At 44.0% G+C, this 144,179-nt stretch overlaps 1 protein-coding gene across 2 annotated transcripts; it reads right to left on the reverse strand.

Annotated features, from left to right (window-relative positions):
• Positions 1 to 13,051: 13,051 nt before the first annotated feature.
• On the reverse strand, positions 13,052 to 101,078 carry C1QA (complement C1q A chain). Of its 2 annotated transcripts, none has more exons than XM_085609004.1 (3): positions 100,989 to 101,078; positions 18,218 to 18,387; positions 13,052 to 16,052 (listed from the first exon to the last, which is right to left on the reverse strand). In XM_085609004.1, exons 1-3 carry the CDS (start codon positions 101,003 to 101,005, stop codon positions 15,463 to 15,465), a joined length of 777 nt encoding a protein of 258 aa, XP_085465130.1. In that variant the 5' UTR covers positions 101,006 to 101,078; the 3' UTR covers positions 13,052 to 15,462. The 2 variants fall into 2 exon arrangements, with proteins under 2 accessions (XP_085465130.1, XP_085465131.1); XM_085609005.1 differs by lacking the exon at positions 100,989 to 101,078 and adding an exon at positions 32,502 to 32,659.
• Positions 101,079 to 144,179: the final 43,101 nt, after the last annotated feature.

Below are 144,179 nucleotides of genomic sequence, written 5' to 3' on the forward strand. Positions count from 1 at the left end.
GAGGGATGAAGTGAGGACAGAGCAGGGGCATTCCAGGTGGAGCGTTGTCCGTTCCTCCATGCCCTGCTCTGGCGGAAGTGAGGAGAATGCACACAGCCCCAGCCCCATTGCTCTGGGCCTGTTCTTTTGGGGCCTGGGGCCTTCTTGGTGCGTGCATTGTATATCCAACTGTTATGCTGCAGTAGTCAGGTAGGCTGGGCTGTGTTCCTGCCCTCTACCTCTGCCCCTGGAGTCTTTCACGGGGTGCACGTCCATACCCAGTGGAACTGGGCCTGGTGTCTCCAGGCCTGAAAATACCTGATCTGGATTTGGCGGAATCAGGATTTCCAGACCAGGAGAGACCAGGCCATAAGGAATTGCAAGCGCAGAATTCTACCCTGAGTAATTGCTCTGGATGGAATGCCACCTCTAGTAGGAGCAGAGAAGTGTGCTGATTTATGCAGCAGTGAGGCTTTGTACCACATGCTGGTCGGCGGCATAGATGCCAAGAGGAAGGAGGACTCCTCTGTAGCCCTGCATACAACTCACATACCTTTGTGCAGGATACATTTATACCCGGTGTACACCTCCCACATCAGTGACTCCCGGATCAAGGTATTTTTATTGGGTACTTATTCCTGACTAAGACACAGTAGGCTGGCTGTCAAGGTATTTTGATTTTCCCAAGTCCTGAAGAGGCCTAAAATAAAGTGGGTCCGAAACGCGCCAACAGAAAACACTTTTTCGAGGAGTCGTCTAAATGTCTAAGGTTAAACAATTATATGGATAAATATATATAAATATATTATCTACTGGCGGTCGCCAGTAGATAGTTATAGTTAGGACCGAGTTCCCATAGGAAATCTGAAAATTCTATTTTGAATAACTTTGGCGCCGGTTGACGAATCCTCGCGAATTTTTCAAAACTAAGGGGGCGCTCCGCTCAGCTCCTACCCTGAAAGTCTCGGGGTGATTCGTCAAGTGGGGGCTGAGAAAAAAGGGGGGTCCCAAAATGCGTTTTCCCCATGCATTTTCCCATAGGACCTTTAGTCGAAGGTACAGCCCGAACGGCTGAACAGAATTACTTGAAATTTGGCAAAGAGGTAGTCCTCAGGTCAGGCATGTGCCTTTTGCATATATGGTGTCAATCTGTTCAGTAGTTCCTGAGAAAATTGTAGTTAAAAGTACATAAATATGTATATGCGCGCACCCGTGCGCGCACGGTGCCGTGCGCGAGCGTAATTCTGATTGGTGGTTAGATGTCAGTCAACATTCGAATCGCTCGAAATTAGGAAGTGACGGACGCCATTTTGTGTGTGGCAGTGAAAAAAAAAGGTGGAGAACGTGAAAAGGGGGCAGGGTAGAGAGTTCCTGACCCCCTAGCCTTTGTCAGGGGGTCCCTGAAGGACCCCGAAGGGTGAAAAAAAACATTTTATTTTTTTTCAAAAAATCGCGGGGTGCACGCACCGTGCGCGCACCATGCGCGCACGGTGAAAAACCCTTAAAAAAATGTTTTAAACTGTTTATAAGTTTATAGAAGATATTAACTATGCTGTTCAACTTTATCCAAATTCAAAAAAAAAAAGCTGAGCCATTCCATATTACAGGATACAGTCAATCTATAACTATATACATAGGTAGTTTATTGTAAAATAAATATATAGAAAATATAATAATACATACATAAATTAGCATTTACAAAACCTTACAAATTCACTAAAAAAACCATAGGTTTCACACACGTTATAGTTAGAAATTAGCATTTAAAAAACCTTGCAAATTCACTGAAAAAACCATAGGTTTCACACATGTTATAGTTAGCTGGACATTTCACTCGTAAAAAACCATTGAAATTCCCCCGTTATAGTTAGTTCAGGTAACTATAACTCGCGCGACCGCAATCCACTGCTGATGACGTCACATATTACATCACTGATGACATCATCCAGTGAATATGTGTCTTTCTGTAAAATAAATATTTTTTATATATGTATATCTAAAGGTTAATGGAAGAATAAACGGGTAAATAAGTGTCTAAATGGATGGGTTTTTTTGTAAAATTAATTGTATAACTGACTTATTAACAGTATCTTAGTGAATACAGTGATGTAATATGTGACGTCATCAGCAGTGGATTGCGGTCGCGCGAGTTATAGTTACCTGAACTAACTATAACGGGGGAATTTCAATGAAATGTCCAGCTAACTATAACAAGTGTGAAACCTATGGTTTTTTCAGTAGATATATATAAAGATTCAGGGCAGGATTGCCCACTAATCTGATACCATTTAAGGACAGCCTCCTATGTGAATTGCACATGAAATGAGGAGTGCAACCATACCTTGTTAGTACATAAGAAAGACTGAAGACAAGCTAGTTTGAGTTCAAGTAGTGGTTTTGTGTTTTGATTCATGGTGATTTCGTTCCTTTTTTTTATTTTTTACTTTTAACAAACACTCCAGGTACTTTGTGGCGTGATGAATACTACACCACAATGTAGTGAATACAATGTTTGATATAAATCATACTGATGTCCCAGTGATAAATTCATGTTTCATTGTAGTACAAATAATTGTGTGATTTATCCCCAGTACATACCATGTTTATGTTTGAGAACTTGTGTTTTTGAGCAATATTTTTCTCTGCATTGCCGGCATCTCCTCCTAAGCCTCTTAGGCCCCTTTGTGGGAACATGACTTACTTTTGAAGAGATAGCCAAGGGTATGTTTTGTAAAATTAAAGACGATGCTGCACTTTCAAGGCAATGCTCCTCCTTGTGGACTTTGTGAACTGTTTATTTCCGCTGTGTATGCCCAGAGCCAATGAGTGAGGAGTCTATGCCCAAGTGACAAATAGTGTGGTGGGTGGTCTAGCGAATAAATGTAACCAGCAGGAGGGCAGGGTGACTGGTCAGTGGACAGTGGAGAGCTGTGGTGAAGCGGCCAGGGCAGCTCCCTTCAGAGCATAGGGTTCACGGTTCATATACCCGGCTCTGGTGGCAGCTCAGCGCCATGTGACTCTGGGCAATAGCTCACTTAAATTCCATGATGGCCCCCAGCGCCTTGAAACCCATAAGGGTGAGTAGTTCGTGCTTTACAAATACGGATTGATTGACTGGCGAGGAACAGGTGGCAGTGAAGTGGAGATTTGGGTTTTTTACTAACAGGAAAAATATATCTGTATGCTAAATGTGCTCTATATTGTAACATTTACAGAGTGCTAAGTTAACGTTTGGTTTGTGTTAACTATTTTTAAAAAAATGACCTCTCTACAGGGCACCTTACCTCCTTTTATTGGTTATAGGTGCGCCTAGCTTTCAGCTGCCACCAAATCTGTTCCCTTTCTCACCAACTACGCTCACTGGGAAGCGACTCACAGTGCACCATTGCCTGATGCGCTCAAACACCAACATGATCTGGCAGAGTGGCATTGTGCCAACAAGTATCTTATTTCTTCTCAACCCATGTCATGTTAGTGGTCAGGCTGCATTGAACTGAGACTGGAAGGTTTGCACTGGCTTGCACCCCCGTATTTGTTCCATCTTTCTCCTTTTTCGGACAGCAGGACTTCCATGCCACACAAAGGGGCAAATTTACTATTTTTCAAGCAGCACAATGCAGTAGCCAAATTTGCTGCACTGCATTGCGTGAAAAAGAGTGAACAAGACATCACAGCACCAAATCAACAAAGAAATGGTGCTGTTGCCAGCGCCACACAAACAAGTTTGTACCATAGTGGGATCGAGAGAGAAAAGACTTGGAGGACGACGAGTGGCCTGAGGCTCTACCATCCCCTAGGGAGGTGGCCATACGTTCACGATTTCAGCTAGTACAATTAAAAAGCCTCTACCGCAGTTATTACACATGTACAACACTGTTTAAAATGCGTAAGGCAGAAAACGCAATGTGTCGTAAGAAATGTGGATGGGAGGGTACCTTTTTCCACATGAAATGGAGTTGCCCAGCGCTCCAGCATTACTGGATGATGGTGCTGGCCTGTCTTAATAGTGTTTGTGAAAGTGACTTGGATTGTCAGTCAAATGGTGCCTCCTAAATGTATGGGCTGAAACCGACTTAACCCGTATGGACCGACTTTGGCTTACGTTGGGATTGATGCTGGCCAAGCGGAACATAGCACGTTTGTGGAGGTCCGAATTGAGCCCGACCTTGAGAGACTGGAAGAGGGACATGGATTGGTGTATGCATACCGAAAGGGTAGTTTATGAAGGAAGGGGTTGTCCAAATAAATGGACTAAAGTGTGGCAAAAGTGGAATGCATATGAGGGAGAGCTATGTACGCCTATTGTGGTTACTAATCAAGATGCTTTTGTAACAATGTATGTCTGGATTTTGCCACTGATCTGTGCACTGTTGTTCGAACAATTGAGGGTCAAAGTATTCCCAAACTGTTGGGAATTTATCATTGTATTCCTGTATCTTTACATTACAATCTAGACTGTTTCATTTCACCGCAATTCTCTTTGTATTATTTTTCAATAACAAGAAATGAAAAACATTTGTGCACCTTAGTGAAAGGTGTCTGCGTGAGTCTAGCATAGGTTTTGTACTAGAAGGCTGCATTTCCAGTACAACATACAATGCTTAAACTTACTTTTACACTTTCTCACTTTGTATGTGTGCTGTGCAGTACAGCAAACATGCAAAGTTAGAAAAAGTTTGAAGAAAAGGACCAAGAAATTATGGACATATATATTAAAACTGCCTGTTTGAAGCGTAACATTGTAGGCAGCCTCTGTGAATATATTTTCCAGAAAATATTTTAAAATTGAGCTTCTTAATTTCCTAAAAGGTGCTCATTAACTGCATATGCCTAGTATTTAGCCCGGCTTTGAAAAAACAAGTATTAAATATATTTTTCAATATATATTGTAATACCATGTAGCAACTCTGCTCTATATTGTATTTCTATTTTTTCAACGGAATGACCAATAAAGGTTGTTTTTTTTTTTTTTTTAATTGTAGTGTGAGTCCACACAACTGAGAGTTCATGCAATTGACGCACAGGATAGCTTTGCATTATTTCATTTATCAGAAATGCTACAGTCTTCATTTTTTAGGTGTTGCGATTTCCTACAGTACCAGTGGATGGAAGATCTCCTTAGTTACCAGAATGACTTCTTAATTATTCAGGGTTATTAGGTCTTTATTTCAGTTTGCATGATCACCTAGAGCATAATTAGTATCATCTATCTGTCAATTTTGGTTTCTATGGGTTGGCAGAAAAGTTGGTCAAGCTCCTTCTTTTTGTATGTTCCTGAAAGTTCCTATTGCGTCTTCCTTACCAGATTTGAAACCATCCAGAATATAAAATGTTACACTACCATCCCTCCAAATTTTCCTGGAACGTGTCATTGTTGCAATTCTGGAAAACATGGATGTAAACTTAGACGACATGAGAGCTCATGGCCTTAGTAGTATTTGATACAATTGTCAGACTGTTCTCTAACACAAAAAGACACCTTTATTTGAGGCAGAGCGCATACTATGAAACATGGACATCGCTGTCCTCGGTCTATCAAAAGCAAGAAAAGACTAGCAGACAGAAATAGGAGAAGCAACTGGGTGGAACAAGGCCTTTGAGAAGATAAAGTGGGAGAAGAAAAGGCCAACTTTAAGGGTAAGATGTCAAATTCCTTGATTCACATTTAAATGGAGGATATAGTTATGTGGATGTAACTATTTTAAAGTTCCTAAGACCTTGATCTGGGCAGGCAACTGTTTATCTGAGGTTTTCTCCCACATAATGCTGCAAGTGAAGACTAAGGACTCCTTTGCCACATTCTAAGCCACCAGATTGCCAAAATTGATCTGAACGTTTGATTTCCTGCACTTCTTCGTTCTTTCTTCTTTCTGTCTCCGCCCTCAGAAGCACTCCATGTTAAACCCAAGTCGTTGAGTTGCTTCATCCATTTAGAAACAACATCTGACATCAGAGATTTTTCATAAGGCTAGTAAAGACGATAAAACCCATGAATTAGCGCTTGCCCTAAAAGTTGACCTTATTGATCCTGTGCTCTCAGCTATATCATACAACCATCGAGGAGATACAGAGGCTTTGAATACAATTTTTCTCAACTACTGCTCCCACTTTCTCTCACAATTACTTGCTTGATATAAAACAGAATTACTGCATAACAAGCAACTAATTATAAAGTACATACAATGGAATGCAGTGCCTTTTTACTGTTCCTTGCCTATATACATGAGAATGTCCAGTCCTGCATTTCCTGGTGAAAACTGGCTATATGTCTATTGCCAGCACATTAAGCAAATCTGTTTTCAAAATATGACCTCTTTTATTGGACCCGATATGTCCTGACCTCCTTCTCTCTGTCCTCCTCTAAAACCTCCTTACATTACATTACTTTTTACCCCACATTGGCATGTCCACTTAAAGGCAATCTTCCAACACTATACTCTCTCCTAACCAACTCTTAAATATCAATGTCCTTACCTGTCTCTAATATCATACTCCCATCAAATCTTTTCTTCATACCTCCTTCATCTCAACAATTTCTCACGTCTGTCTTAAAATGTAACTGCCATTACAAAAGTCAAAGGAACATTGATAATGACTAACCTCCGGCTCCACTCATATAAATACTAGAAAGGATACCTGAATTCATAAACTCCAGTCCAACCTCAGCAAATCCCAACAGCTACCCTCTATCCCAGCAGCAACACCAATGATCAACAGACAAAACCAAGAAGATTTCTCACCCCTTCCTAGTTAAAAGAGCACTTATTCATCTACCAATCATTTATCTTGTATCCTGATCATTGCCTGATCAACAAGCAAAGACAGAAATCAAAAGGAAGTCCTACTACTGGATCACAACCCAGAGTTCCTTTTCCTTGCATACACCTGCCTTGGTGATAAAGTGGCACCATTGCTACATGAAGCATCTCCAAAGTATATCCAACCTTCTTCAGAAAACGAGCCAAAGGGGAAAACAGTGGAGGACTAATTTTGGTCTATAAAAATACACTATTTCTTCTCACATAACAGTCTTCACTAGCTCAGAATGCAAATAATGCTCATTCGCTTCGGCCCATTTACAACTTTTCACCCTCCTTCCTCCTCATATGTCATCCTCATGCACACAACCCCAGTTTAGCAGATGCTCTCATGTACCAATAGTGGGCATTTGAATGCACCACAAGAATCTCCGTATCCTTAGGGACTTAACATCTGGTTCAGTAACCCATCATGACAACAGACATCACTTCTACCTGCTAACCTTGAAGCATTTGTCCTTCAGCAATTGACAAACGGATTCACCAACCCAGCAGGCCATACCCTTCAGACCAACTCACCCCATAAATACCTGATGTTGGTTTTGCGAAATACAACTACTGAATGGAGCAACCATCATATCATCCAATTTTTGCAACCCCTTTTTTGTAATTAAAATTCCCCAAGAATCCAATAGAACTAGTGGATCAGATCCTGGCAAAACGTTGACATAACGAACAAGCATTGGCATAGCCAATAAGTCTCGCTTTTGGGACCTTATAAGTATTTAGTTATGTAGCAGAATATCCTTGGTGCAACAACACCAACTGTTGCATGGCTAAACACTTATAAGGTCCCAAATGCGAGACCTATTGGCTATGCAAATGCTTGTTTTAAGGGCAAGCAGTGGTCCATGGGACCACTGCCTGCTTAGCATGCATTCACAAAGATTATGCGAAGGTCGCAAAACATTCATACATACATACCCTTGTGCAGGCGTGCAACACCCATTGGACTCACAGGGCTTCAGCCCCCCCCCCCGTCGTGTGTGGCAGCCCGGGATGAGACAGCTTCCCGGCGCACACACAGCCGCACCTGAGCACTTCACAGGTCTTTAAAAGACCATTTGTATGTTAATGAGGCCTCGCTGTTGTTTCACCCCTTCTAAGAGCCCCTGCAGCTCCACTCTGCCTATGGCTTAAAAGATTCAGCCCCCCCCGAAATTTTTTCTTAGCCCCCCCCCCCGAAATTTGGCTCTAGTTGCGCCTCTGCCCTTGTGATTCGGTATTATGGAGTGACGCCCTGAACACACCAAGTTACCAAATCACAATTTGGGCTTTGTGCATCCCAAAATGCGTTTTGCCTGTCGCAAACGGCCCGATTCTGCGAATTGGGCCGTTTGCGATCGGAACATTGCTTCGTACATGTGGTCATTGATTGCATTGGTTGCCAGATCACTTCATGTCAATGAGGTACCATGTTTGTAGTAGTAGACTTTTATTTTACAAATCAGTGCATTCTGTAAGTTGTGTTCTCAATTTGCATTAAATTGAATCAATTGGACTAAAATACCTGGCAACAATGATTTATTATTTATGAAAAGGAGAGCATGTGGCCTAACAGCCAGAGCTGCTGACTTTAGATCTGGGGAACCAGGTTTGAATCTTGGCGGCTCAACATCCTGTGATTCTGGGCAAATCACTGAGTCTCCCGGTGCTTACCAAAAACGAATGTAACTGGTGCTCATGTAAAGCCTCTAATACCTTTGGGTCGAGTTCCTGCTATATATAAAACTTCAAAATAAATTGAACATCAGGACATGAAACATGGTGCCATGCTGGCATGGAACAATATGGCAACGTTAGGAAGTATGTTCATGATGGTATGGGCCACTCATATGTGCTTGCTTTGAACCCACCTCTGGTACAATATCTGGTATGCTTAGCTTTGGCACAATATTCTGAGAAGTATACACCCATGCCACTGTTTTGTGGGATACAAGCCAATTGGAGAGAAGTATGACAAGACACTTTTATTGATGGAGAGGACTTTTGAGGGGAGTTTTGGTTTGTGACAAAGAGGTTCTTGTGCATTGTTTCTGACAATCACACGTTGTCGGTGTTTTGCAAGGCCTGGTGACAAGCCTCACAGTAGTAGAAGCAGAGAGAGTAAGACACGTCCCTTTAACAGGCGAGTCTGGCACCACCTAGCGGTGCAACTGCCATAGCTTCCTCACGATACATTACCTGACCAGGCCTGATGTGCTTTCATTTATATAAATATATGCTGAGGTGACACAGTAGGTCCTGAGCAAAGAACCCACTGTTCCCCCCCCCCCTCCCCCCGCAATGGTCCTGGGTGCCAGAGATGACTTCAACTCCAATCTAGTTTTGTTTTTTCTTTTGTTTGTTTTTTGTTGGTTGTGGAGGGAGGAAGAAACCCGTAGTTTGCAGGGGATGGGGTGCTAAGTCTGGGACTGTTGACTGACGTTTAACACTGTGCTTATGTACTAAGAAGCCCAGCTTGCAAACCCCTGCTGACTAAAAAGGCCCGACTGGCTCACTCTCGACAGTTTGGCTACCTGTTGGCAATGGAGAACGTACCCAGCACGGATGTTAAGATGGCTGACTCAGGGGTGGGCACCACCTATGTCACGATGTTTATAGTGCTGAGTTTTCACGTCAGAAAACACTGCATTCTGGGAGCTGTAGTCTTAGTTTACTTACTTGAACCCTTTGGGCGCACACACGTGATAATGATGGGTAAAAGAAAGCCCAGGGCTGAAAGCAGCAAGCGGAGATGAGAAAAGGAATGGAAAGAAACACTGCAAGAGGTTGTTGGGCCCACTGTGATGACACCACACTGTGCGCGCGCCTGAGAGGTGCACTCTCAGCCTCCCGTCCAGGTTTGCCCTCAGTGGTGCACGTGTTTACATCCACAGGAGTCGTGCACGTAGTGTCTAAGTGTGTACAGATGAGCACGAAGGGTGGAGACACTGACAGTAGGTGGGAGGGGAGGCCGCTGGCCGTCGGTTCTCTTCCTTATTCGCTTGGCAGCCAGCAGCTGGGACTCCTCACATGGGGCCTGTGTGAAAATCCATCAGGGGTGTTTCCTAGCAGAGATGCTATGCGTGCCAGATACAGAGCAGGGGAGGAATTTAAAGAGGGGGGCTGTACCTAGCACCGATAGTAGGCACAGACACTCGCAGCTTCGCGGTCTTAATTTATCGTTCGTGTTCTCATTTAAAAAGCAAATTACACAAGAAAATAGCTTCAGTGTCAGGAAACCCCACCGGCAGTGTGTACATAAACTTTATGAAATGAGAAACACACAGAAAAGCAGCAAAGAAGGAATAAGAAGGAAGGAGTAATTGACAGAATGAGCGATGCACAGAAAACAGCCAGGAAAGGGCGAGAAGTGTTCAAGCGCGCGCCCGCGCACATGCACTCAAGCTCTAGGCCGGCCATGGCAGCATCTGGTAGCACTTTTTTTACCCCTTACTAAAAGTCGAGCAGCAGCGCATGCGCTGCTCTAGGCTTGACCTAAAAAGGAAAGTGTTCTGCTTCCTTCCTTTTGAAACCAGAAATGTCAGCAGAGCAATTCCACCAATAGTTAAGTCTGGCATTCCACTCAGTTACCCTCTCAAAACAATATGACTTCAACCTCTCAGAAGGGAGTGTGGGTATGTTACATTCCAAAGTAAGATGTTAAAGAACAGAAAGCAAACCCTTCAAAAGAATATTGAGAAAAAAAGAGAAGCTCAGCTCCAATGCTCCAAAGCTCAAATGGCAGTACCAAATCCATAGAACATCCATTAGGGACACTACATGCCCAACGTAGGAGCTCTTCAAGATATTGGATGGATCCCATAACCTTGTCTTCACCGCCATAAATGTAAAACAATTCCACAGAACTCTGTGATGTCATAGTGAAACAATTCATTGATAAAGCTGCTAACCTTGAATCGTATTTCCATTCAAAGGCAACAACAGTCTTGCATCTCTTTCCCTACTGAATGAGCTATCTTGAACACACAGCCTAAGCTACACACATTCAACCCAGTGACCAAAAAAGAAAATGCAGATCTAATCAAGTTCATATACACAGCAGGTTCCCCAGAAGGACTTTGCCCTCCAAATGTCTTCAAAGCTGTTCTCCAAGAGTCCTCTGCTCACATACCAGCCAAAAAGCTCTTCTACTCATCACTAGAAATGACTGAATTCTCAGGCGACTTGAGAACATCCTATATTAAACCAAAACCAAGGAAGCAGAGACCTGACAAGACTGGCCAAGCAAACTACAGACTTAATATAAAATTGTCCTTTTCCAGGTAAATATATCAAAAAGGCAGATTTCTCCTAGATCTCATCTTTCACTGAACTGCACAGACTGATATACAGCACGGTTCACAGCCCAGATGAAACAGGGAATAAGGACTAATCTCTATCTGGGATTGTTTAAAGAACTCCGTAGAGACTAACAGTGGTGCAGCTCTTGGACTGCTGGACCTGTAGTCAGCATTTCACACAATTGACCACAACTTCTAGTCTATACATATTTAGGACTCTCTGCTAAAATTGATAAAGTCCTAATTTACTGATGGATATCATTTGTTTCCTCTCAACCTCCTTTTAAACTCTGCATCCTACATCACCCAAGTAGGCATCCCACGGGGCTCAACAACAGCACTCCTACATTTCTGTGTCCACCTAGCCATTCTTCACAACTTCATTTAGTCTTTAAATCTCACATGTTACAACTATTCTGGAATCCTAAAACTGGAACATTTGAAGTCATAACTTCACATTCAGTAACTGTCTAATGGCCTTGGAATTTTGGATGCTAGAGAACCAACTCAAACTAGTGGATCCTGACAAAATCATAACCCTATATCTTTGTGGCTGATGGGCATAGAGCAGTCTCTGACGATTTCTGGTGAAATGTGAAATCTTGGCCTGCTTGCGCACTTGTACTCTCACTTCAATTCCAAATCAACAAAGAGACACAAGACTTGTTCTGTACAGTGGAAATACTTCTGCCTATCTTTCCATAACAGGAAACAGACATCACTGGCCCTTCATATTAGGCAAACCAGCTCTACATTGGAGTTTCTAGAAATTAATCTTCAAGCTACAACTATTCCAGAATGTGGCAACCTGCAAAGTACTCAACCTAAGCAGATGGGAACACATCCCTCTTGCTCACAGAACTCTTCACTTACCTTCTTTATTGACTTGCACAATGACCATGGGAATAACCTTGTTACAATACTAACCCAGATAGCTCTACCAAAGGAGAAACCTTAGATCAAGAATCGACTCATGATTGATAATCACCACTTTGGCCCCGATTATGATGACATCATTTGGGAAGTGAGACTGAACGACCTCTTGTTGTCGATCCCAGCCCAGCAATTAGGATGCGACCAAACACTGTTCGGTTGCATTCCTATTCTCTACAATGGGAGCATGCATTCCCACCGGAATGCATGCTCTCATTGTAAAGAGCTGAGGTGCAGTTCATCCCTCAATGTGCCTGCCACCGGGTGCAGGGATCAACAGAAGGGCACCATAGGTGTCCCCTAGGCCAACATACGTTTGGCCTTGCACCCATGGGGGCCCTGCTGGGGCCCCCAAAGTCAGATTCCCACAGCCTTTCTGTGTCGGAAAGGCCGGCACAGAAAGGCTGTGGGAATCTGCCATCGTAATCCCTTGGGTGGAAAGAGCCGCCCAAGGAATTATTGGAGGCTTTCGGATTCCCTTCTGACCGACCCCATCGAAAGGAATCCGAACAGCCAATTACGATGCCGTAGGAATGGCATTGTAATCGGGCCCTTATAAGAAAAAGCCACCTACCTGGAAGCTCCTTCTCGATGCAGAGATGCATGTTCTCAAACATACTCACAAAAAGAATAACGGCAGCACTAAATACAGGACCCAACTGACTCTCTGCTCTCAATGTCTAACTGATTGTGTGTGTGTTATTTGTGATCCTACTCCGACTTTCCTTTGCTCACAACATAAGCGTTTCAAGTGCATATATGCCGCAGCACCAAATATGGGTCCCACTCTCTTTACCTCACACACAAACCAAAATTTAGCACTAATAAGTGTCACTGCGTTCAGCATTCTCCTACCAGCCATCACTTGTGATGTAGCACTCAACTCACCTGACCATCCGGAAAGCACTTTAAGGCCTTGACAAGAGACAGAAAAGCTCAAGGAAAAGCTACGATACAACAAAGTCTTGTTTTTTCCCCGTTTTGAACCAATACATTACTATCAGAAAGAAAAGGTCAAAAAGAAATATCACCAAGTTTATGGACTGATCTGTTTAATTATTGTTGGAATAAATTGATACATACAAGGTGAGCAAATAAAACACCACACATCCATCTTGTCAGTACATAGTCCACAATAGTACACTTGCTTTGAATTCATCTGTGAGTAATGCATTGCAACAAGTATATTTAGGTGCATTTTCTTTGAATATCATGAACTGCACAGGCCTAATAAGTCTCGGTGCTTTGCAGCATGCAGCTGCTCTGCATAGGAGAGCAAGTTAAATGGAATGGTTGTATGAACTTACAGTGGAATGCAAGGGTCTCTGTGAGACAGGGAGTTCTTATGATACGTTTCAACACATGGGCACAAGTAAGATTTTTAATATATTTGGTTCAAATGATGCATCTGTTATAGTGACACATTCTGATTAATGTAAAGAAAGAAGACAACCTGCAAAGTAAGGAAGGGAGAGGGGAGCCTTCAGAACAAAGCAGAATAAAGGAATCAGAGGGGCAGATATACTGCTTTTTCATTCAGTGCAGCCTAGCAATAACATCTGTGCTGCGTTGCATGAAAAAAGGAGACCAGAACAGCACCAGATCTACTAAAGTAAAGTGCTATTTCTGTCACCCCCTGCGCTGGCACATTTTTTACTGCTCTACACCAACACACACAGTAGTCCAAGGGTGTGTGCGTGATGTCAAGCACAGGTCTTGTACTGGCATGGTACGCTTCCAGTACAAAATACTATGATGATAGTTTAACCTTTTGCTCATTTTGTATGTGTACTGGACAGTGAAGCACGCATGCAAAGTTGGAAAAAGTTTGATAAACGAAAACTATTCTCAAACCTGCCTCGAGAAGGAGTATTTTTTGGCACAAAAACCTATGAGTGTGTTTTAAGTAGCTAGGACTTTGCATAAAAATCCAAGGTTGGTGGCATGGGAATACCTCTGTACCACCCATGGAAACCCGCTTGATGTAAAGAAGCACTTTGCATTATTTTATGACTACTTTAGGACGACTTTCCAATAACCCTGGGCGTAAAACTATGCTACGCTCGTGGAGTGTGCGTAGCGAGCGCAACTAAGCGCTACACAAATCCCACGTAGCACAGTGCAAAAATGCATAGCGGGCATTTTTTGCTCGCTCGCGGTCCTCAATGTCAAGTTGGAGACCGCGAGCAAGCAATATCAACATCCCGGCAGACTTTTTTTTCGTTCGCGATCGGCAACATCAAGCTGCCGAGCGTGGAAAATAAACCTCCTGGCGAGATTCTCAACGCGGGGAGGTCAGGTTTCTCATTGCGAGTTGTCGCATATGCTCCCGACCGCTCGCGATGAGAAACTACCAGTCCGCGTTGAGAAAGCTGCCGCTCGAGTACAAATCTACTCGAGCGGCAGAAAACGATCGCTTGCACTGTGCATGATGCCGTTCGCACTGTGCAATCATTGCGAACAGCATTTCCCTACCGCACTACGTAGTTCGCGTAGCTACGCGTAGCGCGACGTAGTGCAAAGTGCACTTCGCGTGGCGTATCGCGACTACGCGAACTACGCCCAGGGTTACTTTCCAACTGAAACAAGGATTTGTGCTCGAAATGTAATCTCAAAACAACACTTTGCGCTACTTTGTGTTACTTTTGTGATACAAAAAAGGCACAAAGTGTTAGTAAACCTTCCCCTCAGTGTCAATGGTAAAAGCCTATGTTATATATTGTAAAAAGTAACATATTAATAATTATGTATAAATCTCAAACATATAACACTCTAATAAACAAATTCTAAATGTTTTATATTATTGACTAGAATAAGAATAAGAATGCAGCTGCTATTGCAGTCTAACAGAAACCATTGGCAAGTGATACATGTGCTGAGTAAGCATCATTCCATCTTCCTGTTTAATGCTGTGGATCAGAGCGGAAGGATGACTTTAGTTTGTCACATTGCAACATCGATATCTATAATAATTTAATCAATAGAGGATTGGGTTTTGTTGTGCTTGATTTTCAGTTGTACTTTTAGCACCTACATGCCCCACATTGGTCAAATTACCATCGTTTTAAATGCCATTTGTTTTACAACTTTAAGGCATTTGAAGAAGTTCATAAGACTTTTCCCTGCCTTTCACATTATGCAACTGAACCTTGGAGGAAGTTTTTATCATCATTTGGCTATTGCAAAGCATTACCTGACTGGAAGAGACTGACATCTCCCATGCTCCTAAAACAGTGATCTACAAACAACTTGAAATCTTGATATGAAATAATACAAAGTGGATCAATAAAAGAAAAAAAACCTAAATCAGTTGCCGGATTGTCATAGTGGTATCTCATGGCTGAAGCTTTATACGTGGAAAGAGAAGGTGAGCTTGCACCGACTCTCGACCGCTTGACCCCCCCCTTTCTCTACCTCCTTCCTTGCCCATTAGGGCAGCGGGTTAGTTACGGTGATGCTATTCGCGGGAAGAGTAGGAAGCCGCTGAAGACGCTGTTGGCCTCCGATCCCTCGTAGAGCTTGTTACCTTTGGCGGTTGTCGCGATCCACACCTCATCGTCCTTGTTCAGGTCTAGTACCGTACCCCCAGAGTTCACCTGCATCTGGGCCCGGGCATTGCTATCGCAGAACCCCACCTGTGCTTCTATTGTCTGAGCATCTCTCTTCATGATGTTCAAGCAGAGGTCCCCAATGGAGATGACTTGGAAGGTGAAGTAGTACAACCCAGGCTCTGCACACGTGAACTTGCCGGTGTCGCCATTGTAGCCTTGCTCCTGATTGGTGATGATTCTCTTGAAGAGTACCACACCGGCAGGACTCACCTTTTTGTCAGAGGCTATGGCAGCAGAGAAGGCAGGACGCTTTAGGGCTTTAATGTCCGCCCCTGCACCCTTCGCTCCCCGTTCGCCAGGCTCTCCAGGAGGACCTGCGGGGCCCCTTGGCCCTTTGTAGCCAACCCTGCCAGGTTCCCCAGTTGCTCCAGGGTCTCCTTGATCCCCTTTTATGCCCTTGACTCCCGTCTTCTTGCTGGGAAAGCCTATGGGAAGAAATAGTGATAGATTAAAAACTATAACACACACTAACTAAACAAAACTTACCCAGAAAACGAAAACTAGCATTCAAGAGCCAAGTTTGTTACATGTGAGTCTGGGGAGTTTTGTTAATTCAGAGTCAAAATATGCACGTAAATTGTTGCTACATTGGTGTGTGGCCAGGGTGAAGTTTCACTGGTGGTGTGTGGGGTAGGCTCAGTGGGCTTATAATTAGATATAAATCAGCCGCAGATGGATTTTTTGTTACACAGGCATCATCTTGTATAATTTCTTGCATTTAGTGTTATGATTATTGCATAAAATTACCAAAATTATGCTATTACACCATATTGCATAATTTCAGGTCTGTTCCGATTAAAACCCAATGCTGGAGCACAGGAACAGTGGGAACGAATAGAACGTGAGCAGCTTTTCCACAACAACGGTGTCTTTGCACAAATTTGTTAGTGCAAAATGTGTCCTCTCATCCAAAATGGATGCAAGCGTGCATTTTGTGCTAAAATACAGCACTAAGGGCCATATGTAGGTAAATTACATTTACCGATTCTTAAATACCGAATTTTACCGATTCGGTATTTATGAATCGGTAAATGTAATGTAGGTAAATAATTACCAACGGTATATGTCGGTATTTTAGAATCGGTATTTACCGATTCGGTAATGGCAACTGGCTTCCCATTCATTCCTATGGGCCTGGAGGCCCATAGGAATGAATGGGAAGCCAGTTGCCATTACCGAATCGGTAAATACCGAATCGGTAATGGGGCAGGCATCATCATGGGTGGCAGGGTGTCACATTGACACCCTGTTGCACCCCGGATTCGTCCATGTGTGCACATGTGGCGCACATACATGCCCTAAGGGCATGTATCTCTGCCACATTGCACACTTCAAATGGAAAAAAAATGCTTTTTTCCAGGTATTCGTCATTTACCATCAACTTTTAGTTGGTGGTAAATAACGAATCCCCACACCAACGACACACTCCCCCTACATATCATTTCAGGATTCGGTATTTACCGAATCGGTTAAATTACCGAATCGGTAATATTACCGATTCGGTAAATTACCGAATCCTGAAATGTGCCCCTACATAGCAAAAGCCTAAATACCGGTCGGTAACGGGATATTTACCGAAAATCGGCCGTTACCGACCGGTATTAGGCTTCCTACATATGGCCCTAAGGGCCAAATATAGAAAGCTTTTTTGAGGTCGTAAATGGTTTGATTCGCAGAATCGGACCATTTGCCAACACAAAACAAGCATTTTTAAATATACAAAGCCCTATTTGCGATTCGGTAACCTATTACCGAATCGCAAATAGGGTTTGTGATTCATTATTAGGAAGGGGCGTGTTTAGGGTGTCACTTCCTAATACCGAATTGCAGTGGCATGTGTGAATGTTTTGCGGCTGAAACGCGGTCACAGAACAGTTGCATTTTACCGCCTACATCAAGTAGGTGGTAACCCATTCGCAAATGAGAAGGGGCCCCAGGGGCCCTTTTCCCTTTGAGAATGTTTGTAAAGACATTTTTTAAGAGCGGGCTGTAGCCCCACGGACCTCTGCCTACTCTTAAAAAATGAAACAAAACTTTTCTTCATTCTTTTAGAAACACATCCCGTTTTTCGTTAAGGAAATCAGGCTGCATTTTAAAAAAAATGCTTTGTTGAAAAGCAATCACAGACATGGTGGTCTGCTGACCCCAGCAGTCCACCATCACTGTGATTTTCGTGAATCCCAATGGGTCGCAAACCAAGACCTACCTCATGAATATTAGTGAGGTAGGTCTATTTAAAGACACATTTGTGCATGGTTGTTTGCGATTACCAAATAGCGAATAACAATAATTCACTATTTGGTAATCACAAACACTTACCTACGTACATTTGACCCTAAATCCCTTATTTATATTTGCATACATTTGCAGATATCTCACATAATAAAAAAATAAAACAAATTTCGCACAACCCTATTGTTGTATGCTGCAGTGAGGATCACTCTGTCAGCAGTAGCAGGAGAGACACTAGCCAGCGTTCAACTGTTCTCTAGTGAGCAGCCTGCAGCAGAGAGAAGCCAGACTCACACGGGGTATAAATAATGGCTGTGAAGATGTCTGGAATAGTGTCAATTGGAATTCAAAACTTTACCTGGTTCTCCCCTGTCCCCTTTCGGTCCTGGTCTTCCAGGCCTGCCGGGAACTCCTGGTTGGCCATCTTTGCCATCTGGTGCTGGGCATATGTTCTCTTGAAGCATGACCGCACCTAGCACCATTGTCAAGATTAACGCCGTCTTCCACAAAGTGTGCTCCATGCTGTGTCTGTAAAGAAATCACAAGGTGAGATGTTCCTTTTGCTCCAAATCTTATCTCTAAATGAATGTTTGTTTACATATCAAACATTGAAGGAGAGCCTTTTAGTGGCTGTTCTTTGCATTTCTAAAATGCCCTGGGCATGGTGTGGGTCAGGAATATCCAATGCAGAATATCGAATGGTCACAATATCATGACCAGAATATCGAGGGGCAAAATATCGAATGGTCGGTTCATATACATTTTCTAAGCCTAACTCCACTTATTACGTACCATCGTAAGATCGGTAGTTTTATTTTGTAAAGTCTGTTTGCTATGCCGATGGAAGGTTCTGTCAGGTGACACTATGACACTATTGGGTTAAAAGCAGTGATTTGCATCGCATTCAACCATATGATCAAGGTCACGAGAATTGACCAAAACGCATAATGACTTGTTGGTGCGGGCAATAAAGAAGATTTTTGCACATAATTTATCGGAGTACGTACCCATCTGTCTGAAGGAAAGTGGATGTATAAGGAAAGTGGATGTATGTGGGAACTATTGTGGTATATATATATATATATATATATATATATATATATATATATATATATGCCACAATAGTTCCCACATACATACACTTTTCTTCAGACAGATGGACACGTACTCCGATAATATATGTGCAAAGATCTTCTTAGTGGATGTATGTGGGAACTATTGTGGCATATATATATGTATATATATGCCACAATAGTTCCCACATACATCCACTTTTCTTCGGACAGATGTGCACGTACTCCGATAATATATGTGCAAAAATCTTCTTTATTGCCCGCACCAACAAGTCATTATGCGTTTCGGTCAATTCTCGTTACCTTGATCACATGGTTGAATGCGCTGCAAATCACTGCTTTTAGCCCAAAAGTGTCATAGTGTTACCTGACAGAATCTTCCATCGGCATAGAAAACAGACTTTACAAAATAAAGCTACCGATCATACGATATTCAATTCATCATATTTTTTCCCAGGCTTGCTTGCACACAGGGAAAAGTAAATTAAATTTGATTGCAAACATAATGAGTAAATTTACATTCAGCTATCGTATTACCGCATAGTGCACATATATTGACATTTGATTCTTCAAGATAACCTTAATGTACCAACTCATATGTTCTTCATACAAATTTGCCTCTATTTCGTCCTATAAGTGCAAGACAAGGTCTAACTGTGGCATAGTACTATTCCATATCGTAATTGTCCTCGGGCTTATTAAATACACCTCATTGCTGCTTAAATGCGTTACTGTTCAGTCAGGCGGAAGCTCATGTACTGTTTATATTGTAAAGTGCTGTGCATCCATATATAAACAAACATTAAAGTGCATAGTGCTACCACAAGTGTTAAGTGCCTATACTTATAAAGTGCTAGTCATATAGTATGAATAAATATTTTTACAAACACAGGTTAAAAAAAAATCAAGGTTCAGCTTAAGTAAAATTAGAGGAGGAACCCCCTACTATTTTCTTAATTCATACAACTGATAGGGACATCTGGTATCCTACTATTGTAGTTAGTAGATTCTACAGTGGGGTGTGCGTGGTATCTTGGAACCCATCTATACCGTACATATACCTAGGTCCCTATGTACTATAAACAAAATACATGTATATAATATAAAATATAATATATATAGCAACCACGCTTGACTTGATATTGGCTCACATTAGTTCTTGTGTTTATAAATACATATATATAAATATATATATATATATATATATATATATATATATATATATATATTAAAATATGTATACATTTAAAAAGAGATAAAAAACACGTACAAAAATATATATATATTTAAGAACTATAAAAAGTTGTGCAAAACTTCGCCGCTATTCAGACCTGATGGGAACTTTAAGTCTAGTTCCAGTATCATCCTAGACTCCAATCTCCTGAGTAGTTTTTCCCTTTTCCCACCCCATCTAAGCGGTGGTATGGCTCCAATGACAAAGAAGATGAGACATTTGAGATCATTCTTATGTTCTGATTTTAAATGTCTGGCAACTGGGTATGTGGGGTCTGAATTAACAATCGCCCTTATGTACTGAAGTATTCTAACATGTACCTGGAGCTTTGTACTCCCCACATAATGTAACCCACAGGTACATTCCAGCACATAAACTGCATATTCTGTACTGCAGCTGTAATTTCAGAGGTATTGGTTCCAAGCTAAAAGGGGTAATGTGCTGGGTGGTATTGACCCCAAATTTACATGCCATACAGGAACTACACCTGAAAAAGCCTTTTCTAGGTGGTAGCTGTACTTATCTCCGGGCTACTTCTGATCAGTGTGGCTCTCCTAGATAAGGCACGCCAAAATGTTAGGGTTGTCTTTTTGGGGACTTTCTGAGTCATAATAGTATCGGTTAGAACTATAGGCCAAATTTTGTTGATGATTGCCCTAATTTTGTTTTCCTGTTGGCTATATGTTGTTATTTTCCCACAATTGGGGCCTTCATTACCTATATCCCTAGTACTCTGTTGTGTTACAATTGGCTTGATTATTTTATTGGCCAGCAGTGTACCTCTTGGAATAGCATTAGCTTTGGCAATCGCCTGTTTGAGCATGCTGTTATTGTAGCCTCTCTTCAGGAACCTTACTACCATTTCCTGTTGGCATTTTTCTAGTTCTATCTCTGAACTACATATTCTTCTTAGCCGCAGGAACTCGCCGTAGGGAATGCTGTTGATAATGTGCTTAGGGTGGAAGCTTTTAGCATGTAACGTGGAGTTGCCCGCTGTTTTTTTGCGGTGTAGTGTAGTTTGTAGCTTGTGTTCTGCTGTATACACTTTAACATCAAGAAAGTCAACTGTGTGTTCATCGATATGTGCGTTGAATTCTAAGTTATACTGGTTCTTATTAATGTCCTCTACAAATCTCACCGCACTTTCTTTGGTGCCATGCCATATAACGAAAATATTGTCTATGAATATCAACCACTTAATTACATGCTGATCATACATATCAGAGTGTTTCCTCCTAAGAACCTGCTCCTCCCACCAGCCCACGTGAAGACAAGCATAACTGGGGGAGAAGCAGGTTCCCATCGCTACTCCTCTCACCTGTCTAAAAACTTCCATATCAAACATAAAGAAGTTATTGTAAAAGCACCACCTGATTAAATTAAATAACAATATGTTAGGCTTCAACATTTCAATAGGACATTTGTTGAGATAGTATTGTACTGCATTCAATCCCACTAGATGATCAATACTCTTATGGAGTGATGGTATATCTAAAGTGATCAAGAAATATTCATCATTTCATTGTGTTTCCTGCAATTTCATTAAAAAGTCCCCAGTGTCTTTAATAAAGGACAGCAGGTGTTGCACATGTTCCTGCAGGAAAATTTCAACATATTTAGATATACTCTCAAATAGACCACTTTTGGCTGAGATAATCCGTCTTCCTGGTACCGGGTCTGTTCCTTTATGAATTTTGGGTATAAAATATATGATCAGCATATATATATATATGGTAACTGGCCCTGGCGAAGCCCGACTGAGGGTGAAATGCATTGCCAAAATAAACTATCTGAAATTCAGAAACTGTGGAGTGCGAGTTTTACTGGAGTGTCATGCTATATCACCCCAGTTCCTGCCTGAACGTACATACATACCTCTTCAAGGTACGTAGTTCTTGAGTTAAGAATAGTAAATATATACTAGCCTACCTCCCTCTGAGCAATTACCTCTTCGAAATGTTGTCCCTCGATATTCTGGTCAAGTAATACTGAGCCTTCAAAATTCTTACTTTGATTTTCCCTAAAGCAATCCGACAAATGTAAAAGCGGGACCTGTTTCCAATAATTCCCGAATTTAAAGATAGAGTTTATGACATTAGTTATATTTAGAGCTAGCAATTTCATTGTATCTTATTTTTTACATTTCAATCGACACTTATCCTCATGCATATATTTCCTCATTGTATTATTTATCCACTTTGATTTTCGGGTCACACATGGAGACGCGGGACACAAGATACTTCAGACAGCGCACTTGTTAAGGTACCCGCATTGGGGGTCCAACACAGGAGGACTTTTGATATTATTCGACTACACCACAATTTGACCATTTAAAAGAGAGATAAGGGATCATTTAAAGCAGTAGCACAGGGAATTTTGAAATACTTTACAATATAGGACCAGCCGGGATGAAGTAGAACAGGCGAAGAGGAGGTTAGCATAGAAACTGTAAACCTGACAGCCCTGAAGAAGTCGGAGGGTACATCCCTAACGACGAAACCCGTGTTGACTGGGCATTGCGGATTAAAGAACAAAAGAACAATAACTACACAGACTACTCTTGTTTTTTGTGCTATGTTTACTGATTGTTAAAAAAAAATCATAATTGATCGAAGAGTGTGCATAGGAATGTCATGAATTTTGTCTGACCCAAGGGTCTAACTTGGAAGGCTCAGGGTGTTTTCTTTCACCTTTTGCACCGCCACATTTCTCTTTGATTATAATTAACGCAAACTCTGTAGGCGCCAATTTCTCCCAGAGAAGAACACCCCCACATTGTATTTCTTTGTTACAATACATGTATACATGGAGGGTTGTTCTAATGAGTGTAGCATTGTTTATGGTGCACATATTCTGTTTTAATTTAGAAAGTAGAAAGAAAGTGGTAATAAAAATGTCATTCTTTGCTTCCACTGAGAAAAACAAAAAAAGGACGGGTGGAGGGCATGAAATAACCTCAGTCATGGTTTGGTACCTTGAGCGTCCTTGCTATCTTCATTTGCTAGTCCACTGTTTTTTTTGGGGGGGGGGAGTGGTCACTGTGCCAGGCAAATTAGCCTTGATTCTGCTCCAATAGAAACAGTCCAACCTGAAGTGCCAGATGAATCTGGAAAAAGGCCTGAGTAATTACCAGTGGCCGGGTTTTCCTACGTCATTACACTGATAATGTTTTACTATGTGAGCCAACCTAAGGGCAACGGGTATGCCCATACGTGGATTCCTTACTCGCGGTGCCATAGCACTCAAACTGCACCTCAATGTTGATGTCGAAAAAAGCCCATAACCAGTCTGGCGCTGCTTTTGCTCCAGGTTGGACGGGGAGTTTCTGGACTCTCAATACTGGAGCAGCTAAAGTCTGATTTTCACAAGGTTGGTCCCTGTCTGGAGTGGCAGAGTAAGCAAATGATGGCCTAGCATGCACCCAAACTAGTTAGCAGTGGATGAGATAAAGTCAAACATTCCATCCATCAATGTTTTGTTCATATTTGCCCTGTGGTTCTGTGCAAAATATGGCTTTCTTTGCTGAATTATTCAACTTTTCTTGTTGCTCAATTTAGTTATCCCTGCCACATAATTCGGACAACTCTTACCACACAAAAGAAATCACCTAATTTGTCTTTATACTTGAAAAATAGTGGCCTGGGAAGGTACATTTAAAGCATAGGCGGAGAGAATACATGCAGAAAGTAGGCTGTTTTATTTAAGTATTCGTGATCGTGTGGAAAGATCCATGTCAGGGTTAACTCTACGTCATTTGGTTCCTCAATGAACGCTGCCTCTAATTTCAGAATTTTGGAATGAATGACAAAAAAATCTAGAATGGTCTGGAATTTCAGAGGTATTTCAAAAATCTCAGAATCAATTTGTGAGCCAACTACTGGTAAATGTATTTTTACTTGAATTTTGTGTTTGTTATTAATGTTTGTTTATCCATTGGATTCAGTAGCAAGCAGGAACACCCGTGTAAGAATTGGGAAAAATCATGTCATGTTACAGATGGTTGCTGTGAATGAGGAGGAGTTTTAGTAAGAGAAGAAGGGCTAAGGGATCCCGAGGAGAAGGAGAAGAAAATAGAAGATGGAGAGGATGGATGCAGTTCACCTATCCCAGCGACGAAAAAGAAGTAGATCTTTTTACTAACATGAGTAGTGTCATCTGGATTCCATAGTTTTAGAAGTGAAGGTGATAAAGACTGTGTGGTGGCATGGAAGAATGCAACAGTGCCATCACGATGGGTATCTAGAAGTGCCCTGACAGTAGACCAAAGCTCTGAATGCCCCGCATTAGTGCCTGCAAATGGGCTAAGGCCATGCCTACTGGGCTAAAAACGAAATATGAACAGATAACTTAGGAGCATTCTACCCTGATTTATGCCTAACCTTAACCTCTTCCATGCTCATGACGTCTCCTGGCCGTCATGAGTCACGATGGGCGTGTGCGGACGACGGCCGGGAGACGTCATGACCACGCCCGCGATTGGAATGTCAGCACTGCGGTAGCGCTGCAGCGGAATTTGCGCCGCAGTGAAGAGGTTAAGAGTGTAATGACATTCCTCAAAGACTTCCATTGGAGAGAAGCTGATTCTCTGCAGGGACTACAAGGATACTGGTGAGTGACCGAGGTGGACTGAGGTGAAATCTAGCATGAAGTATCCTGCTCACTTACACTGAACTCTGATGAGGGGATGGAGTTATGTTTAACATACAGAGTGGCTTATTTACAAGGAGCTAACGCCACCAGAACGTCACTTTTTCTGACATTCTGGTGCACTTAACTCGTTCGCCTAATTTATAAGATGGCATTAAGCCACTTAAGGTGGCTTAACGCCGCCTTGTAAATAGTGCCCCTATTCACACAGCACTTAGCATGAAAGGAGCGTGCAATTGGTGTTGCACTGGGCGTTCTGCCGCAACATCCTTTGCTTTTTGAAGCTGCCCCATATTTACAAGGCATGCAGCAGCGCCAAAAATACCATCAGGGAATACCTGCTCTTAAGCAGGCAATACGAGGATCATTTTTTTATTTCTCCTCATATTTTGCTCCTTCCACGTCTGCTGCATTCTTTAGCACACACAGATAGAGCAAGGCACGTGTAAAGATTGTTTAGTTGCAGGAAGGAGTTCCTTCCTGCACATAATCAGTTGCCCCTACAGTGCAGGCACCCTAGCAAAATGGCGCTATGGAGCCTGCGCTGGCGCTAGGCAGCTTTTTAGCGCCAGCGCTTGAGGTAATGCAGGTGTGTGCCGCATTCTTGTGAATACGGCACATCCCTGCATTTTGAAACTGTTGGAGGGCAGCGTTGCCAATTTTGGCGTAACAGCTCGCTCCGCCACTTTCTTGTAAATATGTCCCAGAGTTCTGAGACATGTGGTATGACCAACTATGGAAATAGGTGACACCTTGAATTACATGTTGAATTACCTGAATCCTTGAATATCAGATGCACCCAGACTTAGAAGTTCATTAAATCTAGGACAAATATACGAAAAACAATTCCTATAAACACTGTAATAACCAGATGTATTATTTCCCCACCACTGAAAATGGCAGTGTAATCATAAATTCAACAGTTTACTTGTAACTGGATGCGCGCAAGTAGGGGCCTGCACAAGGTCCAATGCGTTCATCCGCTCCCTCAGGGAGCATGCAGCTTAAACACTATAGAGGTGTGAGGTGCCCAAATTTAGCTTAGTGAAGCCGAGCGTCTGTTGTGCTAACCCACCATGCATCCTTTGAGAGCGGTAAGTGCTCCCACTGTGACTCAAGCACTAAAGTGAGCTTCCTGCTTCTTCATTAAGGCTCAGGGAGCCAATGGCATGTCTTGAACTTGAAGGAGACAATGATGGAAAGATTTTGTTATGTGTCTATGAGCAACCAGGTTCACTGTTCGGCTATTCACTGCCATGACCTAGGAATGGTTAGAATCAAACGTGTGTCCTGCTGTTTCTACCTCATAAGTGGAAGTACCCCCCTCATCCTGGTCTTCAGAGACCCGAGCGAGGGAGTGGAATGGTGACTGGGGGTAGTGTTTGCCTTCTCTTGCCTATCGCCGATCTCCACGTACCTGAGGGAGGTCAGAGAATGTAAGTGAGGTGCTCCTGCACCTTCCCACACATTTCCAGTTTTGATTGACCCATTCTGACAGGGATTTTAGAGCTGCAGTGACAAGGCTCCGAGGGAGCCTGCCAACATAGCATCAGGTCTCTGCTCCATGGGGGGAAGAAAGCACAGCTTTGGCAGGGAGCGCGAGGGGAGACGCAGAGCGTCATGAGGTGAGTGGCAATTGGCCAGGTATGTCCTCTTGATCAGGGGCGGCCTTAGGCATGTGCAAGCTGTGCACCTGCACAGGGCCACCAAACCCCAGGGGCCACCACGAGGAATCGGATACAATACATATTCCTGGCGGCCCCTGGCAGGGATTTGGCGCATGAACGACTGAGGCGTGCTAAATCCAATGTGATGCACACTGAATGGTTGTTCTTGTACTCTTTTCCTTTCTAACCCAGTCTCGTCTTTGTGTGGGGTCGGCCTTGTTTCGGGCTCTTCTGGTAGGTCTTGTGCTTGTTTAGAACTTTTTTTCCAGGAGAATCGAGCTTGTTTTAATAGTCCAGATCTGGCACCTCCGGAGGCTCGCATGCGCGAGCATGCGCAGTGCCCGTGAGTCCTGTAGCGAAGGGGTTACAGAAGCACCACGCATCACTGGCGGCAGGAGGGGTGGCAGCACCCGTGCCCGGCGTGCAGCGAGCAGCACCGAGACCGGCCGAGGCCATGCACCGGCGCGCCTAGAGACCCTGGGCAAGAAAGGCCGCCTTGCAGAGGATAGCATGCCAGTGTGCAACCTTTGGTGCCAGCTGCGAGGTGAGCAGCCCGAGGGTCAGGGCATGGGGAGGGGGAGTGAGGAGGTCAGCGTGTGCCACTGCAGAGTGAACCAGAGAGAAGGTGAGCCATTGGACGAGGGTGTGGGGAGCCCTGGGGAGGAGGGCAGATCAGGCGTAGGAATGTATCCCAGCCCGTGGGGGTGAGGAGCCGGGGGCGTGGGGAAGGTTGGGTGAGGATGTTATTGTAGATGGTGTGTGCTTTGGGTCTGGGTGGAGGTAAGCCATGTGAGGTGGCGAGCTGGAGGTATTCTGGTGGTCATGGGAAGGGAGGGCATGATGAATCGTGAGAGAGAGCCTCTCTCTCACGATTCATCTCTGAGAGGGCGCGGGTCGGAGAGGTGGTCACCGTGCGCCAGGGGTAGGGAGTGGTACAGATCGGCGCTGTATGTTGAGGGAAGAGTGAGTCAGGAGTGCAGGGGCGGTGTTTACTTGTGGCTGAGGGGAGGCATGGTGACTTTTGGAGGTGTAACTTGGGAGGCACGGTCGTATTGGGGGGAAGAGGAGAGCAGGGTACGAGGTGTTAGACGTAAAGTTAAGGATTCATTAAAATGATTACAATTACTTATCAACAATGATGAAAACAGAGTATGAAGCTGATACTTGTGATCTAATGAGTGGATCTGCCTGCACAAATCTTTTAAAACATCGAGTGTTCGAATGTACTTGGCATTTGGTTATGTCTGTTTATATGGTGTTGAGGCACACATGAAATGCAAGCACCTATGGATGGACGCCTGGAATAGGATGGCAGTGCCTACCCATGTTAACTCAATCTAATGCCCTTTTGCAGAGACCTTGGTAGGAGACTGGCTTCTTGATCATTTCTTTAATTCCATTCCAGTGCTTGTCATGTGACTAGCAGAGAAAACTAGTTTAACTAGTCCTCAGTTTGCAATTGGTGAAGCAGCCTTCTCTGTCCATACGAGGGGCATAGTTACCATTGGTTCAGCAAGTACAGTGGTACTGAGACCCAAAACCCTCAGGGGCCCATTGAACCCTGATAATTGCTATATTTTACTTCCTGAGCAGCAGCCAAAGGGGCCATTTTCCTTGCTTATGCCACGGCCCATGGGGTCGTTGGTACGCTGTGCTAGTGATTCGTACGTCTGCTTGAAAGTTGTCTCCTGACTGGATGTTCCTAGCACATTAATTTTGCTTCAGTGAACCTCTAGTGCCTTTTCATAGCCTTAGGACTCACTGTAATTAATCCTTGTTTAATAGGTGCTCTGAAAGCGAGCAGAACTGGTTGCTGGAATATGGCACTATACAAGAAACCTTAATTAAATATATTGTATTTTGTCTTTTGACAATGTGGTAAAGTGGACGAGTCTTTGGTTACCTGTAGGCTGTCTTCAGGATCAGTTAGTGACGTACTGAGACAGGTCTCTGTGTGCCATGATTTCAAGGTAGCTTACTCTCTTCCTGCTAAGGTCACTTCCCAAATAGATCATGAACTATTCTCCAGGCTCTACTGTTCTCAGTGGACTGAGAAAACAGACCTTGTATGCCAAGTCACATGATCTACCTTATAGTTTTATAACACTCTTCAAATAAACCTTCCATATGTGGCTAGTCCTCATAATGTGTCATACATGTAGTGGGAAGGGTAATTACTATCAATCAGTCAGGGTTTGTAAAGCTCAGCTGCTTCACACATAAGGGTCTCGAGGCGGTGTGGGATTCATGCTGCTGGATCATGCTGCTTGTTGGTTGAACAGCGAGGTCTTGTGGTCCTTCCACAACTGCTGGAGCGATGGTGAGGCTCTGAGGTGCAGGGGAGGGTTTTCAGGTCTTCACTGCCAGGTGGGAGAAGTAGCGGCCTCCACTGTTTTATCAGCGGCTGTATTGGGTGGCTGCTAGGGAGATGGTTCTGGAACATATTTTCCTGGTAGGTTGGTGGAAATTCACTCGTTCAATAAGGTATGCTGGTCCTTCATTGTGTAGTCCAGGGAAGACATGGCTTGGCAGTTCGGGCTGGACTGTTCCCATGTGGCACAGGGTCAAGGCTGATTTGCATATGGCCATGTCTGAACTGGGGTGGTGTGGTGAGCAAAAAAACGATGGATTTAGGCTCAGATCTCTGTACTGGGGTGAATGTATGACATTGTTCTGCATTCTGTCCATCAACTGTTGTTTTTGCAAGAAAATAAAAATGACACATCAAAATCTTTCAGCAGCCGCCACTGCTGATTGTCTTCTTTTTTTCCCTACCCACTGCTAGCCTCGCCCGCTGCATTGCAAGGAAAATGATGAGAATTTGAGTACACAAATCTGGTTATTCAAAACGAAAGAGAAAGGTTGCTCAGCAGGCTTTCGTAGTGTCACAGGAAGGAGCAATCCTGAACTTTATCACCCAAGGGAAACCTAAAGATGGAGAATCCTGTGGCCAGAGTACTGCTGATGCACTAGGTAAAACAGGCGCTGACGACCATAAAGAAGAACAAAACAATGATGATATCCATGAGCAGAATGATACTCATGAGCAGACCAATGAAAATGAACAAGGTGACTCTGAAATTGATACAAACATGCAGCAATTACCAACTCAGGATGAGGATTATTACAAAAGACCCTCAGACAGAGAAACGGAAACATCATTCATCCGTCCATCAACATCTGGCATTCTGAAGGAGGTTCAGAGTTTACAGATGGATGATGCTGGTATTGAAAAGGAAGCCAAAGAGCAAGACCATGTTACAGACCCGAGTTCTGAATATGATTTATGTGATAGGAGGGATCCTACTTTGTGGCCGCACTCTCTTACGGACGCGCAACGTGTTTTTCTTGTTGAAAGGGGTCCCTCCAGAGACCCAGATTCTAAAACAAAGTATCCAAGTGATGAGCACTCAAAAAGTAAACGTCGTTTTTCTGTTACCATGTTACTGGTCATCTAACGCCTTTTCTGGACGTTTTATTAAAACACCTTCCTGAGCTCCGCCCCGCCCGGACCCCCTCTTCCGGGGCCCCCTACCTGCGCTCCCTGCACAGGGCCACCATGAGCCTAGAGCCGCCCCTGTCTTGATGTATTTGGGTGGGGAAAGGATTTCAAAGAGGCCGAGTGGGAGGGCGGTGGGGTGAGTGTAGGTGGGAGGACACCAAGTAAGGTGTGATATATTTCGGTGGGGTGGGTAATGCAAAGGGTAGTGTGGATGAGTAGCAGGTAGGACACTAGGGCATGTTGTACGGCCATTGCTTTCATTTTGTGTATGGCTGCCCCGTTAGTAGTCTCACAACATAGAATTGTAGCTCAAGTAACTGTGAATAAAGCAGTCAACTTGAGCCCCGCTCTTAAGGTTTGTCTATTTGATGTATCACAAAATCCCTCAGTGACGCACACTCGGTTATTCATGGCTGCCTATTTATAGTTGTATCCTGAGCATATCACTCCTTGAAAAGTCAATGTTTATGATGCTATTTCTCTTATTAATTATCACAGGTGAGGGGCGATTCAGGACACCTTTGTTTTATGCTCAAAAACCCAGGGAAAGTCTTGGCTCACAGACTCAGTGAATAGTCAAATCCAATCGGGTTTTCAGAATGACCAATGAAAAGACAAATTATATATTCAATAAAAATGAATTCTATATACATATTTTTCATACATTGTGTATTTCCAGAAGACCCGACGGTAACACAAAGCTCGTTGTTCCATTAAGTCCAGTCCTACGTGGGAGCTGCTAATGAACTTGCTGTTCTGCGACCAGCCTACTACATAGTGTCATGTTAATGCACGGAATAATATACATTTTTACTGTTATTACAATAAATAATTACTAGTAATAAAACCAATATAATTAGATACAACACAAATTGCCGAAGATCATAAAAGCCTCCATTTTTAGAACACACAAATACAAGATATCTGTAACACAAAAGACAACACTGTGTTGGGGTCCCAATGCCCCTATTGTAGATGACCGCTGAGTAAGTGTGGAGCACAGGGTGATAAGATGTTTATCTAAAATTCCCAAAAGTCCACCCAAATTGTTTGCTGTCCAGAGGTCCTATGTAATGGGAAAGAGAAATTCAATGGCTATACCACGAGCCGAGACAAAGCACAAAGCGCAATATTTTATTTCAGTTACAATGCTGTTCCTATTCAGAGACTATGAGTCTTATCCTGAAGAGCTGCACTGGGGCAGGGCATAGATAGACCTCAGACATTCTCAGACTTAATGCATGAACTTTAGACAGAGAACAACTGGAAAAAAGAGAGGGAGGGGCGGGGGAGAGAGAGAGAGGGGGGAGGAAGAGAGAGAGAGAGGGGGAAGGGAGAGGGGCAGAGGGGGAGAGAGAGAGAGAAAGAGAGAGGTTTAGTTAGAGAAATAGAATAGACAGAGATCAAATGGAAAGTTCCCCTATAGATATACACATAGGTAACGGTAGACAGAGAGCGAGAGAGAGAGAGGTTGAGATAGTGAAACGGAATAGACAGAGATCAAGAGAGAGACAGGTTTAGATAGAGACATTGAATAAACTGAGATCGAGTAGAAGAAAGTACACATAGGTAACAGTAGACAGAGAGAGGGAGATTTAGATAGAGAAATAGAATAGACAGAGATCCAAGAGATAGAAAGTTTACCTTCTCTGGGGGGCCCCTGGGAGACTGGGGCCCTAGGCAAATGCCCACTTCGGCAATACCTTAAAACGACCCTGAGCGGGGATGAAAAAACTGCAAGCATAGGAAGATAGGCAGAGAGTGTATGCTGGTGAATAAAAGAGGCATGATGGGGAATCAAGAGTAGACAGACTTGATATTTGCCATCCTGGCATTCAGCAGCGCCAGCTGCTGGATTCTAAGGAAAACTTTGACCCCGGCACCTATTCTTTTACAAATTAAGCACTGGTGGTGTCTACATTTCATGCATTAACTCAGAGAGATTCTGTGTAATATATATGAGTTATAAACACCGCAAGCACATAGAAAGAGGCACTCTGGTTTGCACTGAGCCAGTGCACCTCTTCATGATACTGACTATCCTAAAGTGTGCTTAATTTGAGCCGGTGGTTTCCGGTGCTCAGCACCGGCACTTAATCATCAACACTGACGCTCACAGCAGCAGTTAAGGACACACTTATTTAGTAGGCACAGGGAGATTAAGTGATTTGCCCAGAATCACAGGATGTTGAGCAACGCTGAGACTCGAACTTGGTCGAATCTTCAGCTCGGAAATCGGCAGCTCTGGTCATTATGCAAAATCTTTTCCCCAAAATAAGTGCTGGGGCTATCATCAGGAGGCAGCGTGCACCAGCCCATTTCTCCTCTTAGCGCTGCCTCGTGACGCGAACCCCGGCACTTATTTTTTTCAAATTAACCACCCATCTGCTTCTATCTATAAACCAGGTGAGACTGCAAGATAAATGTATACCATTACCTGGTTGAATACTCTCTAGGAGGTATTAATGGAGTATCTAACGAAAGGCTCACTATGACTTACAATTAAAGTGATCACTTACCTGTTGCAGTCACGGATAGAGAGTGCAGCTGTGCAGCCCAGACTTCCCCAAGGGATTTTGCTCGAAACAAAATAGCTATGAAGGAAATATCTTTAGAGATGTAAGTGTGACTGTTGTCTTAAAATGCTGCCAGTCACAGGGGAAAGTGTCCAAGTTTCTCTTCCTTATTTCATTTCTCCTTTCACGTTATTTTCACACGTCCACATAACAAACTTAGAAAACATTCAACTAAGCAAAATGGCAGGATGGGACAAACTGATGTTGTAAGCAGTTGCAAAGGGATGGGGTCGGAGAACTGAAACGAACATTTTTAAATAAACCCATTTACAATAAAAAACCTAACAAATTATTTTCTGACTTCCTCATGTGAAAGGCATCGCATAACTGTCCACATCCCGTGGTTCTAAGAAAGAACTGTGAGGACCTCACTTAGGGGCATATCAGCAACGAGGCGATAAAAAATTATCGCCGTTTTTGCGTCTGTTTCGGGCGAAAAGCGGCGATAATTTTATTGCCTAATCAGCAAGGTCACACTATCGCGTGAAACTTTGCATTAGCGCCTGAATTCTGAACGCCCAGCTTTGCATCTCTCATGAGATGCAAAGTGGGCGTTCCTGCCCTGACATGACTGGAGAAATGTCGCTGAGCGACATTTCTCCTATCATCAAGCCCCACACTATGAAGCATAGCGGCAAGAAAAGTAGCGATAACCCCTGTTATCGCTACTTTCCTTACGCCTGCTTCAGGACTGACTTAGCCATGATATCCTATGGAAGGTGAATATCATGGCTGAGTTTGCCTGGCCCTATCATCAAGCTAACGCCAAACTTCGTGAGATTATCGCTGGGTTTCCAGCGATAATCTCACGTTTGGCAGTTAGCGCTAGGATTTTTATCGATTTGAGATAAGCGTTGCTAATAGCACGCTATCTCAGCGATAAAAATCCACATTAGCCGGCGAAAATTATCCTAAAGCTAAGTGCGCTTAGCGATAATTATCGCCGGTCCTTGATGATATGCCCCTCTGTTACTGCATTTTAAAGACTTGTTATCATTCCATGAAAACAAAACTCTTTGGGAAGGATTCATGATTAAAAAAGATTAATAGGTCTGATATCTCATTCTTTTGAGTTGGTCCTGGGTGTGGAGCAGATCTGCAACTTCTAGGGCATTCAAAAGGATCCAAGAAGTAATACAGGAAATCTAGGGCAGTGGTAGATATGCTAGAGTACATCAGTGCATAAAATGTTCACTTGAGGAATTTCCTCCCGTTTGAAAATACAGGATGTGTATGTAATATTCAATTGTGTGCTTCATAGCCTTGCTAGGGTTATGAAGCGCTATAAACGCTACAATTCAATAAATGGCTTATTATCACACGATGGGAAACAATCTCTAACAGGTTTATGAATAATGTCAAAATTATGATTCTGTGAGCCCTGATGTACAGAATGAGGGTGCTTCAACAAGAAGTCCCTACAATCCCAATTCTACTTTGCACCTGGCACTTGCGTATGTGTACTTCCAATATCCAGGCAGGATTTCCGTATTATAAATCCACTCCAGAAATTACAAATGGGTAATGACACAAATCGTGAGTCTGTGAATCAGATATGCAATTTACATCCTGACCCCGGGGCTTCAGACTGAAACAATATATAGGTCATAGGTCTAAAGAGAGTTCCAGAAGCTAATGTTTTTGTAAGTGGAGGAATCCAACAGGACCATGTTACATAAGAGTAAATAGAACTGAATGAAGTAACAAAGCTAGGGGCACATGTATGACCATTTTTAGCAGTCGCAAAAAGGGAATCTGGACAATTGTGGCAGGTAAAACGGCTTCCAGCATGTACTAACCCTATTTTAGGGTAACCTGTTACTGACTCGTAAAATAGGGTTTGCGAGTTGTTTTGAGGAAGGGGCATGCCAAGGGCATCCCTTTTTAATACCGAGTCGCAAGTGCATGTATGACTGGAATGCGGTCACAAAGCATTCATATTTTACCACCTCCGTAAAGGAGGCAATAACCCATTCACAACCAGGAAGGGGTCCCCAAGGAACCCTTTTCCCTTTGTGAATGTGGACGCCAACATTTTTTAGGAGCAGGCAGTGGTCCCGCGGACCACCACCAGCTATTCTTAAAAAATGAAAAGGTAGCTTTTCATTTTTTTTTTTTTTTTAAACTTTTTATTATATTTGCATTTAAGGCACAAACAAATTAGGTACATCATCCAAATATTTCTAGACATTACATTTTGCATGTTGGATGTTGTGTCACTTGGCGCTCGAGCTTCACAAATGCCCCGACAAAAGACAACCCTCCCCCCATTACAATTCCAGTTCCTCCTCGTTTTCAGTATCTGAGTCCCCCTCCGCTCCATTTTTCTTTTTTAAATGCATCCTGTTTTCCTTTAAGGAAAACGGGCTGCATTAAAAAAAAATGTGCTTTAGTTAAAAAGCAATCACAGACATGGTGGTCTGCTGACCCCAGCTGGCCACCATCCCAGGAAGTGGTTCGGGAAACAGCGCTGCAAGGGTGATGTCACCCACTATATGTGTCTCCACGATTATCTATCTGACGGTGCTGTAAGGTGGAGAGAACCACTAGCCTTCCCAAACTTGTGCAGCCTATGCCACACTCCCAGTACAAAAAAACCAAAAACCCCAGCACACATCTAATTAGTATTTGGGCATGACAGCAGTAGCCACAGTATGTCAAATAGGTATCACAGAAATTGGAAGACCAGGTTTCTCACAGATTTGATTGCATGCCACAAGGTGGCGCCATATGTGGCAACTCACGTAATGACAATGAAATTGGAAACAAGGGGCAAATGGGGGGAAAGTAAGGGAGATCGCTCCCCATATTTATACTACCCCCTGCAGGCACATTAAAAGGGCAGTTAGAATACTTTGAAAGCACGCAAGGGAGGAAGGTGGACACGGGGGAGAGTGCCCTTTATACTTCTTTACCAACAAAAGCAAGTTGACATGAGGCATATGAGGTACAGAGGGACCTGCCACAAGAGGAGGTTACTTTAGCCGACAAATGTTTTTATCGACCCATCACAGGATCAATAAAATTATCAAAACGACAACATGAATGGTACTATTGAAAGGGGTCATTTGAGGCCTACAAGTAAGGTGCTCATAGGATGACACATGCATGAAGGCACAGAGGGTCTGCTCACATAGAGAGCACAAAGAGGATGAAAAGCATGAGGAGGGGGATATGTGGCATACAGGAGCTCCAAGAAATGATAAGAAGGTTGGATAGAGTATACAATTGATAAAAACAAAAACCCCAGCACACATCCAATTAGTATTTGGGCATGACAGCAGTAGCCACAGTATGTCAAATAGGTATCACAGAAATTGGAAATGTGTTTCTTGTGTTCTTTATTCTTCTCTTTGCTCCCTGGTTTTCAGTATTTTAATACAGGTTACAAGCCAACACGTGTTTCGTCGCCAGCATGGGGATTACCCTGCGACTTTTTCAAGGCTAAATGAAATACAGAGTATATAATCAACATACACGTTGGTTTAACGAAAATCAATACATCTGTAAATCCCAGAACATGAATCACCTGTCAGAAAACGTGCGTATTTTGAGCCAAATAATGCCAAAAGGATTGAGAGGTAAGACAATGCTTACAAGGAATAAACACGAAGGACAGCCAGTAGAGTGACACTATCAATGTTGTGGCAAACATGGGTGTGTGTGCAAGTGAGAACTATATGACACCACTAATTAAATGTCAAAGCACATCTTTCATTTAACAAAACTTCACACGTGGTACTGTCAAACCTGAAAGGCACCCGTGAGTGAATTACTTACGCAATCATCAAGTACATATGTAAAACAACCAACCTCCTGTGTCCCATATTCAGTTCCTTCTATTGAAAAAAAGGGAGCATGGTACGCTCAAATTAGTTTAAAAAAACCCTCATTTCGCTGATCTCGCAATGTTAGAATAGTATTAAAATAACCCACAAAGTATCTAAATACCTACTTCAAGTGTGGTGATAATTCCGACCCACACAGTTTGTAGGTAATTGTAGTCTCAAAGTGTGTCCAACAACCAGATCCTGTTTCTCGGTCTGTTGCCTGTAGGGTTAAAGATGGAATACACCTATATTTACCGCAGTCCTCTTTATGAATCATAAAAAACTACATAAAGCTACCAAGGCTACGTCCTCTTCTGGTAAAGGGCAACGAATTTCAAAAGGTACGTAGGAACTCTATCATTCCGAAGAAAATATCTTGTAATGTCTGGTTATAATCGTAAAGTAATAACAAGACCAGAAGCAATAATTGGGTAGATGTATACCCTAGTATCCAACCCGAAATTTAATTTAATTTATCCAAGGTACATAGGCGCATTACATAGTAGTGTGTTCAGATCTGAGGTAAAAAAAACGTCCACCCGTAATTACAAGATACCGTTGCTGTCTTAGGTTGAACCGGTAAAAATTATATTTAGTATTTCATAGTATAGTTGAACTGTCTAATTCAAGCAGCATTCCACCCTAGTAACCCTTGCTCCCAGGCTAGTAAACAGTCTCCGCAAATGGCTTCGCATATCATTATCCCGATGCTCCTTACCGTATGTGTAAACGGCGATCTCCTGTAAGTGTATCCTCACGCATCCTCGAGTACGAGAGAGAGCGCCTCGTTTCTTGAGGTTAAGTAGCCGTCAAAGTGAAAAGCCCAGGAAAAGTGCTGGGCATAACAAACTAGACCTAAAAGTCAGCATGACGCGAATTCGTGCGACACAAGCACCATCTTGAAGTGGTGAATAACTCACTTTGCGTGTGTTCCTAAAACCTTCTTGCTTCCGTCTTATTCTTATAGCCTCTCATAGTAATGGTCACAAGGAATGATTTAAAAAAAAAATCATATTCCTCATTGCGAGATCTTAACATGTATACTCCGGACTTGGAAATCCATTATAACTTGCGGAAATTATGACTAATCTGAAAAATGGACATCCAAACAGCTGAAGTGTGTTGCTCAGGGTGTCTTCTTTTTTATAAACATAAGAGACCCCTAATGCTAGTTATTAAAACGTGTATTTAAAAGTCACAACGCATACATCCTGGCAACCATCCATACAGTGATTTCTTTGCTATCGTACAACTAATAATTGGCCCTCTTCCAAATCGTGCATAGGCTGGCAATATTTAGGCTGATCACTGTGACACTTATTCTATGTGACATGCTCGTCAGACTACTGGTCAGTCTCATTTAGGAGCACGGATTAATTATGAAAACACAATAGCATTTCACAACACAAAGTCGATGGGAATACAAAAGGCATTTACATTGAGACACAATGTCTCAGTATCCCTCATAATAGTGTTACAATACATATCATGCCCCAATCTACGAGCACTAACTTTGTACATACAAAGTCAAATTTTGCAGGTACATTTACACCAGATTCCACGTCCTCAAATGTTGGAGGTATATTTATGAGTTCCTATGAATTACATTATAAGATGCCAGCATCCTCATACATTCATCCCCATATGTTTTTAGGGCATACCTTTAAAAGATCCTCAGCAAATACGCTTGGATCAGTTTTCTTAGTTTGTTATGATGTTACCTCCCCAAAAAGTAGTGCAGTTCCTGATCTACATTGAGACCTGTTTCTGTACTTCGTAACCTAAGTATCCAAAGTGTCTCACTTCTTTGTAACATCAATTCTCTATTTCCTCCCCTTGGGTGTCTCAGGGTTTGGTCAACCCCATAAAAGACAAAGTCCTTTGTTCTCTTCTGGGTTGTGTACTCAACGATGTGTGCGGCAATAGGATATCTCACATCCCCTTGTTTAACCGCCGATTTTCTCCCTTAGGGTTCTGATTGTGCTGCCCACATATTTTTTACCACATCTACACTCAATCACATACACTACAAATTTAGTGTTGCAGTTTATATTAGACAGGCTCTTATATGTTCTCTTGTCTGCACCAGTAAAGGAAGTTTTCTTGTTGCAAGCCCATTTACAAGTCACACAATGTCCACAGATGTAAAAACCAATGGTGTGTTGTGTTAGCCAAGTCGTAGGTCCCTTGGCTCTAGGGTAACTAGGGCTAAGCAGATTTCTTAGGCAGACACCTCTCCTATATGTGATATCAGGTCGTGCACTTATAGATCCCACAATGGATGTCTCCCCGTTCAAAATGTGCCAATGTCTATTCAGGCTGCGCGTAAGTACCTTGGATAAGGCATTATAATTTGTAACCATACGTATCTTGTCATTCTTGTTGTGCGTTTTCGTCCTGTCTTTCAAAGTATTCTGCCTATCGATAGTTTGTATCCTTTGTCTGGCTTTCTCGAGTGTATGTTTTTTATAACCTCTTCTGCTGAAACGGTCCATCATCCCACTAACACATTCCTCAAACTCTGGATTGTAGCTTCAGTTGCGTCTTGCCCTATTGAGTTCCCCAAAGGGGATAATCCTGATCTGATGGGCAGGATGTGCACTAGCTGCATGCAAAACTGCATTGCATGATGTAGTCTTGCAAAAAAGTTGGCTGTGGATCTGGTACTCCCTGATATAAATCTCAGTGTCTAAGAACATAATTTTCTCCTTACTGAAATGTGAAGTGAACCTAATGTTGTAATCATTACTAATCAGGTGTTCAAAAAAGCTCTTCAGTTTCTCTATGCTTCCCGTCCATATCATGAGGCAGTCATCAATGTATCTGCCCCAGAATAGGAGGTTGGTTATTTTACATATATACCTGATGATTGCGCGAGTTATTCAGTCACAGGTGCCTTTCACGTTTGACTGTACCACGTGTGAAGTTTTGTTAAAGGAAAGATGGGCTTTGACATTAAATTAGTGGTTTCATATAGTTCTCACTTGCACACACACCCATGTTTGCCACAATATTGATAGTGTCACTCTACTGGCAGTCCTTTGTGTTTATTCCTTGTAAGCATTGTCTTACCTCTCAATCCTTTTGGCATTATTTGGTCAAAATACACACGTTTTCTGACAGGTGATTCATGTTCTGGGATTTACAGATGTATTGATTTTCATTAAACCAATATATATGTTGATTATATACTCTGTATTTCATTTAGCCTTGAAAAAGTCGCGGGGTAATCCCCATGCTGGAGACGAAACACGTGTTGGCTTGTAACCTGTATTAAAATACTGAAAACCAGGGAGCAAAGAGAAGAATAAAGAACACAAGAAACACATTTCCAATTTCTGTGATACCTATTTGACATACTGTGGCTACTGCTGTCATGCCCAAATACTAATTGGATGTGTGCTGGGGTTTTTGTTTTTATCAATTGTATACTCTATCCAACCTTCTTATCATTTCTTGGAGCTCCTGTATGCCACATATCCCCCTCCTCATGCTTTTCATCCTCTTTGTGCTCTCTATGTGAGCAGACCCTCTGTGCCTTCATGCATGTGTCATCCTATGAGCACCTTACTTGTAGGCCTCAAATGACCCCTTTCAATAGTACCATTCATGTTGTTGTTTTGATAATTTTATTGATCCTGTGATGGGTCGATAAAAACATTTGTCGGCTAAAGTAACCTCCTCTTGTGGCAGGTCCCTCTGTACCTCATATGCCTCATGTCAACTTGCTTTTGTTGGTAAAGAAGTATAAAGGGCACTCTCCCCCGTGTCCACCTTCCTCCCTTGCGTGCTTTCAAAGTATTCTAACTGCCCTTTTAATGTGCCTGCAGGGGGTAGTATAAATATGGGGAGCGATCTCCCTTACTTTCCCCCCATTTGCCCCTTGTTTCCAATTTCATTGTCATTACGTGAGTTGCCACATATGGCGCCACCTTGTGGCATGCAATCAAATCTGTGAGAAACCTGGTCTTCCAATTTCTTCCTCTTGACCCTCCTTCCATGCCTCATAAGACCCACTTTAATACCACTACTTAAATTTAACTTTTGCGGTCAACTTTTGTGGAGGGGGGCTAGCCCGCCCAAAAAACTAATAGCCAACATGCCCCATCCTTCCTTGCTTTATTTCACCCCTTTCAATATTGCTACTGTTTAATTAGAATTTCCACTGGGGTACGGGGGTGAAATATGTTGGGACACACATTTGAGTCCCATATGATGCTTTTTTGCGTTCCTCCCTAGGTTTTCCGTACCCCCCCCCCCATTCCATGCACTCCCTCCCTCTCTGCGGCCTAAGGGCCGCTGCTTCATCACCACAAATTGCCCCGCAGAGTTCCCTCAGCTACAGCTCATCTATCTCCCATCATGGTCTAGAGGATCCTAGGCTCATGCTACGTCTATGCTCATCCCTGTAATTACCAGGTCCTGTGCACCCCTTCCCCATACTTTCCCAAACCTGTTCCCCTTGCCATACATTCCCAATCCTGCTACATGTAAGTTCTCTGTAGTACCTTCCTCCTACAAACAATTGCTCGGTCCCCTAAGCTGCTGTTAAATCTATGCCCTATCCTCCAATTCCCCCCTCTAATTCCCAGGTCCTGCCTTCTCTCTGCCCACACGCTTTGGTTTCTTAGGTGCCAGCTACACCTTACACCCACTCGTCCCCTGTAATTCCCTGGTCCTGTCTTCCCAATTGTGTCCTCAGCTGCCCTCACTTGATCAATCCCTCAAAAATTGCCCCTTTTCACTTACTTTCCAGACTACATAAAATGTCATTATGCACTCTGCCGTTGGCCAGCAAGGCCCAACTTTGGTCAAACTCTGATTCCTATTTCCTTGGTGCAAGAACAAGAACCTCTTCTTCTTAATTATCGGGATTTCGGCCCTGGTTGGCACTGGCAAGTCATTAACTGAATCACTGAAACACAGCCACTTTCCTTTCTGTAGCTTGTAAAAGCTACCTTACATGAGCATCCTTAGTCACCTCCTGACACCCCTTCTCATTTCGCTCATGTAGCTCAATCAGAGTGAAAGCATTATCTTCATTTTTTAATATTTATTCATTTAATTCTTTCAATTGGGGTGAATTCATGGGGTTTGCGAACTGCTGTCACTGCAGATGGCGTGTCTGCAGTGACAGCGGTTTGTGAGAGGAGCGACGCCCTTTGAATATCGCTCGATTGTAGCGAGCGTCACCTTCGGCAAATCCTTACGGATTGCTCTGGCAATATTACTCCATTTGGCCTGGAGTCTCAGCTAATATTACGGTTTTAGCTACCTGGACGTTTTTTAATATTTGTGATTCGCCTGGTTCAACAAACGTATTGTTCGACCAGACATAAGGGTCAATCATAAACTCTTTACTCATCGTCCTGAAGATGGTCTAATGGACTTTTATGCCACCAAGACTGAAACGTCGACCAGCTCATCTATTTCCACAGTGATACATTTTCTTTGGAATTGTTCTCTGTTGATTCAGACTCATTTTCCATTACGAAAATATTTTGGAATAGATGTTCACACAATTGATCCTGAGGTTTTAACTTTTGTACATCATTGACCTACCTCGGTCATTGTGTGTCGTTATCTTGTTTTGTACCCTTCTTGTTTGTTCACATTAAATAGATTTATTTGTTGAAAAATGCACACCCGTGTTTAAACTGTTCATTGTAGATTCATCACAATATGAATGAGCTAATTTAAGTATTGATTGTTCGTTAGTCAGCCACCTTCAGGGGCCCGACAACAGATTTATCCAGTTAATTGGTGCTTATTTAGTTTCTTGAACGAAATCCCTTGTAGGCACTTTTACTTATCAATAGTTACATGTCCCAAGCCTCTAAGGGTATATTGGGTTTCTCGCTCTCTTCTTATTGCCTTGTAAATAAGGCACCCTTTCACACTATATTTAGCCTGAAAGGGGTGGGCAATAGGTGTTGCGGTGGGCATTCTGCCGCACTCCCATTGATTTTGATGCTGCCCTCTATTTACAAGGCTGGCGTAAATATGAGGCAGCGCCAAAACGAGGAGAAATGCTTTATTTCTCCTCGATTTTGCTGTTTCTATGTGTGCTGCATTGTGCTGTTCAAAATGTCAGGCTTTACTCACTATCAATGAAGAAAGTTGTAAGTGGAGTGACTGTGACTCACCAAGGGGCATATCAGCAACAACCGGCGATAATTATCGCTAAGCGCACTTAGCGCTAGGATCATTATCGCCGGCTAACGTGGATTTTTATCGCTGAGATAGCGTGCTATTAGCAACGCTTATCTCAAAAGCGATAAAAATCCTAGCGCTAACTGCCAAACGTGAGATTATTGCTGGAAACCCAGCAATAATCTCACGAAGTTTGGCGTTAGCTTGATGATAGGGCCTCACATACTTAGCCATGATATCCACCTTCCATAGGATATCATGGCTAAGTCAGTCCTGAAGCAGGCGTAAGGAAAGTAGCGATAACAGGGGTTATCGCTACTTTTCTTGCCGCTATGCTTCATAGCGTGGGGCTTGATGATAGGAGAAATGTCGCTTACCGACATTTCTCCAGTCATGTCAGGTCAGGAACGCCCACTTTGCATCTCATTAGAGATGCAAAGCTGGGCGTTAAGAATCTGGGCGCTAATGCAAGGTTTCACGCGATAGCCTGACCTTGCTAATTAGGCGGTAAAACTATCGCCGCTTTTCGCCTAAAAACTGACGCAAAAGCGGCGATAATTTTATATCGCCTTGTTGCTGATATGCCCCCAAGTTCACTGTTTTTGAGAAGTACATCTATTTGACGACGGCGGCTTGACATTAAATTAATGCTGCAAAGTTTATTGGGCTATACATCAGGCAATGTTAATTGAGCTAACCTGGAGGGGCGGCATGATTTCTGGACAACTATCGGCACATAATAAAAATTAATATTAATTCAAATGCCTCTGCCCTATACCTACTCCCTAGTTAGAATATTATCAAATTGGTACATCAACTGTTGATAGTATTTATTTCAAATGTGACTATATTTTATGGTATTTCCCACAGATGGGAGAGAGTTAAAATGTATTAACATTGTGGTGTGTTACAACATGTTGCCTGCCATTTATAAGGGTTTCTCATAGCCTGGTGATTGTAATTTGATTACTGTTGCGAATTTGAACCTTGCCATATTGAAAAAGGTGGGCATTAATAGCAACTATATGAAATGTGTACATTTCTATGGGTACATGTATGGGTATTGATATCTGTTGAAATATATCCTGTTAACTGTTGAGAGACCAATTTGATAATGTTTTTCATTTTCCAAGATGGTTCCCCACACGTTTTTACTACATCCTCTACTATCCCATTGTTTGTTATATGTCACTCTACTCTACTCTATCTCTCTTCACTCTACCCCACTTCATTCTACGCAACTTCACTCTACACCACTGTACTTTACGCCACCATACCGTCCACCACTAAACGCAACACCACTATACACTACCCCTTTCAGTCTACTCTACTGGACAAAAGCTAGTGTTGTAGCTAGGGTGCCATGTACCTTCATGACCATAACTGGATGCATTGAGCACCTCACACCCACAGTCTCTGGTGCTACTGCACCTGCTGCACTAATACCGGCTCTATCCCTGATGCAGCACCTTCCTCCATTTACATTTTTCACGAAACGCCAATGTACTACCAAGGCCATCCTAAAACACAGAGTGCAAGTTCAGACTGAAGTTTATAAGGAGAAAGGCTGTCTCAGCCTGCTTCCAGCAAATAGATGAGTACAGAGGAACTCATCACCGGTTACTGCACTGCACCGCCCTTTTAGACAATCCTCGAGCAGGGCCACAGCGTCCAGACCTTAGTTTAAGCCTGGTCATCCACAGATCTTCCTAACTCTAAATGATGCTGAGAAAGAAAATGTAAAGCCTAAATGCACCTTGTGATGAGCTCTCCCTACAACTCTAACAATCACTTTCCTTCTGTATTTTGTTCTCTCTGCTTGATAGCTACTGCGTCCTCTCTGTTTGATGGGTTCACCTTTTTAATTTTCTAGCATATGTGTTACTTGCTACAGTGCCTTTTCTAGAATCTTAACCCCTCCCTTTTTTGCCGAACGTCCTTAATAATCTGTGGCACTAGGTGCTTACGCAGTACGTGCCTTGACTGCACAATGGCAAAAATAGACCCCTCACCATCAATACTAAGATGGCTGTGAAGCCCACATATCTCCTTTGATGTATTTTAGAATCTGTAAGAGTCAAATCTACCACTGCCTTGCAGAGCTTTCTCAGTGAAGTACCCATGACACATTTAATCACACTCCAGGTTCCTGCAGTGCACACAGTCAGGAGCACAGCGAGACTCTAGGGAGAAGATTTACAAGCACCTTGCAACACTTTTGTGCCACCGTTGCACCACTTTTTGTGTCGCAGCAGTGGTGTAAATAATGTGCCATGTTGCGGCCCATTTACAATGTGACGCATCTGGGGAGCGGTGTCACCTTGTAAAGCCCTGCGCCACATTATACCTGCATCAGGTATAATGTATGCAGTGTGGGCGTTCCCATGCGGGAAAGCCTTGTAGAAGTGATGCAGTGAAATCTACAAGATTTCACTGTGCGAGCAGGCGTAAGGAGTGACACAGTGTATTAGGAAGAGGCCTCCCCATGAATTACCGGAGTTGCGTCATGCTTGGACACTACTCCAGCAATGCGTGACTTTTGCGCCGACAGATGCATCAAAATTTCTGACGCATATGTCAATCCTTGCTCTATGGTGCCCCGTATTGTAAATACGGCGCACCCATGGTGGCGCAAGGGTTTCACACACAGGCTCAGGGAAACTAATGCATCTATACAGATACGTCAGTTTCTTGTAAATAAGACCCTATATTTTTTATGAGCTGTTTTGCTGGAACCACTTTGTGTACAACTGCAGGACCCACATTGGACAAGCTACTCAAATATGGACCTGGAAAACGTGCAAGCTCTGCGTTTGCTCCATGGCACAGCCAGACACAAACCCCCTGCACCCCCAGTGCATCACTTTTTGTGACGTACTGGTGGCGCATGTTACTGCTCCATACTTACAAGGACAGGAAAAGCCACCCTGCTTGGCTTTTCCTGTCCTTGTAAATATGGCCCCTTTACACGCAGCACTTTGCGTGAAAGGGGTGTTCCATGGGTTTGGCTGTGGGTGTTCCCACGCAACACCCATGGAACAAGACACATCTCCAGATTTCTAAGGAATCATAAATCTGGGAATGCGTCTGAATGCTACGCCACCCTAGGGGGGGGGCGTAGCGAGGCACGAGGAGAAATGTTTCATTTCTCCTCGTTTTTTCCTCTTTCAATGCATTCTACAGCACGCATTGCAAGAGGAAAATGCCTGTAATGATTGTTTTTGTGCAGGAAGGGGCACCTTCCTGCACAAAAACAATTTCCCCATGACACAGGCATCCTTACACCATGGTGCAAGGGTGCCTGCACCGGTGCATGGCAGCAGTTTGTGCGCCAGCGCAGAGGAGAGCACAGGAATGCGACATATTGTAAATATGTTGCATTCCTGTGCTTTGGAAGTGTTGCAGCGTGTCGCAGCCAAAGGGCTTGCGTTGCCACGCTGCGGCACTTCCTTGTAAATCTGCCCCCAAATCTCTAGAAAGGTAACAGTGTTGCAGACTCCAAGACACACACAGACTCTGCAGATTGCTTTCTACGGAACGGCTGGAGAATTAACACACAAAAGACAGTCTAACTATGTTCATGCAGCTCTGTTTTGATTAATGAAAGTTATGTTATTTAGGAAGATTTCCAGTTCACTCATGTTGAAGTGAGTGAACTGGAACAAGCTGTATCCAGTACTGTGCACTTGCACAGACATAGGGAGGGCTTCCTATTGTTTGCTCTCCTCCTTGGTGAAAAATGACAGACAGAAAGTTACAGTTAACAGACAGTATGCATTTAATTACCATTAATATCGGACAGGACACACAGTATTACCAAAGTACTGTCAACAAGTTAGAAGTGTTGTTTTTATATTGCCCCAAGGCTGTTTTGATGGTACACAAGGTGAAGGAGGACAGTTAGGAAACCTACCTAGGTACATTAAGTTTATTGGACATGTTTCTGCCCCTTTTTAGGTCTTTACATTACACACAAAAGTGTAATTCCTTAAATTGACCATATTACACAGGCAGCTACTTTTTTTGACCCGCTCTAAAGTGCACTCAAAGAGTCACACACAAGGCATTGAAATGTCACACATAAGCGCACTCCATCTATGGAGCTGTCACACACTTAATCAACTTGGAACTTGGCAGCTAAGCATGGAAGTAGCTGCTTTGTTGCCCTTGCGATAAAGTGCGACTCACAATGTCACACACGAGGCATTGAAATGTCACACATAAAACATGGAAATGTCACTCATAAGGACAATGAGACTTGGAAGGTCTGTGGAGGGAGGGGATACGTTTTTCTTTCAGCACAGCAAGTCTTGAAATCTTTCTGAGCTATTTTTTTATTAGTCTCCAGATTTTAGACTCTTCAGAGTAGTGTGTGTATCCTTTTAAGTGAATCTGAGTAATCTGTCTGAACTTCAATGAAAAGTCAAGTGATCATTCGACCAGCTTTGGGCATACAGAGGCAATCTTGGTCATTTTCAGCAATCTCCCCTCTGTATATAGGTCGAGGGAATGTGTCTGTTTCATTCACAGGGTTTGATTAATCTGTGTAATGCCCAGTGGCAAATACAGACACCCAAGGTTGACAGTGCCACACTGAAAGGTGAAAATCTCAGTATTAGGTACAGAAAGAATGTCCCTGCTGTCCCCGGTGCCAGGGCATATTGAATTCTGAGAAGGGCCCACTAACTTCACCTACTCACCCAAATACAGATATGAAGAGTGTAAACAGTGCAATCCCCACAGAACCTATTCCACTTTTAAAACTAATAAAATACTTTGTGGTGAAACATTTTAAACCATGGAGAAATGAAGCCCATCCTTTTAGCCCAACTGTGAAGGATAAACAGGATGACTGATTTTCCAGTTCGGCTGGACTCGCTGGTCATCGGTCTCTTTCAGAGCCGGTTGCAGGCTTTCTTGAACCTGGAGTGCCATTGTCTCCTCAGCTTGTTGTCCTCGTATCGGGAGTGGTAACTTGCCAGAAAAGGGGACTATAGCCCTGGAACTCTCTCTGTAAGTGTTTTACTTCTGGGAGCAAATAGAGAGAAAATTAATCCACCGTTTATGGGAGGTCAAGTTATGGAAAATCAGCATTTGGTGTTCAGCTTGGAAACTTCAGCATCTTCATCATCCTCATTGCTGTTGGGTGTTATGTTAATGCAAAAGCTCTACATGTGATATGTAAGGCTATATTATTAAACAATGATGCACTAAAATCTCAAACCAGGAACTTAATTTCAATAGCTCGAGAGCTAAAATAGAAGAATCTTGTTTATTCTCCCTTGTGCAGGCAATTGATCATACGTAAGGCTCCCTGTTTTCAGTTTTTACTGATTTTTACAGATAAATACAGGCAGAAAACCATTTGTTTTCATGTCTCTATTTACTTTTAGACTTGAATATAAATGGAAATGTTGTTACTTTGTTGGTAATTCTAAATACTATCATTCATGACTGCTAGGTCAATAGCTGTGCGAACTGACACTTAAGAAGGATAAAAATAGAAATGAATTTTAGTAAAAAGGCTAGATATGCACAAAGTTTCCACTAAAATTTGGAGGTTTTCATATAAGTGCATTGATTTATCATCTGTGGGTGTTCATATCAGTGTAACCTGTCAGGCATTCAGGCATGAGAGCACATTCATAGGTTAAATAAATGTGGAAATATACTATTCTCGGCCTCATTTGTCAGAAAACCCAAAATAAATATGGATAAATGCAGATGAAATTAGCAACAATTAAGTATGGATAAATACAGACCGACATTTAAAAAAAAATACCATCCAACTAGGAGCCCTAATCATACCCCAGTAGGTAGTTCTCAGAATTAAGCAGGTAAACCTGCGACCTGAGTAAATGAGAGTTCCTAAGCCTTTGTTACAAGACGGCACATGCTTATTAAAAAGGAGGGAAAATATGTCTTTTATCAAAAGTCATCTCTCACTAACGAGGAGATTCTATAAGCCAATAAAAAGAATAGAGAAAGCGCACAGGAAATAAACAGTGGTAGGGGAAAGAATTTCTAAATCCTGAGTAAAAGTAGATGCAATTAGAAATATAATTCAGAAAGTTAATACCCGAAGGTCTGTTTATATTAATCACCAAAGCGAGGGTGTTTACAAAGTTCAACCTGAAATAAAAAACCTTTTTCTATAAGGTTATTGTCTAAAGCAAAAAGCTGAGCAGAGCAGAAGTGAATTATCATTACCCCAGCAGAAACCCTCCGATAGGGCTGTCTAGGGATGGCTAAAAAGAATATGTCTGTGTTTTAAGTAAGAAAACCCAATATGAGTAACTGATGGTCATAGATAGATAAAGTAAGACATGGCAATAGACATATTAAGCAGAGGCTATTAAGCCACTCGTGCCTAATGCAGATTTTCTCCAACAGACCCTCTTTAAAAGTCTTCACATCCAATTATTTAAAACATGATACATTCGGGAGGGGAGTTATGAAGATCTTGGTCCTTTCCCAACTAGAAGAAAATTCTTTGCAGTTTTGAGCATAAGCTTTTACATTAAGGTGTTAAATTTATATCCAAGGATGAAGTTGTACCTTCAATCCTTACACACAAACATTTTCTACATAATCATGCTGGTCTAGGAGTGAATCAACATTTCTTTACCGTGCAAACAAAAGACATCTCACCTGTGACTGAGAAATGCTGTTAATGTTGTCAAGAGTATACTACAGATTACAACCACAATGGTTAATTATAGGGTGTCACAGAAATTTAATTTCCTTCATGTGGATGGCTTTGCCTGTTTGAGTTTAGATAGTGAATATAAAGGCAAAAATGTCATATTGAGGGAGGTGGATTAGGATCTAAAATCTAAGGATGACCATTCTTTTTTTCTTCTGTAATACTTATGGCTTAAGAAGGATGTCAGAGCCTGATACCTAAATTATTTTTTTTCAAACTATGTTATAATGTTTTTTACATGAGACCCCACTGTACAAAGATATACTTTGGATTCCTAGAATTAAATAAATCTTGCAAATAACCAGGAAAGAAGGCATCAATCTATATAACCAAAGAATGGATAAAAGCTGGTTTTGATGCAGATTGACGGCTATTAAAATGTCAGATTAGGAAACAAAAAAGGAACATCAAGGGTTCAAATGGGGGAGGTAATGGAACTTTTTGAATTTTTTGAAGTTGAAATATAAAGTGCTTTTAAAAAAGAAAAATTGGTCATATCATAGTACATGTTGACATCATCTAAAGACTCCAGGACATTTTAGCAATTAATACTGTAGAAACTGCGAAGGAAACCAGATTATGATTTTTTATTTTATGGTGCCAGAGGAAACCTTGGTAAGATATCTGGCGGAGATATATTCATAAGGTTACTCAGAAGCTTTTATACATGATGATGATATCGTATCCCATTTTTCAGTTCCCGAAATAAAAAATACAATTTATCTTTAAAGCTTACAAGGGCTGCAGGTCCAGATGCCTTTCCTACCGAAGTTATAAAATGGAATACAGATTTCTGGGCAAGGTTTTTTCCCTAATATACCAGTGGATATTATCAACAGGACAAATGACAGAAAGCTGGAAAGAGGTGATCACTGAAGAAAGTTTTTAAAAAGATGATCCCTCTGTGCCCACAAAATATAGATTGATACATTTGTTGGATGTGGGGCAAAACTGTTTGTCAAAATATTTCTCAAAATGTTGAAGGAATGGGCTGAGGCTCAACAATTAATTCCTACAGAACAAGGTGTAATTAAAGATGGCCATTGTACTCTAGATAATTGCTTTGGTTTATGGTCTCTACCACGGAAGTTAACAGAGCTAAGAAGCAACATCTTGTGCTGCTTTTCTGATTTCTGCAATGCCTTTGAATTGGTTAATTGGTATTTATATATGTTAAAAAAAATAGAAATTCCAAAGAGCCTATTTGAAATTTTGAGGAAGCTCCACAGAGAAAATTGGGCAAGAGTACAGATCGACATTGAGAGCTCTGTCTCACTGCAAATGTACATCAAAAGCTGCCTGGGGCAGGAATACTTTATAGCATCAATTTTGTGTGCCCTCTTTCTAGAGGATCTTCCGTCAGTGTTAGGAAATACAAAAATATTTGATTCCCACGATGATCTATCCCATGTTTTGTGTCTTCTTTATGCTCATTATTTAATAATCAAGGAGCTGTTAGCCATTAGGAAAGGGGTGAGCAACTGTAGACAGTCTTGTGGGACCATTACTGAGGGACCTTTCTGTTGTTTGAGCTGTGGCTTTAGTGCTACTTCCACGTTGACTTCACGTGCACACCTCCCACGGTCCAAGAAGGCCATTAAGATCCTTAATCTTAACAGTCGATCTTTAGCCAGACATCATGCTGACATTTATGACTTATTGGAGGATTCCTCCCCGGATGTCCTCTTTCTCACCGAGATGTGGCTCTCGGATGATATAACTGCGGAACCTGCCCTGGCGCTTCCTGTAGGGTATAGCATCCTTACTCTTAACAGGGTGACCAGAGGAGGGGGCATCGTGGTGATTTATAAATCGGTCTACCCCTGCACCTTCACTAGGCAAACTATACCTGGTAGTGAATGTGCCCTCTTCAAGGTTACAGTCAGCCCTAATTACACAATGTCAGGGCTCTTGATCTATAGGCCCCCTGGGCCAGCTACTGTTTTTAAGGCTGCACTCGTAGATGCGGTCAGCGCGCTAGCAATTAATACTGCCAACTACACAGTCACTGGGGATTTGAACATCCACTTAGAGAAATCTGATGACCCTGATGTGGCAAATTTTATAGCAGATATGGCAGCTTGCCAACTAATACAACTGGTGTCAGGCCCTACCCATATAGCTGGCCATTTGCTGGACCCAGTTTTCACCAATATACCTTCACTTACAGCCCTTGCCCCCATGCCCATGGGATGGTCCGACCATTATTTGGTCCCCATGTCCCTTCAGGAGATAACTCCCTTATGGAGCTCGGACCAGACATCCTCGCTCAAACGCCCCTGGCATAAGCTTAATTGGGATTCTTTCCAGGCACGACTGTCTACTACATGTTCTAGCCTCCCTAATGACCCTGATGAGGCATATGGGGACCTAACAAACTGGATCAGTCTGCCACTGGGTAGTCTCATCCTTGAGAAATTGTCCCTGAACCGTAAACTCGATCTAAGTCATGGTACAATAGCAAGCTGGCCGACCTGCGCAAATACGCAAAAGACTGGAACGTATATGGAGAAGGGATTTTAACATCAAGGCGAAAGACATCTATTGAGTGGCAGTCAAAAGCTATCATAAGGCCATTCAACTGGCGCGCGCAACGTTCTATGCCGAACTAATCCGCAACAGCGATAACCCAGCAAAGAGCGTATTCTCGATTCTCTCCTGCCTTAAATCACAGCAGACCAACGTGGGCAGAAAATACAGTCCAACGAGCAATGTGAGAACCTTGCCTCCTTTTTTATTAGGAAGGTAGATAACATCTATAGGTCCTTCCCTGCCATAGTTATCACCCTTTACTGGCAGGGTGTGATCAACCTGCCAATACATTGGAGTCTCTTGCACCCATTTCCACAGACCAACTGCAAGCACTCTGCAGGAAAATTAAATCTGGCTCACCGGCTGATCCCCTTAAACCAGAGCAATTTAGAAGGGTGCTGCCTACGATTATGCCCTCCTTGAAACAGGTAATTAATATGTCGCTCTCCACCGCTATTGTGCCTAAGGCATGGAAACATGCCAAAGTGCTACCTTTACTTAAAAAACCTTTGTTGGATCCGGCCAAGCCCGAACATTATCTCCCCATCTCACTACTCCCGTGGGTAGCCAAGATCACGGAGGCGCATGTTAACTCACTCCTCTCAGACTTCCTGACCGAGAAACGGCACGCTGGACTCCTCCTAGAATGGTTTTCGACCTGGTCACAGCACAGAGTCTGCTTTTTTGGCTGTGAGAGAACATTTCTGGTCTGCTCTAGACGCTGGGAAAACGTCGGCGCTGATCCTTCTGGATCTCAGCACCGCATTTGACACAGTGTCCCATGCCATTCTGTTACAGCACTTGGAGGAGGTGGGGATTATCGGTTCGGCCTTGAAGTGGTTCACCTCATTCCTTAGTGAGAGGTCATTTAGGGTTACTGTCCCCCCTTTTGTCTAAGGCATTCACCCCATTAAACAAGGTGTTCCACAGGGTTCCTCCCTCAGTCCCCTTTTATTCAATCTCTATGTCCAACCGCTGGCCGCGGTGGCTAAAAACAGGGGACTGACCATGGTCTCCTACGCCGATGACACTCAGCTGGCAGTGGCACTCTCAAGCGATACCAAGAGGGACGCCCTGAAATTTCGGGGCGACCTGGCGGTGGTAACTGAGTGGATGACCGCTAACTGCCTCCAGCTGAATGCCAGTAAATCAGAGGTGTTATTGGTGCGAAAAGACCATGGGCTTTGGAGCGAGCTTTGGTGGCCAGAAAATCTGGGGAGTGCCCCCCCCTCCTAAGCAAGTCGTTAAAAACCTGGTGGTATGGTTAGACTCATCGCTCAGCTATCAAGTCCAAACCAAAAAGGTAGCAGGGACGTGTTTTGGGCTCTTGCGGGGGCTTAGACCCCTACTTGGGTTTTTTGACCCCCCGACGCGCCAGACTATCATTTAGGCAGCTATAATGTCCAGATTGGATTATGCCTGTTTTCTGTATTTAGGGGCAAATAAGGCCAAGATTGCTCCGCTACAATGGATTCAGAATGCAGCCGCCAGATCACTGATTGGCTTGCGCAGGTTCTGCCCGGTGTCAGCCACAATCCACTGGCTTCACTGGTTGCCGGTGGCCAGGAGCATTGCATTTAAGGCCCTTTGTATTACTTTTAAAGCCCTGAAACTCAACACTCCTAGTATTCTGGCCAACCTTGTTATTCCCTATATTCCCACACGCCAGCTCCGTTCACATGGCCAGCACTTGGTGAGGGTCCCTAGGTTCCAGAGAGTGCGGGCAGGAGGCCGGTCCTTCCGCAGCAGGGCAGCCCTCCTTTGGAATTCACTGCCCATTCACATTCGAAGCCATACCAACTATTTGACTTTCAGGAAGGCCATAAAAACACACTTATTTCCCACCGTGTAGTCCCTGCCTCCCTCCGTGTTAGTTGCCTTGCTGACAGCGCCGGGATGTCCCTTTGCTGGGGCAGCTGTTGCGCTATATAAATGGCAGTAACATAACATAACATATGACTCAAATAGGCATACAGAGAAAATTAGCAGAACTCCACAATTACTCTGGTTACAAAAAGTTGATAATCAGAATAGATACTTCCTAAGTATTGGTGTGCAGATCAAAATGCTCACTTTTTTAGAGTTTATAGACAACACAAACGTGGAAGAAGTACTCTCCTATAAGTATGTAGGGGTCCCATCCCAAATATAAAGTGAAATGAACACATCAAAAAATCCACAGCATTGTCTTCTGGAGCAGAGCCTAGAAAGTTGGTAGGGACTATGAATGTCCCTCTCTTCGGCATGTCTTCCCCATCTACTCTGCCATGATTCAACATCAGCTAGTGCATGGGGCAGATTTTCTGTGCTTAGATGGTAGATATCAGTGGAATCTCCTAGAAGGAAAATGCCCAAAATATTTTTTGAGCCTTGTTGAGTACATTTATAGCTATAGTATTCCCAGAATAGGATGGAGGCAATGAGAGGTTAATATTTTCCATTACTAAATACAATTCTGAAAACAATAAAACTACTTCAATGAAGCCCCTTGTAAAGGAACAGACCTTTATGGAGACACATGACTTTGAAGACTTCGGAAACTGAACTATTAACATTTATACTAGACAAAGTTAGGGTGTGCAGCCAGGGGATTTGTCGCCGCACAGCCTAGAACAATCACTACAATAGACAAAGAGACAAGTATAACGACTGTTGACCATCCCAATGGTCAACTGCACATTGGCTATACATTAAACAATTTGAATATCACAACGAGAGGCAACAGAAACAATTGTAGATGAGCACATTTGGTAAAGACTGGAAGTCTTAAGTCTTGAATGATGATTCTAAATTTTTCTTCATTATATATTTTCATAATAATGCACCAGGTTAATAGCTACTGTTATTGTTTTACACCAGATATTTTGGCTATACATAGCTTTGCAGATGTTATGTCCTATTTACACAATCCAAAGGGGACATGAGGAATGAATAATAATCCCTCAATTCTCATCAGTGGAAGAGTCAGAAAGTTCAAGAACTCTGTCTATATTGTCCTAATAGCATTATTTATCTTAAAAGACATAAGCAACTCAAAACATATGCGAATGCAGGTTCACATGTGTGGAAACACCAGAAGGAATTAAACCATAGATACAGATGAGACTGAGATGTGTGAGAGAATAGTGCAATATAAGACCAAGTGCACACCCAAATCCAATTTAGTGGTTTTGAAGTTAAACTTCTATAGAGAAAATTTGTGAGTTAGACTTGATTAAGTCCCCGTACTACTATTCATGCAAAAGGTGCCAAGAAACAAAAGAAAATATCAAATATATAGTAGGTCTCTTACCCAGGTGTCTGAAAAACTGGGAGTGCGAAACTTCCATGTAAGAAAAAGGTCATGTCAGTATTCTAAAAAGCACCTAAAATCAAAGATGATTTTTATAATTCAATTATTTTTTCGGACTTCATTTCATGCTACGGTAGCATATAGGATTTTCCAGAACTTACATGTATCTGCTGACAGATATTTTAAGTCTTATGCAGCAATCGCCGCGGGTATCTGTTGATCAAAGCATGTGTAGCATACATGCAAGTCAACTAGTCAATCAATCAATCAAAATAAGCTTTATTCAATTAAACATATAAATAATAAAAGCACAGTTTTTCAAATATGACTTTAAAACAAAATCCAATCACATTGGCATCACATTAATAAAAAGAATATAAAATCGGCATTATAAAAGCCAGATTCATATCTCACATTTTTTCTAGATTTGATAATTTTTTACAGATACATAAAAATCATGTGTTAAAAGCCAGGCTCATATTCCATGATGTTTTTCTAAATTTGATCACACATTTCAAATAGATTAGTAAAGGGATAGTAAACATTTCATAATTTAACAGTTGCAACGTTATAAAACCTGGGCGACATTGTCTCAGGCCCAGAGTCTCTAAAATGGGAACGATCCATCTTTTTCTGGGGACTGAATAAAATTTACAAAATAAAAGAGTGTGCAATGTAGACTGTTGAGACAAGTCATTGCATGGGCATAGTCCAAGGACTTTTTTCCACTTGACAAAACACTGTTCAGTAGTACTCAAACACACAAATTTCTCCTTCAAGAACAAAAGAGACAAAGGATAAGCCAATTAGACTTGAATTGAAGATCAGAAAGGAGATAGAACAATATAGCCCAGAAATACTTTATGTCAATTTACTTTGAATTAATTAAATTCAAAACATAATTTAGTAAGTACATCTTAGTACAAATTGTAGTAAATGAATCATCATTCAAGACTTAGACTTCAGACTTCCAGTCTTTACCAATGTGTTCGTCTACAATTGTTCCTGTTGCCTCTCGTTGTGATATTAAAATGTACTAACATTTATACTTCAAGTCGAACACCTTCTCCACTAGGTCACAGCTGGCTCTCTAATGAGCTGAGGATTGATGGGTGAGTTTACATTTATATCTATACCATTTACAGAATTGAATGGAGGTAGGGAGAGGAGAAATGGCTGTGCAAGGCTGGATTGGCCGTGCCGGGCATCGGGCATTTCGCCGGAAGTCTAGAAGGGTAGGGGGCTGGTTTTGTTACTGATGGGGGGAGGTCGTTTGGATATTGGGGGTCGGTTTTGCAGCAGTGCTGCAATATTGAACCCCCAATAACAAAATCAGCAGGCAAGCATAATCCACTCAGCACTCGTTCGTTTCCAGCCTTCCTGTGTTTTGAAATATGTTATGGTTTTAAAAGCATCTGCTACAGAGTTCATTGTATAGCCAGCAGTTTTCAGCAAAAATAGAAGTGTCAAGATAGCTCTGATGATTAATAATCCTGCTGGAGAGAGAGCTGAGTTTTTTCTAGTGGCAGGTTTGACTCATCTAAGGTAGTAAAGAGGCTTAAATGGTTGCTGCAAAGAACTTGTACCACGCAGACCACAGAACTGCATTCTACGACCATAGCTCAGTCGGTTACTGTTTGTTTGCAGAAATCATTTTGTTACTGTGCAGTTCATAAGCTACAATTGTAATCGAGTACAGTGAGTTAAGAACTGCCGTCAAAAAGCTGCATGCATACTGCATGGTACAAGTTAGAGTTATGTTTTTAGCCAGTCTTTCATTATCCTAATGTTGCTAAAAAGTTTTTTTTGTAGAAATAAAATTATTTTCAGTAAAGCCAACCCTATCCACTTTGTTTATTTTGAATCCTGAGTTTGTGCTTCTCCAGACCAAGCACTCTTAAAAAATGATTGCACCTCGTATTCCCCTTTGCCTTATGTAGCATTTTCTATAAACTGATTTACACATATTATTCATTGTCTATGTGTGCGTGATGTAAAGTGCTCTGATACCCCACACTGTTATGGGAGTCGCGATAAAACAAATAAAATACATGTGAGAGAGGGACTAGGGAGAGATATAAGGCACTGCTGGAGGATGATAGTGGGAAATCTTTGAAGGTCCCCAACAAAGATTTTCATAGCCTGGTGCACTGTAAGGTCATCATTTACTATGCTTTAAATGCTAATACAATTGAATATATAATGAACAATGTGTTGTAGAATGCACCATTTTTGCCATTGTTTTGAAATTTTTCTTGGGAGGAGAACCCCCTTAAATCCTCTTTGGAGTGGTAAGGCTCGATCACTGCGTTCACTCGCTATGCAACGCACGGGGACTGGTCTCACAAGATTTGCTACTGCTGCTTTGGGTTCCCAGTCCGGCCCTGGGGCTGAGAGGTAACTGGAGAAAGAGAGAGAGAGAGACTCCTTTATGTTATTTGGTAATTGGTATAGTTAAAAACAGATCTCTCCAGACAGTGCAAAGAAATATTTTTATCTATTTATACTACCAATGTATTTCTCCATTGAACATTGAAACCTTTGACAAGGGTGGGCAACTGGAGAGAGCTAAGATATGCATCCACATTATCAAGCAGTACCATACTATATTTGTACATTGAAGTCATATAGTTAATGCTTTAAACATGTGATGTATGTTTAGACGAGAGGTATGTCTCTCATGAATCATTCTGCTTTTAACTTGTCATGTAATCCTACGGACATTGTATATCACTAATTTTAGAGATATTTCGATATAAAAAAAATATATTTTAGTTTTGCCTTAATGCATACACTTGGCCTTCATAATAATGAATTAGCAATTGCTAAATTCAATGCTAAGTAAACAATTAATTGCCTAGAGATTTGTACGTACAATCGGGCATGACTGTCAAGGCCAGTAAGTGCCAGATAGGACAGGGATCCATGCGGTTTCTGGGCCACATGGTGGGCGGGGACAAGGGGCAGCCCGTCCAGGCCAAGATTGAAATCTATGTACACACTTTCGAAGCTACCCTAAAGTTGTGGTTACTTACACCACGTTACAGTGTCCCTACAATCACTCTATAATAGGAGTGTTGGACACATCAAAAAATGTGTAGGGCTGTCCTCACCCACCACCAGGTGTCATGCTTCATCATAAGCAGCCCTTGCTCTCTAAAAACTCAGTTTGATAGAGAGCGGGCCTACACCTGAAGACAGGAAGGCACTCCTAATACTTAGCGTGGGGGCCCATGAGAGTAGTTAATTAAAAACCAATGTAGTACCTCAAATCACATTTAATCATAGGGCGTATTACTTGGTATTAAAATGCTGGAATGTGGGGATTAGGGGAGCCATTACCCCATCACCACTGTGCTCGTCGTCAACATATTTATGCCTATGGCTCTATTGAGTCCACAGCTTTCTTCAGGACGAAAGACGGGCTCCTGTTTCTCAATATGACTCTACACCCTCATGCACACAGCCTATGGTCTACACAAATGCAGCTGGCCGCAGGGTTGGGTCTATGATCAGGCTCTTCTCATAGTTTAAAAAAATCTTTTAGTGGTACCACAATATTGTGCGACCATGGTAGAGCATTACCACATTACCATTAATGGGGTAACACAATGGTTACCATTTCATTTGTGGCCAACATAAACTCGGCTACCTATGAAGTGTATGGTATAGGGTCAATGTTATACATAACACAAGCTTGCTTTATCTATGGAGATTTTGTGTATGATAGCAGTAATTATGCTTCGTAATATTCTGAGCTATTATGCACTTTTATAGCTCTAATGCTAGACTAGTTTATAAAGTAATGTGTACAGAAAATGCTTGGATGCCATCAGCGATGTCATAAATGATGTCATGGAACACATCTTAAGTGATGGTATATGTGAGGTTATAAGAAGTGCATGGCAGGAGCGCAGGTTATAGTTAGCTCAGTGAACTATAACTGGAGAATTTGCCTGTTTTTTTTTTTAGTTCAGAACGTTAATATTGTCACTGACATATTCACCTAACTATAATGTTTCTTTAACCTTTGTATTTTTTGCAGTGGCATTTACGTATGGTAATAAAATTTTACTTTACATTAAAAAGCCAACCCCTCTCCTTCAGCTGTGAGCTGTTGGCCACAGGGCCTTATGTTTTTTAAAGGGGGCCATGTGGCACCCCTCCACAAGCATTATTAGGCCCTGGGGACCCCAGCCTCCAGTGACTCTACTTAAAATTAAGTGAAGGGGGCCATGCGTTGCCCCTCTATAAGCCTTGTAGGGCCCAGGACCACTACTTAAAATAAAGAGCGGGCCACGTGGCACCCCTCCCTGGGCTGTGTTAGGCCTTGGGGAACCCATCTGCCAGGCCCACTGCTTAAAATAAAGAGAAGGGGCCACCTGTATGTATGTGTAAATATATAATTCAATGAAAAAACCAAAGGTTTCACTCATGTTATAGTTAGCTGGACATTTCACTCGTAAAAAACCAATGAAATTCCCCCGTTATAGTTAGTTCAGCTAACTATAACTCGCGCGCCCGCAATGCACTACTGATGACGTCACATATTACATCACTCATGACATGGTCAGTGACATCACTCATGACATCACTGATGACATCTCAAATGACATCACTGATGACATCATCCAGTGAATGTGTGTTTTTCTGAAAATTAAATATGTTTTATATATGTATATCTCAAGGTCGATGGAAGAATAAATGAGTATATAAGTGTCTAAATTGATGATTTGTTTCTGAAAAATTGATTGTATAACTGACTGATTAAGTGTATCTTTTTGAATACATGGCTTAGTGAGTAATGTTTAAATGTGTAAATACCTGTATCAGTCTCTCACTTTGTATATAAGTGGCTGCATGGGTTGGTGAGTAGCTACATGAGTGTCTATATAGGTTAATAGTTGGTTTTTTGAGTATCAGTATGAGTGTCTGAGTGTCTTCATGGTGCGGTGGGGGGTATTACGTAGTGCATAGATGCATGAATGAGTGACTCACTGTTTGTATGTGTTGAAGACAGCATGTGTGCAGGACTGTATGGGTGGATGAGTGTGTGCATGGGTGTGTTAGTGAGTGAATGACTGTCTCAATAGTGTCTTCATAAGTAACTACATATGTTTTAAACTAGTATATGTGACTATTGGTGTTTATAAGTGAGTATATGTGAGAGTGAGAGATTGGAAGAGTTCCTGTATGAATAAGTTTGTGTTTCTATAAGTGATTGTTAAAAAGACTAAGTATGTGTAAGTTTCTGTAAAAGTAAGTGTGCTGGTGTGTGTATAACTGTATATGCAAGTAAATGGATGTTTGATTCTTTATTAGCATGAGTGACTATGTGTGTGAGTAACTCTATGGATCAGTGGGATTGTGTTACAGGATGTTTAGGTATATGAGTACATATGATGTGTGAGTACATGTATGAGTGACTGTATAGGATTGTTGGTGGATGAGTGGATGTGTATGTGGATCTTAGAATTACTGAATAGGTTGTTGTAACTGTTATTGGTATGTCCATTGTTTTGAAAATTTTAGTCTCTATTTTTGAATGTTTGTATCAAAGGTTATATTAGGGTGAGAGGAGGTCTACCACTCTGTCACAAGGATAATGTCATCAGTGATGTCATTTGAGATGTCATCAGTGATGTCATGAGTGATGTCACTGACCATGTCATGAGTGATGTAATATGTGACGTCATCAGTAGTGCATTGCGGGCGCGCGAGTTATAGTTAGCTGAACTAACTATAACGGGGGAATTTCATTGGTTTTTTACGAGTGAAATGTCCAGCTAACTATAACATGTGTGAAACCTTTGGTTTTTTCATTGAATTTCTAAGGTTTTTTAAATGCTAATTCCTAACTATAACATGTGTGAAACCCATGGTTTTTTCAGTGAATTTCAAAGGTTTTTTAAATGCTAATTCCTAACTATAACGTGTGTGAAACCCATGGTTTTTTCAGTGAATTTGCAAGGTTTTTTAAATGCTAATTTTTTTTTTTTCTTCTTTTTTTTCTTTTTCTATCCTTTTTTAAAGACTATGGTTAAATTTTTAAAATTCTACAATATGTTTTTTTAACATATTTTATAAAATAAACAGGTAAAATTTATTAGCAATACATTTTTTCCTTTTTTAAAAAAATTTTTTTAGTACGCGTACCGTAAGCTTACGGTAAGCGTACGGTTTACGCAATGTCCGTAATTTATCTATGCTGTTTGCGTATAGTTACGCAATTTGTGTAGCCGCGCGTACTCCGCGTGGGGCGCGTACGCGTGTACGCTACACGCGCACGTTACGCGGAAGTGTCGGGGAGTGACTGTTATGCGCATGCGCGCAAGCGCGTGTCTTTTTTACGCGCATGCGTACTTTTGCCGTAAGCGTACCGTAAGCGTACGGTAGGTCATGTGATCATGAAACACAACTTTTGATTGGTTGAAACTACTTTCAGTTCTAGAACTCTCCTACACCACACCCATTCCTCTCATTTCTGCTTGTGATCCCTTAGAAGAAGGAGCTGGGTTGTCTTTGTGATACGATGGCAGAACAGCAGAGCTCTTCTGAGAGTGAGGCTAGCAGCACTACCTTGAGGCAGAGAGCGAGGAAACAAAAGACCTCTTACGTATGGGAGTATTTTACTTTTCCAGAAGGCCAGCAAAAGGTAAATGCACCCTTAGTGACTTGCAAGCTGTGTAAGCGTGTACTTTCAAGAGGTAATCCTGACAGGAAGTATTCCTTTGGGAATCACACCATGATGAGACACCTTAAGGATGTACACAGAAGGACACATGCTCGACTTACTGAACGTAACCCTTCAGTAAGTCAACCAAGCACATCCACAGCAGCTCAGCCTGGACCATCATCTGCAGAGCCGAGTCCTTCTTCTGCAGGTCAGGTGAGCCCTTCATCTGTGGGGGGAGCATCTCCTTTTTCTGGTCCTCTGGAAATTAACCCTCGGTTTGCGAGGGTTGAAGTACGGTGCGCCAATTGTCACGATCTAATTACTTATAGGCAGACCAGTATGTCCCTAGTGAACAATAAAATAGATCAGCACACTTGTCGTACCGTCTAATATTCCCATTCTTTCTTTCCTCTGTCCCTGCATGAACACAACGGCTCTTTTAAGAGCCAACCTTACCTTTCATCTATTTTTTATATATTTTTTTTAAAACTTTTTTTTTTTTTTTACGGTACGCGTAATTTTTTTTTTTTTTTTTTTAAAAACACTAAAAATCAATTATCACATTACAAGGTCCTTGAGAGACTACAATTAAAAACTGCAAATGTGATTGTAGAGAAGTGGAAAAAAGGGACCATGACATTATTGACTTACCATACCCACTCAAAAAAAGATTTATTCATTTAATTTATTTTTAATTGCTTTTAAAATGGTTCTAGTTTTCGAAAATGTTCTATCTCAATCTGAAAAAAAAGAAAAAAGTATTAATATTTAATAAAACATTTAATAATACAGTACACATATTTACATATTTTTCAAAAAATATTTTTGCCTTTTTATTGCTGTTTTCAGAAAATATTGCATTTCACTATAAATTGTGAAAGCAATTGCATTCATCATTTAACAGCAGGCAAAAAAAAATTAACAATCTCAAAGATTGTTTTTAAAAAAGCCCACAATCTCTTTTTGCATAAACATAACTTTATAGAAATGCATAATATTCTTAAAAAATATCATCTAATATCAATACTTATTTCTTTAAAATACCGTCTGATATTTTTGTTTCAGAAGTATAATCACAATAATATATGTCAAATAACTCCACAATACATCTGGTTCCATTTCCTTTAGGCCAAATAGTAATTTTAAAATTCTTTTTTTGTTTAATTTCCAATGGTAATCCAATAAAAAACAAAAGTTTAAATTGTACAGATGTCACCGATTCTCTGTAACATTTTGGTTTCCGAAAGATTAATTAATAATTAAATAAGTCCACAATAGAATTGTTTACTTTTCCGCATGGCCAAATAGTAATTTTAAAAATCTTTTTTGAAAAAATTTCCAATGGCAATCCAATAACATTCCAAAATTTAAATTGTGCAGATGTTACCGATTTTTTCTAAATTTTTGGTTTTCCAAAGTTTCCTTAAAAAATGGAAAAATTCCACATTACAATTGGTTACCTTTCCATTAGGCCAAATGATAATTTGTTAAATCTTTTTATTTGTAAATTCCAAATGGTAATCCAATAAAATGGTAAAATTGTTTTGTCCAGATGTTGTCAAATCTCTCTAAAATTTAGGTTTCAGGAAGATTAGATAGGAATTTGCTAAATCAAAAGGCAAACGTTGCTTAAAAATCAATTGGGAATCATTACACAGTGTCCAGCCTTTTTCACATTTAAGATAAACTGTGTAATGACCAGAAGTTACAGTAGGTCCATCATGGAAAATTATTGCAACTGTTACAAAAGTTTTTCCTGAAATTGATAATTGCTGTCCTATAAACTTCTTTATTAAAGTATCCAATTTTGAACCATCAGCTCTACATCGTTGCATCATTAAAATTACATACTGTCTGTATTCCTTTAAAATTAATGTTGAAAACATGTCAGATTTACACTCACCGCATTGCATGCTATGATTAGCATCTTTAACTAATTTAGCAAAAGTGACTGTTTTACTCTCTGGCAATGTTAAATAAATAAACCTTTCAGAATCAACATTAGAGCCACATATATTATAACAGTTTTCACAACTATGTTCCCATTTATAAGAGAGACCAAATAAATTTTCAATGTTAACCCCTTCTTCTTCCAGTACCTGAAGAAAATAAATCAAGAATTCCTGTGCGTCTTGCTGTACATTTTGAGAAAACTGTGTTCGTCCTGAACATACATCTAAAACTTTTCTAATTTCAGTAGCACTTTCTATTTGAGTTTTATCATTACTCAGCTTTTCAAAAAGGAGACTCAGCACAGTACAGAATCTTTTTCCCTGATTTACTATTATCTGCTCTTGCAAACTTTCCAGATAAAATGCAACATTCAGCACTACATTAGCGTAGCAGTTGACACCAGAGCTATTTTCAAAATAACATCCTACAACCTGTTCTTCATTTTCCTTATTCTTTTTGCTTGCAATTACATCACTCCTCTTTTTTTTCCTCCTCTCTACATCTTCATTACAGATATTCTCATTTCTCCTTTTACGAGAAACTACACGTTTCTCCAACACAGGATACTGACCTAAATGAGGAGCATAGCTTCTTCTTAATCTATTATACTCCTTTACACAATTTGTATCAGCACTAACTTTTGAATCATCAAAGTCTATCATGAATAAACCTGATAATGTTTTCACTCGTGACAAAGCAACATATGCCATACCTTCTTTGAACACAGTTGAACCAATGTTCACAAATGCACAATCTACAGTCAATCCTTGAGACTTGTGAATAGTTACAGCATATGCTAGCGAAAACGGAAACTGCTTCCTACGTACATATAAGTCTTTCACAAGCATGAAACGAACTGTACAACGACAAATGTCTTTAACTTCTTCTATCTGATCAAATTTTATTTTTAAACATTCAATTCCATCTTTTTTCTGATAATTAATAAAAACCCACAACTCTTCCCATAGCTTCATTAACTAAACCTTTTTCAACATCCAAATTTCTCCTTAAAAATACTCTACAGTTCATGCAAACATATAGATTTTTTTCTAATCCAGCTGTTTTGGAAATCTTCTTCTCTAGTGAATCCAATTTATTTTTCAGTGTGCCTGTTAATGTGACAGTAATTCTTCCATCCTCAATTTTGTCCACTGCTTCCAATTTCCTGATATCTTCCTTTTCCAATTTCAAAAGCTCCTCATTGAATATTGAGCATTCACGTAGAGTTGGCATTAAGCAGATGACACTTTTGTTTTCTGCAATGTTCTTGTATATCTTCTCTGCAACTATTTCTTCCTTTGGAAATAAATTATGTAGCAGCCGAGTCTGTAATGCTTTTTTGCCAGCTTCTGTGAGTAGTCCAATCCTGATATCTTTCAGAATACTTCCATATTCTTCATCGTTTGCTTGCCTCATATTAGTTGTAAGTTCCTTGTACTCAAAGAAGGACCAAATATTTGTATTACCGATGCTTCCCAATGACTTCTTCGTGTCTTCATGTGTCACAGTATTAAACACTAGTTGTCCTTTAACTGGAGTAATTTGCAAAAGATCTCCAAAAACTATGACGTGTTTTCCTCCAAATAACACGTCATAGTCTGACTTCAGAATTTGCTGCACTCTTAAATGCACAAAGGCAAGCATTAAGTTCGATACCATGCTCACCTCATCAATAATGAGAACTTGCATCTTCTTCAATACTCTTGAAACTTCCAAGCATGCTTCTCCAGTTAGCTTGTTGTATTGTATTTTGTTCTCACGCTCCACTGGTAACATTAGCAAACGATGTAAAGTGATTCCTTTTATGTTATATGCTGCTAACCCAGTTGGAGCAGTAACCACACAAGACAAAGTAGAATCCGTTTTTTGCTGTAGGTAGCTTCTGATGACTTTTATTAGGAAACTTTTTACAGTTCCAGCTTGTCCGCTTACATACATCCTGATTGGATGAAATGATGTGCATGAGCACTCTTTTTTTTCATGTAGAAATCCGTGATCAATTTTGTTTCTGATCTCTTCATAAATTTGTTGCTGCTCTTCGTTCAGTTGTCTTTCCAAATTTTGTAAGTCTATAAATTCTCCTTGAGCTTGATTCATAGCCGTTTCCACTTCATTCGTGGCTATTGATGCTTCATTTTCAACGATTGGTTGTCCTAGGGGATCTTGACTGAGTGTTCCTGAACTTTGGCTGTCCTGAGAACTGTCTCTAGCTATTTCTGCTGCAATTGTAGTTTCCTGTTCAATTTCTTCATTTAACATTTGCAGATAAGTTGTGAATGTATTGCATTGTATGCTGTCTTTGCAAGCATTAAAAGAATCTTCATAGCTTTGAAATTCTCCCAGTAGTTCATCCTCTGTACGCCATGGTTTAAACAGCTGTAAAAGAGCCAAGTAGTAAAATTCCTTTTTGTCAGTAGTGTCGCAACTCAGCTTCCGGTGATTTATCAAACTTCCTTTTGTTTGCTTCACCAAACATCCTTCCTCACCAATGACTTTATATTTTCCATTGTTGATGTCTTCTGCGGCTTTCCGTGAATAAATGTAGTTCTGCAGCACTTCATAGAGACACATGTTCTCCAGATGATGACTTCTCTTTGGGTAATATGTATCCAACATGTTTGATTTCAAAATATCTGTACTTTCTGGGTCATTCTCGGCCAAATATTCAATTTCTCCAACAGATTTCAGTACCCGATTTCTCATTGCTGCAAGGCCTAAACTTGCCCAAATTATTCTTCTTGATTTCGAGTAGAGACTTGCAGAAGATAACCTATCTGAACATTCGTAGGATCCAATTTCTCGATGCGATAACATCTTCAAACTGAAACTGTACAGCTTCTTACTGACAGTTTTCTCGTGAGAAATCTCTTCCCACATTTCCTTCAATTCTGTTTTTTCTGATTTCGTAATGTAAGACGTTACATATCGAGCAACAGCAATGGAATTGTCAGCTACATACTGTATATCCATGTTAGCGTTCCACATGGATAAAATCACTGGGTTGTAGTCATTTATATTTTTTGATTCTTCTTTTCTTTTAAGGTTGTAGGTATTCTTAGGTGATTTTCTTGAGATAGTATGTCTCACAGATGACATAAAACTGTTAACTCTTCCATTTGAAAGAACAGGTCTAGGAAATCCAAATCGACATTTAGTGTAGTATTTATCTTTGCTCTTGTATTTCCGTCGACAGTATTTTCCACACCGATGACTTTGGAAACGTAAAACTTGCTCCTTTAACTTTTTCTCTTCTGTGCTTTTTGGTATAGCTCATGTTGCATATTCTTCAATGTAAGATAACACTGCTTCATCAGTATCTGTTCCAAACTTTGGGGCATCCTTGATCCACAACAGCATATGAATATGAGGAGCACCTCTTGCCTGGTACTCTTTTCTCCAAAAGAAATCCACTACTTCTCCTAGAGGTGGATTTTTTTTATTGCAGATGAAGGACATCATAGCCTCAAATCTATGATTGAAATATCTGCAAACATTAACCGGATCCAATGAGCACAGTTCTCCTGCTGTCTTGTATTCGATGTTTTTAATGTTTGAATTTGCCTCTCGTAGAAAATCCAGTAAATCATCCCAAGCGTACTCGGCACAGCTTAGGGTAAGGAACCATGTTGGAGTTCCTAAATTCCATAACATGCATTTTAATTCACCATGGCGTCGGTACCAATATTCATTTGTCCCACGCTGACAAGCCATCAGATTGATCAGTTGTGTTTCCAAATGATCATCTCGGTGCTGCACTTTCTCCATAAAATCCTTAGCAGACACATTTTGTAAATGTACTCCACTTTTTAAAATGTGATTTACTGCATAAGACAGTGCAGACAAGTTGCTTTCAAATAAAAGATGGAACAAATAAGGAATACTTTGTCGAAATCTGGGATCTTCAGCATATAGTCTTGTAGTCCGAACTCAGAAGCTGGAATCTGTTCCGGACGTTCATCGTATCGTCCTCCTTTTCCTTTAGGAAACAGCTGGGGAAAACATCGAGCTTCCAAGCTCTCCTCCCATACACTCACGGGAGTTCCTTTTGCTTTCTTCATCTGAAATAGATCAATATTGTCTCCCATAACTTCTTTTGAATGAAGAGGATGTATGCTAAAATGTTCATAAATTTCTTCTTCCTTTGACTTGTCCACTTTTTCAATTTGTCCAGTTGGTGTTTCTGTGTCTTCTTGTAAATCTTCTTCTTCTTCTTCTTCTATATAAATTGATTCATACCATTTGTTATTCCTTTTCAAATACAAATTTGCTCTTTGTACTTTCCGTACATCTACCAGCTCCTGCCAAATCTTCTTATTCTTTGTAGGTACACCATTAACCAGAATAATTAATGGTTCAGTTTCCAAAGTATCCACATCAATAGTTTCCATATTTTTTTTCAAATCCAAGGGCAAATACACCACTCTACCTTTTAAACCTCTCAGTAAATCTGAAGGAGGTAATTTACCAGTTTTGGGCTCCATACGTACTATGGTCTGGAACGGATGAACACATTGAATGAGTATAGACTCATATGTATTTAATTCAGAAAGTTCAGCAGGAATAGCATCCAATTCTAAATTATTATGTACAGCTCTGGTCGGCATTCTATTTTCCTCTAACTTGTTGTAACAGTATTTACAAATACGCTGAACTTCACCCAATTCAAAACAATTTTCAAGAAATATATAGGTGGCAAAATCCTTCCACTTATAATTATCTTCATTTTCACTCTTTCTATAGAGATCAACATACCTGGTTTGTTTTCTATAATGAGTTCTGCGGCAACAAATACAAGTAATATTTGGTCTTTCATTAGAGATTATTGCAAATTTTGTTATGTGATCATTAAATGTCTTACTTACAGAGGGTTCTACATTTTCTTCCACTTCTTCCTCATTTACTGTGTCCTTCTCTGCACTGTTTTGTTCAGGACCAAAGTAACAAAACTGAATTTCATCAACAACCTTCTCTACATCTGATACCGTTCCACGGAACAGAGCCCTATTCAATTCATCTAACTTTATTGCTGGACTTTTAGCAAAATACAACCGTCTCACAAACTTTCTCATTTCAGTATGATGAACAGCCAGCATCTTAAAATGATGGAAAACACTATTACACACTTTTCTAGATAGACAAGCCAGAGAATGACCCTGCAAACCAGTATTCTCTCTCACTCTGCATGGATCCAGACTTTGAAGCACCTTAATCTTCTGTTTTACACTTTTTTTGCTATATTCTCTTAGAAACTCATGAAATTTATCAATAGATTCCTGACGCACAGTGCAAATACTACTAAAATTCCAAGTGTACACTGGGGCTTTAGGACGTCTCCCCATAGCCTCATCCGCCATCACTTGTACCTCATCTCTTGGAACCATTATCTCCTTCTCCATTATGCAACCATTTTTCACTTCATAAGCACGACCTCTGGTGTCAACTGCATGCAGCAAACTATTACTTTGAAAATAACTCTCTTCATTAAAAAAAGGTTCACTACTTGAACTATGCATCCATTTTCCTAAAAACACTTTACAAAAGTTTGTTCTGTTCACTACTCTTTTCCTTTTGCTATGTGATTTCAGTACATTAACCATTTTGTCTAATGTACGCATCCTATTCAAAATTAAAATGAATAGTTTCCTTTTTAATTCTAATGCCTTTGCTGCAATGGCTTCAATTTCTTTTTTTCTCTTATAAAACTTTGCCTTTTGCTTATATTTCTTCACATCCTTTATCAAATTGGACATAACTCTCCTCTGAAACATTTTTCTACATATCTCTTTAAACGCTGTTTTTCTGTTTAAGTTTATCTTTTTAGTTGCAGAAGGTATATTTGCATTAACTAAATTCTCAATGTTTTCCTGTCCTTTTCGATTGAAATCATTCTTTCCAGTACAGACATTTTGTACATTTTTCCTTTTTTTGAATATGTTCCTTAGAAAATCTTTTGTTTGCTTACCAGAAGATTTTTTCTTCTTCCCAACATGAGCATCTTCAACTAACTTAGGTCCTCCAGTTGTCTTCAAATATAGGTTTTTTTTGTGGTCTTTTTTTACTCTGGATTTTGTAGGCATCTTAAATTTTGTTCACTGCTCTTCAGCAATACCTGAAAAAAACTAAAAAAAAATTCCTTTATTTTATTTAAATATATTACTACATTTGTTTTCACATTAGTCACAAAACGAAATTTCTTTGTCAATTTGAAAGCACACTTACTGCTCTTTTTTTTGGCAAGTGATAAACACTTTTACAGACTGACACATTATGAATCCACTTTTCAGATTTTTTAAAAAGCACATGTCCAAACTGCTTTTTCAGACCATCACCAGTTGTAACCTGGGTGACTGCCTACACTCCAGCAAGGACAACCAGCCTTAGTGATGCTGAATGTATTTGCATTACTGACTGAATCCTCAAACCCCACTCGCTTGTGAATACTGTGCATGATTCCACATGGTAAGTAGCTGGCTGTGTGCTAAGAGTCTGCTTCTGCACCAAAAACAGGCTCCCCCTTTCCTTCTAATCCAACTGTGAAATCACCAGAGCAATACGCAATAAATCTATGCCTGTAATTCCTATTTACACACAGAGTCATGTTTTCACATTAGTCACAAAACGAAATTTCCTTGCCAATTTGAAAGCACACTTACTACTCTTTTTTTTGGCAAGTGATAAATACTTTTACAGACTGACACATTATGAATCCACTTTTCAGATTCTGAAAACAGCACATGTCCAAACAGCTTTTTGAGACCAGCAACATGTGTAACCTGGGTGTCTGCCTACACTCCAGCAAGGGCAACCAGCCTTAGTGATGCTGAATGTGTTTGCATTACTGACTGAAACCTCAAACCCCACTCGCTTGTGAATACTGTGCATGATTCCACAGGATAAGCAGCTGGGTGTGTGCTAAGAGTCTGCTTCTGCACCAAAAAAAGGCTCCCCCTTTCCTTCTAATGCAACTGTGAAATCACCAGAGCAATACGCAATAAATCTCTGCCTGTAATTCCTATTTGCACACAGAGTCATGTTTTCACATTAGTCACAAAACGAAATTTCTTTGCCAATTTGAAAGCACACTTACTGCTCTTTTTTTTGGCAAGTGATAAACACTTTTACAGACTGACACATTATGAATCCACTTTTTAGATTTTTTAAAAAGCACATGTCCAAACTGCTTTTTCAGACCAGCACAATTTGTAACCTGGGTGTCTGCCTACACTCCAGCAAGGGCAACCAGCCTTAGTGATGCTGAATGTGTTTGCATTACTGACTGAAACCTCAAACCCCACTCGCTTGTGAATACTGTGCATGATTCCACATGGTAAGTAGCTGGCTGTGTGCTAAGAGTCTGCTTCTGCACCAAAAAATGGCTCCCCCTTTCCATCTAATGCAACTGTGAAATCACCAGAGCAATACGCAATAAATCTCTGCCTGTAATTCCTATTTGCACACAGAGTCATGTTTTCACATTAGTCACAAAACGAAATTTCTTTGCCAATTTGAAAGCACACTTACTGCTCTTTTTTTTGGCAAGTGATAAGTGATAAACACTTTTACAGACTGACACATTATGAATCCACTTTTCAGATTTTTTAAAAAGCACATGTCCAAACTGCTTTTACAGACCAGCACCATTTGTAACCTGGGTGTCTGCCTACACTCCAGCAAGGGCAACCAGCCTTAGTGATGCTGAATGTATTTGCATTACTGACTGAAACCTCAAACCCCACTCGCTTGTGAATACTGTGCATGATTCCACATGGTAAGTAGCTGGCTGTGTGCTAAGAGTCTGCTTCTGCACCAAAAAATGGCTCCCCCTTTCCATCTAATGCAACTGTGAAATCACCAGAGCAATACGCAATAAATCTCTGCCTGTAATTCCTATTTGCACACAGAGTCATGTTTTCACATTAGTCACAAAACGAAATTTCTTTGCCAATTTGAAAGCACACTTACTGCTCTTTTTTTTGGCAAGTGATAAACACTTTTACAGACTGACACATTAAGAATCCACTTTTCAGATTCTGAAAACAGCACATGTCCAAACAGCTTTTTGAGACCAGCAACATGTGTAACCTGGGTGTCTGCCTACACTCCAGCAAGGGCAACCAGCCTTAGTGATGCTGAATGTATTTGCATTACTGACTGAAACCTCAAACCACACTCGCTTGTGAATACTGTGCATGATTCCACATGGTAAGTAGCTGGCTGTGTGCTAAGAGTCTGCTTCTGCACCAAAAAAAGGCTCCCCCTTTCCTTCTAATCCAACTGTGAAATCACCAGAGCAATACGCAATAAATCTATGCCTGTAATTCCTATTTACACACAGAGTCATGTTTTCACATTAGTCACAAAACGAAATTTCTTTGCCAATTTGAAAGCACACTTACTACTCTTTTTTTTGGCAAGTGATAAATACTTTTACAGACTGACACATTATGAATCCACTTTTCAGATTCTGAAAACAGCACATGTCCAAACAGCTTTTTGAGACCAGCAACATGTGTAACCTGGGTGTCTGCCTACACTCCAGCAAGGGCAACCAGCCTTAGTGATGCTGAATGTGTTTGCATTACAGACTGAAACCTCAAACCCCACTCGCTTGTGAATACTGTGCATGATTCCACATGGTAAGCAGCTACCTGTGTGCTAAGAGTCAGCTTCTGCACCAAAAAATGGCTCCCCCTTTCCATCTAATGCAACTGTGAAATCACCAGAGCAATACGCAATAAATCTCTGCCTGTAATTCGTATTTGCACACAGAGTCATGTTTTCACATTAGTTACAAAACGAAATTTCTTTGCCAATTTGAAAGCACACTTACTGCTCTTTTTTTTGGCAAGTGATAAGTGATAAACACTTTTACAGACTGACACATTATGAATCCACTTTTCAGATTTTTTAAAAAGCACATGTCCAAACTGCTTTTACAGACCAGCACCATTTGTAACCTGGGTGTCTGCCTACACTCCAGCAAGGGCAACCAGCCTTAGTGATGCTGAATGTATTTGCATTACTGACTGAAACCTCAAACCCCACTCACTTGTGAATACTGTGCATGATTCCACATGGTAAGTAGCTAGCTGTGTGCTAAGAGTCAGCTTCTGCACCAAAAAAAGGCTCCCCCTTTCCATCTAATGCAACTGTGAAATCACCAGAGCAATACGCAATAAATCTCTGCCTGTAATTCCTATTTGCACACAGAGTCATGTTTTCACATTAGTCACAAAACGAAATTTCTTTGCCAATTTGAAAGCATACTTACTGCTCTTTTTTTTGGCAAGTGATAAACACTTTTACAGACTGACACATTATGAATCCACTTTTCAGATTTTTTAAAAAGCACATGTCCAAACTGCTTTTTCAGACCAGCACCATTTGTAACCTGGGTGTCTGCCTACACTCCAGCAAGGGCAACCAGCCTTAGTGATGCTGAATGTATTTGCATTACTGACTGAAACCTCAAACCCCACTCGCTTGTGAATACTGTGCATGATTCCACATGGTAAGTAGCTGGCTGTGTGCTAAGAGTCTGCTTCTGCACCAAAAAAAGGCTCCCCCTTTCCTTCTAATCCAACTGTGAAATCACCAGAGCAATACGCAATAAATCTATGCCTGTAATTCCTATTTACACACAGAGTCATGTTTTCACATTAGTCACAAAACGAAATTTCTTTGCCAATTTGAAAGGACACTTACTACTCTTTTTTTTGGCAAGTGATAAATACTTTTACAGACTGACACATTATGAATCCACTTTTCAGATTCTGAACACAGCACATGTCCAAACAGCTTTTTGAGACCAGCAACATGTGTAACCTGGGTGTCTGCCTACACTCCAGCAAGGGCAACCAGCCTTAGTGATGCTGAATGTGTTTGCATTACTGACTGAAACCTCAAACCCCACTCGCTTGTGAATACTGTGCATGATTCCACATGGTAAGTAGCTGGCTGTGTGCTAAGAGTCTGCTTCTGCACCAAAAAATGGCTCCCCCTTTCCATCTAATGCAACTGTGAAATCACCAGAGCAATACGCAATAAATCTCTGCCTGTAATTCCTATTTGCACACAGAGTCATGTTTTCACATTAGTCACAAAACGAAATTTCTTTGCCAATTTGAAAGCACACTTACTGCTCTTTTTTTTGGCAAGTGATAAACACTTTTACAGACTGACACATTATGAATCCACTTTTCAGATTTTTTAAAAAGCACATGTCCAAACTGCTTTTACAGACCAGCACCATTTGTAACCTGGGTGTCTGCCTACACTCCAGCAAGGGCAACCAGCCTTAGTGATGCTGAATGTGTTTGCATTACTGACTGAAACCTCAAACCCCACTCGCTTGTGAATACTGTGCATGATTCCACATGGTAAGTAGCTGGCTGTGTGCTAAGAGTCTGCTTCTGCACCAAAAAATGGCTCCCCCTTTCCATCTAATGCAACTGTGAAATCACCAGAGCAATACGCAATAAATCTCTGCCTGTAATTCGTATTTGCACACAGAGTCATGTTTTCACATTAGTTACAAAACGAAATTTCTTTGCCAATTTGAAAGCACACTTACTGCTCTTTTTTTTGGCAAGTGATAAGTGATAAACACTTTTACAGACTGACACATTATGAATCCACTTTTCAGATTTTTTAAAAAGCACATGTCCAAACTGCTTTTACAGACCAGCACCATTTGTAACCTGGGTGTCTGCCTACACTCCAGCAAGGGCAACCAGCCTTAGTGATGCTGAATGTATTTGCATTACTGACTGAAACCTCAAACCCCACTCGCTTGTGAATACTGTGCATGATTCCACATGGTAAGTAGCTGGCTGTGTGCTAAGAGTCTGCTTCTGCACCAAAAAATGGCTCCCCCTTTCCATCTAATGCAACTGTGAAATCACCAGAGCAATACGCAATAAATCTCTGCCTGTAATTCCTATTTGCACACAGAGTCATGTTTTCACATTAGTCACAAAACGAAATTTCTTTGCCAATTTGAAAGCACACTTACTGCTCTTTTTTTTGGCAAGTGATAAACACTTTTACAGACTGACACATTATGAATCCACTTTTCAGATTCTGAAAACAGCACATGTCCAAACAGCTTTTTGAGACCAGCAACATGTGTAACCTGGGTGTCTGCCTACACTCCAGCAAGGGCAACCAGCCTTAGTGATGCTGAATGTATTTGCATTACTGACTGAAACCTCAAACCCCACTCGCTTGTGAATACTGTGCATGATTCCACATGGTAAGTAGCTGGCTGTGTGCTAAGAGTCTGCTTCTGCACCAAAAAAAGGCTCCCCCTTTCCTTCTAATCCAACTGTGAAATCACCAGAGCAATACGCAATAAATCTATGCCTGTAATTCCTATTTACACACACAGTCATGTTTTCACATTAGTCACAAAACGAAATTTCTTTGCCAATTTGAAAGCACACTTACTACTCTTTTTTTTGGCAAGTGATAAATACTTTTACAGACTGACACATTATGAATCCACTTTTCAGATTCTGAAAACAGCACATGTCCAAACAGCTTTTTGAGACCAGCAACATGTGTAACCTGGGTGTCTGCCTACACTCCAGCAAGGGCAACCAGCCTTAGTGATGCTGAATGTATTTGCATTACTGACTGAAACCTCAAACCCCACTCGCTTGTGAATACTGTGCATGATTCCACATGGTAAGCAGCTACCTGTGTGCTAAGAGTCAGCTTCTGCACCAAAAAATGGCTCCCCCTTTCCATCTAATGCAACTGTGAAATCACCAGAGCAATACGCAATAAATCTCTGCCTGTAATTCCTATTTGCACACAGTCATGTTTTCACATTAGTCACAAAACGAAATTTCTTTGCCAATTTGAAAGCACACTTACTGCTCTTTTTTTTGGCAAGTGATAAACACTTTTACAGACTGACACATTATGAATCCACTTTTCAGATTTTTTAAAAAGCACATGTCCAAACTGCTTTTACAGACCAGCACCATTTGTAACCTGGGTGTCTGCCTACACTCCAGCAAGGGCAACCAGCCTTAGTGATGCTGAATGTATTTGCATTACTGACTGAAACCTCAAACCCCACTCACTTGTGAATACTGTGCATGATTCCACATGGTAAGTAGCTAGCTGTGTGCTAAGAGTCAGCTTCTGCACCAAAAAAAGGCTCCCCCTTTCCATCTAATGCAACTGTGAAATCACCAGAGCAATACGCAATAAATCTCTGCCTGTAATTCCTATTTGCACACAGAGTCATGTTTTCACATTAGTCACAAAACGAAATTTCTTTGCCAATTTGAAAGCATACTTACTGCTCTTTTTTTTGGCAAGTGATAAACACTTTTACAGACTGACACATTATGAATCCACTTTTCAGATTTTTTAAAAAGCACATGTCCAAACTGCTTTTTCAGACCAGCACCATTTGTAACCTGGGTGTCTGCCTACACTCCAGCAAGGGCAACCAGCCTTAGTGATGCTGAATGTATTTGCATTACTGAGTCCAACCTCAAACCCTTAAACTATTCTTTTATTATACCAGTACACCTTAATTTATTGTGAAAACATAGTCCATATTATTTTACTTGTTCCTCACATTTAAATTTCTCCCAAAACAGAAAATAATAAACACAACTTCAACAAAAAGAATTGCATTTCTATTATTCATTTCTTAATTTACCATATACATCCCCTCTCAAACTCTAAACTCACCTTTAAAATTAGTTAGTTGTGAAAGAAATGTGGCACTCAAACAGCAGATTATCAGAGCCAGGATCTCTGTTCTTTACACCTCTCTCCTCTCAGCAGAACCAGATAATGGCAAACTTTCCCTCTCTTTTTCCACACATATACATGTTAGTTTCAAATCTCAGTGCTTGCCCCTTTTTTTCAAATGTAATCACACATTTCTATTGGTAGAAAACCAACCCTTTTCCAAAAGTACCCTTCCCCCAACTTGACTTCTGCCTAGTACCCTTCCCCCAACTTGACTTCTGCCTGCTACCATAGCAACAGCTCATGGAACACTGCTGTGTGGAGTCAGGTCAGAAGTTCGCCAAACAATGTTTCAATTCCACAGAGCAAGAGTGCTTGACTTTTCAAACCTAACAGCAAATCCATAGTACTGTTCTTTGGTAACACATTTTTCTGTACCAATACAAAACATGCTTCTATTAATTTACACATACAGCCTAGTTTTTATTCTAGAATGGTATGAAACAGCCAATCAGTTCTTTTTTTATGAAAAAAATATGTATGCCTCCATTTCCAAACTGTCTTTCTTTTCATATTGCCATTCTACTAAATTACACCTCCTGAGTACATCCAGTTCTCCTTTGAAGATGTTCACAGTGTGGATTGTAGGGCACAGCTATGTCTTCTGGAGTGAAAAGTTTGCAGAGAAAACAGGTATGGTGAGAGACCTTGCTTTGCCAAATGTAGACATTAAATGGATTGGTCAGAGAGGGTTAAAGTGGCACCAATTGATGCCATTGGTGAAATCCTTCATGCACATCCAACACCCTGACCTCATAATAGTGCACTGTGGTGGCAATGACCTAGGCACTTTGACTGGGGTAGGTCTGGAAATGCTTATGAAGGACACCTTTGCACAACTGTTTTCACTTTTCCCTAAAACTGCCTTTGTGTTTTCTAACATATGCCAAAGGCAAAAATGGAACTGGTCCAATCATTTCTGTCCGCAGATTGACAAAGCAAGAAAGCACGTCAACAAATCTGTTTCTGCTTTCCTCCGTGACTATGGTATGGGTTCCATTTACCACAACAACTTGCGTTATGACATGCAAGACATTTATAGAGGAGATGGTGTGCACTTCAATGATGAAGGTAACAGAGTCTTCCTCTTGAACCTTAGACTCTGCATCGGTACTTACTTGTAGGTACCACAAAAAAATCACTTCATAAACACAACGGCTCTTTTTAGAGCCCCCTAATATCTAAACACTTAAATCTGATTTTCATTTCTTTTTTTTTTTTTTTTTTTACCGTACGCTTACCGTACGCGTACCCCGTGATTTTTTTTAAAATCAATAAATGTTTTCTTTGTACTTTTCTGTCCTTCTTTGACCCCCTTACAAATGTTAGGGGGTCTGTAACTCTCCTCCTTGCCCCCTTTTCTTGTTATCACTCTTTTTTTTCTGAGTGAAACACACGAAATGGCGGCCGCCGCTTCCTGGTTTCGACCGATTCGAATGTTTACTAAGATCTAAGAGCCAATCAGAATCGCGCTCGCGCACGCCACCGTACGCGTACGGTAAGCGTACCGTAAGCGCACCGTAAGCTGGCTCAGATATATATATTGATTTAAAGGCTATTTTCTCAGAATCTACTGAACAGATTTACACCAAACCTACAAAAGGCACTTCCTTGACCTGAGGACTACCTCTCTGCCAAATTTCTAGTAATTCTGTTCAGCCGTTCGGGCTGTAGCCCTGTCTAAAGGTCTTATGGAAAAATGCATGGGAAAAACGCGTTTTGGGACCCCCCTTTTATCTCAGCCCCCGCTTGACGAATCCCCCCGAGACTTTCAGGGAAGGAGCGGAGCGTAGCGCCCCACCTATTTTGAAAAATTCGCGAGGATTCGTCGACCGGCGCCAAAGTTATTCAAAATAGAATGTTGCGGATTTCCTATGGAAACGTGGTCCTAACTATAACTACCTACTGGCGACCGCCAGTAGGTAATATATATATATATATATATATATACAATCCTGAAAAATGCTGGGAGTTGCAGTCTTTGTGAATGGCCATGAATTTTTCTCCAATGAAAACTTGGCTAGTTGCTTCCTCCAATGACAGAGAGGCAGCATACCATAGAAAAATGGTGTGGACAAACCTGGAATCCATGCATCTCTGGAAGGCACACTTGCTGAAATGCTTTATGCATTTTTAGAATAAAAAGGATCTTCTGCAGCCCCTCTGTGTGCTCTGGTTTGTTTCTGGAAGAGGAAAGAATGGTTGTGGCGTATTGGCGCAAGGCCACAAGCGCGCACAGAGCCCCGTCCTCAAAAGTATCCAGAGGTATCAGTGGCAATGGCGAGTAGATGGAGTTTGGAGGTATCTGTAGTGGTACTGTCCCATGCGTAGAGGTGACAAAGTAGACGTAGCCAGGTTGTGTCTTTGAAAGATGTTTATTAAGTCCATGAGATCTGTGGTAACAGCCCCACCAGGAGCAGCCTGCTAGCTGCTCAGCCCATCTTCCAACGGTCAACACTCACACCAGGCACCCAAGCATTTCACTCACGTCCATCACACCAACATTCCACACAGAACACTCACAGTGGCTGAGCAGCTAGGAACAAGGTAAAGGGGAACATTATAAACATAACATGAAGATACTACATTATCTTCTCCCTTTTAAATTGAAAACTAATAAAACCATACTAAAAATGAAAACAACTATACACAACAATGTACAAATGAAGACAATGGTCCATAACCCTAAGATGGATGGTAAAACCACATCACGAGATGGAAGACAGACCAAACAAAGGAGGAATGAAGAATGAAAAGATACAAACAAACTATCACCATCCTCCTCCTTTAAAATTGAAACAAAAAGTAAGATTGTGAACGTACAGCTCACAGACACAAAGTGAAACACCACATGAAAAGACATGTGAACACATGTGAAGAGAGTAAAGGGAATAACGCACCCCAGAACTCTAACACAATGGGTGGACTGCACCCAAGAAAGTACTTCTCATGTAAGGAACCAAACCATAGTAAATGTGGGGAAGGGACTAAAACCCAACCTACCACCCCTCATGTAAGGGACACATCCGAAAATGGGACTATACCCCATAACGTAAACTGTGTAAATGGGACTGAGACCCATTAAGTCATCCCTCTAGACAGGTTAAAATGACCTATAAAACCTCCCTCATGTAAGGGTAAAACACATTTAGAATATGACAAACAACCTGCGTTGTATGGGACCCACACCCATAGGAACAAGTGCAGCACAAGAAGACTACACAACATGACCAAAGTGCAGCACAAGTTGACTTACACACACAATACATCCACATGAAGCACAGGGTGACTTACACACATAATATGTCCAACATGAAGCATAAGGTGACTTACACACTACCTGACCAACGTGAAGAACATGGTGAATAACAAACAATAGGAACAAGCCAAAATAGCACAAAATGGGACTGACACCCATAAACTGAGAAAAAGTGAGAGACACCCCTTGAACCAACCCTCCTGTTAAAGTCATGAGACTAAAGAGTGGAAATGGGACTGAGACCCATTCCAAGCATAAAAGGGAAACAAACCCCTTAAGTCAACCCTCATGTAAGGGTACAGTGGCTTACAGTGTGGCCATGGGACTGATCCCAACACCTGTGAAATACTTCCCCTCTTGTAAGGGAAATGCAGACTACGGCGTGGAAATGGGACTAAACCCAATCTCAACTTAGTGCCAAAACACTACATAAACAACATGCGGCACATGGTGAAATATAAACAATACATGAAGGTGTGCAAGAGCTTCTCCCAATGTAATGAGCATCCTAAAGTGAGCGGCAAGTGTACTACTAGCTTCAGTAAAGAACTGGCTCAAAAATACTTGAAACTAAACATGAAAAACATATGTCACTGCAGCATCGCCTTCAACTTGGAAAGCTAACTGTTATAATCTAGGAAGTAAATGATGCATCCTCTCTGTTGCTGTCCTTGCCTTGCTGCTCAGTCTGTGTGATGTCATCGGAATGTTGAGTGTGTTTGAGTGGAAGGAAAGTTCAGTTGGTGTGGATGGGCTGAGCAGCAGGGAGGCTGCTCCTGGTGGGGCATTGCTGGACAATGATTAAGGCCTAGCATGAACTTAATATGGATCCTAACCAAAGAATAAAGCTGAGATCCTGAACCACATCTCATGGACTACCTAGCTTTCTTTATTTGTAACACTAACATAATAAATTTAGGTGTGCATTAAGAGAAACACGACCTGGTAGGCAGATCCACAGGAAGTATGACCCGTAAGGAGATGAGCATATCTCCACATAGCTGTGTAACAAGTCACATATGCCCCACTAGTGGTGTGCGTGTCACCATTCAGGGAGAGACACGCCATTCTTTAATCATATGAAGAACTGACACAGCCACTTGCCTTTTACCAACCCAACATGCCAGTTGTCGAAGTCTTCAACAGTCAGGTGTGCCATGCAGTCTGCACGCTGAATCGCATCTCAACTTGGCCAACAACTCCAGGCATAGCCAGAACCACCGGCTGAACGCGGAACCAAATGCGTTTGTAAATACCTGCACACTCGAAACCAAAGATAGCGGGCTGAAGTGGTGACATTCGCAGGCTGGCAGGCATGCTTGAAGACAGTAACTTCCACACCCAAGATGGCGGTACGCAGGAGTGTTGCACGCCGAGAGGCTCCCGGCGCGTCTCTGCTTTAAAAAAAATGCCTGACATCAGCTTGGAAACTGCCTGAACAGTGCATCATCACAGAAGATGCCTCAGCTGCAGCACGCGACTCCAAGCTCTAGGTAAGCTGCATGCGCATCGAAATGCTTGTGCCAAGATTTTTAAAGAGGGCAGTGACGGTTTACCTGCCAGAATCAATGGGAGACACGTGAGGGGAAAAAAAACAACCGAGAACTGTAAATAGTTTTACCAGAAACGTTCTGCTCCTCACACCAGTACCAGCGCTGATACAAAACCAAAAGTCACACCATTCCAAACAGAAGTAGCTCCTCTAGTGTAAAAAACAAAATCCAACTCCTCAACATGTTCCTGTGAGTGTACACAAGACAGGCGTGACCTGCCATCAAGATGAGATGTCCATGAAAAAGTCACTTTGCGCAGCATTAAAACAGGAACTCTCAACGGGCAATCCGTGTGGCAATCAGTATTTTGTTAAGTCTGAAGTAGCACACAATAGTTGTTACCTTAGAGTCCATAAAACGTGAAGTTGGTGAGTGCAGCACGCCTGGGCTGGGGCTGTCCGGTGTAATGGACACTGGTGGAGCTGCGAGACGTGCTGCTCCAGTTTCTTTTGTTGCTCTTTTGTTTGTTTCTTTTGAAAATTCTTTCGTTTCAACACTTCCTCCTGGATGTCTACTGGTGCTGTCTGTGTGCCCTTTTGTGACCAAGTACTTCTGTGAATTTTTCTGTGTGCTGTCTGTGCTTGTAATTCCTATTGCTTCATTCCAACATGAAGACTTCTCAGGTCCCCTCCAACATGAAGACTCTTTTTTCCCTTTCATCTTGATCTTCCTGATAGGACACGTAGGGCATGAGTTTGTCTGCAGATCGTCGCCAAAATGTAGTGGTACTGTCCCATGCGTAGAGGTGACAAAGTAGACGTAGCAAGGTAGTGTCTTTGAAAGATGTTTATTAAGTCCATGGGATCTGTGGTAACAGCCTCACCAGGAGCAGCCTGCTATCTGCTCAGCCCATCTTCCAACTGTCAACACTCACACCAGGCAACCAAGCATTCCACTGATGTCCATCACACCAACATTCCTCACAAAACACTCACACTGGCTGAGCAGCTAGGAACAAGGTAAAAGGGAACATTATAAACATAACATGAAGATACTATAGTATGCAAAACTTCGGGACCACCGCAAGCCAGAGAGGATGGAGTATGGAGTCTTTGCCAAAATATGTGGAAGGCTTCATGTCACCTTGTGAAATTCCGTGCAGTGGTGCGCCACAGGGGTCACAATTGGATATTGCCAGCATATGTTACAATTTACGCTTGTGAACCTGCAGGACAGTACTACCTACATACTGAAGATTGCAACCACACGTAAGGACATAGATGGCATAGTCCATTTTGCAGGTGTAGTTGCCCTTGATATTACGAGGTTGTTTATGATACGGATTGCTGTATGCAGTACAATTTACTCCAATGGTACATGCTCTATACTTAGAGCATTTGAAAAAGCCCTTCTTCGCTGTCAACCGCGTTTGGAGTCTACCTACTTCAGAACTCCCTTTAACGAGGGCATCGCTCATGGAGAATGCTCTTTGATGAGTTATACTAGGATTTTTGTGCAGACGTGGGCCAGTAACTAGATCTGGCTGAACAATAAGCCAGTCCCTTCACACCACAGCCCTCAAAGCTCCGTCCTGCATACTGTATTTTTTATTTATTTACGAAACGTATAATGCGTGCAGCTACACCGAGGGGTTTCCCGTATGCCACAATAAACCTTATTGCCTACTGATTCCTACATTCCTTCTTCCTAGTGAATAGGATAGTTTCTCTGCTCTTTTTATTTACCACCTCCTGTGTTCTAGTTAGATGTTCTTTATTATCGCCCCTTAGTTTGAATCTCCCTATCATTTGTTGCAGGTAGGCAAGGGTCTCTTCCCTGGTACTACAATTACGCCTAGCCCACAACATGTTTCCATACGGAATGCTGGCTATAAGATGAGGGAGGTGGAAACTGGAAGCGATTAAAGTCGTTTTCCCATCCATAGGCTTTCTAAACAATTTTCTTTCCTGCTTTTTGTTCCTGTAGAAGATTTCAAGATGCAAAAAAATTCACCTTGTGTCTACTGATGTTACTCACGAAATAAAGGTTCAATTCATTTACATTTATCTCCTCCTTTGTTTTTTTTGTGAAAAAAAATATTATATATATATGTATTATATATGTATATTACCTACTGGCGGTCGCCAGTAGGTAGTTATAGTTAGGACCACGTTTCCATAGGAAATCCGCAACATTCTATTTTGAATAACTTTGGCGCCGGTCGACGAATCCTCGCGAATTTTTCAAAATAGGTGGGGCGCTACGCTCCGCTCCTACCCTGAAAGTCTCGGGGGGATTCGTGAAGCGGGGGCTGAGATAAAAGGGGGGTCCCAAAACGCGTTTTTCCCATGCATTTTTCCATAGGACCTTTAGACACAGCTACAGCCCGAACGGCTGAACAGAATTACTTGAAATTTGGCAGAGAGGTAGTCCTCAGGTCAAGGAAGTGCCTTTTGTAGGTTTGGTGTAAATCTGTTCAGTAGATTCTGAGAAAATAGCCTTTAAATCAATATATATATCTGAGCCAGCGTACGGTGCGCTTACGGTGCGCTTACCATACGCGTACGGTGGCGTGCGCAAGCGCGATTTTGATTGGCTCTTAGCTCTTAGTAAACATTCGAATCGGTCGAAACCAGGAAGCGGCGGCCGCCATTTTCTCTCTCGCTCCCTGAGTTGGGAAGCAAGAACGAACCCCAAAAATGTGTAAAGAGGCAGTTTCATGAGATCCTAACCACCCAGCATTGATACAGGGGTCCCCAAACCACCCCCAAGCCCAAAAAAAAAAAATTTTTTTTTTTTCGGAAAATCGCCGATTATGCTTACCGTACGCGTACGGTAAAAATTTACATTTCACAAAGATGCGCATAATATGTCCCCCATGTGCGCACGGAGCGCGAAGCGCATCGTGCGTACATGGCCCATCCCGCTTAACGTGGGCACGCGGTGCGCGCAGCGCACCGCGTGACCACCGTGCGTGCACGGCACTAACTGCGTAAAGTGGGCGCGCGGTGCGCAAAGCGCACCGCGTGCTCACTGTGCGCGCACGGTGCGCGCACGGAATGAACTGCGTTAACTGGGCGCGCACGCCACGAATGGCGTAAAGTAACTTAGCATTTAAAAAAACGTACAAATTCACTGAAAAAACCATAGGTTTCACACACGTTATAGTTAGGAATTAGCATTAAAAAAACCTTGCAAATTCACTGAAAAAACCATAGGTTTCACACATGTTATAGTTAGCTGTACATTTCACTCGTAAAAAACCAATGAAATTCCCGCGTTATAGTTAGTGCAGGCAACTATAACTCACGCGACCGCAATCTTCTGCTGATGACATATGTGTCTTTATGAAAAAAAAATATTTGTAATATATGTATAGCTAAAATTTAATGGAAGAAGACATGGGCAAATAAGTGTCGAAATACAGTATTAGCATCAGCAGAGGATTGCGGTCGCGTGAGTTATAGTAGCCTGCACTAACTATAACGCGGGAATTTCATTGGTTTTTTACGAGTGAAATGTACAGCTAACTATAACATGTGTGAAACCTATGGTTTTTTCAGTGAATATATATATATACACACACACACATTTCTCAAAATGGGGAGGCTGCCGCACGGCCCGCCTCCTCGAGCCGCTAAATTAAATAAAGCTAATTAAAAGGCCTAACAAGGCTTGGGGATAGGGGCCACAGGTCCCCCCTCTCCTTTAATTTAAAAAATGGCCTAGGGGATGGGGTGCCCAGGGTCTAACAAGGCTCAGGGAGGGGGGCCGCGCAACCCCCTTCCCCTTTAATAAAAAATGGCCCTTTGGGATGGGTTCATTGATGCATTAGCATGCAAACTAGTACTCCTTAAGAGTGCTGTTGCACTGCCTCTCATCTGCATGTGATCAAGGGCTAAGCAGTCCGAAACGTGTAAGCCAAGAAAATTGATTTCAATGCAGGTACTGAATTTGTGTGCCTTAATTATAACAGTAACAACCTAATTTGAGAGTGTTTCTTTGTTTGAGGACAATTCTTTTGAGAAATACTGCTGCAGTCCTGCCGGGAAGACTGCACCACCACAGTGACCATTAATGTGGGTCCGCTTTGGCTTTGAAGTGGTAGAGCCACACAGCGGAACGTCAGGTGAGGCGAAAGGAGAGTGGTTAAATAAATCTGGCATTGATATTGATAAGCCCACTGGAGGGCTATGGACACCGTGAATTCATTTTGTTTGGCACCGCAAGCCCACTGGAGGGAAAAATGGTACACGAAGCAACTACTAATCCTGTCATGCATTTGAAAGACAAACTCACCTGAGAGGCGCTCCGGGGGGGCAACATTGATAAATTAGTATGTAAATTAGTACTCCGTAAGAGCATGGTTGCAATGCCTCTCATCAGCCTGTGATCAAGAACTAAGCAGTCCGAAACGCGTAAGGCAAGGAAATTGATTTCAATGTAAATACTGGGGGCCCAATTCACAGAACTAACTTAAGACAAAATCCTAAACTCACTACCAATTTGGTATTCACAGAAGGCTCTTACTCATTTTGGTATTCACAGAAGGCACTTACTCATTTCGGTATTCACAGAAGTTAGGAGTCCTAACTTTAGGACTCCTAAATGCCTTCTGTGAATACCGAAAGTCTTAAATTAGGATTTTTCTCAATTTAGTAGTAGTAAAGTTAGGACTCCTAACTTTAGGACTCCTAAATGCATTCTGTGAATACCGAAAGTCTTAAAATTAGGATTTGTCTTAGTTTAGTAGTAGTATAGTTAGGACTCCTAACTTTAGGACTCCTAAATGCCTTCTGTGAATACTGAAAGCATTAAAATTTGGATTTTTCTCAGTTTAGTAGTAGTAAAGTTAGAAGTCCTAACTTTAGGACTCCTAAACTGAGAAAAATCCTAATTTAAAGACTTTCGGTATTCACAGAAGGCATTTAGGAGTCCTAAAGTTAGGACTCCTAACTTCTGTGAATACTGAAGTGAGTAAGTGTCTTCTGTGAATACCAAAATTAGTAAGTGCCTTCTGTGAATACGAAAATGGTAGTAAGTTTAGGATTTTGTCTTAAGTTAGTTCTGTGAATCGGGCCCTGGATTTGTGTGCCTTAATTATAACAGCAATAACCTGATTTGAGAATGTGAGTGTGTGTCTTTGTTTGAGGGCAATTCTCTGAAGATATATATATACAAAGGGGGCCACGGGAGTTGAAATACTACAACAACCGCTTTGTGGGGCACCGACACAGAATAAAGATGCGCCCGCCTGCCAAGGCTGATTCACTGGCTTTTAATTTCACCAGCAGGACATTTGCACATAAAGATGGAACGCATTTCCAGCCGGAACTTCCACTCCCAGAACACTCTGCGCAGTCTCATGCAGAGCAACCCACAGGTGGTGCGCAATGACGTGCATTTAGGAGTGGCTTTGAAACGGACTGTGCTTTTCTGTACACAACCACCAGCCTTTGAAAAAGATAGCAGGCTGCATCCTAAATTCAAGCAATGTCGAGTGACCTCCTATTGCGCAAGGCACATTGGAATAAAAAAAAAATATATATATATGTATATACATATAAATTTACTGAAAAGAACAAAGTTAAAGGGGACGTTATGGTTAGTTGGAATTGCCAGTTAAAACATACCATTTTACATTAATGGAACCACTGAAAATCATCTGTTATAGTTATCTTAAGTAGCTATAACTTGTGTCCCCGCCATGAACAGTGCTCTCATCAATGATGTAATTTCAGATATTGCAGTGATGTTTTCAGTACTATCATAGAAGATATAATCAGTGATGCAATATCTGGAGGTATTCAACAGTGCATGGTGAGGGCACATGTTATAAAGCTAGCTGAACCCTTAATTCACTGAAATTCTCATAGCTTTGCAGACCTCTGTGGGAGGCAAAAATACAAAGAAATACTTGAATCTGAGTAGACAATGGAGCTATTTCTACTAGTATCCATTGCAGTTCCTCAAAATTCTCATCCACTGCACCAAGCACTCTGATTAGCTGGCCGCCGCTTGAGAAAATTATCCAGTCGCCATTTTGGACCCAGGAACTCAGTCCCCAAAGGGAACCCCTGTGAATAAAAAATAAACAATAATTTCTGTGTTTTTTTTGCAGATCCTGGGGTTGAGTTTATGGGCCCAGGGTGACTTCCGGAGATCTGTAAACATTGGTTTGGGGCTACAGACTTGGCACTAGCTTCATGGTCAAGTGTTCCTGACCTCATAGCAAGCTTGATGGACTCATGTTTGGTCTATATGTGGTTTCTGTGATTCTGAATTCAGATTTGTTGACCTTGCAAAACATCCAATGTATGTCCATGATCTGGGGAAGGCTTGCGAATCTTATGAAAGGATGCATGATTTCTATAAAAAAATTGGTAAAAAGAAAAGCAGAGCCTGTAAGTGTGGACAACTATGGGTGATGGGTGCCCACAGTGCTTTAGGTGTCAGGGCTGTCTGAAATCCAGGCACTGTAGCCAACTATCACACAGCCAAAGGCCATGCATAGTGATGCGTGATCACCGGCTGGATGGATGCCCACAGCTGGTTGGGTGCAGAGCTTGGCCAAAGACTTTCCATGTGATCAACCACCTCTGCGCACCAGTGGGGATTAGCTGAAAATATGAGATTAGGCGCAAGGAACATTTGGATGAGATACATGATCATAAAACCTCAGAAATCCACTGGAAAAAAAAGACAATTAACATACAGTTACGGATTCAAAACAAAACTTAAAAGCATATCAAATTTACAAGTTACTGCTAGGTAAAATAACCATAAGTCATACTCCCGTCATGCACTGCATATGACACTGCATATGACATCACTCTTGGCATGTTAAATGACATAATTGATGACATCACTGATAACTTCCCAAATAACATCTTTGATGATTTCACTGACGACAGCATCCAGAGGTACAATAATCTTTGGTTGTGCCTATCATGGTTGGTCACAATGGTTTTCAGGTCTCGCCTTGCTATCGCGTAAGCGTTTGCAAAGCGAGACTATTGTAAGGGGCTCCCAAAAGTGCTTCGAAAAGCAGATTGCATGGCAAGCACGCGCACAATCACACGCATCGTGCCACCATCCAATCCGTTTGGCATCGCACTTCAAAGGGTCCGCTCCCCCGCCTGGAATGCGCTCCCCCGCCCAGCGCGCGCGCCACGCTCCGCTGGGCTTGTTTGTTTTTGGAGTAGATTCCAATTTTCAAGCGTGTAACTCCAAAAATATGTCCGTTCATGCTGCAATCTGATTTACTTTCGTACACAGATGCCTCGCGGGTATTTATTTCTCGGTTTAAAATGGTGAGAAAATCAGGTCACGTATTCCCCGAGCAGTGATTTCAGTTTGCGCATGCGCACATCACTTATACGTCGAAAGGCGTTAAATAGAGCAAGTCAAAGGATGTGCCTGGGCAGACATTTCTGTATTCAGTATGCCGACTAACAGTGACTAACAATGGCCAGGGCTGTTATTTATAATCTGGCAAGTTTAAGAATGCAATTTGGCACCAGCACATTTTTCCTGTCGCGTCGCCTCTGTAAATTCATTCAAGTAAGAATTAGAACACGGGCATGAAAGGCTCGCCTGTCTGATGAATGCGAGATAGCATTCCACCGTCACGTTTTAACAGATATGCTGAGCATGCGAACGATCTGTGCGTTTCTGATTCTCGGAGAAACCTCACAGCAGCTGACAAATGTCTTTAACTGGCGTGAGACATTATTAATTCCCCCATAACCCTAGATTCGAAGAACATTATAGCTGTGCAACCGAACCTTTTCCTTTTTTAATATTATATATTTTTTTTAAAACCATGTTTTGGGAGTGAAACTACCACGACGAATTAGAGCATAGCCGCATGTTTTCTGGTTTGTTAGTGTTTTATTTATAGTTTTGTGCACGACCAGTTGTTTGATGAAGGTGGCACTTGAACGTTTTTCTTGTTTTAGAAGCCCCCACTGCGCTTCTGTTTTCACAGAGCTCGTCGGCATCGGATCAGAGGCCCTGGGTCTTACAGAGTTGCCGGAATTCCTGGTGCATAGTTCTGCCCTGTTATTGTTTGTTCAAGCACATTGCGGGCTATCCCTCAGCTCTGCCAGTTTCCGAATATGGAATGCTCGAATATAGGGTGCGACGTCCGGATCGGCGGCGGCAAAAACCTGCCCAAACAGCTGTTGCCGGAAGCGATTTTTTGAAGCTCGAGTTTCAGTGAGATGGTGTTCTGCTCGTCAGTCCGATTAAGACCGCGCCAAATGGTGGCTCTTGATTCAAAGATAGGTTCTGGAAGAGCGATCTAACCGCAAACTCCTTTCCTTAGAATATCCCGCTACTCTGCACTACTTGACTCCACACCACTGCACTTAAGCAACTCTGCACCACTCTACTCTATGCTACTGCACTCCACGCCAATCTACTCTTCTATGCACCACTCTACACTGCTGCACTCTGCACTACTTTACACCACTCTTCACCGCCACTCAGTGTACCACTCTACACTGCATCACTGTACCTTACGCTACTATACTGTACACCACGCTACTCCACTGCCCTCTGTGCAACTGTACTCTGCACCACTCAAAGCTACTGCTGCACGTCACACACTGCTGCATGCCGCTGCACGCCGCACACTGCTGCACGCCTTACACTGCTGCACGCCGCACACTGCTGCACTCCACACACTGCTTTTATGCGAGTTTATGCTACTGACATTGTAAATGACAATGCCTTTTATTTGTTTTAAAACCAAAACATAAATAAAAGGCATTGTAATTTTACAATGCCAATAGCTCAAACTCTTATAAATGCGAGACCTATTGCATTGCAAATGCTTGTTAGATTTTGATTGTGAAAGAGGAAGGGATACAAAATAAAAAATCACTTACCTGGGTACAGTCGCCGCACCGCCGCCTCTTCTCTTCTCATCTGATTTCGGAGTGGAAGCATGAAGCACAGAGGTTTCCCCTAATCCAATCACGATGTTGCCATCACCATGACAACAGCATCATGATTGGTATGAGAGCAGTGATTCGGCGCTCAGACAGGGACTATGAGCCTGTGCATGTTCTCCACCCAGGTTGTGCATTACAACCTGGTGGAGAACATGCAAAGTATGCATGACTGTTTGGCCAGCCCAAGACGGCCGGGAAAAACAGTCATGCACCCTTAAGCGCTCACCACTCCTACCCCTGCTCTGCACAGCACACCCCAAGAACTGAGCATGTCCGGAAAAAGAAAATGATAATAACAATGCGTTATTACCATATTTTTACTTTTTTAACTGCGCAGAGGGCAGTGGGACGAGCCGCCACTGGCCCTACCACATGATGATTTAGTTACATTCAAAAATTGCCCGCCTCATGCCTGTTATAGGTAGATGGGCCGCAAAGGGTTGTCGTTCGAAAAGCGGGTTGTGGATTTAAAAAGTATGGAACTACTGCCTTAAACACAGGTAAGGGGAGTAGGGGCACTGCACAGTATTCCAGTATTCAAATCTTCCTCTGGTTTTGTGGTGTTTTGGAGTCTCTTCAGACATTCATATAGACTCAAAGGGGCAGATCTACACGAAAATAATGCAGCACGGTGCCGCAAGTCATCTTGCTGCGCTGCACTGCGTTGCGTTAGTTTCGAAGCATAGGGATGCAACATATTTACAACAATATTTTGCATCTTTGTGCTTCCCCCTGCGCTGGCGCACAAACTGCTGCCATGTGCCGGCGCAGGCACCCTTGCACCATGGTGCAAGGGTGCCTGCGTCATGGGGAGATTGTTTTTGTGCAGGAAGGTGCCCCTTCCTGCACACAAACAATCAATTGAGGTGATTTCCTCTTCCAATGTGTGCTGTAAAATGCAGCACACATTGAAAGAGGAAGAAACAAGGAGAAATGAAAACATTTCTCCTCGTTGCACCTCGCTACGCCCCCCCTAGGGTGGCGTAGCATTCTGACGCATTTCCAGTTTACGATTTCTCGTAAATCTGGAAATGCATCAGTGGACATGGGTGCTGCGTGGGAACACCCACAGCAACACCCATGTCACGCCCCTAACATGCAAAGTGTTGCATGAACAGGGGCGATATTTACAAGCACAGGTTAAGTCACGCAGGGTGACTTTACCTGTTCTTGTAAATATCAATTAGCAGGTTGCACCACCGGTGCGTCACGCAACGTGATGCACTGGCGGCGCAAGGGGCTTGTAAATCTGGCCCTAAGCCTTCTCAGAACAGATCTAAAACCTTTCACACACCCGATCAGCAACTTTGAGAGCCAAGTCACCTTTTGAGAGTCCCCCAATTCTCACTCTATGAGGAAAAATACATTTTATGTTACAATGTTTTTATATGGCACAATGTCCACAGTTTTCAGAAGCCCTCCAATTGTCTGACATAAGAGGGTGAAGACATACAAGGGAATTAATGAAGGAGGAAGCATGACTACCACTCCAAAAAACACCATTTACCATGTAATTACCAAAAATATTACTTTAGTTCAGAAATCCCAAATTTTTACATCTGTATCTAAAGATGAGTTAGATCTTATGTTCTAACCACTGTTACTAGTTCAATCTGTGTTGAAAAGCATGTTTTCAAAACGATTTTCGGACAACACTCCTTGCCGTGCAGATTAGGGGTGGGTGGTGAACTCTGCTCCGCCAGCAGAGTTTGCGAAGTTTTGCCAACTCGAGTGCAGTGTTTGGCAAAAAACTCTGATTAAAATAGAAAACTTACCTTCCCGGGCCCGCGCCGTCTCAGCTCCTGGCCAGGTCCCGCGAAAGCAGTGGGGCGACGCTCCTCCGCCCGAATAGCGGAGCTGCCCCTGGTTGCTGGCATCCTCCGTGGCAGTGATCCGCGGTGTTTCTTCTCCTCTGTAACTACGGAAACACCTTTCTTGCAGGACTCGCGGGGAGAAGAAACACTGCAGATCATCGCCATGGCGGCTGGAGGGGTGGCAGCACCGTGCACCTAGACTGCCCGAGAGGTAAGCTGGTGACAGATGGAGGCAGTCTGCAGCTGCCATAGGGCGGATCCTAACTCTGCGGTATTCCACGAAGTTTTAAGGCAATTCTGCCCACCTTTAGTGCAGATCAAGTTGTCATTGAATAATATTTCATTTTCAGCATTGTTTTTTACACTGTAGCTTTAACTAGGCCTGGCGAAACTTAAATTACACGATGTAATCTGCGAAATTTCTGCACTACCGTGTTACGCTTTTTACACAAAATTACTGAAATTATGGTTTTACGTCACATCACATGATTGCGGTGCAGTTCGTAGCAAATTCATAGTACAGGAACAACTTGAACAACCAAATCCTGAGGGGTTGCTGTTCTTGCCAACCTTATTTTTGCATTATTTTTGCACTGTAAATGAATCCTTGTGGCAAACATTTGCAATTCATGTTATCAATTATCCATAACAGTGAACACTTTACATAATTACACCAAAGCAAATTATGCAAATTTCACACACCCCTAGCTTTAACATAAATAATTGTCCACATCCTTGTTGTTGTGTGAAGTTGGAGCGTTCCTTGTGGACATCATCAATACTGAACAGTAATACACGACTCCACTACCAACACCCTTCTCTCATCCATGTACATCAAAATTTGACTTCTGGTCTACAAAGGGCTTCAAGGCCTCAACAAGAGAGAGTTAAGTGTCATTGAAATGCAGATTACAACACAATTTACAAAGTCTTCCTCGTGACCCAAAGCATCCTCTGTATAGTGGTCTTCAAACTATAACAGTTAACAACCATTGGGCCATATGCAAAACAAATTAGGGACTGAGATTTCCTAATTGCGATTCTTACTGAATCGCAATTAGGAAATCACAATTCCTAATGTACAAAAACATACACTTCTCAAATAGCAATTACTAGTGGGTCGCAAATCGACCTGCCTCATTAAAATTAATGAGGTAAGTTGCAGTTTGCGGCTCATTAGGAATGCTGGGGTCAGCAGACCAAAATGTCTGTGACTGCTTTTTAGGTCTCGCCTGTGTTGCAGCGCATGCGCTGCTCACTTGCGAGATCTATAGCCATTGGTTTTCTGTCGGGTTGCTTTGGAAGTGGGGTTGGTGACCGCCCTGTCTCCCTTGGGCCCGGCCACTCGCCTAGCGTTTGATATACGGCTGTTTATTGGACAGATGGAGTCTGCTTCTCCTCTAGAAAGGCATCCCTTTTGATGCTCCAGTTTCTATGGCAGGCTCGAGCCATGCCATCTGAAGGGTCATAGTGTGGAGCCACAAAGGTGTGTACATGTTCCCGAGGGCGGGAGAGCAGCAGGCTGAGCCTTTCTTTCATCTCTCTGGTTCCGGCACCGGGAGGGCAGTGGCACACGCAGATGTGCAGGCATCACCACAGTGAAACTGAAAAGGATTGTGGCAAGGGGCAGAGTGGCAGATCTTGGAAAGAACCCCTCTGTGTTGCGCACAGCTATACCGGGGATTCGGTTCCTCAGCTATTTCTGTAGCAGCTGCCATGCTGAGCTGCGTGGTAAACATTTGGCTGTTTTAGGCAACGTGTGTTTAAACAGTACGCAGAGCCAAGAGCTAGACAATTCATGTTGCATCTGTGACGTAATTGCTTAGTTAATATTATTACATATTTTCACACGTTTAAACTTTGCACATCCCTTTGCAGTACAAAGTTCCGCTTAAAACCTGCTGTGAAATTTGAACCTTTTCGTTCCCGGGTTTTTCTTCCTCTCTGTGAATTGATTGTGATGTTCACGTATTCAAAAGTCGTTTTTTTTGCTTAAGAAACTATTTGAAAACGTGTGTTGGTAGTGGTTGGTAAACCCTGCCATTTAACCTAAAGGTTTTTTGTTCACAATAGGGCAAAAGGGATGCTTGGGTACGTGATGCGCGTGTTTTGAAACCTGAAGCCATAACAATCAATATACCACTCTATCTGTTTACTTTAAGCTGCAGCAGAGCCGCCAGGTGTGTTTCCATTCCACCAACAGGAGCAGGGGTGGCTCACGCATGGCATTAACAAGGGGCTCCAAGCGCTAGATATTCAGATTTTGCAGGAAAACTCTGCCACACTTTTTCCTGGATTTAAAGTTTCATGTTGCCCCCTGAGAGATTACAAACCTCTTTGCTGGTCATAGTAGATTTTGCTCATTAAATGACTTTTTTTAAATATATACTGCTGTGAGTTTTACAGCACTGAGGTTTTACAATGCTTTCCAAATATGAAGGTCCTCCCCCATGGCACGTGACCACCTTGACGTGGGGAAAGGGTTCTCTTTGAAGGTAGTGCTGCTATTGAAAGGCTTAATCAAATAAAACATTCCAAGTAGAGGCGTAGTTTCCGTTAATGCTGCAGGTGCAGTGGCACAGGTGCCCACAGCATTTTCAAAGTGTGCAAAATGCCTTACTATTGAAGGTGTTTTTTAAACACAAATAAATGGCATTGTCATTTACAATGCCAATAGGTCAAAACCTGGCAATTGCGAGACCTATGTTAATAAAGCAATCCTTTTTTTTTTTTTTTTTAATGGAGGATCATTTTCTTACAGGAAACATGATGCATTTAAAAAAATTCAACAAAACATTTAAGTTTCATTTTTTAAGAATAGGCAAATATTTGTTTCAACATTCACAATGGGGAAGGGGTTCCCTGTGGACTCCTTTCCATTTGCGGCCCATATGTAGCCATCTGCGGTCCTAGCCATCCTGCAGTGCCTAGATCCAGGGATATATGCAGGAGAAGACATCCAGAAAGGATGGACCCGGTGAGCAGTGCCTAGGGCCACCGACAACACACAAAGCGGCCTACTGAACTTGCGACCGGGGTGCGGCCTATGTCGGGACTGGCCGCATAGTGCTGCAACGCACTGGATGCCATTTTGCTGGACACCGTATGACTTGGGAAGGACCCCCTATGCATCCTATAGAGCCAGGCACCCCCGACGAGCGGGGCATTACTGGCAGAGGGCACTGAGCATCGCCAGTGGCAGCAGAGCCTATGCGGGCCTGACGGGGAGTGATGTGACCTGCCTTTCGGCATTATTCACTCGCTGCTGGCGCCTCTCCTGTGACCTTTGGCCCGCCATGGGAATTTAGAGCAACCAGGAACACACAGTAGCCCCACGAGTCAGGTGGGCTGAAGGCCAGCGGCAGGGGAGCTGATGAGGGTCCTCCCGAGGAGTGGGACAACCTGCTTTCCGGCTTCATCCACTCAGCTGGTGTATCCTTTTTGACAGCAGCCTGCTGTGGAGACTGGGGGTGGCCGACAATGAGTTATGGATCACTCACTCTACTTTAGTAGGCTGAAGGGCTGAGGCCTCCCTACCTCTCTTCTAACTTGTTCTATTTGCCCTATGCTGCTGAGCCTCGCCTCGGGCACCTGCCTGGATGCTGTACACTATAACTCACAACAGAGGCTGGCCTACTACCAAACGCAGTGAGTACATCAGCAAGAAACCCGAGAACCTCAGAGACTGGAGGGGCCTCATAATTCCCATCCATATAGGAATCCCATTTGTTGTGTTAAGCATCCCAAGAGAGAGCTCAATGACATTTTCGGACCCGGAATATCTGCTGCAACATCAACTTTGACCCACTCTTACTAATTGAGGCATCGGGGGACACTTTGGCCCTATGATCCTCACAGCAATGGTGACACAGAAAACTAAGAAAGACTTTACTTTGAAAGATATGCTGACCAAACCCCCCACATAAAAGTGAACCACTCACAGGACTCTTCCCTCACAGACCGGGCACCTCCTGACCCGCAGCTCCTGTCTATAGACTGCCAAGATGCAGACACGCCCATCTTTGTCTCCTATATGGAATCAGTGTTTGGGAAGCTGAGGGAAGACATTGTGGTGCTTAAGGGCAACGTTGCTATAGATCTCAGAGATGTTAGAAAAGACCTAGGGGAGATCGGCCAACGGATAGTCACCTTGGAAAACAGCAACAATGTTCGAGAGGAAGAATTAGACTCCTACAGACATGAACTGCTGTAACCAATATCGTGAAATCTTAGGCAACTTAGCATTTAACAAAACATACCAAATTTAAATCTATAATAGACTATCACACCATAGAGGGCATACAATCCACTAACCAGGAAGGTATTGCAAAATAGATCTGTTTTATTGGATATTCAATTTATTATATATAACCTTATAATATGCATATAAACTATCCAAACATCTGAAATACACTTCTCACTTTTTCAATCATCCAATCTGTCATACCCTCTCATAAATCCACAGAAAACGCAATTTAATATTATTTTTATTGTAAGTTTGATAACAATGATATTAAATAAATCACAATAAATACATTATGATGAGTGTACAAACAGGATATCTTGATAATTTTTCTTTCAGATAGTTAGATATCTCTCAGTGGCTTTTCATTGAAATTGTCAAATATCTCTCAATGCGCGTATCGGCTCAACGTCTTCTTCAAGAAGCCACATATTTAGAACCAACTGATGTATCTTTAGCACAACTATGAAAAGGCTTAAGGGACTGGGAAAGTGCCCAAATTGACACCACTCAGGGGGCAAAGTCCACGGACTTTCAGAGTTTAGATAGTGTAAATTGTCGCAAAACATGAAAACATAATTACTGTCTCCCGGTAGCCAAGACCGACGCTAAAATTTGTACGTTTGCGCAATACTGAATTTCCAAAACAGACTATAGACCTTCTGAGGAAACCTAATATTAGAAGATGTAACCAATGGTGTCTCCCACAGTTAGTAACAGTTATAAATCTTCCGGCACATGTCGGGAGTGGTTCATAGCCTAAATGTAGATGTTCGTACCTTATATTTTTAACAGTGGATCCTATATACGTCCCTGTAGCAGAACAAAATACTGGCCCGGTGGCAAACTTAGGGGATGAGTACAGCATGATAATGATGATAATGACATTTCTAGAGCGTGCAGCTGCCTCAGAATAGGTGTCCTGGCGCTAGTAGCAGACTAGCGAGGGGTTCAAGCCAACCCTTATGACTGGGCGAAAAACTAGGGGCCTATCATCAAGGGGCCGCGATAAAATTATCGCCGATTTAGCGTCCGTTTTCGGGCGAAAAGCAGCGATAATTTTATCGCACTATCAGCAAGGACACGCTAACGCGTGATTCCATGCTTCAGCGCCTGTTTTCACAACGCCCAGCCTCGCAACGCTAATCATATGCAAAGTGGGCGTACCTTACTGAAATAACCTGGAAAATGTTGCTAACACAACTATCTCCTATCATCAATCTTGCCGCAAACCCACGTAGCGATATTAAAAGTAGCGCTATCCGCGCTTATCGCTGGTTTTTTAACTCCTGCTTACAATCTGACTTAGCCATTATATCCTATGGGAGGTGGATTGCATGGATAAGTCCACCCTGCCCTATCATCAAGGATTCGCCTATCACCGTGCTTTTATCGCTGAATTTCCAGCGATAATCGCACATTTTGCCGCTATCGCTGGATTTTTTATCGCTTTTCTAAATTACGGTTCAGTCTCAATCAGGCGGATATGGGCCGGCAGAGCATTCCACAATTTCGCTGTTTTTACTACAAAGGATCTGCCACCTTGCCAAGCCTTAGAAAAGTGTGGAACCCACAAGAATCTGAGAATCTGAGGTACTTGGCCCTCAGGGCCTGTTCCTGATGATATATCTGCAACCTTTGCCTGAGATAGCTAGAACCCAAGTCTCTGGTGACTCTAAAGACCAAGATCAATGACTGGAATTCAATATGGCCAGGTAGTCCCTACACCCCCTCCTCCCCACAAAAGACCCGTGACAGGGGAGAAGTTTTTGGAGGCAGGGGGCGTGACACCCCCGGCCGTATTTATTATACGAAATTAATAAACATTAAAATTTCACTTTTTACAAAACACAGCAGAAAATATATTTTACACAGATTACAATTGATAAGTACAGATATCAAATGGCTAACCTTAACATAACTCTAATACAAAGGTTTCCTGTCCATATCTAAACATATCTTTAACAATCTTTACAAACTTTATTTTCTGCGTACCTAAAGGGGCCTTCGGCAAGGTCACTAACTGGTGTCAGATCCTTATCAAATTCTAACCACGCCCTCCAGCCGGAGGGCGCATGCGCAGAGGGCCCGTTCACCGTGAGGGTACTTCCTCCCCCCGGTTACCCCCGTACGCTCTATACCTGATCTCCATAAAGGGGCCCTTGCAGCCGTTGCGCACGTGCGGGATGGCCAATAAGCCTAGAGAAAGCATGACTCCCTCCTCCCCCGCACCCAACTGCCCCTGGAGTTCTAGGAGAGACCACTTGTCCCTCCCACTTGGGCGACACCATTCGGGAATGGCGCCGCCCTCCAAGGACCTTAAATTTACTGCTCATCAATCATTACCTTACCGCCTGACCAAAATACATCATAAATACGACGATAGGCGACCTGTGGATAAACAAATTAGCATTCAGACACCGCTTTTGACAATTATCCTCAAAATTTACACAACAACTGATAGCTTACTATTCCCTGAACCGAAACCACTACAACCTATTTGCTTCTAGGGGATGGTGGGTGGGAAAAACAAATGTTAATGCCTCCTAGCGAGGCGTGGGGGGGGCAAGCTGGGGAGCCAGGAACCAAGAGGCGTCTTCCTGGGCTCCCCAGCCCTTTATAGCCGTGGACGGACGTTTGCCCATCGGCGCGACTCGGAAGTGATTCGAATCACTTCCGGGTCGCGCCCAAGCCCGGGACCTATGAGGGTAGAGGGTGGGAGGCCGCCGCCTCACAAGGGTGCACGAAAGGCACGCCCCCCCCTATTGTCGCGGAGGGGCCCGGCTCGACCGCCATACCTTTGGCGTGCCGATGCCGGCCCGCCGTTCTATCCTCCTGGTAACCAGAAGCCAGTGAAGCTGTCTCAGGTGGAGGGAGATTTGATGTTGGAAGGGCACCCACCGAATCAGTCTAGCTGCAGCATTCTGAATTATCTGAAGCCTGCGGACACAGTAAGCAGCAACGCCACATACAAGCTTTTAGCTTAATCCAGCTGTGAGGTCACCAAAGCATGGACTGTAATCTTCCAGCATTTCTCCAGTAGAAAGTGTATGAATATCCTAATGGCTCTTAGTTTCCAAAAGCACATGGAAGAAACGTGACGCACCTGCGTCTTAAAGGAAAGCTCTTTGTCGTCTGAATCCCAGGTTTCAGTGGCGTCACTAGGGTTGGTGTCACCTGGTGCGGGTAACTCATGGTGTCACCCCCTCACGACTTACCGCATGGACCTCCTCCGCTCCAAGTCTGCCAGTGGACACAGTTGGCAAATAACGGGACCATACAGAATCCTTAGTAACGTTTGTAAATGTAGGTCCTATATTTACAAAGACTTTTAATTGTGAACCTTCAATGTGCCTTACAGTTCCAAATTCGAGCTCCAAAGCCCCATACAGTGCGGAGGCCCTGTCTGAATCAGGCCCAGAGTTCTAATACTGGCTTCAGACTCCAACCTTTCTGCACCCAGGATGTGATGTTACGGGCAGAGCTGCCTATTTAGGAACTGGGGAACCAGGTTTAATTCTTACTTGAATTGTCTGCATTTCTGGGCATATCAGTTAATTTCACATGTGACCTTGTGTAATGTAACTGATGCTCATAAAGCGCTCTATTACTTCGGGTCGAGTTTGCGGTATATAAAAACTGCAAAAAGAGGTTGAAAACAAAGCCTTAACATAATTAATGACAATTAGATACTCTTTTAGTGGCCGATTTGTACAAAGCGAAACCAGAAAATATTGATGAATCACGGCTACCCCGCTTAAATGGTGTGATCTTAGGCCAATATTTTATTTTACCAAAACTCAATTTTCTTCATTATCACGTATGCGTGCACTTTGAAATATGTTCGTTCAAAATATCAGAAGTACAACAGCTGTGGCTAAAAAAGCCAAAATATTATGATAGCTTTACCGTCAGGTAGCTACACATAAAATAACTTGCAACTTAAATGATTTTTTTTTTTTTTTTAAATGATACTGGCAAATGCATTGTAGTACATTATGAAAGTCTATTAGTTAATACACTGCAGAGGTCTGTGTGTAAGCAGAGAGCCACAGAATTACATCTTAGTGCAGTGGAGAATAGTCACTTGTGCATTTCTAGTGCCACAAGGTCAGTCTGTGACAGAAAGCACTGAGATTATGTAATTCACTTTTTTAAACTTGCAGTACACGCAGTAGAAGATATACTGCTACAAAATGCTTAAAAGGTTAAGATAAAATGGTGTTTCCAAAATATATATTTTAATAATACTGAGACTGTACGTAATTTTTTTTTTACATTACTATCCCTTCAACACTATGCCAATTAAAAACACTCACTGCACAGCTCACTTGTTAACTCTTTGCACTACCACTCAAAAAGAATTTGCCATCACAAACCTTTGATCAACTAAAGCCAGTACACTTACTAACTCCCAAGCATCCTTTACATTTTCAGATGTTTCCCTTCCCCTTTGCAGATTAACTAGTAGGCTACATTTGCATTTCTTTCAGGCAGAATTTAGGCACACTGTCTGCCAGGCTTTGGGGTTACAGCGCAGGAGACGTGCTCCATGACACTTCAGTTAAAGCACTTAATTTAAAGTAGTAGAATGAATCGTCCCCACTGCTGCTACTCGAGAGGAAATAGAGGTTAAAGGAGAGAGCGACCAAGGGCAGTAGGGTAAAGGAAGACAGGAAGGGGTTTAGGGAGGGAAAGTGAGGCAGACACTCCGTTACCCAAGGAGGACTAAAAGCAGTCACCTGTCACTTGTAGTCATGTTGCCAGGTGTTGGTGTCTCATCAGAACAGTCCACTGTACTTCCTTTCAACGAGGCCCAGCTGCAACTCCAGAAATCGCCTCTCAATTACAGCTCTAAACAGAAAACACAAGGCACAGAAGCATGTGCCGTGTAACTGTTTAGAGCACATGACCGCTCTGATGTCAGGCCATTTTCCAAATGCTGCAACCCCTCCCTTTCCAAGACGTCGCGCTGTGATGACTTAGCCTGACGTCCAACAAAGCTTTTGATATACTTTAAAATAGGATGGTAATTGCTTTTATAATTACCATACATATCGTACATTAATTAATTGGAAGGGCAGAGCCCCTCTGCCCACTCCCAGAAACCGCTGCCTCCCAACTCAATCAGGAGCTCTCTGCATAACTGTCAAGGTTTCAGATTGCTATGTGTGACATTGTCATAATTTCAGTGGAATTATGAGTGACATTTAAATGACTATAAGTGACACTTTCTCACGAGCAAAATCAAGCAATGAAGACAAGGGAAACATACAATTATCAGAAACGACACCCATTTGAGGAACAAGAAACTCTTAAGACGATCTTAAAATATATATGCAAAGCAACGCAGGTCTGCGAGACCTAAAAAGTATCTTTGGAACAAAGCACTGACCTATTTACATTATATGCACTCCTGATCTGCATGGAACACGTACTTAGCAGCAAGCATATTAACCCTTTGCTTTATAATCAGTCAGCACTTCTACTAGACAAAATTAGCACATTCCAGGAAGAACATTAATCACAGAGTTAGCGTGACATTTTTATTCTTGTATGATTATTTATGGAGGAAAGGAAGGCGGCAGTAGGTGCTTTTAAAACTAAAATACTTGCAAACACGGCGAACACTACTTGTAGTCATTAACAACGTATTAGCTCCTAATTGATTGTAATCGTACTCCATTGACAAAGTACAGCCATCCATAGTTACCTTCTGTAGGGCGAGCCACGTAAAAAAATCAAATAAAAATCTACTGAATAAATGGATATTTAAATATGGCTCTGAAGTCAACCATAGGGAATATTCCAAAGGCTAACAGGCCGTAAAAGGGGAACAGTGTCCCGAGGAAAAAGCTGAAACTAGAAAATATAAAGCTAACCGGAGGCAGGAGCAGGAGGCGAAAGAAGCTGGTACAGTCAGAATACGTGCGTTTCTACACAGAAAATGTTCGCTCGGACCGAATTTGGAAAAAAGTCAATAGATTAAGGGCGTTAGACACTAATTATCGTTCAACCCAGTATCAGAGGATAACATTTCATTTAACACAGAGCTTTAGCACACAATATAGCAATATTTTCAGTGCAACAAGCTATTAAAAAATATATAGAGAGCAACAGCTTTGCAAATTAAGATGTATCTACTTAAATCACCTTAATACCAGCGCGGTGCCTTGTGTCCGTTAAGTTCCGTCCCGACGGGTGCTGCCAAACCATGCTACCTGTAGAGTTGGCAGCTAGTGGCACGTGTAAGTCTGCAGATACGGCCCCAGCGCCAACACAACAGAATGCCCGGGCATGATTAATGATGAGCCCGAGGGCTCTAGTTCTGCTGGGCCCAGATGCACCGTGATCAGCGCTGCCATTATTGCCTCCCAGTCCAGCAGCCAACTTAATATCAAACCTGCGCAGAGTACGCACGCTCGTGCCTGTCTCAGGAGTAGCCATTGGCTGTGACGTCAATGAACAGTTCTGCCACGGCGCGCGCAGCTACCGCTGCTTCAGTCAGCTAATTTGAAAGAGGACAACAGTGACGCAAATACCCTCTAAATAGAAAACGGCGCTAACAGTTCAGTTAACATGCCTCTGCAGAGGCATGTTAACGGAACTGTTCGACTCTACACTACGTCCGGCCCGACTCCCGACCCGAGCAATGTAATGAGGGGGCCCCCATGCCCCGCACTGCGGGGGCTGCGCACCCCCATAGTGACGCCACTGCCAGGTTTCTGTCTGTCTACACTGGAGTCGGTGGTGGATTCAGCTCTGTAGGCCACCAGGGGTTTGGTGGTGGAGGTGATGCCTGACTTTAGAACAAGACTTCTGTCTTCTCTGTGTTAAGTTTAAGGTAATTCTCATACATCCATACCAAGATGTTTTTCAGGCACTCCTTGAGGGGAGAACAGGAGACAAGTAGGGAAAAAACTGATAAAATGTAAGAGACTTGTGAAGAGAATAAGCGAAAGGTGGCAGGAAGAGGGGCAGAACTAGTGAGAGAAGGTTAGAGGCTAGGTAAAGATGTGAGGTGAATGGAGAGGACATGTGTATGTAAACACATGGAACCAGCAAGAGACAGGAAGAGCCTGGTCATAGAGAAAAGGGCAGTGGCATTGTTTTAAATGGGCCGGTACTCACAGGTACTGAGTACCAGCACTTTTTTATTTTTATCACTGTTAGTACCAGCACTTTTCTAGTACTGAGGAGAGTACCAATACTCATGAAAGGTAGGCTCACTGGCTGCTATTGCTGGTGAGCACTATGCTGTCAGGTTTGGAACCTATCTCTGACAGCCAAGGTGCTTATCATCACACAGTGGAGGGCCCATTTAGGCAGTGTGCTGTTATTCACATTCACACTATCTAGTGCATTTGGGCAAACACAGGTATGGAGGCAGCACACAGACAGCAGCAATTTAGAAAGCCATGGGAGGTAGGCAGTTTAAAATGGCTTTAATCTCACCTGCCAGTGTTTGCTTATGTCTGTGTGTTTGCAGACTTGTGTGTGCCTGTTTTTGTGTGAGAGAAAGAGGGAGAGAATCAGGACACTCTCAGGGGATATTTTCAAGGGAATGGGTAGAATTCTTTTGTGTACACGTCCGCTTGTTTCTGTGTGTGTGTACACGCTTGAAAGAATATAGTATTGTGCCAAACAACAAAAATAACAGAAGGGCATTAAGAGGCAGCAAATCTTACAAATCAAGGAACTGTGAACATATCATCCTGTTTGGCTTTCATTTTGTGTATTGAGTTAACCTGTTTTGTTTACATAAACACATTTCTCATGTGTTTTGAGAGTTGCTGCAAGTGGTACAGAAGTCATTATGTATCATCATATGATGCCCTTAGCCCCGCCCACTTGCCACACCTCTAGCTCATATTAATGAGTACCTGCACTTATTTGTTCCCATTTAAAGCACTGAACAACGGTAATACACGACAGCTCAAGACTTGAAACAATGTCCATGAGAAGGACACCATAGCTCTGCATTCGATGGTCCGATTCAAAGCGCAGGATGAGTCACTAGGGGCTTATTTACAAGCCCCTTGTGCCACCAGTGCCTCACTTTTAAAATGGGAAAAAGTGACGCACCGGCAGCGCAAGTGGCTTGTAAATAAGCCCGAACATTTTTATAAAGATTAATTTATTCCCAGGTACTCCCAGTTTCAGCGAAGTACACCAACCAGCATCAGCGTCGAAGGCCAGCTGTCGTTCTCTCCTAATACCACTAAGTGGCAGCAAAGTACCAAGGAACAGTGCAGCCATTCATTAAAAATCTGCGTTATAGACGGCGTGTTTGTCCTTGTCCTTGATCTTGATATGTTATTAATGGAAACGCTGGCAGGAGTATATCCGTGGTGCTACCAGCCCCCAGGAGGCGGTGAGCAGCCAGTGTGCTCTTGCATATAAAAGGGAATATTAACGCGAACCTGGCATGCTCATATTTAACATAAAAAGCTATGTCAAAAGGCTATTTCAACTGGAATCCTAACTGGGTGTATGGAATTTTACTCTTTCCTGCTAGTCATATGCTTAAGACGTTGTCAGTGTTGGAAGTGGAACACATTTACTAGAAATTCCATAAATGGGTGGCAAGGGGTGGCAGCAAAAATGGTTGCCTTAACGTGCAGAGTCATGGGGAGCAGAGTCTGGTGGTCTACTTATGCATTTATTATTTTTTTTAAATCAGCCCCAAACATATAGACAACAAGGACACGTGATGGTAAATTGGCTAACTTAATTGCTCACAGACAGCATTTTGAAATGTTATCTTACTGAGTCAACGCACCTGCTGCAGAGATCTTTGTATACTTAGCAAGCTCCAGGGAGTAAAAGCGGAAATAAACCAGGTGTAGTTAATGCACTTGACAGTACAAACACAACTACTAACCATCACACTCCTACAAGTGTGACAATTCAGACTATTCCAGGTCCCCAAAGCTATAACAGTGGCTGGGCAGCAGGTATTAATCATGTTTAGTGTATATTAAATTACTAAACAACTGTTGTTGTGCTCATATCAAAATTGGATAAATGGCGCCACCATGTGGTAGACTGTAACAATTGCTGGAATTGACAATTAGGTGTCGGTGGCGAGCACAGGAAACCACCTGCTCAAATTCAGCACTGGTTACAAGTTGGCTTATGATTAAATAGCATAGAGGTTTAATGTATGTGCAGCAGAGCACAGTGCTTAACAGACAAGTCACAGATGCCTAGTTTATGTAAATATCTCAGTGGGTTAATGTTTGAATTGCAGAGATACTTGTCTTACCTGCTGGTCATAAGTTGCAATCCCAATATTATAGCTTAGTGAGTTATGAGCTGAATCATGGAACTACTTGCAAAATGCAAGGGATACATTTAGAATCTTACTGTTGTTTCTCAATCTTTCGTTATTCTACGGTTGCTAAAAGGAGTCCCTGTGGGCAGTAATACATACATAGGTAAGTGGTATATAAATAAATAGTTATCAGTGGAGTTAGGCAAACATAAGAATAGATCTGACATTCATACAGTGCATGCATACCTCTTGCATGGACCCGAGTTGCAGAGCTCCTTGTCCCCCTGGGTGGCAGCCAGCAGTGGCAGATAGTTACCAGGACTGGAGAGCTCTTTTGTTCAGTGGGTTTGGTGTCCCCTGAGTGTGGTTTCCCCTAACATGAGAGGTTTCACAGATAATTCTGGTAACGCTGTGGGTGCATCTCATGCCAGGAGCTAGTCAGGAATGTTTTACCCTGGGTTTGGGACTCCCTTCAGCAAGAGCCCCAGAAAATGTTTAAAATGGCCCCATAAGCTCCTGTGGCAGCGTCTGTCCTCATTGAATAGTGACCAGAACACCGGCTGTTCCTAGCCAGATGTGTGATCTAAGGGTAAACGACGTTTACAACGAAACTTTTTTTCCACAGGGAATCACAACGCGGTCGTTACAATGACCGCGTTGTGATTCCGCATACCATTACTCCGCAAGTCAGAACAACGACTTGCGTAGGGGGGAGAAGGTGTTGGATTTAAAATCCAACACCTTCCCTACTGTCCGCACAGACTGGAGTTGGAATAGTAAATTATACTATTCCAACATCCAGCGCCCCCCGCTCCGCAAGTCGTTGTTCCGACTTGCGGAGTAATGGTATGCGGAATCACAACACGGTCGCTGTAACGACCACGTTGTGATTCCGTGAGGAAAAAAAGAATGCGGGATAAGGAGGCATATTCTGATCTAAGCAGCAGTCTCCTTTTATGGCGGCGAGAAGCAGTGATTGGGTGCGGGCATTGGCCCCAAGCATCCATGGCCTTTCAATGGCAAAGGGGACATTCTGGATGATGAACCTTGGGATCCCTGGCTGCAGGTGGTGATCTCAAAAGCTGTAAAATAGCAGCAGGCTGGAGGTCCTGCCATTAGGAACGGAAGCTGCCCCTTTCAAGATAAGTGCCCGCATACAAACGATGCTTGAACAGGCTGTACTAATAAGACACAAGCTGGCAGCTTTAATGATGACTGTCCAAGCTTCACTAAACTGGACCCGAATACATCCTTTCAATGAAACCTGAATACACTGGATAAATGAGACTGGATCCGGCTGTATTAACAAGAAGTGACAGACTCCGAGACTTAAACCCTTGATTCACTGAGTCTCGAGCATACTGTGTGACTAGACCCTGCACAGGCTGCATTGAACAGGCTGTACTGAGGAGATACGAGCAGCCTGTATCCCTCAAAGGTGAACAGGCTCTATTAATGAAACTTGAAAAAGTTGTATCAGTGATGTTCCAACAGGCTGTGTTAGCAAGACCTGAACAGGTTGTACTGATAAGACCTGAACAGCCTGAGCAGATAAGACTAAAGCTGGCTTATTACTGTGTCCTGGACAGTCTGTGTTTATAGGGCCTGAGCAGGCCCTATATAAGATACTTGAGCAAGGTGTATCAATGGGCTTTGGAAAAGCTGCGTTGTAAAACTGAACAGGCTCTACTAATGAGACCTAAGCAGGCTGCATCAACAAGGCCTGAAAGTTTATATTAAGGAGAAATGCACAGGCTGTATTAACAAGACGTGAGCAGTCTGTAAAATTGGGAACTGAAAACGGTATATTAATTAAGCGACCTGAAGAAGCTGAAACGAATGTATTGATGAGACGTGAAATGGCTGTACTAGCGGGATCTGAACAGATTGCATTAATGAGACCTGAACATGTTGTAAAAATTAAACTTGAACAGCTTCTATTAATGAGATCTTAACAGACTATTCTCAAGACCAAAGTAATTCGTATTGAAAAGACCTCAACAGTCTGTGTTAAGAACTGGACGAGCGGTTGTTGGATGGAAATGGTCCCCTGAATGGCTCAGCCGAGTGCGTACCATTGCACCAAGTTCTCCAGAGTGAGCCCTCTGGATATGTTTTTATTTTGGTAAAAGTGCACTCCACAGTCATGCCTGTATGCCTAGGGCCAGCAAGAAAATGTATTGTGACCTAAGCCTGGACTCAGTGTCTTGGAGGGGCACAGTGCGTGCACCCTTCCTTTACCTAGTGTGACTATTGTCAGCTCACTGGGCTGCAGAGGGCTGACAGGGGAGGTAGCAACTGATATGGCCAGGTACGGCCTAGACCCCCTCCTCCCTTCTCAGTACCCAGATAGTAACACGTTTAACACGAGAAGGACATTTTTGGATTAGGGAGTCGTAAAACCCCCGGCCGTATTTATTAACAAAAATGTTTAAATAAAAATGTATATACACATTATTTGCATAATACGCAGAAACCATTGTATTACATTGACTACATTGATATGTACAGATGTCAGATTCCTAACCTTACCATATCTCTAATACAAAGATATTCCTATCCGAATCTAAACATATCATAGTCAAATATCACAATATCCTTTAATTTTCTGCATCCCTATTTGAGCCTACGGCAAGGTCAATAACTGGCATCAGATCCTTATCAGATTATGCCCGCCCTCCAACCAGAGTGTGCATGTGCATAGGGCCCGTTCACCGTGAGGGTACATCCCCCCCGGGTCACCCCCATACGCTCTGTAGTTTATCTCCATAAAGGGGCCCTTGCAGTTATGCGTCGTTTACTTGCGCCATTGTGCACGTGCGGGATGGCCAACCAGCCTACTGGAAAGCGTAACTTCCACTCCCTAGCACCCATCCCGCCAACCGGCTGTGACTGCCCTTGGAGTTCTATGAGAGACCACTTGTCCCTTCCCCTTGGGCGACCCCATTCAAGAATGGCGCTGCCCTGTAAGGACCTTAAATTTACTTATCACCAATCATGACCTTACTGCCACAGGTCTGAATAGTTGTTGGGAAGGGGAGGGAAGGCCGCCTTAGGGGCCACCATAGTACGCCTAGGCCTTTCTTCTACCCCATCACCGTCTATTTTTTCCCTGAGGTCTGCAACAGCCAGCCCCATCTCGTCCACCTTCTTCAATCTATCTTCCATATCCATCATTTTGCGCATCATAGCCTCCATCAGATTCTCCATGCGAGAACGCTGTTTTGCCTTACTGGCCATAATCTTTACCAATAACTGTAGCACTAGCTACCAAAATGTGTGAGCTACTACTCCCAACTTACATACAATGCCTCCAATACTGAGCAAAGGCACCCCTCGAGCAGTCTAGCTTAGCACACCCACTGCACAGCACGGCCTGGAACACTGTCCAAGCCCTTACCTTACAAAGGCAGGAGATACACAACAGGCCACGAGCACCCACGCAAGCAGAGCCAATCCACACCAGCTAATCCAGTGGGTCAGGTCGAGTAATCTCAAACCCGCGCGGCTCCCGGAAAGCGCTGGAATGCCGGCCTGTCCGTGTCCCCTTCGAGGTCCTTCCACGTACTGTAGATCCACGCAGAAATCGGCCCAACACCACACTGCTGCTCCACTGCTGATCAAGGAAGTCTCCTGGTGTCTGTAACTCAAAAAACAGATCAAGTGAAGCCTCTAACCGAGGCTACGAAACTGCTGTACTGTCCTGCCTCCCACTCCCCCAACACGAGTCTGCTATTAAATTACCACTTCCTACACATTTAGCTGACGAAACAGAAGCCTTGAACAACAAAGAATTGAACACTTAACCTTGAGAGTGAGAGCCTCAGAACATAACCACTAAGCCACAAAGACTCATTAATGCTGCACCTCACGTATGGCTGCCCTGCTCAAAGTATAATACGAAGTTGCACCAGTACTGGCTCACGCGCGCTACTTCTACAGCAGCCACAGTAAGCACAACAATCACTTTAAAGTCTTGCCCCCAATTGCGCTGCAGCACGCTTCCTACTCTTCAAAAACTGTTGCTTTTACTTGCCCCCGGAAGCGCCTTGCTTGTACCACCAGCTCGTTTGAAGACGTTGTGCCCGACCGCAGCCCCCGGTAGCGCCCAATGCGCGCTATACTTGCTAGTACCACCAGCTTGTTTGAAGACGTTGTGTCCGACAGCAGCCACGCGAATACCAAGTGCTGGTTCTCCCAAAGCTCACGGTAACCGCATCCGAAGAGCGCCGGACTCTTCGAACTGCTCTCCGATGACCTGCACCGGGGACCGCTGATTCCTCGCTCTCTCTGTCTCTGCAAGTCCTCCGCTACGCCACCCGCAACTGCACTGATCAGCGCCTGCCTCTTCAAAAATGCACTCCGATGTTTTTTCCGAAAGTCGACGATCTCCTCGGCTCACGATCTGCAAAAAGAAACAAGAAATGAAAATACAGCCTTCTAGCGAGGCTGGTGTTGCATAAGGCAGGGTGTGGGAGTGGCGGTCAAAGAGGCAGATTCCGCCGCTCCCCAGCCTTTTATTACCCCCACAGGTACTGGGCCAGGCTGGTTCTAACCGGCCTAGCGTTGGTCAATCGTGCGACCCAGAAGTGATCGTAATCACTTCCAGGGCACATTCCTGAACCCTGACCAATGGTGGCGAGGCGCGCCTGTCGCGTCATCATTATGCACGACAGGCCCGCCCCTGTGTGGTCATCGGCCCGGCACGACCGCCATACCTGTGGCGTGGCCGATGCCGGCCCCGCCTCTCTATTATACCACACGACTGGCATTTTTTACTTGCTCCCTACAAAGGGAGAATTGCCTCCTTTCTAAATTTGTCTTCCAGTGCCTTGCAACTGGATCCCTCATCCATCCATGTGGAACATGGATGCTGCCTGTATGCTTATATAACATACGCTGTAGTAGGATCAGTGTGTAGTGTATGTGCTGAGTATTTGTTCTACAGCCAGAAATCCATGTTGGATCTATTTGTGTGGGCTGTATGTTGTAGGAAGCCTTCCAAAGAGCGGTGTGAATTGTAAGGCTCCTATGAGCTTCCCTGGAGGTCCTTTGAAATTGATCAGATTCTATGGTGTGGAGAATGGGAGGCAAAGGGACAATCCTTGCCCCCTTACTACTCCATTCTTCCCCTGAGGTATTACTCCCAACAGGCTGTAAGGAGGCCAAATGGGGAAGCTTCTGTCAATTTTGTGCCCAGCCCCACTGCTCCTCCTGCTGACACTAGAGGGCAAAGACTGTGGCTTAAGTAGTCTGGACGCACACGATTTATAAGTAAGGGGCATAAATCCTGAGATGTGAAAGGATTCCTACTCAGCCAGTGCCAGGGTCCCTCGCCGGAGGAAACCAAGAAAGATATCTACACTTCAGACTTGTGGTTTCTTTTGGGAAAAAGAACCTTGCCAAGAACAGCTACATTAAAACCCCCTTCAGGGAGGGAGCCCACCTACCATTGAGGAGGGGTGCTGAGTGTGTTTTTTTCACAAAGGAAAGTGTCCCCAGAAAAGGAGAGCTGAAGGAGCTGGACAGGAAGAACTGTAATGGACCCTCTGTTGCCCAAGAAGGGTTGCACACTGCCGGCCATGTGGTGACACCTTGAGACCTAGTCCCCTTGCAGTGTACCTTGGAATAAGGTAACCAACTCACTTAATCTATGCTTGCATTGGGAACTTTGCTGTCATCCTCCTCCACCCGTAGAACACTGTGGAAGTTGACCAAAGACAGAAATGCAAAAGAAAAAGACACATTTAATCATAAAGCCCCTATGATGACTTGCTGCAAAGAAAATTTGGAGGTTGGACTACCAGGAGAAGTGCCTATGAAAGCGAGGTGCTAGAAGAAATTGTAACCACACTTCAGCAGTTACGACAATATCAGAGTTGCCACATGGAGTGGGCTTGGGTTTGAGTTTTGTTGCTGAAGTAAATCCCCAATGACAGAGAATGCCATTTTCCTGACTCATCCAAATGAGTGCAGCTTCTTTACACCAGTGCCCAGAACCTCCTTGTCTCCTGGTTTCGAGGCCCACACCTGCCCTCACTAAAGAGCCTATTTGAGGAGGTAACTGAATTGGGACAGAGTTAGGCACTGCTGTTCACCAGCGAGTGTGAGTTCACACAAAAGCAAGTGTAGCACCCCAACCCAGCAAACAACCCGACGCAGGAGAAACCTGCTCACCAACATTCAAAAGTACTATTTGCAACTGAGTTTGCCCCAACCATAAGAGCATTTGATAGACACATGAGGAAGAGGACGTGGCCTAATGGCTAGGGCAGGCGACATCAAAGCTGGGGAACCGGGTTTGAAAAGCGCAGACTATGAGGCAGCGCGCCCTTAGGATGCGGGCCCCTGGGATCCCGACCACTCCCTCATGGCTCTAGGCGGAAGCATTGGTCGCCGAGGACGGCGGGAGGTACTTCCGGGGCGACGTGACGTCACTTCCGGCCGGGGCCGGTAATGAGGGGGGAGGAGAGGGTTCGGGGCCTATTTAGGGCACGTTGCCCAGGCCCTCGTCCTCTCTTCCTTGCAGCACCGGTCCCGTGTGCAGGGGAATTTGTGAATCTCCCACCCTCCCATCCCTAGAGGTAGAGCTTGGGAAGGTGTTGGAAGTGGAATTAGGAGTGGCGGTTAGGAGGCCACACAAATTGCCTTACATTGTTAAGGGGAGTTGTAGGACCTGGGGTCACCGGGCCCTAAAGGGGTAGCGTGACTCGAGCGGTTGGGCACCCGAAGGCTTACGTGTGAAGCAACCATACAGCACACACATCCCCTGAAGCAGGAAGCGCACACAATAATTGACACCACACAGTAGGTTCACTTAAAAATCAATCAGGTTTATCTAGTTCAAATGAGGTTCAAAGGCAATTCATTAGATTCTCACTGGCAGTAACAGTATACATTCCAAAGCAGTTCAGTTCAAAAGCAATTCATTAAACTTTAACTTGACCACACCTGGCTACCATAAAACATCAGGTTCTAGGGAGATAGGGCTGCGCACAACAATTAATAGCGCTTAAAAATCAGGTTGCATAAACATGGCACATAACGCTACACAGGGAGATTCACTAGCACGGTGAACCCGGCTCTAAGAATATAGCGCCGCAAACGGCAGGTCAATAGCGCTTGGAATCAGGCGGTCTGCACATGGCCCTGCAATTAGCACTTTGATAGCGCTTAAAAGCAAATTAATAGCCCTTTAACTCAGGCTCTAGGAACACAGCAAGTTAACAGCGCTTCCCAACACGACTTGGCCACATAGCGCTGTTTGCAGTCGCCTAGCACTTCACACGGGGCGTTGGCAACAAGGTGGAGATCCCCAGCATCCCCCCATCTGGCTCTCTAGTAGGACGTGGCACTCCGTGTCCCAATAGCGCTTGATAGGCCAGTTCCACAATGGGGCCCACAGTATTTTCAGGGAGCCCTTCCGAGGGTGAGAGGTGCTGGCAACCCAGATCCCGGGTCCGGGGGAGGGCCGGGGCTCACTGGGCCTCGTGAGGAATCTCCCCAGGGGAGGGGCGAACTGTGGGCCTCCTTACAGCCTTCCGCCCGCCTCCCCCAGGGGTTACCTTGTGCTTCGGCCTTCACTCGGCCCTGGCGACGGGTTCTCCGGCGGGATCCCTCCTCCTCGCGCCGCAGCTGACGTCCAGGCCGCCCTGCGATGTCCGGGCCGAGGGCCTCCCTTGCGGCTTCTCCTGAAGGTGGGTGGCGCAGGGGGACAAAGCGCGGGGCTCCCGGTCGGGTCAGACATGACCGGGGAGCTCCGCTGGCGTCACGGGCACTTCGGGGGATTCCTGCCTTGCTTCCGGGGTCGCGCCCGCAGCCGCCAATGGCAGTGCGGACTGCGGGGGCGCGGCTCCGTCCACCAATGGGGTTACGGCGGGGGCGGCGCTTGGCAGTCCGCCCCGTCAGGTGATGCAGGTGCTGGCTTCAGGCCTACGCGGCCGCGGCAAGACGCCTGGGCCCAACGAGGCCTTCCCGGCGCTGGGGGTCCCGATTCTTCGGCTGCGACGGCAGCGGCGGGGCCCCGGGCTTCTCCGCGGGCCCCGGTGATGACAGGGGGCAGTTTCCCGGCCCTGGGCCGCAGCGGTGAGTGCGCCTCGAATCCCCACACCCGGGGGGGCAGAAATTAAGGGGTGACTTCGGCGACCAGCGCCTGGTCCAGGACTGACTAGGGGGGATCCCAGGCAAGGTCGGGGAGCGCAGGGGTCACAGCGCTAGTACCTGGTTGATCCCCCAGCAGTCCAGTAGGGCGTCTTTAGCAATAAGTTTCAGTAGTCAGTTTCAGCCCTCAGCTTCAGCCTTAAATTCCGGCAGTCAGCTTCAGCAGAGTTTCAGAAGTAGGTTTTTGCAGTCTTGGTGGCGCAGTTGGTTCTTGCGCCCTTAGGGGTTCTGTTCCTGGGGGGGAGGGGGGGGGGGTGAGTTGGTGACTAGCTCCCTTCTAGTCGAGCTTGGCAGATCATTCCGGGGTCAGTCTACCGCTGGACCAGATCAGTGGGTAGTACAGGATCCCTCACTCACTTAAAGGGCAGTGCCTAAACCCTGTCACCTTCAGAGGCATAAGTCCCTGTCTAGGCCCTACCGCCTAAAACTCCTGCGTGGGTTCCCCAGGTCTGCTTTACCCCAACTAAAGTTCCCTCCCTCTGTTAAGTAGCCCTAGGTCAGGTGACCACCTCCTAAGGCGGCAAAAGTAAAACCCCACCCTTCTTCTAGAAGGTTCCAGCACATTCCAGGAGCTTCCCCACTCTAGGTATAGGACCAAAAAGGCAGGCTGGTGTCGCAACATTGTTGTGGGGTCCCAGCCAGCTCCTGGCAGCTAGGGTGCTACTAGAAAGGCCACTCCGCAGTAGCAGGGGCCTGTGGCAGCCATCTTAGGGGAAGGGAGCACCTGCACCTTAACACTGATTGGCAATGAAAAGGCGCCCGGAGACCTAAGTCCAACACAAAAATGAGGGTGGAAAAAATGAGGCACGATGAAAAATACAGGGGGAGACCACCCTAGGGCTGACAGGTCTAACACGCGTCCCACCCAGCCGAAAGAGGGGAGAGCTACCCAACCTCTAGGGAGTTCTCAACGCTAAGGCGGAAAAACCGGGAGAGACCGTCAGCATTGGCGTGGTCAACTCCGGGCCGATGTTCCACCCGAAAGTCCATCCCCTGTAGGGAAATGGACCACCTCAGCAACTTGGGGTTTTCGCCTCTCATCTGCATGAGCCAGCGAAGGGGGCGGTGGTCCGTCTGAATCAGGAAGTGAGATCCAAAGAGGTATGGCCTCAACTTCTTCAGAGCCCAGACCACCGCGAAGGCTTCCCGCTCGATGGTGCTCCATCGCTGTTCCCGAGGGAGGAGTCTTCTGGAGATGAAGGCCACAGGTTGATCTTGGCCCTCGGTGTTGAGTTGCGAGAGCACCGCACCTATGCCGTGCTCTGAGGCGTCCGTCTGTACAATGAACTCTTTACTGAAATCTGGGGTTGCGAGTACTGGAGCGGTACACATCGCTTGTTTCAGCGTTTCAAATGCCTCCTGGCAAGCAGCTGTCCATATGACCTTGCGAGGTTGTTTCTTGGACGTCAATTCTGTCAAGGGGGCTACGATGGTGCCATATCCCTTGACAAACCGGCGGTAATACCCAGTGAGGCCGAGGAAAGCTCGGACCGCAGTTTGGGTCTTGGGGGGCTCCCAGGCCATGATGGTCTCTATTTTGGCCTGGAGGGGTTGCACCTTACCTCCGCCCACCAGGTGTCCCAGGTACACGACAGATCCCTGTCCAATCTGGCACTTGCTGGCTTTAATGGTTAAGCCAGCGCGTTGCAGCGCCTGCAATACCTCCTGGAGGTGTTGTAGATGGTCCTCCCAGGTGCTACTGAAGACAGCTATGTCATCCAGGTATGCCGCTGAGAAGGACTCCAGGCCAGATAGTACCTGATTCACTAACCGCTGGAATGTGGCCGGAGCATTTTTGAGCCCAAAGGGCATCACTCGGAACTGGTAGTGGCCCTTGGGGTTGGAGAATGCTGTTTTCTCCCTTGCTCCATCGGCCATGGCAATCTGCCAATATCCGGATGTCAGGTCAATGGTGCTGAGGTACCGGGCTGCTCCCAGCCGGTCCACCAGCTCGTCTGCATGTGGGATGGGGTGAGCATCTGTCTTCGTGACAGAGTTCAACCCCCGGTAGTCCACACAGAACCGAAGCTCTGGCGTCGTACCCGGTGGGGCCGCTTTCGGCACCAACACCACTGGACTAGCCCACGGGCTGCTGGAAGGTTCTATCACCCCCAGCTCCAGCATCTTTGCCACCTCACGCTGGATGCTATCCTTCACTCGGTCAGAGAGCCGGTGTTCTGCTTGGGTTTTCGGATCAGATAGAACCCGCTCATCAGAGCCTCTCTAACCCAGCCAGAACGTTACCCTCTCCCTAGGGCCTATTCACAACAAGTAACCACCCATATATACCACCTAAGGACAGGGAATTCCTAATATATATATATATATATCTAGAATACAAGTGGCGGCCTCGCGATCCCAGACGGACCCAGGACTTCCTACCCAGACGGCAGCCTCAGCCTCGCGGTCCCAGACGGACCCAGGACTTCCTACCCAGACGGCAGCCTCAGCCTCGCGGTCCCAGACGGACCCAGGACTTCCTACCCAGACGGCAGCCTCAGTCTCGCAGTCCCAAACGGACCCAGGACTTCCTACCCAGACGGCAGCCTCAGCCTCGCGGTCCCAGACGGACCCAGTACTTCCTACCCAGACGGCAGCCTCAGCCTCGCGGTCCCAGACGGACCCAGGACTTCCTACCCAGACGGCAGCCTCAGCCTCGCGGTCCCAGACGGACCCAGGACTTCCTACCCAGACGGCAGCCTCAGCACAAGTTCATCCTATGATTACCATAACATACAGCAGGGGAATCAGTTCTACTATTTACCAGATCACACAAGAACTGCCAGTTTGAGCACAACCTGTTCTCTGGTTCGAGGGGTTCCTCTCTCCCTTATTCAGTTACCACTTACCTGATCAGGGTTAACATCTGTTCATGTCAAGTCACAGCTGACTAGAAGAATAGGCTACCCTCTTATACAAGAACACGCAGCACATGTTGATTCACTTCAAACTGAATACTTTATTATTTATTATATACGCAATCACATAACATTACTGTGTAACACATAACCTGCAAAGAAAAGTGAAAGATTAGGTTGTACACTCTACTAAGAAAGAGGTCGACATCACCTTAGTCGTGTGTAGCCTGCACTCAATGGTCATCTAGGTTCCCTTCTCGTCTGTGCCTCGGCTCGCCTGGAGATCACACCTCCGTAGCTCCCTTCTCCGAGTCACTGGGACCTCTTCCTCATCGGCTACTCTCTCCTCTCTGGCAATTCTGCTAGAAGAGTATCTGTCTCTCGGTTTTTCTCCACCTTCAAGTTTGTCATCTGTCTTCCCTGGAATAAGTAGTAGCTTTACTGCTAACGGCTAGATGCCGCCTACGGACTGAAGTAAGTGCCCCGTAACTGCCTCAGACTTTTACTAATATAGAGGTGCATTTCCTCATGGAAAATTCCGGCCCGTAACCTGCCGCCCACCAAATTCTTGTACCTCCCCGTGCCAAGGACACTTTCCCAGCCGGCCGGCCTGATGTAGCGTCTTCGGCATGAAGAAAAATACAATCCTTCGATAAGGGCCGGTCTGAACCGGTTCTCTCCAAGCGAATAACACCTCATAACTAAAACATCCCCTTTAACCTAGAAGCATCTCAAGCTGCCGGAGCAGAAAGAAAGATGGAGTCTCTCCCGTTTGAGGCCTACCAGGCCTGAATTCAGCACGGCTCCATGAAATACCCTCACTACAGGGCAGGTTATCCCTAATACTAACGAATCTATCCCCTAGGATATGTGTGCAAGCCCTAATCTATGGGGAAGAACACAGGATCATGTCGAAGTGCCTAGTAAATAGACTTCATTCACTACTCTAACCCTTAGGCTTGAATGGTAGAGAGACTGAAGTCACCCTAATCACCCATCAACACAATAGGGCCGGGAAAATCGAGCAGTACAGCCGGTAAGACTTGTTCTTCACCGGGGGGCTGTCCCCTGTGTCCACATCATGGGTACACAGATGAGTGATTCCAGGCGTGAGAGAGAACAACGAGGCGAACTGTCCCAGGACATGGCGACAGTCCCTCTATTGCTCTGGGGTCAAGGATGGGGAGAGGACTACACCTTCTACCGAGCCATCCTTCTCTTGTACCGCAAGAAGGTCAGGAAGAGCTTCACTCTCTTCCGCCTCGCTCCCATCCGTCACCATGAGGAGAGCAAGCTCCGATCGCTCATGGTGCGGCTTCAGGCGGTTGACGTGGAGCACCCGATGGGGCTGACGGGGGGTCTTCAGGTCCACTACGTAGGTGCTCTGGCCTCGTCGCTCCACAATTTCGTACGGACCAGTCCACTGGTCCTGGAGGGCACAAAGCTCCCCAGGTTCCATGACCCACACCTTCTGTCCAGCGTCCAACTCTACCGTCCGAGCGTTGCGGTCATACCACTCCTTCATGACGGCCTGGCTAGCCTCTAGATTCTCTGAGGCCGCCTTCCACAGCTTGGCCATCTGGCTGCGGAATGCCAGCATGTAGCTGACAATATCACGGGGAAGCTTCTGCGAAGTCTTCTCCCACCCCTCCTTCACTAGGCTGAGGGGCCCCCTAACGGGATGGCCATAGAGCAGCTCGAAAGGGCTGAACCCGACTCCCTTCTGCGGCACCTCACGGTAGGAGAACAGCAGGCAAGGGAGGAGAACGTCCCACTTACGCCTCAAGCCCTCTGGCAGGCTCCAGATCATTCCTTTCAACGTCTTGTTGAAGCGCTCTACAAGTCTGTTAGTCTGGGGGTGGTAAGGGGTGGAGAACCGATAGGTCACTCCACACTCCTTCCACATGGCCTGCATGTAGGCCGACATAAAATTCGTGCCCCTGTCCGACACCACGACCTTGGGGAATCCCACTCGGGTAAAAATCCCCAACAGTGCCCGCGCCACCACCGGTGCAGTGATGGTCCTCAGAGGAATAGCCTCTGGGTACCTTGTGGCGTGGTCCACCAAAACCAAGATGAACCGGTGTCCCGCTGCGGTCAGAGGGTCCAATGGCCCAACAATATCGATACCGACCCTCTCAAAAGGGGTCCCGACCACGGGGAGCGGTTCCAACGGGACCTTCAACTTAGTCCCAGTCTTGCCACTGGCCTGACCAGACTCGCAGGTCTTACAAAAGGTGTCCGAGGCAATCCTCATCCTGGGCCAATAAAAATGGGGGACTAACCGTGCAAAGGTTTTGTCCTGGCCCAGATGTCCGGCTAAGGGTATCTCGTGCGCTAACTCCAGCAGGAAGGCCCGGTAACATTGGGGGACCACTTTGGCCCTCGAAGATCCATGTACCGGCACCCTGGGCTCACTGTATAGGAGACCATCCTCCCAATACACATAATAACCTCCCAGTTCCTGACTGGCCACTTGGGCTTCGGCCTGCCGCCGCATGCCTTCAAGAGTGGGGCACGTCCTTTGTGCCTGACAAAACTCCTCCCGGGTAGGCCCTCCTTCCACATGCCAGTCGGCAAGGGTCGGCAAGTCCTCCACGGGTACGACATCCACCTCCGCGGACTCCGGGGGCACCTCTGCGGCCTCCCCATCCATCACACGGGGCGTGTCCTCCACCACCTTCTTCCTTCCATGTTTGGCTTTGGGTTGGGCCAGGATTCCAGGCTCCAACCCAGGGTGAGTTCTATGCCGGGCAGCCATGGACCGCGTGCTTACGCAAGTCCACCCTGGTAACCCCAGCATCTCTGTATGAGCTCCAAATTCTACTTCTCTCCACTCGGTGTGCTCCAGGTCGTTCCCTAGCAAACACCCCACAGGCAAGGCAGGGCTCACCGCAACTCTCAGTAGGCCTTTGACTCCTCCCCACTCAAAGGGAACTTGAGCCACTGGATAGTGACTCACACTGCCGTCAGCCAATACGGCCGGATGGATCTCCTCTGGGATTACTTGCTCTGGGGACACCAGCCGCCTCACGACAGTGGTCATGCTGGCCCCTGTGTCCCTCAGAGCCCCCACCTCCTCCCCGTTAATTCTCACCTTCTGCTGGTATTTAGCAGTATTCGGGGGTAGGGACACTACGGGAACCATCTCTCTATCCCCGAGTGAAACCAGGGCCAGGCCTGTCCACTCCCCTTCCCTATCTAAGGGCAGCTCCACCCCAAGCGCTACACTACTTACCCCGGGGCTCTTCCCGCCCGTTGGGGCTGGGGGTCGCTTGCGACACTTGGGATCTCCCTTGTAGTGTCCAATCTCCCCACATTCGTAGCACCTCACAATCCTTGGCTGCTGACTCCTGTCAGGGTAGGTGGGTTTTGGGGAATTGGACGGGGGTGGGGTTCCTACTCCTTTCCCAAACTTATTTTGGGGACCTTTCGAGAACTCCACCTTTTTATCTCCCCCCTCTCTCTTCTGGGGGAAACCCTGTCCGCCTTTCGAGCCATCTCCCCCGGGGCCCTTGTGAGACACCCGGGTGCTCACCCAACTATCTGCCTCCTCCGCAAGCTCACGGGGATCCGTTATCTTGCGGTCCACCAGATGTTGGCGCAGCTCCGGAAAGCACTTATCCAAGAGGTGCTCCCGTAAAAAAAAATTGTACAAGCCCTCGTAATCATGTGCTTCGCTGCCACGCACCCAACCATCTAGCGCCCTACGGGCGTAATCAAAAAAATCTACCCAACTTTGCGTGGACAGCTTATGGCTGCCACGGAACTTCTGCCGATACCTCTCGGGGTTGAGGCCAAATTTCTTAAGCAGGGCTTCCTTCATGGGGGCATACCTGGCCTGATCTGCCTTTGCTAAATACAAAAGGGTGTCCCTGACATCGGGAGGTATGTAGCGATACAGGCCACCCCCCAGCTACTCTCAGGTACCCCATGGGCTGTCAAGGCCACCTCGTATGCCTCCAGCCCCTTGGCGATGTCATCCCCCCTCGTGTAACTGGCAATCACGTCTTTGGGCAAATAGAATTTTGACTCCTGGGGAGTCTTTGGTACGCTGCCACCATTGTCCTTATCGGACGCATTCAACTGGAGAGCGCGCAGCTCCAACTCTTTCAGCTGAAGCTCGTGCGCCAGCTTCCTTTCTTCCATCGCTAATCTTTTATTTTCCCTTTCCTGTTCTAACTTGGCCAGCTCCCACTTCAACCGCCTCTCCTCCCTCCTGTCCTCATACTCCTCTGGAGACGCGCTCCTCCTAGACCCTGTCCTACTGCTGGCCCCAGAACGTCTCCCTGGTGGCCCATTTTCGGACACATCCCCATTGATCAGGTCTAGTACCTCCTGCGCGCTCTCCTCCTGAGGGGCATCCTGCGCCTCCTCATCCCCTCTTCCCCCTGGGTGGGCTTCTACCCATGCCCTTAAGGCGGTGCGGAGTTCCAGTCCTTTGACCTTCCGCACCCCAGGCACCCCCATCTCCTGCCCGAATTCCCTCAGTTGCCTCACAGTGTACCCCTCGAGGTCGGCTAACCGGAACTCCATCATGACAGGCGGGGACCTAGATACTAAGGAAGAAAAAATCCTAGGATATGGGTGACAGTTTCCGGCTACTGGGATTCTACACCCTCAGTCTGGACAGTGGAATTCAATCAAGGCAGTAATCAACAGTTGCAGAGCTTAACCACAATAGGCGTCTAATTGCGGCGCCCTCTGCTTCACTGGAGGGTGCTGTATGGTCACAGGTCCTTATCCCACCGCTGCCACCAATGTAGGACCTGGGGTCACCGGGCCCTAAAGGGGTAGCGTGACTCGAGCGGTTGGGCACCCGAAGGTTTACGTGTGAAGCAACCATACAGCACACACATCCCCTGAAGCAGGAAGCGCACACAATAATTGACACCACACAGTAGGTTCACTTAAAAATCAATCAGGTTTATCTAGTTCAAATGAGGTTCAAAGGCAATTCATTAAATTCTCACTGGCAGTAACAGTATACATTCCAAAGCAGTTCAGTTCAAAAGCAATTCATTAAACTTTAACTTGACCACACCTGGCTACCATAAAACATCAGGTTCTAGGGAGATAGGGCTGCGCACAACAATTAATAGCGCTTAAAAATCAGGTTGCATAAACATGGCACATAACGCTACACAGGGAGATTCACTAGCACGGTGAACCCGGCTCTAAGAATATAGCGCCGCACACAGCAGGTCAATAGCGCTTGGAATCAGGCGGTCTGCACATGGCCCTGCAATTAGCACTTTGATAGCGCTTAAAAGCAAATTAATAGCCCTTTAACTCAGGCTCTAGGAACACAGCAAGTTAACAGCGCTTCCCAACACGACTTGGCAACATAGTGCTGTTTGCAGTCGCCTAGCACTTCACACGGGGCGTTGGCAACAAGGTGGAGATCCCCAGCATCCCCCATCTGGCTCTCTAGTAGGACGTGGCACTCCGTGTCCCAATAGCGCTTGATAGGCCAGTTCCACAATGGGGCCCACAGTATTTTCAGGGAGCCCTTCCGAGGGTGAGAGGTGCTGGCAACCCAGATCCCGGGTCCGGGGGAGGGCCGGGGCTCACTGGGCCTCGTGAGGAATCTCCCCAGGGGAGGGGCGAACTGTGGGCCTCCTTACGGCCTTCCGCCCGCCTCCCCCAGGGGTTACCTTGTGCTTCGGCCTTCACTCGGCCCTGGCGACGGGTTCTCCGGCGGGATCCCTCCTCCTCGCGCCGCAGCTGACGTCCAGGCCGCCCGGCGATGTCCGGGCCGATGGCCTCCCTTGCGGCTTCTCCTGAAGGTGGGTGGCGCAGGGGGACAAAGCGCGGGGCTCCCGGTCGGGTCAGACGTGACCGGGGAGCTCCGCTGGCGTCACGGGCACTTCGGGGGATTCCTGCCTTGCTCCCGGGGTCGCGCCCGCAGCCGCCAATGGCAGTGCGGACTGCGGGGGCGCGGCTCCGTCCACCAATGGGGTTACGGCGGGGGCGGCGCTTGGCAGTCCGCCCCCGTCAGGTGATGCGGGTGCTGGCTTCAGGCCTACGCGGCCGCGGCAAGACGCCTGGGCCCAACGAGTCCTTCCCGGCGCTGGGGGTCGCGATTCTTCGGCTGCGACGGCAGCGGTGGGGCCCCGGGCTTCTCCGCGGGCCCCGGTGATGACAAGGGGGAAGTTTCCCGGCCCTGGGCCGCAGCGGTGAGTGCGCCTCGAATCCCCACACCCGGGGGGGGGCAGAAATTAAGGGGTGACTTCGGCGACCAGCGCCTGGTGCAGGACTGACTAGGGGGGATCCCAGGCAAGGTCGGGGAGCGCAGGGGTCACAGCGCTAGTACCTGGTTGATCCCCCAGCAGTCCAGTAGGGCGTCTTTAGCAATAAGTTTCAGTAGTCAGTTTCAGCCCTCAGCTTCAGCCTTAAATTCCGGCAGTCAGCTTCAGCAGAGTTTCAGAAGTAGGTTTTTGCAGTCTTGGTGGCGCAGTTGGTTCTTGCGCCCTTAGGAGTTCTGTTCCTGGGGGGGGGGGGTGAGTTGGTGACTAGCTCCCTTCTAGTCGAGCTTGGCAGATCATTCCGGGGTCACTCTACCGCTGGGCCAGATCAGTGGGTAGTACAGGATCCCTCACTCACTTAAAGGGCAGTGCCTAAACCCTGTCACCTTCAGAGGCATAAGTCCCTGTCTAGGCCCTACCGCCTAAAACTCCTGCGTGGGTTCCCCAGGTCTGCTTTACCCCAACTAACTAGAAAAAGTTCCCTCCCTCTGTTAAGTAGCCCTAGGTCAGGTGACCACCTCCTAATGCGGCAAAAGTAAAACCCCACCCTTCTTCTAGAATGTTCCAGCACATTCCAGGAGCTTCCCCACTCTAGGTATAGGACCAAAAAGGCGGGCTGGTGTCGCAACATTGTTGTGGGGTCCCAGCCAGCTCCTGGCAGCTAGGGTGCTACTAGAAAGGCCACTCCGCAGTAGCAGGGGCCTGTGGCAGCCATCTTAGGGGAAGGGAGCACCTGCACCTTAACACTGATTGGCAATGAAAAGGCGCCCGGAGACCTAAGTCCAACACAAAAATGAGGGTGGAAAAAATGAGGCACGATGAAAAATACAGGGGGAGACCACCCTAGGGCTGACAGGTCTAACAGGAGTCCTCCTGCATACTCCCTAGGCCAGCACTGAGGGGGAGATACGGTAAGCTCACCCCAGAGTGAATGGAGACACCGACTGGGGGCAAGGGCGCCAGTTTACAAACTAGGACATGGGGCATCCGCCCCTGGTTATTCCCTATGAGCCCCGATGGGCAGCCTGGTGATAGAGGGGTGGGCCAGGACCAGATGGCGGGGGTTCACCTCTCAAGGACGCAGGTGGGTTGCGCCTTGCGTGCTTCTCAGTTGGTTGGGGGACGCGAGCCAGTATGCCCCTTAGTGCTGAAGCGATAGAGAACATTCTTTGTCGATAAATTCAGTTTTGTCATTTCTGCTGATAGATTATGAAGTTAGGATCAATATAAATAAAATATCGTTCAGTGACCAAAGTTGATAAATATGTTGTATGAAATTTGAATATTATTGATGATATATTGTCATGTTTATATGTGTTTGTGTATAATAAACATGGCCTCTTTTACCCACAGCACTGGTCGTCAAGTCTTGATTTGTGGGTTCTGATGGGGGCGGGGCGGGGGACAACCTGGGGGGTCCGTGTCCTGTGAGTCTCGGCAGGGACGCTCAACATCCTGTGATTCTGGGCAAATCACTTAATCTCCCTGAGCCTAACAAAAATGAATGTGTCCATCTGTAGCGCAACTGGTGCTCATGTAAAGTGCTCTGATACCTTCGGGTCTAGTTTGTGCTATATAAAAAAAAAAATCAATACAACTAGCCTTAGTACCATTTTATCTATCACCCTCAGGGAAATGTGAGGGTGCACCCCTGAAGCCACTGGGGCAATGGATTGTGTTTCACACTGTTCTTGTTTTGCTACATGTAAGTACTTGAGTGCAACTCCCATAAAATGTTATTTCCCCAGAGAACTGTACATATTATTTTTGCCCTATGCATTTCTTGTACAGTATTAGGCTGTGTATTGTATTTAAAAATAATTTTTATTGCACGTAAAATTACTGACTAAACAATGATTTATTAATTGTTCATATTTGATCGATTGAATTCTGAGTCTGAGGGTTGAGTGCTAAAGGGGTTCAATTGGTGTTCAGTTTTGGGACCAACAGTAGAGTGAGCCCCCGGAGAAACCTGAACAGAATATATTATCAGTACCTGGACAGAATGAGTTGACGAAATCAAAAACATTGTTAAAAAGAATTGAAAAAGATATCCAAATGTTCTATATACTTAAAACTCAAGCACAGTTTAATACCACAACTATGAACCAGAACGAATGCAGAATAGACTATTTTAATGAGAACTGAACCAGGCATATCAAGGGGGTAAAAACACATTCTATGAACCAAACAAGCTGTACATACTTCATCACAGGGGCTCAAGTGTTTCAGTTTTAACAAGACCAAAACTGGCTTCATTAATGAGCCCAGACAGGCCATATACACTAGCCCCAAACAAGTTTAACAAATGATACCAGGCAGTGTGAACAAAACTAGGGCAGTGTATATCAATGAGAACTGCAAGGGCTACTATTTTAATTTGAGTCAGCTAAACTGTACAAGGGCCTTCCCATACCAGATGGCTCATTTGCTTTGAATACATTTTACCCTAGACTTGACCACACGGTGTGCACAATGAAGGATGTGTTTTCTTTGCCTGGAACAGCATTGTCTCCATCTCTGAACACCCTACAGCTCTTCACTGGGAGCGAGATCCACTTCACCTTACAATGCCTTCACCTAACCTGAGCTTTGCAGAGATCCATATGGGGTCGATGTCTGTCTGACGCAAGCACATTTTTATCTAAACCTGAACAGGATATAGGCTTCAAATGCTATTATGGTATTTGTGTCCGTTTTTTAGTGCCAACATGCCACGTAATTTAGGCAGATAGGAAATAGAAAGGGTAAATGACAATCTTATACAAGCAAATGGTGCTCAGGTGATTGTAGCTGAGGGCTATTGAAAAATAGCAGGGATTCAAACGGGATTTCAATTTCCCCTAATCTTGTATTTATGTAAATTCAGATGAAGGGGATTCCACCCTTCATTCCACTAACTGACAGAAGTCCTCAATTCTCCTTGTATGGTATTTGTGCACCAGGTGTGAGAGTTCCCAAAGTGTGGCTCAAACTGTGAGCTGTAGCATATTTTGTAAGAACCATCCATTGGTGAATGAGGCCTTACTTGCAAAACCCTGATGCTTCAGGTAGGAGATCTTGGCATGTGATTTGAAACAAATTGAGTTCCTGGGCAGCTCTTAGGTGCTGGTTGTATATGATCCATCGTTTTTAGGCTCAAAGTCCTGTTTACTTCTTTATTTGAGACATTCCAGGGCTTGTGGGTTTTATTGAGAGGATTGTAAGCATAGACTGTGCAGGCATAGTGTAGTCTATACGAGATAATAGCCGTGCGTAGAGAGATGCCTTGTTCAATTTCGAGATCAGGTGCCCAAACTCTAAGAACATTACTTTGACCCTAAGAAAGGCTGGCTATCAGTTTAAAAGGTGGGACTTCCGTTCCATATCCTTCTCTAATAGCAGCCCTATATTACAGGCATTATGGAATAGATCCAGTCCCTATCAAATATTAAAGACCATTGGAATTTTGCATGTATGTGCTCGACCTTTGATCCTAGAACTTGATGAATCTCAGGGTTTAGACACTTGAGCACTGGGCTTTCTGTCCCACGCCTGACCACCAGTTTTTTTTTTTATTTGCATGGAGTTAGATGTGAATACAATAAGTTTGGCTGCTAGCTGATTCAAACTCATTCAGATATCAAAATTAATATGTAAAGTAGAATTCCAAAGTAATGTCACATGTGTGATATATTTCATGACCGCAACAGTTCCTCTCAAACCTGTGAGATTGTGCTAAGGGGAAAGAGATATGCTGGTTCTGTAGTAATGTCAAAATAATAGCTTACCTTCCAGTGAAGACTGCCATGATTACTTGTGGGGAAGGCTGCACATAGTTGTAAGTATCAGAAAGCATGCATGCTCTATGTAGCTTTCAGTCACAGCTTAGGCTTATATTTGAAAGGCAAATACTGTGGGCAGAGTCATTCACATGTGAAGCTACACACGGCATGTGGGTGCCAGAATTTTCCCCCAAAGCTCTACACATTTGCTATTAAATTTGTAATTTTCACAGAAGTCTGGAAAGTATCCTATTACAGCAGAACTGCACGAGCAACTGATTTTGGACTTATAATCCTGCAGGCAGCTCAACTACCACTTTGATTAGATCTGTCAAGCTGGGTCAGGCTTTCAAGAGCAGAGCTACCTTCGGGATACAGACTTTACCCACTTGGGCATCCAACATCAGTAAAAAAAATTGAAAAATCTTACATATTTAAGATATTGACTTTAGTGCTATCCGTTGGTTCACAGAGATCTTAGTCTAAAATCTCTAAAAATTGAGCTATCCCTCAGATTAGACAGACTTTAACTGCATCGGGCCATGTTAGGCAGAATTAGACCTCTAGTTACAGAGATCATCCAATGTCTTGCCTTAGAGAAGAGCTCTACAAAGGTCTTACAGGCCGATGTCTCAAATAGCAGTGCTATCCTTCGGAATACACAGACAGTGCATGCTTATGCCTCGGAGGGCAGACCTACCCCATGTGTGGCACAGATCATACCTGCGAAAAAACTGAAAGAAGCACTTTATTACATCACACAAGTCATACATAGCCATGCCCCAGACAGCCGAACTATCACTGAGGGTACGCAGATCTTACAGGTTTATGCCATAGAGAGCAACCTGCTTGTTATATAGACTCACAACTCAGAAAGCCTTTAGCTAAACAGATTGAGTAGAATTAAGCCTCACGCAGGAGACCTATCCCTAAGGATACACAGATCTGCAGAAACAAAGTCTCCCTTTGTGGCCAAAAATAACCAAACAGACGACATCATTTATTTATCTTCAACATTCCCGCAGGCTTGGATAGCCTGCCTGTTGAAATGTGTAGGAAATCCGTCCCACCCGCACACATATCCTCTCAGCCCCCTCATGCCAATATATCTGCCTCTCATATAAATCTCTCGTCAGTCTGTGTTTTGACACAAGAGTGTTTGCACCCTCCCACACATGCCTCACACCCATCTGTGTCTTTCTGCCCCTAAGTGCACACAAGTGTTTGGCAGGTTCCCTAATAGTGGATAGAAGAGACACATCATGGGTGACCGGTTATGGGCGTGCATCATTCACTCAAAACGTCCTATGCAAGTGCACACGTCTCAACCCATCTGCGACCTGAGCCGGAATTTCAATATATTAGTACCTCAGTGAGTGCCAACTGTGTTGTTAGCCTACGTTCCTAGCTGCCACGGGGCCCCTCTCTTCGACCACGGTCCTTCCTCCTTTATTTCTGAAGCTTTTGCAGGCTTTTGCTCTCACTCGAAATTCAGGAAGAAAATTATTTGGTTCAATAGAAATTTCTCAAAATCTATAAGACATTTCTAAAATGTCTTAAGTATAGAACAGTTTCTAAACTTTGCAAAATTCGCAGAGAACCAAAAATGCTGCTTTGTGCAAAATAAAAAGATCTGTATTGCCATATAAACAGTAATAAGCTGTGGCTTAAATTAATAAGAAGTTACAGAAAGCAGAGTCATCCCGCTGCAACAGCCTCAGACTCCACGGATTTCACCTACTCGAGTATGAATCAGAACTTCTCGCAGCTCAAGCAGGCCTCAGACAGCAGAGCTGTCGCTCCACTCTCAGGAACACTATTCCAGTCATAAGGGGCCGCGCATATTATATTCAATGCGGCTCCGGCATCTGCTATTTGTGGGACTAGGAGCCGGCACCCCGTTGGCCTGTAACATCCCCCGGAGCCGCTCTTTGCATCTCCACACGGGGTTCTCAGCACTGCCCTCATCCATCATTATTCGGGTGTCCGAGCTCTTCGTCATCAACAGAGCTCCTCGTGACAGCGGGCCTGTTCCGTCGCTGGCCCATCCATCACAGGCCGGGCTGGCACCATCCCCTGCTGGGCATCTCTCCTCACACCCCTGGCAGCCGGGCCCAGATGAGGCGCGCGCCCTTCTCCCGTGTCCGCGCGCATCAGCAGATACCTTGCCAGGGCGGTCTGTGTGTTAGCAGCTTGGTCTGGGCACCTCGCCCTGCCCCCTGCAGTCTCAGACGGGCTGTGTTACACCGACCCTGCCGCCAGCACAGCTGCTTCTCCTCTTCCTTACACACTGTCTGCACCGGCGCGGCTGTTTGTGTTCAGGGTCCACTCCTGTCATATTAGCGGTCCCAAAATGGCCGCCAAATCTGTCAGCAGGAATCACTCTGCTTCTTGGTGTCCGGCACTGAGACTCCTTTGTGCCTGCCTGTGATTAGTACCACACATGCTCTGGCTCATGCACTGCTGAGTGGCTGCAGAGCGCGCCTGGCCTGTGTTACTCTCTAGGTGGCTGCTGCTCTGCGACTTTTTTGTCAGGTTTTACTCTCTACTAATCAGCCACGAAATGGGTATCTTTTTGTCTTTTCAATGCTTTGTTTTCTCCTCTTTGTGCATACTTCTGCAGTGTTTATACACTGCAAACTCAACCCGAAGGTGCTGGAGCGCTCTACGTGGGCACCATTTCCATTCCACAAGGGCACAGTCACTTTTTAGAGTCATGGGGAGATTAAGTAATTTGCCCAGGATCACAGGATGTTGAGCCGATGCTGAGGGTCGAACCTGGTTCCCCAGTACCTATGTATGAAGCTCTAGCCCTAACCGTCACATTCTGGGCAGAGGGAGGGTGGCTGACAGAAGGCTCCTGAAAGTTCGGCTGGTTATGGGCTAAAGGAGGGACACTCAAAGTAGGGCCCAGGGGCCTAAGGTGGCCCTCCAGACCTTGCATGCGGCCCCATGGGGTGCTGTTTCCTTGACTTTCAGAAAGCTGTTAAACCGGCAACTATTTATCTACCCATTAACTGAAATAAAAGGAAAAGAAGCAAAGGTGTCCTGCACCACTCCTCATTAGAAGCATCTTCATTTTAAAGTCACTGTTCAACAAGCAGGACTCTGCAAAATATCAAATAAAGAGTATTTCATAAACTCATGGAAGTGTTTCACCTTAGAGCATCAGATTAAATCACTGCATTGAAAGGGGTTTTGTAAAAGTGATAGTTCTCAAACCTGAATATGTAAACATTCACGCCTTCCCCATCTTGACAAAAATGCCATTAGTGAACCGGGAGGTAAGTCAGCTGTCCTGTGAAAACTCTATGTGGCCTAAGTTATTATCATACATGGATCAACATTATAGTTTATTAAATCAAACATGAGGTTTTGCCAGCTCACATTCTAAATTCCTATATTTGAAGGTGCTCTTGTATGTGATAATAAAGAAAAACGCGGTAATGTGAAATAAAACAATTGTCTAGCTTCATACAAGTTGGTCTAGCGAGGAAGCCAGGATTGATCCAAGGGTTGATCCCTGTTAATAAGCAATCCTAATGCTTAAAGATAAGAAACTAAAGGCGTAAGGAGAATGTAATTCTATGTAATTCCAATTCAATAATCAAGTTACTTCTTCGCACTTGACGTACCATAGGTAGCAGCAGCAGGCATGGAAGCCTTATCCCAGCGTGCCGTAGAGGGATGGCAGCTCAGATACTGCATAATACAGTATTGTCAAATCTATGACTCTTCTAGAGACATGGGGCTGTATTTAGAGGGCAGTATGAATGAAACCCTCAAAATAACTCCATGACTTACTGTGAACACTATGTACATGCTTCGTTTCCCCCTCACCTTCACTCTGTTGTCATCAATGTGGCCCTTGGTTAGATCACAGACCATACTTTTTGGCCCCTTGGAACATTTTTTGCAAGTACCCATGGGCTTGAGGCTCCAACAGGGCATCGAGCTGAGCCAGAGCCAGGCTTCAGGCTTGTGCCTGGCTCGAGCATTCCGTTGCTCGCCCACCCCTAGAGGGGTGGGGGCTGAACTCTGGAATTTGAAGGTGTTCTCTCTTATGTATTTAAAAAGGAGGCTCAGAGAAACAAAATAGTTGCAAAGGATCACGCAATCAAGTAGGGGACCTGGGACAGATTTTACAGCTTCATATTTGAGCCGCCAGATGGCCATGTCGCTTTCCTGTTTTACATCAAATGTGAATCCATTGTCTTCCATCCTTGGCGCTTGGGGTTATAGGGATGTGGCAGGCAGAAGCCAAATTAAAGCTCGGCTCGTTTTGGGCTCTAGGGTCGATGAGGGCCTCGAGTCGAGCCAGAGCCAAACAACTAGTTTAAGCCTGGCTCGAGCTTTCAGTGCCTTTCTCGCCTCCAGGCTTTGGCAATTAGGAAAATGAGCGAGCTTGGCCTCGAGCTTTTGTGCTTCTGTGGAGCATGAGTGCTGCTAAGTTAGGAGTATTCTGCGAGCTGCAGTATCTCCTGATGCCATACATTGTCCTATGGTAGTCAGCTTCATCTGCAGTGCTTTGCAAGGTCAAGAAGAACCTCGGTGTTGGCAACAGGAAACAGCAGGGGTCGCTGGGCACTAGTGTTTCTTTCCTTAAAGCAATAGTTGAGGAGTTTGAGCCACAGGGCCAGCTGCTGCAGCACATAAACAAGTATGAGAAGAAAACTGTGCAATGGAGATAGGGAGGCAGAGAAGGAGTTAAAAACAACAAAATATTCTGCAACTATTTTGTTGACCTTTCTCCTTCAGTAAATACAAGTAAAATGTAACAGACACACCTAAAGTGACAAATAAATGCAATCTAAAGTAATCTGTAGGGAGTGCACTTTTTTACGTTATGAAAGCTCATGTGGTTAATGTGATAAATGCAAATGTCTGTGTGTGTGACCAGACAGTCACAGAATGGAACCCTGGTTGGTGCATTGGGGAACAGTGCCATGTGGATTCATAGTGCAATGAGGTCACAGCTTGCGAGTTAATAGTCTGAATATTTGAGTCATTATTTTAAAACGGTATTACATACAGTATAAGAATTGCTGTCACAAAATGTGCAAAAATATTTTGTCCTTCAGATAAAATATTGGCATTCAAAATATTTTTGGGTAAAATGCAATCAGACTGTACCTAGTGAAAACATTTTTAGGTCTTGCCTACCAGACAGCACAAGCTGTCTGTTTACAAAAATACCTATTGCCGGCTTACAGTGGGCTTAGACCCTCCCACTGCTTATCATTGGTTGGCCTTATTGTTACTCTCATTTGCTTGCTTTCAATTTGTTAGCTTGTATGAGCTTTACTTACTCTTCTTGTGTCTGTACATCCACTGAAGCTCGGCCTCTTTCCACAGCTTACTTTTCAGAGACTTTTCTTTTTGGTTAAGCACTCCATGAGATTGTATGTATTTTCCAGCTGTCTTTGTTGTGGACTTCTCTTCTCTCCCACCTCTGCCACACTACGTGTTGCTCTCTCTCAGATGTGTTCCGTCTTTCGGCCTCCTCCGTGTTGCGCTTGCCCTCATGTGCTTCTCCACCACACGTTGCTTTCTTGCTTTTGTGCTTCTCCCTTGAGTGCTGCTTTGCCCACCATACATCTGCTGCTCCCTCTCGAGTGCTGCTTTGCTTCCTACATGCTCATTCTCCACTGCTACCCTCCAGTTCCCTGTGGCTGACCCCTTCCCACCCGCCTACTGCGCCCCAACTACCAACCGCTGTCTTTTTTAAAAATTATTTATTTGCAACGGAAGGGAGCAATTTGCTGTTTGCCCTTCTGCATTAAAACCATGTTTGTTCTACTCTCATTTCTTTTTTTAAACTTTGCTGACCCATCTGAGATCTGTAACTAAAAAATAAATAGCACCCGTGTAGTTTTGTAAGGGTGCAGGGTAAGAAAGTGTGCGACCTTACAAAATTATACCAAGGCCATGTCACAGCAGCTTTTTTTTTACCTTTTTGCTATGCTTCACAGCATCTTGGTGAGGCGGTACAGCATGGCTAAATGGCTTTGGCAAAACCAATAGGTCTAAAGGCAAGACCTATTGGCTTTGCCAAAACTAGTTTAAAAGTTTAATTTAGAAAGACACTCTCCAGAACGCAGCTGATAACAACCATACGACACAGAAATAATAAATCTTTGTTACTGTGAAGCCTCTAATGAGTTCAACCATTAAACCTGTATAGTGCCTCCCAAGCCACCTTAGATGTGCTGATGAACCAGTTGCACACATTTACATTTCTTTCAAGTAGCAAACATCCTGGGCAGAAGACATATTTTTTCATTCATTTTCTGCCTCTCCTTTGACTTCAAGGTACAGGAAACACCCTCCTTGCCTTTCTCCCAGAGGCACCTCAAGGTCAGTATTAACAGCTCAATGAGGATTATTTGGGGCCAGATTTACATAGAAGTGAAGCACGCAGCACACCAAACAATCTTGAAAGGGAGAGAGCAGAACAATGTAACTTCTGCAAAGATATGGTGATACTGCTGTCAACCTCTGTGCTGTTTCACTGTAGGCTGCCTTACACCTTGCACCTTGGTGCAAGGGTGTGTGCGTGATGTCTAGGATAGGCTTTGTACAGAAAGAGCACCCTTCTAGTACAAATACTATGCAAAGACATAGTTTAAAATGTTTCTAACTTTGTATGTGTGCTGTACATTACAGCACATGGACAGTTAAAAAAGTTTTGAGAAAACTTTGCTCAAATGTTATGCCGGCCTTGAGGAGGCATCAATTTTTGGTGCAAAACCCTATATTTTTCAGTGTATAGGGCTTTGCATAGAAATTCATGGGTGGCTGCATGAGAACATGCATGTACCACACATGGAACAGCCCCTTGGTGCAAAGTAGCTCAAGGTAGTGCAAAGCACTACTTTACGTTACTTTAGGACAACTTTCCAATGCAAATCAAGATTTGTGCTGTAAATTAAATCCCAATTCAAAATTTCACCAATTTGCACCAAATGTTGTGATTCTGTACCAGTGCTTAGTCTTGATAAATCTGGCCGGTGTTGAAGCCTTGTTCCTGTGCTACGGAAAAGTTGTAAGGAGGTCAACTTGTTTCATGACCCCGTGGGGAGCCGGGTGCTTATACTTTTGTAAGCCATTTGTTGATACACTGTGTTCTGAGCCATATGCATGCTTCTAAAGAGTACACAAAGCAAATCAGTTAGCCCCTGGTAAGACAATGAGTTCTAACCAGGGAAAACTCTGTGTTGTTGCTTTCCGACTGCCGGAATTTGGACCTCTGCCTTTTGGTGAGCCTCTTTAATGGAGTCTCGCATACTTTAATCCTAGTTTATATTGGATTATGAGCTGCAACATATAGTGACTGCCTTTATGTAAGATCGACTATCTTTGGACAGTTAGGATAGGGGGGTTGGGTAGGTTGCAGAGTACATGTAAGGAGGTTATGGTGAGCATGGTGTGCATCTGTAGTGTTTCTATCGTGCTTAACTGTGTGGTGGTAGGAATCCATTTTGGACCCCTTGCGTGTGGATGGTACACATGTTGGAGGATGAACAGAATCTCACAGAGAGGGATGTTAGTTGTAAGAGATTCCCAGGCCCTCTAAAGTAAAAGGAGAGAGGGAGGCAGGTGCCCCTTTGAAGTGCATGGACAGTCACCACACCCTTCCTGCTTCATGTCTTCCCCCTGAAGTGTCACTGAAGACAGTGCAGTGTGGTATAGTTATAGTCTCTGAGAGCAGTTCCACATGCATAGGTCGTTCTGTTACAGGCCACAAGAAATTTGACCACATCACTTATACACATCACGCAATTCTTCAATGGCTGCCCACGGAAGCTAGAGCTCAATTTAGAACGGCTTGCACCATGCGCAAAGTCATATAGGACTTTTCTCCCACCTAACGGACTGGAAAACTGAAAATCCCTGGTGATTACAGGGTTTGAGAAATGCATAACCGCTGCTTCTGGAGCTTCCCAAATTCAAACAAGAATGTTACAAAAATCAAGCCTTCTCTATAAGCACAACAAGGGGTTGGATCTCTCCTCCTCCAGACATTCGCATGACCTTCTGTACATAACCTTTAAAGAGGCACTCAAAATCCAATTTAACTGGTATGAAGATCAGCCTTATACGTGCAGGCTTCTTAAAATAGACCTTTCTGGCGTTAGCACCTTGTCGCTGATTTTTAAAAATGTTTGTTCTTGTCTTTTGATCAAACTTGTTTTCTCGCAAAGCGCTCTAATGCCCCAGGGCCACGTTTGCGCTATGTAAAACCACACATAAATATACCAGTTGAATGGGAAGCCCTTTTGTGCCTTTGATTTGGGTTTCCCTAACAATTAGCTCAACTCCCATTCCTTCTTACTGCTGACAATACGAGATAAAGACTGTGGATTGAGCAGTGTGGGGAGGATTCATAACATGTTAGGAAGTAACTGAGACTGGTCCCAGAGGAGGGCCAGTGGAATATGCATTGTTGTCTTCAGAACTCAGATAAACATTGTGTACAAACCCAGATCAGTGTGTCAGTATTCTCTAGGACTAGTGGTAGGACCCATCCAAGAGGGTGGTTGAAAATGCCATGAGCTCCAGGGCCAGAGGTTCTGATTGCTGGCTTCCATTCAGGTAGGGTCAGCCTGGGCAAGACTCACGCAAGGAGAGCTGTAGACTGGCTCGATAAAGAGGAACTGCCTGCTGGAGAAAGGGGCTTTCTAGACAACATCTCCCAGAGGAGAACCCTACCCAGTGGAGTCATCACCCCTGTCTGATAACTATTTAACTGGCCAAGGGACTTGGATCCTACGCCTGCTGGAGAAGCTGAATATAGCTTGAAGGAAGAAGCCTATTCGCTATGGTAGAGGGTGCTGCCAGAGTGCCCAGCTGGCAGGATGCCATCTAAAGAGGCCACCTCTGTGCAGGAAAGTCGAATAAATGAGATTGACCAATTTTGGGGTCAGGAACCTCTTGGAAAGTGATGCTGGTGGTTGGAAACCACCATTAGCAAGGGAACACAGGTGCCCATATACACGGGCACATTTTCAGAGCTGACTGTGGGGGTCTTAGTTTTGTGAACGGCCCTGCAGTTGCTGGGGATTCACGGATCCCATAGTGAAAAACTGGGTAAGGCTATAGTTTTGCTTCGTTCTCGGTGGTAAAGATAACATGCATTTTTGCAGATGTGGTCAAATATATTGCTTGTCTCTCGGAGGAGGGACTCATTAATGTTTAAATGCATTAAGTCAATGTGAAAGTTTATTTAGGCATTTTAGGTCGAGGCCTTTGTTTAATATTTCAATGTTGTTAGAGTAGGCTTGGGTTAACAATTGTGAAGACACTGTTAAAGGCAATAGGCGTTTGTATATAATTACTATTATATAAACAAGGTCTGTAGACCTCACTGTATTCACAAGGGGAGTTCATTGGATTGCAAGCCGTGTAGTTAGAGATATTGTGTTTTTTCCATGTTAGGGCTGATTTGGCTCTAGTAGTTTGCAGATAATATCAGCACACTAAATATATGGGGTTAGTCCCCTCTGTGATCAATCTTCAAGGTAGATGCTCTTTACTCTGGCCATCTGAATGTCCCCTTTCTGAAGGGCTTTGTGATTTCTCTTTGTTTTGCCAACTCTATTTTTTATATATATGTGGGTGCATTAAAATACTTTTCCATTTAAAAAGTAAAAGCACTGACTGAACAGTGATTTATTGAGTGCTGATATGTAAGTACAGAGTTCCCAACTCACATAACCTACCATGAGAGTCAAGCAATGAAATGTTGTGCTTAGTTTTGAATTTGGGGGTGGAAATAGTAATGGGACTACAGGATACCAGTGGTAAACAACCTCAGTTGATGCAATTCAGATACATTAACCCTTGGGTGCCCTATGGCTGACCAAACCAGTTCATTCTGCAACACAGAATCAACAGCGCAATCAGCCAATCCCCCCCCCCCCCGCCTACACCAGACCCCATGTCTGATCCCCTTGCGGCCTGGTGGTGACCTGGTCCTTGGGGAGTATCTCCTGAAGGTTAAGGGTCCAATGTTAAAGGTAGATTGGGACCACCCAGCCCAATTGTACTGTCTGACAAGTGAGGCAGAGAGGCTGTCAGTTTTTCTCCATGCTGCAACAGTGCATTGAGTTGATAACGGAGGGGCGGTGTGGCCTACTATGGATTAAAGTGATGTTGCTGCAAGATGTTAGCCTTCATTGCTTTCGTTCCCTAATCTCTTATGCACTGTTCCATTTCTTTCTAGTGTCTTCAGCCAGGACCATACCTGTTGATGTTCAGAACTCTGTAGACCACACTGTTCCACTCATCCCATGGAGCACACCCACGCCCCCAACAAACACTTGGGAAGTCTGATGATCAGGTGCAGGGAAGAAGCCTTGGACCAGGCAGCGTTTAGGTTCATTACAGCTTTTTTGGCAAAGTAATGTGTGGAATGGAAGGTATGTAACTTTACCGTAAGTGCTAGAAACATTGCAAATCAACAACCATATTGTGAACTTTTCTTTATCCCAATACAGGGTTTTGCCTACTGTCCACCAGCCCAGTTGCCTCATTGCATGAACCTTTAAACAGAGTTCTTTGTTGATCGGAACCCAGCAGCTTAGAGCTTTATGAGGAAAAATTGCAGCCATTATATGTGAATCACAAGAGTCAATCACTGTAATCTACTACTTCAGTCTTAACCTTAGAACAACTTGCAATCACACTTATTAACAAATTATGTTCCATGGCCTTGGATTTCTTCTCTACAGTTCATAAAACATTTAGGGCCTCATTTATGAGATTTTGGCGCATGGCGAGGAATCTTGCTGCGCTGCCCTGCGTCAAAAGAAAAGGGCAGGAATGTGCCGTATCAATGAGATATGGTGAATTCCTGTCCTTGTCCCTTGTGCTGGCACACAATAGGCTGCTATGCACCAATGCAGGCACCCTTGTGCCATGGTGCAAGGGTGTTTGCATTGTAGGGGTGATTGTTTTTGTGCAGGAAGGGACAAAAGGCATGGAGTGGGATGGAATGGAGTGGGATGAATTGGAGTGAGGTTAATTGGATTGGGGTGGGGTGGGGTGGATTGGAGTAGAGTAGATTGGATTGGATTGCAGTGGGGTGGGGTGGATTGGATTGGAGTGAGGTTGCTTGGATTGAGAGGAGTGGTTTAGATTGGGGTGGATTGGATTGAGGTAGACTGCATTGGGTGGGGTGAACTGGATTGACGTGGTGTAAATTGGATTGAGATGGATTGGATCGAAGTGGGGTGTATTGGAGTTGGGTGGGGTGAATTGGAGTGGAGTAGAGTAGATTGGATTTGCCTGGATTGGGGTGGGGTGGGGTGAATTAGATTGCAGTGGGGTGGATTGGATTGGGGTGAGGTGGATTGAATTGGGGTGCGGTGGATTAGATGGAAGTGGAGTGGATCGGAGTGAGGCAGATTGGAGTGCGGCGGATTAGAGTGGATTTTAGTAGAGCAGATTAGAGTGGGGTAGATTGTTTTGGATTGGAGTGGGGGAGACTGTTTAGGACTGGAGTGGGCTCCTTGGAGTGGGACAGATTGTTTTGGATTAGAGTAGAGATGATTGGAGTGTGCACATTGTTTTGGACTAGAGTGGGGTAGTTTGTAGTGGGGAATATTGTTTTCAATTGGATTGTGGCATTCTGGAGTGGGGCAGATTGTTTTGGATTGGAGTAGGACATATTGGAGTGGGGCAGATTGTTTTGGATTGGAGTGGGGCAGATTGTTTGGGATTGAGTGGGGCAGATTGTTTTGGAATGGAGTGGGGCAGATTGTTTTAGGTTGGAGTGGGGCAGATTGGAGTGGGGTAGATTATTTTGAATTGGAGTGGGGCAGATTGTTTTGGATTGAAGTTGGGAAGATTGCTTTAGATTGGAGTGGGGCCGATTGGAGTGAGGCACATTGTTTTGGAGTGGGGCAAATTGATTTGGATTGAGTGGGGCAAATTGAATGCGGACGATTGGAATGGGGCAGATTGTTTGAATTAGAGTGGGGCAGATTGTTCTGGATTGAAGTGGGGCGAATTGGAGAGGGGCAGATTGGAGGGGGGTGGGTTGAGTTGGGAGGATTGCAGTGTGGTGGACCGAGCTGATTGGATTGGGGTGAGTGATTTGGAATGAAGTGGGGTGGATTGGATTGAGTGGGGCGGAGTAGTGTGAAGTGAGGGGGAGTGGACTGGATTGGATTAGCATGGATTGAAGTGGGGTGGATTGGAGTGGGGTAGAATGGGTGTACTGCATGATTATGTGTTAAAGCATCATTTCAGGAATTGCACATAAGAAAGAACATTTTTCGCTTTACAATAAAATAATCCTCATCTTTTGAGAACAGCGGCCTGGAGCAAAAATACAAGAAAACATGAGTGCAAAGTGAGAAAAGAAGACTTGGCAAAATAAAAGAAAGTTAACTATAAAAAATAAATCTTTGCAATTGTGTTTGTCCTGCTGGGCACGTCTTTGCCGGTCACACCCCTTCCGTTTGCAGGGCACTAAAAGTTAAACAGAACAAAATAGTGCCTCAATCACGTCGGAAGCTGCGGATGGGCACTGATTAAGTTGAATGAATCAGTGCTTGGTCGCTGCTCAACACAGAGGAACGGAAATTATGTTAGACATGCCTGGTCGAATTACGAGGCTGTAAAGAAGATTGCCACACAAGCCAACAAATGGTAAGAAATGGGCGCGCTCCAAGCTTTTTTTGTTAACAACAGTGACTCGCAAGCAGGACGCATGCGTCAGCACATGCTCTCGCAGGCTCGACCCTAAAAAACACGTGCACAGTATTTTGGAGGCTAAGAAAATCCACATTGAATTCCAGTGGGCTGAACTCTTTGAAACTGTGAAGTCTAAAGATCAAAGACTATTCCACACCTTATCAATCATTCAGATAGAGTCACTGTATTTAAGTGCTAATAATGTGAGCCAGGTTAGGTTGATAACACATATCAAAGCTTTGTACATGGATCCCACGATGGAAGGAAGATTCACAATTAATAAGCAGGAAGGAGCTGTGTTATCTACACTTGGCATTAATACAGAGCCAGAGCACGAAGGAGTGTCAAAACATCTGCAAGTGTCACTCAAACAGTGCCCAGGGCCAAACAGTGCCCAGAGACAAACGTCCTGTCGGCTCTGCTTTTTCGATTAAGATTGATTACAGGTTTGCTTTGTTTCATCCTCTGTACTACAACACATGGAGCTGACCATTGTCCTCGAGTCCAGGAAAGTTTGGAATTATCCGCCAGAGCCCCTATGACAAGCTGTGACACCCGAAATGATCAGGCTTCGATGCTTGGTTCGTCCGTTTGGCGAGCTCTGGAGACACTGGACTAAGGTCCCAGAGAATCCAGGGCAGCATCTCTTACACAATTATTGTACATTTGTGAGTCGTTCGTTTCTGAACGGCTCAGATTGGTGATCATTAGGAGCAACAACTGCTCTTGGATGGTGTCTCTTGATTACTCCTTGAACTGTGGCGATTTTGTAACTTTGTCAAAAGGGATTACATTTTTATCGATTGCAGCAAACAAAAATGTTATCTGAATGACGATAATTGTGACCATAAATTTTAAAAAAAAAAAGGTGCCTGATTGTTTTATCTCTTTGCTGATTAATACTGTTATCTATTGTCTCAGAGGCTTGATTAATTGTAATTTTAGCTTATCTATTATTATGGCAGCCCTTTTCATTGTTATTAATATTATTTTAAATCATTTACTTTAAATCAATTTGTGGCAGTTTCTTTGTAAATATTTCAGTTAATTGGTACAATAAAAAAATATAATTTATGCAATTCAGTGTCCACCAATTGACAAGCGATTGCTTTTGGCCCCCGCACCGCTCCTGGGGGGTCATTAGGATGGCGGGCGGACTTTAGTCCGCCTGCAACCCTAGCGATAACAAGACCGCCCTCCTGCCATGCGGCGGTCCCGCCACCCTAATTATGATGCGGCCGCCGCGGGTGGCGGTGGCATCTGGCGATTTCACATTGTGGCGGGTGCTGCTGGTTGCAGCACCCGCCGCAATGGTGAAATGTCATGTTGTGCATTTCCATGCACAACGTGGCAGGCGCAGCGCGGTGCCTGCCACCTTGTGCATGGACATGCTGGGGGGTACCATAGGTACCCCCTAAGTGCACCCCCCCACCACCCCGGGGGCCCGCAGCGGGCCCCCTGAACAAGTCCCCACCAGCCTTCCGCCATGGAAAGGCCTTTGAATCCCAGCATCATAATATGGATGGCTGTGCCTGCTAGGCACGCCACCATATGTGAGCCCCAGCTCCGCCCAGCCCGAAATCGTAATGATTGCCGACTGGCGGGAAAGCGGCGGAAGAACTTTCCATCCGCCGCGATACCTACCGCCATCTTAATATGGCGGTGGGTAATTCACTTTACGATGGCGGGCGGATCGCCAGCGCCGGGTCGCGGTGCCGATCCGCCCGCCATCGTAATCAGCCCCCAAGAAAGTATTTCAGGCCTAAAGACCTAGGAACTGGTTAGGAACTTGGTAGCAACCAAAGATGGTGGATCACATCACTACTAGAGCAAAGGTCCCCCAAAGGCGACGCCAGTCGTGATAGTGTATAAAAGAGCAACTAAGAAGTTATTAATTGTCTTTAGTGCAGCAGTTAGATGCTTGGAAGAGTTGCTCCTCTTGGCCAGCTGCAGAAGATGTTCCACCACTTCTTCTCCCTCTGTTCCAACCAATGGAGCAACAAAGACAACTTCCTCTCTGCTCTAAAATTCGTATCACAGACCGCTGGGTAATTTAGGCAGGGGTGGCTCCTCCTTAATGGCGGAGGAGCGTCACCCCACTGATCTAAGTCAGTCACAGAAAAATAAAATGATAATAAAACAATAATATCATTTTGTTTTTCTGTGACTGACTGAGCTGATGCCAGTGTAGGGTGGGGAGGAGCCAGGGCATGGCAGGGGAAGGAGTGACGGGCACTGTAAAGTGCGCATGTCAGTTTGGCCAAACTGCCATGCACAGTTCTATTTCTCCAGTTTCTATTTGTGCTCTGTTTCGAGGAGAAACAGCACAGACACCTATGCACTGTCTGAGCAGCAGACCAGGCCGCTCAGAGCAATCCTGGTGCTGCTCTCATGCTATGTGTAGCATGAGAGAGGCATCTTGATTGGGCGGGGAGCCTGTGCTTTCGCAGTGACTGCCGGGAGCAAAGAACCACAGAGATGTCCATTGGCATTGGTGACTGGTACTTTTTTTATTATTATTATTCCCTGTCCCCCCCCTTCGCCACCCCCCCCTTTCCTTTTGTGGTGGCCACTACTGAATTTAGGAAGACTTTTTCCATCGTGCCCCCCACAATGGGTTGTTCCCCTGGCTCATTGAAAAGAAATGTGGCTAGGTCCCGCACCTTGACTATGACAGCGCACCCCGTTGTCTAAATATACACAGAGACGTCAGGAAACTACTCTTTTTGGTGTTCCAATTTCGACTTGAATTGCATGTCCCCGAAAGAGCAGATAGCGACCGCCTTTTCCTACAACTCAAACGAACCAGAGAGACTCAAAAGGGTGACACTGTACACGCAATTGTATAAGAGATTAAGTAGTAGTAATCTCAATGAATTAAGGGGGATTATAAAACAGAAACTTTGTTTCATTATTGGAAAAAAACTCAGGAACTTCCTGGGATGGTCAAGCAGATCATATATCCCTATGTGAGGAGGCACGTGGAGTCCCTCCCGCCAACCCCACATGCCCCAGCCCGCCATGCCCCACCTGGCTCTCCCCTAAAATAACCCAGCCTGTGCCGTACTTCGTTTAATTATCGATTGAAAGTCAGGCCGTATTTATTTATTTATACACATTTCATAAGCATCACTAATCACAGCACAATCTAAAACAAAGTTTAGATGAGTTTACAATTTTTGTCTACATCGAGTCAGCTAACCCCACTGACACCCAGCAATTCGTTGTGCATGAGCTCATGATTGCATTGTCCCCAGATCACCCCTGTACCATGCAGGGTCTTCCTGCTATTTGTAAAATCCTCATAAAGAGGCCCCTGTGAGCTAGTGGATCTGAAGTCAAGTGCAGAAGACCCGCTCGCAGAGCTTCTGGCGCCCCCGCACCCATAGCCGAGCCGGCCCATGCAACCAGGACATGCCTTGGTCCCTGGCACGGACGACACTCTTTAACCCCCAAAGGGCCAGTGTCCCAAGGGCACCACCGCGCATGTGTTGAACTAGACTGGGGCCGCAGAAGCGACAATCTCAACTCCACTACTGGCAGCACACCCCTTTGAGGTTCCAGAGACAAAGCTGTCATGAATGTATTCCTTAGTGATTCGCAATGTTGACCTATAAATTTGGGCTAACCATGAACTCACACCGCCACAGGCCACCATGGTTCACCGACCATCTGGCCTTTTCCTCTTTCCCCCGACTGAGATATGCATTGACAAGTGAAAGCAAACAGGTAACCAACGAACATTACATTGCATATCCCTCGGGTGACACGTGCACCCCAACTAGGAGGAAAAACTTCTCCCCTCTGATGCAAACGTGGTGTGATAAATCCAACGTAGGTGATCTCAGCAACCGGGAAAGCCGTCTGTTCAGGTGCTTAGCAGTCTCATTCAGTGCCTGTACAGAAGGCCCCCATGCCAGGACTGCCTTAGAACTATACGAGACCACACGATGAAAGCATCTGGAAACGTTTGATGAGCTATATGACCTCCACATCGATAGCCTCCACCAGATCTCTCTGCCCCAATCGTGCCAAATCTTTGCCTCCCAGATCAAAATCACCAAAACTAGAAATGGAAGCCCCCTTGAAACTTGCTTCAAATTTTTATTTGTATCGTACCCCTGCCGTTATGATGAAATGGGGTGGGGCGGTGAATTTTGTAAATAATGGGAAATGTTTTCCCTGTAGGGGTGACAATGCTGATATGGTGCATATATTTTTCTTGTGTCCTAAGCTTGGACAATTTTTGGGTCACATTGAAAAATTTATATCATTGGTTATTGGAAAGTCGATTCGATTTTCTGCTAGTATGATGTTGTTAGGAATTGGGGAGGATCTTATGGAGGGTCAACCTCTGTTTAAATACCACTTTTTAGTTTTTATAGTGGCAGCAGTGGCTCGACTTTGTATAGCCACTTTTTGGTTACAGCCTGAAACCCCCCCTTTTGAAATTTGGCGGGCAAAGTTCTATAATATCTTTCATTTAGAAGTTAGTTTATACGCACTTGAAAACCCCAGCAGACGAAAGTTTGGTTTGGCGATATGAGAACCCATGATTGAGTATTGTAGGGGGTAGCTATCGGTATTAGCGGCGATGGCATTTATGTATTACTGGATAACTGATTGACTCCGTTGTTATGTATCATATATCTATGATGTTTATAATTGTATATGAATGTAACAATTTTGTTTTTCTTGAAACTATGGAAACATAAATAAAGTAAAAAAAAAAAACAATCAATAAAAAAGAATACCACTTATTCCTTGAAATCAGTTATATTTAATTTATTTTCCAGTTTAATTACAGAGTGTCACCCCTTTGTACCTATATGTTTAGCTTGCGTGGTAGTAGAAGGTGATCGTTCTCTGCTGTTCCAGGGACATAGAACTCAAGTTGATATTGAAACCTCAAATTTAGCATTTG

The sequence above is a fragment of the Triturus cristatus genome, chromosome 1_2 (genome assembly GCF_964204655.1).
Source record: "Triturus cristatus chromosome 1_2, aTriCri1.1, whole genome shotgun sequence".
Classification (NCBI taxonomy): domain Eukaryota; kingdom Metazoa; phylum Chordata; class Amphibia; order Caudata; family Salamandridae; genus Triturus; species Triturus cristatus.

Bases quoted from the DNA above. Each gene is read 5' to 3' on its own strand.
- C1QA (XM_085609004.1), bottom strand. The intron at 16,053-18,217 runs GTAAAGTTTTGA...TTCTTCCCATAG, and splicing joins AGGGGACAGGGGAGAACCAG to GCTTTCCCAGCAAGAAGACG.